At 46.5% G+C, this 124,053-nt stretch overlaps 5 protein-coding genes across 7 annotated transcripts; 1 reads left to right on the forward strand and 4 right to left on the reverse strand.

Annotated features, from left to right (window-relative positions):
* Nucleotides 1-3,286: 3,286 nt before the first annotated feature.
* LOC114591100 (uncharacterized) lies at nt 3,287-26,917 on the reverse strand. The gene is made up of 11 exons (XM_077923582.1): nt 26,791-26,917; nt 22,844-23,651; nt 20,786-20,909; nt 18,247-19,274; nt 16,353-16,552; nt 11,727-11,932; nt 9,050-9,938; nt 8,798-8,913; nt 6,332-6,646; nt 4,203-5,490; nt 3,287-3,403 (listed from the first exon to the last, which is right to left on the reverse strand). Exons 2-10 carry the CDS (start codon nt 23,579-23,581, stop codon nt 4,523-4,525), a joined length of 4,584 nt encoding a protein of 1,527 aa, XP_077779708.1. The 5' UTR covers nt 23,582-23,651; nt 26,791-26,917; the 3' UTR covers nt 3,287-3,403; nt 4,203-4,522.
* Nucleotides 26,918-29,465: 2,548 nt separating this feature from the next.
* Nucleotides 29,466-39,295, reverse strand: RBM41 (RNA binding motif protein 41). Its single transcript, XM_028720453.2, has 7 exons — nt 39,091-39,295; nt 35,535-35,651; nt 35,023-35,215; nt 33,855-34,059; nt 33,413-33,702; nt 31,342-31,489; nt 29,466-31,186 (listed from the first exon to the last, which is right to left on the reverse strand). The coding sequence occupies exons 1-7, from the start codon at nt 39,285-39,287 to the stop codon at nt 31,089-31,091; spliced, it is 1,248 nt and encodes a 415-aa protein (XP_028576286.2). The 5' UTR covers nt 39,288-39,295; the 3' UTR covers nt 29,466-31,088.
* A 3,421-nt stretch (nt 39,296-42,716) lies between these two features.
* On the reverse strand, nt 42,717-59,709 carry LOC114592224 (nuclear pore glycoprotein p62-like). Of its 3 annotated transcripts, none has more exons than XM_077925246.1 (13): nt 59,508-59,709; nt 57,746-58,045; nt 55,416-55,810; nt 55,061-55,165; nt 53,066-53,194; nt 52,684-52,809; nt 50,781-50,883; nt 49,691-49,835; nt 48,325-48,374; nt 47,008-47,142; nt 46,382-46,493; nt 44,466-44,532; nt 42,717-42,917 (listed from the first exon to the last, which is right to left on the reverse strand). In XM_077925246.1, exons 2-13 carry the CDS (start codon nt 58,027-58,029, stop codon nt 42,826-42,828), a joined length of 1,743 nt encoding a protein of 580 aa, XP_077781372.1. In that variant the 5' UTR covers nt 58,030-58,045; nt 59,508-59,709; the 3' UTR covers nt 42,717-42,825. The 3 variants fall into 3 exon arrangements, with proteins under 3 accessions (XP_077781372.1, XP_077781370.1, XP_077781371.1); XM_077925244.1 differs by having other exon boundaries at nt 53,066-53,197; nt 59,508-59,708; XM_077925245.1 differs by having other exon boundaries at nt 53,066-53,197; nt 59,641-59,664.
* Nucleotides 59,710-59,811: 102 nt separating this feature from the next.
* On the forward strand, nt 59,812-69,514 carry DNAAF6 (dynein axonemal assembly factor 6). The gene is made up of 6 exons (XM_028720527.2): nt 59,812-60,025; nt 62,489-62,543; nt 64,802-64,910; nt 66,583-66,679; nt 67,499-67,584; nt 69,074-69,514. Exons 1-6 carry the CDS (start codon nt 59,918-59,920, stop codon nt 69,201-69,203), a joined length of 585 nt encoding a protein of 194 aa, XP_028576360.2. The 5' UTR covers nt 59,812-59,917; the 3' UTR covers nt 69,204-69,514.
* A 15,305-nt stretch (nt 69,515-84,819) lies between these two features.
* Nucleotides 84,820-88,557, reverse strand: LOC144326773 (uncharacterized). The gene is made up of 2 exons (XM_077923583.1): nt 87,519-88,557; nt 84,820-86,811 (listed from the first exon to the last, which is right to left on the reverse strand). The coding sequence occupies exons 1-2, from the start codon at nt 88,555-88,557 to the stop codon at nt 85,493-85,495; spliced, it is 2,358 nt and encodes a 785-aa protein (XP_077779709.1). The 3' UTR covers nt 84,820-85,492.
* Nucleotides 88,558-124,053: the final 35,496 nt, after the last annotated feature.

A 124,053-nucleotide genomic window follows, 5' to 3' on the forward strand; every position in this document is an offset into this window, starting at 1 on the left:
GCAACTTCTCCAGGGCCACAACTACCTTGTTTGTAGTCTTGACTGACTGCCAGCAGCTCTCCAGGATTTCAAACCATTTTGTTTCCAAACCTTCTGCAGGACAAGCAGGTGGTCCACTGGCTATGCCCTGTCCTCCTCCTTTCTCTCTGATTCCTCCTCTCCACAATGCCCATAGACCCGTTTTTGGGGCACAGCCTACTTTCTTTAGCTTATCCTAGCCCCCTGATCAGTTTCATGAGAACCACCACTTCATTTCTCCAACCACCATATAGAGGCCCTCCAAACCCAAGAGCTTTGTGCCTTCTTCAGCGTCTCCTCTCTAATAGGTCTTTCCGTTCTTGCTTTTTAATAATAATAATTTTATTATTTATACCCCGCCCATCTGGCCGGGCCTCACCAGCCTGTGCCCCCCTGATCTTTCCCTCAAGTCCTCCTTCTGGTTCCTGATTCTCAATCTGTTTCCTAATCTGGAGCCTCCCCTCAGCTAAACAGCCTGTGCTCCCTTGCTCCTTAATTTTTTTACACAGTGAGAACTGTTCCCCCTCTTTCAGCGCTCGTGTGAGATTCTTTTTTTAAAAAATCCCAGCCAAACTGATAGCTTACCCTTCCCTCACAGGGTCTGGACAGACAGCAAATCTTGAGACAACTGTCAGAATTAAGCCTTATCAGAGGAATTGGCCACTCTCCAGGCACCGGGCTTAATTCCTTGTTGACCTCCCCGTCTGCGACTCCCGGCAAGATCAGGCGAGGCCTCTATCGGCGATCCTCCTCTAACGTGAGAAGAACACACCACTCCTCCCCTCTTCCCTGCCATCCCCAGGGAGGGGAAAGAGACAGACAGAAATGTATTTACATGCCTTTATTTCTGTCTTTCCAGCAGTACAGAGAAACGTGTCTGTACTCTCTTAACACCAACAGCAGAGAGAGAAAACTCCTCCCCTGTACTTCCAGTACAGGTCAGATGACACTCTGAGCTAACACCCGGTGCTCAGTACAGTGAATAGACTGTCCCTTTGTTCCCACGGTACAGTCCCAAGCATCAACATCCTGTTTGGCTTTCCAGCCATCTGGAGCTCGCTGCTGCATTGCTCCTTTTTCGTAACAACCTCCCCCAAAAGAATCAATGCTTTTTGTTGCGAGCAAAGCTTGATCCAGAGAAGAAAACAAACAGTTGTTATACATATAACACTCCCCTGTTGTTTCAGTTTCACCCTTGGAACTCCCCACCACTGGTTTCCCCAGTGTACCTCTCTGGTTGTCTGGCTTCCAAGGAATGAGTGCATCTGCATTACCTTGGCTAGCAACTCTCTGTTGTGACTTAGACACTGCTTCAACCTGTCCTCGGTTGTGTACAACAGCAACACATGCAACAGCTAAGTTCATTCCCTTACTAGTCAGAACTCAGAATGCTCATGAACCAGCTCAGCCAATCAGTGCCAGAGGCTGCCCTGATGTAAGAGCAATGCAGTATGAACAGCCCTATTCTGGCCCCTCTGCAGAGTCTCTTTTTGTGTTGTGAAGAGGATGTTTTCCCGATCCAATGGGAATGAGCAACTTGGCTGCAAAGCAGGTGCCTCATGGCCGAGTGTGAGTGGAAATCCTTGTGCTCTTGGGATAATAATAATAATAATAATAATAATAATAATAATAATAATAATAATATATTTATTCCCCAGCCACTCTGGGCGGCTTCCAAAAAATAAATAAATTAAAATACGATCTGAATACAGTGGGATTTGAAAAGCAAAGAAAGCTACTTTGTTCAACAAATGGTTTCCTTTTGAGAATTAACACTGCTTTGTATACAGCTGCAATTTAATTTCTAAGCTGTGTCTCTATTGCTCTTTACAACTGGAAACCTAATAAAAATATAACAAGGAAAGAACAGGACATGTATTTGGAAACAAGGACTAACACAAAATGCTAATGGCAAAGTCACACAACCTCACCTTCATCCTATGCACGGTCTAATCGTGTGCATGTTTACTCTGAAGGAGGACACTCAAATATGTCCAATGGGGTTTTGGAAGAGAGAATAAATTAGTTCAAACCACACTTTTTAAGTGATCTGACCTAATTCATCACTCTGGGACTTAAATGCATACCAGACAGAGCACAGCTATGGATACCTCTGATTTTTAAAAATGAAGTTTTTGTTTTGTTTGTTTGTTTGTTTGTTTGTTTGTTTGTTTGTTTTGAAGGGTACAAAATGCATATTTTAGTGGGGACGGGTATTGGAAAGCATACCAGGGAAAAATGAGATTTTTAGAGGGAGTCAGTGCCTAAAATGCATACAGTTTAAAATGTGAATTTTTCCATGCTAAAAAAAAAAAATTCACAAAAGACAAGAGCTATTAATGAGCGTGTTCAAAACCTGACATTGATCCATCCATCCATTACTCTCCAGTAAATGTGGATAAGATGCCCACGTTGGAGGCCCTTTGAAATCCATTGGCTTACAGACACACACACACACACACACACACACACTTGCATTGGACAGGGCATTGTTGGGGCGTTTGTGTGCATAACACAAAGTCTCTTGCTACCACATGCAAGAGGGAAAAGAGACAACGGGACCTTCCTCAATTAATGGGGGGGGGGGAGGCACCTACATCAGCCGTTCACAGTGCTTGCTCACAGAGAGAAACTCTTTGCACCTGTTCAGAGCAGGAAGGAGGGCAGGTGTTTGTCCTAGTATCCAATGAAATGTGGACATGTTCAAAGTGGGCATGTTCAATGTAGGCGAGGCTGAGCCAGTACAAACAGCAACTGAGCAGGAAGAACAAATAGTGTCTCCTACATTGCGGGTTTTTGAGGGGATATTTGGTGAGACCCTTCACAGGCGCCATAAAGTTGAAAGGTAAAGGATCCCTGGACGGTTAAGTCCAGTCAAAGGCGACTGTGGGGTTGCGGTGCTCATCTTGCTTTCAGGCTGAAGGAGCCGGTGTTTGTCCACAGACAAACTTTAAGCAGGACTAAACCACTTCTGGTGCAACGGGACACCATGACGGAAACCAGAGCGCACGGAAACGCTGTTTACCTTCCCGCTACAGCAGTATCTATCTACTTGCACTGGCGTGCTTTCGAACAGCTAGATTGGCAGGAGCTGGGACAGAGCAACGGGAGCTCACTCCGTTGCAGGGATTCGAACTGCCAACCTTCTGATCGGCAAGCCCAAGAGGCTCAGTGGTTCTGGTGGACACCTGGGCACCCATGGACACCATGTTGGCAAACCTTGCCCTAGGCAGTCGACATGAATAAATAATAATAATAATAATAATAATAATAATAATAATAATAATAATATTTATACCCCACACAACTGGCTGAGTTCCCTAGCCACTCTGGGCAGCTTACAGCATATCTAAAAACATAATAAAAACATTGATCCATTAAAAACCTCCTGTCAGGGGCTCAGGGGCTGAGCCAAAGGGGAAAGAGGAGTTGGAGAGCGAAGGGGAGGAATCTGAGGGGAGCTTAGGAGGGTATGACAGTGACCCGAGAGATTCCATGAGTCTCTCCAGCGAATCAGAAGATTCTCAGAAAGAGGGGCCCAGGGTCAGGGCAAGGGGGGCAGCGGTGAGTCCCCAAGCGGCAGCTGGAGATCAGGGCCAGCTTCCCTGCCAGAGCGTAGCGGGGGGGAAGAAACCCACAGATCAGAACCGGCGTCCACTCTAGCAGGGAGAGAGAGAGAGCCAGAGCTGACCACGCCTCCGTCGGAGAGTGGAGGGGCGGAGCAGAGGTCATTTCCAGCCAGCCCCTCCGAAGGAGGAAGCAGTGACAGGAGCAGTGTAGCCGTTAGGAGGAAAGTGGCCGGCTGGGCGCGCGCGCCAAGTTCAAATGTGCAGGCGCGCGGGTCAGCAGAAAATCCGGATTGGGAGCCGGGTCCCAAAGCCCGCAGGAGACAGGGGGAGGAGTCAGAGGAATCCGCCTCCGAAGAGTCCAGGAGGGGTGGAACCCCAGGGGGCAGGAGGACCCAGAGGAGAAAAGAGCAGAGGAAGAGGTGGAGCAAAGCTAGGGTGTTAAACTGGTGTAGGGGAGGGGAAGAGTCAGACGGAGCTTCAACGGTCTAGAGTTACAGACGTAGGGATGCGCGCCACGGATGTAAAACCAACAATGAACTTCAATAAAGACTTCTGTATATAAAGAGACACTGGTGTTGGTCCTTAGTGAGCTGGGACCTGAGGCACCCCTGACACCTCCCAATACAGGGTTGCCTTCAGATGTCTTCTAAAAGTTGTGTAATTTTTTTATCTCCTTTTTTATCTCTGAAGGGAGGGCGTTCCACAGGGAGGGCGCTGCTACCAAGATGGCCCTCTACACAACTATCCAGGTCATTACAAACTAATTAATGGAAACATGCAGTTAAAAACCATTCAACTAACTGAGTAATTATAAAACCACAAATAAGTCACGAGCATTAAAGAGGGAGTCCTGCAAAGGAGCAACCATGGAAGAGACCCAGCTGTTCAGCTCTCCAAAACCAAAGATGGTTGGAACAGGACCTCATCTGCTACTCTTAAGAGTATGGGGAAGTTAATATGGAGACTTCACCTCCTGTGTGAATTCTCTGATGCCGAATAAGATTTGTGCTCTGGCTGAAGCTCTTTCCACACGCTAAGCATTTATACGGCTTCTGCCCTGTGTGAATCCTTTGATGTTTAACAAGGCCTGATTGGTCGCAAAAGGTCTTGCTGCAGTCCGAGCATTTATACGGTCTCTCTCCCGTGTGGATTCTCTGATGTGACGTAAGGTGCGTACTCTGACTGAAACTCTTCCCGCACTCCAAGCATTTATACGGCCTCTCCCCTGTGTGAATTGTCTTGTGGTTAATAAGGCCGGACTGATTACAAAACCCTTTCCCACAGTCAGAACACTTGTACGGTTTCTCCCCGGTATGGATTCTCTGATGTGATGTAAGGCTCGTACTATGGCGGAAACTCTTTTCACACTCGGCGCATTTGTACGGTTTCTCGCCTGTGTGAATTCTCTGGTGTTGAATAAGACTAGTGCTCTGGTTGAAACTCTTGCTGCAGTGCGAGCAACTGTATGGCCTCTCCCCTGTGTGGATGCGTTGATGTGACGTGAGGTGCGTGCTCTGACTGAAGCTCTTTCCACATTCCAAGCATTTATACGGCTTCACCCCCGAGTGGAGCATCTGATATTCTGTGACGCTTCTGTGCTGGCTGAAGCTCTTCCCAAACTTTAAGCTTTTGTTGGTTTTCTCCCCTGTGTGGATTCTCCAATGTGCACTGAGGCACTTGCTCTTCCTCTTCTCTGCTTGTTCTTCTTCTTGAACTATGATTTTATGGAAGTCTCCATCCTGGCAAGGAATGGCTTTATCTCTGCCCTTCTCCATGTGGATTCCCTCTGGCCTCTTCGATCCATCTTGATTCCAGAAGTTCTCTTTCAATGCCTCCTGCTGGCCTGCTTCTGAGGAGGTCCTGTGAGGTTCACCTTCATCTTCGCTCTCCCATACACCACCATCTGAAATGAAGAAAGAAACCTGATAAAAGCCATGAACGAATCATTCAAAACCAGGAATCAATCAATCAATCAATCAATCAATCAATCAATCAATTAATCACAGACCTCCTTAATAATACTCATAGAATGGGAACGTTCTTTCATATGTGGTGGACTTGCAAAAAGTTAAAAGAGTATTGAGAAATGATACATAATGAATTGAAAAAAATGTTTAAAAGTACTTCCCACCCCCTCCCAAAACCAGAGTCCTTTCTGCTGGGAATAATTCAGTCTGAAATTCCTAGGTGTAAAAAAAGGTTATTTATGTATGCCTCTACTGCAGCCCGTGTTTAGTTAGCCCCAAAATGGAAAAAAGTGAGGTCCCAACTAAAGAAGATTGGCAACTTAAAGTGATGGGATATGCGCAGCTTGAGGACTGAACATATAGAATAAGAGAACAAGAAGAACATACGTTTGTTGAAAATATGGGAAATAAAAGCTGAAAACGTTGGCAGCATTAAGATAAATTCAACAGTGTAAACAAGTTTTGATGGAGGCAGTAATGGAATACTGAATGGTGTAGGCTTTTTTTGTAAAAAAACTTGTTTACACTGTTGAATTTATCTTAATGCTGCCAGCATTTTCAGCTGTACAGAGTTATTTCCCATATATTCAATCAATGTTTTCCAATCTTCTCTAAACGTATGTTCTTCTATTTCTCTTATCCTGCCCGCAGGCCTTAGTTTGGGGACCCCTGCCATAGGCTCTGGAGATAGAAAAATGGAGAGTAGCTTCTGGAGGTCAGCCCAGCAGGAAATGTCAAATTATCCAAGACACACATGGAAAACCCTCCTCTCCTTACCCAGCAGGTCCTCCTCGTCCTCTTCCTGCTTGGCTGCTGCATGCGGCTGCTTCTCCCCAGCCTCAGGTGGTGCCTGGCCAGACATGGAGAAACCTGCAACCACCGCCACCGCCTCCTCCTCAAAGACCACCTGCAACAAGCAGAGCATCTCTCTTGCATTAGTATACCTGAAGGAGCGTCTCCACCCCCATCGTTCAGCCTGGACACTGAGGTCCAGCTCTGAGGGCCTTCTGGCGTTTCCCTCACTGCGAGAAGCCAAGTTACAGGGAACCAGGCAGAGGGCCTTCTTGGTAGTGGTGCCCGCCCTGTGGAACACCCATCAGATATAAAGGACCTGAAGGAGCGTCTCCACCCCCATCGTTCAGCCTGGACACTGAGGTCCAGCTCTGAGGGCTTTCTGGCGTTTCCCTCACTGCGAGAAGCCAAGTTACAGGGAACCAGGCAGAGGGCCTTCTTGGTAGTGGTGCCCGCCCTGTGGAACACCCATCAGATATAAAGGACCTGAAGGAGCGTCTCCACCCCATTGTTCTGCCCGGACACTGAGGTCCAGCGCCAAGGGCCTTCTGGCGGTTCCCTCCCTGCAAGAAGTGAGGTTCCAGGGAACCAGGCAGAGGGCCTTCTTGGTAGTGGCACCCGCCCTGTGGAATGCCCTCCCACCGATGTCAAAGAGAAAAACAACTACTAGACTTTTAGAAGACATCTGAAGGCAGCCCTGTTTAGGGAAGCTTTTAATGTTTAATAGATTATTGAATTTTAATATTTTGTTGGAAGCCACCCAGAGTGGCTGGGGAAACCCAGCCAGATGGGCGGGGTATAAATAATAAATTACTATTGTTATTATTATTATTAGGGAAAGTATAAGAAGCAAAGGTTTGCTTGCATCCTCCACCCTGCCCTTAGCAACCTCATTGCCATGCAGAGGGGAGGAATGAGGACTCAGTTTCATTAAGGCACATTTAGGCGCAAGACGGACCTGGCAACAAAATGCCGCCGCTCAGGAGCGCTCCTGTTCAGGATGCCAGCCAGACCCTTTTCCAGCCATACCATTCCATCCCATCCCCAGGTTCCCTGCCCTACTGCCAGTCAGCATTCTGCGCCCACTGAGCATGCTCAGTCTTCTTGGGACTGGTTTTCCCACTTCTGTACTACTGCAAAACTACAGGTTCCTCTGTGGCCCACCTGCCCATCATAGAATCATACAATGTTAGAGCTGGAAGGGACACCAAGGGTCATCTAGTCCAACCCCTTGCAATACAGGAATCCTGCCCGCAGCCATCCTTGGGTGGGCTCGAACCACCAACCTTCTGTGCAATAGTCAGATACACTGACCAAACCTTATGAGGAACAGTTGAAGGAGAAGGGTATGCTTAGCCTGGAAAAGAGGAGGCCGAGAGGAGACATGAGAGCTATCTTCAAATACTGTCATACCTTGGGTTACAGATGCTTCAGGTTGCGCGTTTTCGGGTTACGGACGTGCCGAAATCCAGAAGTACCGGAACGGGTTACCTCCGGGTTTCGGCGCTCGCACATGTGCAGAAGCGCTAAATCGCGCTTTGTGCATGCGCAGAAGTGCAACCCGCGCGTGCACAGATGTGGCGCTGCGGGTTGCGAACGCTGCCTCCCACATGGATGTGTGAGAATTCCTGCTCCATGATTGCAGTCATAGGATTGTTGTCTTTCACATGACGGTGTATGTTTTGACTCCACAGAGTGGGATGTGATGGAGGCAGGATGTTTGTGTTACTGTGTTTCGTGAAGTGGGACTATTGGCCTTTGTTCTTTTTCTCTTTGCTGCCTGATGCTAGAGAGAGAGGGAGCCATGTTGCAGTGCTCTGTGTGTGTGTTTATATGTAAATAAAGTAGATTAGCCAAAATGCTGAGTTGCTGAGGTCTGTCACGCAATGATGCAAAGACTCTGCGGATCCCTAAGTGTGCCGGTGTCTGTTGGCATCGGTCGCTATGATGTTTGGGCTGAAGAAAACTTTGAAGCTCCCGAACGATTGATCAGGAGGGAGAGAACATGCCAGTCGGGCATGTGTCTCTGCCAGAGTCCTACTCGAGTGTAGGCTGAACTCCTGACAGGATCATGTTTGCAACCTGAGTGTCTACTGTATCTCAAGGGCTGTCACATGGAAGAGGGAGCATGCTTGTCTTCTGCTCTGGAAGGCAGGACTCGAACCCATGGCTTCAAGCTCCAAGAAAGGAGATTTCGACTAAACATTAGGAAGAGCTTTCTTGACAGCAAGAGCTGTTTGAACAGTGGAACGGTCTCTCTCGGGAGATTGTGGACTCTCCTTCCTTGGAGGTTTTCAAGCAGAGGCTGAATGGCCATCTGTCATGGATGCTTTAGCTGAGATTCCTGCATTGCAGGGGGTTGGACTAGATGACCGTTGGGGGTCCCCTTCCAACTCTACAATTCTATATGATTTCCTGATACCTTCCTTCTTCTGTGTGGATGGTAACTACGTAAGGTTTTTCCTGAGTAAAGGCTGGCAGTCGGGTTGGCTGCTAGCGTGTAGGACTGTAAGGGGATTCCTTCTGTGGCCAGCTTTGTGGCTGAGTCGCAGAACCCAGCCATGCAACTCGGAATTGGACACCATGAAGCCCTAAGGGGAGCCTGGATCAGGCCAAAGGCCTGCCTAGTTGAGCATCCTGTTCTCACAGTGGCCCAATGGGAAGCCCACAAGCCGGACTAGGCCAGGCCACCGATACTGACACTAACCACAGCCAAGTGGTCCCACCTGGCTTTCCAGATTGACCCGAGTCTCCTGCTGCCTCAACAGGAAACCTTCTGCCAGGGCCACCGCCTGGGAGCAGGTCTCCGGGCCGCGATCCCTGACCCAGCTCTGGATCTCCGCTGGCAGGATGGCCAGGAACTGCTCCAGGACCAGCAGCTCCAGGATCTGCTCCTTCGAGTGCCTCTCCACTTTCAGCCACCCCTGGCAGAGCTCCTGGAGGTGGCTGTAGGCGCCGCTGGGCCCCTCGGCCTCCTGGTAGCAGAAGTGCCTGAAGTGTTGGCGCAGCTTCTCCCTCCTCAAGGCGTCCCCTCTCAAGATGGCTGCCTTCACTTTCCCATAATCCTCTCTGTCTCCGGCGTCCAGCCTCTCAAAGGCCCACTCGGCTTCCCCCCTGAGGGCCGGAAGGAGTCGGGCTGCCCACTCCACCTTGGGCCACCGGCAGGCTTGGGCCACTTGCTCGAAGGAAGCCAGAAAGCCCTTGGCGTCGTCCCAGGGGGTGGGCTCCTCCGGCAACTGGGGGGCTCCCCATTCCGAGTGAGGGGACTCCACTGTCCTCAAAAACTCCTGCCACTGGGCTTCCCAGCAATGGGCCAAGCCCTCTTCCGATTCCTCCTTCACGCGATGTGCGGTCCCCCTTTCGAGGAACCCCTCGGCGTTCCCCGAATGCCTTGCTCTGGGGAGTTCACTCTGCGCCTCCAAATCCATCCTGGGTTTGCGGCCACCAGCATTCAAGAGGGCATGAGCGGCTTTCCCTGTTCCTTCCGGTTCCTCTCTTTCTCCCCGGGCTGCAGGATATTCCTCCTCCATCTTCATCCTTGGGCAAAGGTGCGCTGTGGAAAGTTCCAGAAGAAACCACAGTGAGCAAGGGCCTGAAAAGCAGAAAGAAAGAAATTGACAGAGGTGAACGGTCAGCCTCTCGCAGGGCTGGAATAAATGAACTCTCCCTATTTTTCTTTTCTTTCTTTCTTTTCTGAGAAATTTGATTATATGGGAAGATTGTGGTCAGCTGCAGGAGAGAATGGGGCTCTTGGCCCTTTGTGTAGAAGCTACAAGCTGCCATGCCTCCTCACTGTTACTGCATTAATACTGCCTGGAAGTGGATGGGAAATGCCAGAAAGAAAGAAAGAAAGAAAGAAAGAAAGAAAGAGAGAGGCTGGCCGAGGAAAGGCTGTGATTCAGTGGTAGAGATCTGCCTTGCACTCAGGAGGTCCCCATGGCAGTGATTCTCAAACTTTTTTCCTCTGGGACACACTTTGAGAATAAATATTTGCTCACACTGCACCAGGATTTTTTTTATTTTTTATTGATGGAACAAAAAGAAACAACTCATAGCAGATTTCAAACACGTAACACAACTACTTTATAACATGATCATGGGATGTACGGAAAGTATAAAACAATGCAGCGACGTAAGAGCATCAGTCATTCCCAAAATATAATTCTAAACGAGCCTCTGACATACGCACCTTAAGTACATATACAAAATCAAAAGTTAAAAGCTTCCCTTATACAGGACTGTCGTTCCTATCTAGCGTAGCCCATGGGTAGGCAGGGACGCGGGTGGCGCTGTGGGTTAAACCACAGAGCCTAGGACTTGCTGATCAGAAGGTTGGCGGTTCGAATACCTGCGACAGGGTCAGCTCCCATTGCTCGGTCCCTGATCCTACCAACCTAGCAGTTCGAAAGCACCTCAAAGTGCAAGTAGATAAATAGGTACCGCTCCGGCGGGAAGGTAAACGGCGTTTCCGTGCGCTGCTCTGGTTCGCCAGAAGGCGGCTTAGTCATGCTGGCCACATGACCCGGAAGCTGTATGCCGGCTCCCTTGGCCAATAAAGCGAGATGAGCGCCGCAACCCCAGAGTCGGCCACGGCCATGGTCACGGGTCCCTTTACCTTAACCTTTATGGGTAGGCAAACTAAGGCCCGGGGGCTGGATCTGACCCAATCGCCTTCTCAATCCGGCCTACGGATGGTCTGGGAATCAACGTGTTTTTACATGAGTAGAATGTGCCCTTTTATTTAAAATGCATCTCTGGGTTATTTGTGGGCATAGGAATTCATTCATCCCCCCCAATATAGTCCGGTCCCCCACAAGGTCTGAGGGACAGTGGACCGGCCCCCTGCTGAAAAAGTTTGCTGACCCCTGGCGGCGTAGCCCCCCAACATTTCTCCAATGAAAATAAAAAGCCCGACATTGTGGGATCAAATCAGAAACTGGGACAGCTTCTCTAAATCCGGGACTGTCCCTGGAAAATAGGGAGACTTGGAGGGTCTGAGAGAGGCAGCAGCTTCCTATGGCTGAACTGGGGTGGGGGGGCACTGCCTCCCCTTATCCCCAATTGAACCAGCCCCAATCCTGCATTTGTGCAAAGCTCTTGCTGGATCTGGAAGGGGCTGAGTGGGAAGAAGAAGGAGGAGGAGGATGACAACGACAACAACTTATTATTTATACCCCGCCCATCTGGCTGGGTTTCCCCAGCCACTCTGGGCGGCTTCCAACAGAATAATCCTGTGGGGGGGGGATCTGAAGGGGCTTCTCTCTCCCCCCCCTCATTTTATACCCCTCCAGCTACTTTGCCCTCCTTCCCCTCCAGATGACCCCCAATTCTCCCTTCCCAGTCCTTTGCCTGCCCCCGCCCGCTCCCTTTAGCTGTTCACCTCCTTTCTGGGCCTTTCTGCTGCTTCTGCCTCTTTCTCCAGTCTTCCTGCAGATGCAAAGCAATGCAATGCAGCCCACTCCCCCTTTCCCCCCACTACAGACAGGGAAAAAGGGCAATTTGCTAATCCCTTTCCATCCCTCTCTCCTGTCCTCTCTAGGAAGCAGGAGGGGGAAACTCCTTCGGCTTAACCCTTTCGGGGCATCGCTGTCTTAAAAAAACAACAACCACAAAGCAAAACTAGGACATCTCCGATTTGGATTATTAAAAATGTCAAAAGTCCCTGGTGCGAATAAAAAAACTCTGGTGCTTTTAGGGAGAGTGCACCTGGTTGTTTATATTATCATAGATTTATAGATTTGTAGAACTGGAAATAATTGCTGTTAGCTGCTCTGAGCCCAGCTCCGGCTGGGGAGGGCAGGATATACAATTTATTATTATTATTATTATTATTATTATTATTATTATTATTATTATTATTATTATTATTATTATACCTAAGGGCCATCTTTCCGCAGGACCTGCAAGACAGAGCTGTTCCACCTGCCCTTTGGTTGGGACTCACTCTGACCCTTATGTTTCCTTCCCCTTATGGTTTTGATCTATGGGCTACTTTTAAAATGAGGCTGCATTTTAAATTGCATTTTAACCTGTATTTTAAGTTGGTGTTTTTTTTCCTATTGGCTCTGGCCGGGGTGTAAATGAAATTATTATTATTATGACTATTATTATTACTATTATCTCGTCCAACCCACTGCAATGCAGGAATGCTTCTTAACGTGTGAGGTGCCTGTCTTTAGGAACCCACCTCATCTTCATGATTGTAAAATTCCTTAACATCGTTTTTTCGTTTTTTAAATACTTTGCTTTAATGTTGTGAGTTGCCCTGGGGCCTGTAGGTAATTAACAAACAAGCAAGCAAAGAAACAAGCAAGCAAATAACATATAGTACATAAATTCGATTAAAAAAATATTAAAATAGTTTTACTTGTTTTCGGTGTTTTTTATTTTTAAAAACAAAAACAAAAAATGGTGTTATTTAACTTTTTAAATACTGGTATATATTGTGTGGTGTTAGTTATGTTCTGCCTGCACTGGAGCAACACCTCCACTGAAAGAAAGAACAAGAAAACTGGGATTTTTCACGTTTTGGAAAGTGATGGGGGTAAATGTGGGGCAATGTGAGGCGGTCCCATAAATACGAGGGCCCTAAGCCACAAAGGGCTTTAAAGATAATGTAGAATTAGCTAATCCAAGGGCTCTAATTGGAGTAGGCTTTCTCCCTTTTATATCATCGTTGTTGGCATCCGTCCGTCTCAATAGACAATGGAGTGTGCCTCCAAGGGTGAAGTCAAACCACTGTGTTAGCAGCACAGAAGTGACCTCCATCGGGCACAAGCCTGGGCAGTGTGTCTGGAGGTCCTGGGCTGCCCAGATGTCCAGACCTCCCTCTTGGCCTCGTTGATGTGGTCCAAAGGAAAGCAGAGCAAGATGTTTGGCGCCTGTGTAGGGCTTACTCCTTAGCCTTTTCTTCTCCTGAAGATAACCCACAAGGCAGCGGAGAATTAGGAGCAGAGTTTTTCTTCTCCTAGATGGACTATTTTCCCAGATGGATGAGGCCCAGATGAATGCAGTGGTACCTCGGGTTAAGAACTTACAGTGGTACCTCGCAAGACGAAATTAATTCGTTCCGCGAGTTTTTTCTTCTTGCGAGTTTTTTGTCTTGCGAAGCACGGTTTCCCATAGGAATGCATTGAAAATCAATCAATGCGTTCCTATGGAAACCGCCTTCAGACCAGGTCCGGGGACAGTCTGTCCCCCGACCTCTTCTGAAGGCTGAGGGGGGGGGGACAAGGGCTTTTCTTCCCACCGCCAGCCTTCAGAAGGCTTCGCTGCCGCCCGCCAGCATTTTAAGATCGCCCCGGGACAGCGGAGAAGTCTCCGCTGTCCCGGGAAGGCAGGCGGGGGGGAGCAAAGACTTTTGCCCCCCGCCGGCCTTCAGAAGAGGTCCAGGACCTCTTCTGAAGGCCAGTGGGGGGCAAAAGTCTTTGTTCCCCCCCACCTGCCTTCAAAAGCCGTCGGGATAGCGGAGAAACGCGCTGCGCTTCTCTGCTATCCCGGGAAGGCAGGCGGTCGGGAGCAAAGACTTTGCTCCCGACCGCCAGCATTTTAAAAGAGGTCCCCGGAGATTTCCCTATGGGCTTTCTTCTTGCGAAGCAAGCCCATAGGGAAATTCGTCTGGCGAAGCACCTCGAAAAACGGAAAACTCTTTCTTCTTGCGAGTTTTCCGTCTAGCGAGGCATTCGTCTTGCGAGGTACCACTGTAATTTGTTCTGGAGGTCCGTTCTTAACCTGAAGCTGTTCTTAACCTGAAGCACCACTTTAGCTAATGGGGCTTCCCCCTGCCGCCGCGTGATTTCTGTTCTCATCCTGAAGCAAGGTTCTTAACCCGAGGTACTATTTCTGGGTTAGCGGAGTCTGTAACCTGAAGCGTCTGTAACCTGAAATGTCTGTAACCCGAGGTATCACTGTAATAATTATTTTAGGCTATATCTCTCAAAAGTGTTGTTCCCACCTTGTTTAATTTATCCTGCCATTTTCCTTCCACACTCATCTCATACTTCGGCGCCATTCCTACTCTGCGGTTAAAGCACTGTGACGCCACTTTTAACAGCCATGGCTTCCCCGCAAAGAATTCTAGGATCTGTCGTCCGCTGAGAGTTGTGCTACAATTCCCAGAGTGGTTTAACAACCAACCCTCTCTTTTCAGGGAACTCTGGGATCTGTAGCTCTGTGAGGGGAACAGGGTTCTCCAAACAGCTCTCAGAACCCGTAACAAACTACAGCTCCCATGATTCCTTGGGGGAAGCCATGGTGATGGAAGTGGCACCAGGGCACCTTAAATGTATGGTGGGAACATGACCTAAGTTGCTCTTCCGAGGTTCCCTGCCCCAGATCTTGAGGCAGAGCCAGCCTGCGCACCTGATAATGAAGTCGAGTTAAGGAATGCAAACCTTTCTGAAGCTGCCCTGAACGTGAACAATTTGTGAAAGGGATAGAACCACAAGTTCTTTCGTCAACTCGGGATAGGGCTGCCATCTGGTGGCAGAGCCGGCAAAATGTGTGGGATTTCAAGGCTGATTGTCTAAAAAAAGCTGAAGAAGTTTCCTAAATATAAAAAGGTCAAGAACTTCGAGTTTCTTTTTCCAAAAAAATAATAATAATAAAAATCAGGAACTTTTGTGTCTTCTAGAAATATGCCAACCCTTACTTGGATACAATTTTAGTTTCAAACAAACGGAAGAAACAGGAGCACAAAAGCTTATTCAAAACCACCAACTTTTAATTCTCCCCCCTCCCCTCGTTAATGTAATGTGGAATTGATAGTCAAATGGGAGAAGCAAGAGGGTCAGTGCCTTGGAATAAGCCATTTGAGGAGAGAGCCTGGGGTGGGAGAGAGCAGGAAGGGGTCATCTCCCTTCTCAGCGATGGTCTCTGCCGGGGACGGAGGTGGCTGTAGTCTGTTTCATGAGACACAGAAGGAGGGGGGCACTTTGTTGGTCTCTCCCCACCTTCTCAGGAGACGAAGTCACTTGCCTCTTGAGACCCCCGATTTCAAGGACCACCAACTGGTCAACTGTTGAGGCGAGGGAAAGAGAAATAAATCACCGAGACGACAGGAAGAGGGTTAAGCTAAAGTCCATTCTGCAAGACTTTAGCAGGTAATGTTCACAACCACACACTATGGTACAGTGGTGCCCCGCAAGACGAATGCCTTGCAAGACGGAAAACCCGCTAGACGAAAGGGTTTTCCGTTTTGGAGGTGCTTCGCAAAACGAATTTCCTATGGGCTTGCTTTGCAAGACGAAAATGTCTTGCGAGTTCCTGCAGGTTTTTTCCCTCCCCCCCCCTTTTTCCCAAGCCGCTAAGCCGCTTATCAGCTGATCCGCTAAGCCGCTTAACAGCTGATCCGCTAAGCCGCTAAGCCGCTTATCAGCTGATCCGCTAAGCCGCTAATAGCGCTAATCCGCTAATGGGCTTGCTTCGCAAGACGAAAAAACCGCAAGACGAAGAGACTCGTGGAACGGATTCTTTTCGTCTTGCGAGGCACCACTGTACCACTTTAAAAAGTCATGGCTTCCCCCAACGGATTCTGGGAGCTGAGAGGTGCTGAGAGTGTAAAGAGAGACCCCTACTCCCCTCACAGAGCTACAATTCCCAAAGTTCCCTGCAAAAAGTAACAATACTTATTGGCTTATCTCTCATGACCGTTGTCAGGTTGACTAGTTAAATATCATTAAGCCTATTAGGTAGTTTTTTAAAGCTCTAAATTATAGCTCCGAATTACTGGCCTGCCTCACATGGATGCTGTCAAGCTGAGAAGCTTGGTATAATAATATATAATAATATAATATAATATAATATAATATAATATAATATAATATAATATAATATAATATAATATAATATAATATAATATGTGTTACATCTTACTGGCCATCTTACATGAATAACAATAATTACTGGCCTACCCCTCAGGGTTGTTGTCAGCCTTACCACCTAAGCAACATTAAGTGCTAAAAACAGACTAGGCAAAGGCTAGTGAACGCTGTTCCGTTATTCTTACATGGGCCACTCAAGTTCCCAGCAGTGCCCCTCCTGGTTGTGGCGCTTGGCTACTGGTTCATAGGACCTCACAGAAGGCTTGTTTTTCCTCGATTCCGGGTGTCCCCCTCGTCCGTTAGCAGGAGGGGCCTTGTACCTCCATGTCGTCCTCGTCATCTTCCTCACATCTCTCCAGCTCACGCCTCCGGGCTCGGTAAGAAGCTGAAAGGGGACAGAGGGAAAAGGCCGTTTCACTGCGGACCATGACCTCTTGCGGTCACCTCACTGGGATACACGGGGCTGGGCCCTTCCCACGACCCCCATTATGAAGAGCCAAGCTGAGAACCACGAGAAAACGTTACCACTGGAATGGAGTGCTCTGGTTGTGGTGTTCAGCCAGCCACGCCCTCCTTCAGTACTCCATTCCGCCTCTTTGCCAACGGACACTCAACATTCTGTGCCCACTGGGCATGCTCAGTCACTATTAACGTACTGGTGGGATCGATGCTCAACATTACCCAGCAAATGGGCCAACTCAGCCTCAGCCCAGTATACCTGAAGGAGCGTCTCCACCCCCATCATTCTGCCCAGACACTGAGGTCCAGTGCCAAGGGCCTTCTGGTGGTTTCCTCCCTGTGAGAAGTGAGGATACAGGGAACCAGGCAGAGGGCCTTCTTGGTGGTGGTGCCTGCCCTGTGGAATGCCCTCCCATCAGATGTCAAAGAGATAAACAACTACCGTATTTTTCGCTCTATAACACACACCTGACCATAACACGCACATCGTTTTTAGAGGAGGAAAACAAGGGAAAAAACATTCTGAATGAAACAGTGGATGTATCATTTTTGTGCTTCATGCTGTGGCCACAGACATGTGATCTGATGGTGAATTTGGGGTGACCCAATGCAAAAATCCTGAGAATCCCTGTGGATCCATGCTTTGTAACCATGTTTTTGCACCATTGCAGCCCCAGGCAACAGTGGGTGCGTGATTTTGGGGGGGCAGGCTGTAGCCATGGACATGCTATGTGCTCTGATGGTGAATTTGGGCTGACCCAATGCAAAGATCCTGAGGATCCATGTGGATCCATGCTTTTTAACCACATTTTAAGTGGGGAGGGAAGGAAAAACACAGAACGGACAAGGAGCACGAGAGGGGTGTGCAGAGAAGCAGCTGGCTAAGAATGCAGGAGAGGGGTATAACGGGAGGGAGGAAAGGAAGGCAAAAGTTTTCCCTCACCTACCCACCCAAGCCAACCAGCTCGCGCTCTCTCTCTCTCTCTCTCCCCCTCCTGCACAGAGGCGACACTCTGCTTTCCCCTCTTCTTGCCTGGAGGGGAGGGGCTTTCCCTGCTCTTTGTTCCGTTTGAGCAAACACAGCAAGGAAACAGAGGTGGGTGGGCAGTAAGACCCTGAGGCAGAATGCAGGAAAGCAGCCGCTTCCTCTTTTCAGGTTTCCCTTCTCCGTGACTCGCGATTTGATTTTTGCCTGATTTTTTGGCTCCAGGGACCACACATTCGCTCAATAACACGCACAGACATTTCCCCTTCCTTTTTAGGAGAAAAAATCTGCGTGTTATAGAAGGAAAAATACGGTACCTGACATTTAGAAGAACTCTGAAGGCAGCCCTGTTCAGGGAAGTTTTGAATGTCTGACATTTTAATGTATTTTTAATCTTTGTTTTCTTTTTTAAATATCAAGGAAATAAACAACTCTCTGACTTTTAGAAGACATCTGAAGGCAGCCCTCTTTAGGGAAGTTTTTTATGTTTGATGTTTTAGCATGCTTTTAATACTCTATTGGAAGCCGCCCAGAGTGGCTGGGAAAACCCAGCCAGATGGGCTGGGTATAAATAACCAGGAAAGGTATGAAGAGGGCGGAGCAGAGACAGACAAGGCAACAAAGTCTCAGATTGCTTGGGAGAGGACAGCCGTAGGAAGGTGGGGACCTTCGGCTCTCACAACTGCCTTATTGGGGCAAGATCTACCGGGATCTGTGTTGCTGTGCTCACTAGGCCTGGCCTCTGGAGCTGATTGTTTCTTTGAATGAAGAGTTAACGTCACTGACGCCTGCTGCTGGCACCCTCCCCTGACATAAAGCTTCCACTTACCTGGCAGGTGACGGTCCTTGAAGGGGGGGCGTCCCGCCGCGTCCCACACGGCCCGCATCCGGTTGAAATACGGGGGGATGACCGCAGGCTTCTCCCTCCCTTCCGCGGCAGGCCTCCCGGCCGCAAAAAAGTCCGTCTTCAGCTGTTTCCACTTTGATCGGAGCTGGTCGATGTTCCTGACGAAGCCCTGAGCCTGGAGCTGGTCCCTGATCCTCTCCCAGTGTTGGTGCCCCCTCTGGGAGCTGCTGCTCATCAGGAGGGCCAGGGCGGGACTGGCTTTGATGCTGCTCAGCAAGGCCACAACTTCCTTCCCTTCCCACCGCTGGCCACGGATGCGGGAGGGAACCATCTTGTGGAGGACGGGGGGTTGGCCGGGGGAGCCCATGTGCTGGGCGCCACAGAAATACATGCGCTTGTAGGGTTTCTCCCCGGCGTGGGTCCTTTGATGGACGAGGAGCTTTGCACTGCACAGGAAGTACTTCCCGCAGACTTGGCATTTTACCGGCTTCACCCCCATCCGAGTTCTCGTCGGGAGGATGGCGTTCCGGCCGTAAGAACCGTAGGCGGTCCGTTTCCGGTTGGTGTCGATTCCTACCGGGACTGCAGCCGGGGTTTCCGTGGGGGTCAGGCAACCCAATCCATCGACTTCCTCTGCCATCAGCTTTTCCTGACGGCCCTCTGCTCTTCCCTGGCGCCCTGAGGCATTTTCTTGCGCGCAACACTCGGAAAAGCTCTCTTCCGTTTTCCACACAGATGTCCCGTGCGGACACTCGGCCTCAGAGTCTTCCGCCGCGTAGTCTTCCCCGTTGCAGATGGCGACCCAACCTTTGGCTGCTGGAGGAAGGAGGAGAGAATCCTAAATACAACCAGAGCTTTGAGAGAAACGAGACTTGGAAACAGAGGGGGAACGCGGTTATGTGATAGAGGGGGAAAAAGCACGTTCTTTTCAAAGACCTTGGGTGCAACTTTAGGGCAGCCCTGTTTAGGGAAGCTTTTAATGTGTTATGCATTACTGTATTTTAATATTTTGTTGGAAGCCGCCAGAGTAGCTGGGGAAGTCCAGCCAGATGGGCGGGAAATGAATGAATGAATGAATAAATATTATGCAGTACAGTCGTACCTTGGTTGCTGAATGCCTTGGAACTCGTACTTTTTGGCTGCTGAACGATTGGAAACCAGAAGTGAGTGTTCCAGTTTTCGAACGATTTTCAGAAGCCAAATGCCTGGCGCGGCTTCTGATTGGCTTCAGGAGCTTCCTGCAGCTAATCAGAAGCCACACTTTGGTTTCCGAACGTTTTTGAAGTCGAACGGACTTCCGGAATGGATTCTGTTCGACTTCCAAGGTATGACTGTATATTTAACAAGGTGATCCCTTTCATTACAGGTCAGTCAGTCTGACTCTCTAGCCACTAATACGCTTACACTGATAATAATAATAATAATAATAATAATAATAATAATAATAATAATAATAATAATTGTAATAATTTTGTGTCAGGGGCTCAGGAGCAGAGGCACAGGAGAGGGAGGAAATAGAGACCGAGGGGGAGGAATCTGAAGGAAATGTTAGCGATGACAGCCGTCCGAGGTCTCTGAGTCTCTCCAGCGACTCGGAGGATTCACAGAAAGGGGCTCCCATGGTCAGAGCAAGGGGGGTGCCTAGGGGGACACCCCAGGAAGAAGGGGCAAGAGGGGACTCAGAGAGCAGCAGTTGGAAATCAGGACCAGCTTCTCCACCAGAGCGCAGTAGGGGGGAGGAGTCCCAGGCATCGGGATCAGGCGGCGCACCGCCAGCGGGAGGACATGAGTCAGGATTGGCCACACCTCCATCGGAGAGCGAGGAAACGGTCAAAAGGAAGGTCGGAGACTGGGCGCGCGCACCAAGTTCAAATGTACAAGAGGGAGGCGCAGTGGGCAGCCCAGATAGGGAGCCAGGTCCTAAAGCCCGCCGAAAGGAGGGAGGAGACTCAGGGGGGTCAGCGTCAGAAGAGTCCAGGACGGAAGGGACCCCGGGGGTAGAAGGACCCAGAGGAGAAAGGAGAGACGGAAGAGGTGGAGTAAGGTTAGAGTCTTAAACTGGTGTACAGGGGGCGGAGACTCAGATGGAGCTTCGCCGGTCTAGCCTCTAAGACGTAGAGCTGGGGCGCTCCGGTTTGGAAATGGAAACTGTACTTCAATAAAGACTTTTGTACATTACTGCCGGCTAGCGTTGGTCCTCTGTGAGCTGGGACCTGGAGCCAGCTCTGACATTTTGGTTTTGGCATCTGGGAATCAATGGAGGAGTGGGCCTTTGGGGTTGAAGTCAAACTGTTGTAAGGTTGCAGTGCCTGGCTTTCTCCCCATACCCAGCAGGCCAGCTTCTGCGTCGTCATCTTCCTGCTTGGTGTCGATGCAGAGAAGCCTCTGCTTGTTCAGGGACGGACCCTGGCCTTCTTCGGAGGAACTCCCAGCCACCTCTTCAAACGTCACCTGAAAGAGCAGAGAGGAATCTGGTCAAGGCGGAACTGAGATCTGCTCTGAAGAAGATTTTGGTCTGAGCAAGTCCCTCAGTTCTCATCAGCAAATTCATATCCGAGATAAATCCATATAACTTAGGGATGGCGGGGGACCTGCAGTCCTCATCCCATTGTTCTTGGACTGCAATTCCCATTGTTCCCTGAGCATTGGCTATGGGAGTTAGAGCTCAAAAGTATCTGGAGGGAACTGGAGGTTGGGAGGCAAAAAAGATGGACAGAGATCCTAGCTGTTAAAATTGGAAATCCCTCATAGACCCTTTTGTGTGAAAATGAATTAATGACATTTGGATTCGAGGACTGAAGATAATGTTTGTTTATAGAAACTTGTGTTGTTAGGTGTTATATAGGAGTGGATGAAGTGAATATTGCTTATATACAGCAGACAGATGAAGAATTGGAAGTTCTTTGGTTTCTGGATAGCTCAGTTGGTTAGAGCAAAGCACTGATAATTCCAAGGTTGCAGATTTGATTCCCCATACGGGCATGTTGCACACTGAAAGAAAATTTTATGAGAATGAGGTACCAGTGGTATTTGACTCCTACTAAGTTAGCAAAAATGTATAGGACAAGTTCAAAGATCTGCTGGAAATGTAAAAAAGAAGGTAACTTTTATCATATGTGATGGACGAGTAAAGGAGTAAAAGCATTCTGGGAGATGATATATAATGAAATGAACAAAATGCTTAAAATAACTTTTGTTAAGGAACCAGAAGCTTTTTTATTAGGAATTACAGGTACCGACATACCAAAGGAGCAGAAAAGCCTCTTTATGTATGGAATAACAGCCGCCCGAATGCTACTAGCCCAGAGACGGAAAGAAGACAAAGTCCCTACAAGAGAGGAATGGCGAACTAAGCTGATGGACTATGCTGAGATGGCAAAACTGGAAAACTCAGAAACCAAGAGGATAAAAACTTTACAAAAGAATGGGGAAAATTCATAAGCTGCTTAGGAGACCACTGTAAGCAGATGGAAACAAGAGCAGGATTCTGAGTCCACTTGTAGTGTAAAAATTACTTTGGATAATATGGTATGATAATATGATAATATGGTATGATTGGAGTATGGATGAATATGCAGTTGTAGATGTTTAAAATGAGACCCCACGGAGGGGATGGGAGGAAATCCCAAGATTCGGAGAATCTCTTTATATAGATATGTTGTTGTTTTTTCTTTTTGTTTATCTGTATTTTGTATTAGTAAACTGATTTTTAAAAAACGATTCCCCATATGGGAGAGCTGCATATTCCTGCATTCCAGGAGGGCTGGACTAGAGGATTCTCAGGGTCCCTTCCAACTGTACAGTTGATTCTTTGAACTTTATTTTTCTTTCTCTCTTTTAATACCTTTTCTGTCTCTTTCTCTTTACCTTTCTCCCTCTTTCCCACCCCCTCTTCTCTCTCTGTTTTTATCTTATTTAGATTAACGCTTTAGTTTGGATTTTAAAAATGTATTTCATAATAAGCTTTTATTTCTCTATATAAAGCTAAAGGGTAAAGGGACCCCTGACCATTAGATCCACTCGCGGACGACTCTGGGGTTGCAGTGCTCATCTCGCTTTGTTGGCCGAGGGAGCCGGTGTACAGCTTCCGGATCATGTGGCCAGCATGACTAAGCCGCTTCTGGCGAACCAGAGCAGCGCATGGAAATGCCGTTTACCTTCCCGCTGGAGCGGTACCTATTTATCTACTTGCACTCTGACGTGCTTTCGAACTGCTAGGTTGGCAGGAGCAGGATCCAAGCAACGGGAGCTCACCCCGTCGCGGGGATCCGAACCGCCAACCTTCTGATCGGCAAGCCCAAGAGGCTCAGTGGTTTAACCCTAATAAACCCTAGTAAAGTTGATTATTTTAAGAAAAGAAGGAAAAGGTGGCCATATGGCCTCACCTGGCTTTCTTGGCTCTGGGCCACTTCCTGCCTCAACAGGAAGTCCTCGGCCAGGGCCACCGCCTGGGAGCAGGTCTCTGGCCCACACTCCCTGACCCAGCTCTGGATGTGGGCTGGCAGGATGGTCAAGAGCTGCTCCAGGATCAGCAGCTCCAGGATCTGCTCCTTGGAGTGCCTTTCGAATTTCAGCCACTGGCAGCAGAGTTCCTGCAGCCGGACGTAGGCCCCTCTCGGCCCCTCGGCCTCCTGGTACAAGAAGCGACGGAAATGCTGGCGGATCTTCTCCCGGCTCATGGCATCCCCTCGCAAGATGGCCGCCTTCACTTTCCCATAATCCTCTCTGTCTCGGGCCTGGAGCCTGCGGAAGGCCCGCTCGGCTTCCCCGCTGAGGGCTGGCAGCAGTCGGGCCACCCACTCCTCTCGGGGCCACCGGCAGGCTTGGGCCACCTGCTCGAAGGAGGCCAGGAAGGCATTGGCGTCGTCCCATGGCGAAGACTTCTCTGCAAAGGCTGGGGTGCCCCAGTCCGGATGAGGTGACTCCACCGTCTTCAGGAACTCCTGCCACTGGACTTCCCAGAGCTCAAGGGAGCTCTCGCTTGGCTCTTGTTTGATCTGATCCCCCGGCATCCGTCTCAGGAATTCTCGGATGTTCCCAGCTTGGAGGACGTGAGGGGCTTTCGCCGCTCCTGCCGCCTCTCCCGATGTTGGTCCTGTGGGGGTCTGATCCCCTCTTTTCATATTGGAGAAGGTTCACGGAAGAGGGAACAAAAACCGAGCGGAAAATTCCAGAATAAATTCCGGTGATCGGCTGAGGAAAAAGAGGGGGAAAGGTCATGAGAGAGAATGAGCACAAATAAAGAACTGACAACAAACTTGGAGGGGTAGCTAATGCCGCAGAAGACAGAATCAGAATTCACAATGAGATTGACAGATTGGAGAACTGGGCCTGAGCTAAGAAAATGAATTTCAATAGAGACAAATGTAAGGTTGTCCACTTAGGCAGGAAGAACTAGATGCACAAATACAGTCATACCTCATGTTACGTTTGCTTCAGATTGAGCGTTTTCAGGTTGCGTTCTGCGGTGACCCGGAAGTACTGCAAAGGGTTACTTCTGGGTTTCGCCACTTGTGCATGCGCAGACACGCAAAATGATGTCACACGCATGCGCAGAAGTGGCGAATCACGACCCGCACACGCACAGATGCGGGTTGCCTTCTGCTCATGTTGTGAACGGGCCTCCGGAACAGATCCCGTTCGCAACCAGAGGCACCACTGTATAGGATGAGGAAACACCTGGCTTACTAGCAGGACATGTGAAAAGGATCTAGGGGTTTTGATGGACCAAAGCTTAACAAGTGACGCAGCAGCAAAAAAAATGCCCATGTTATTCTAAGCTGCATTAACAAAAGTCTAGTGTCCAGATCAAGGGAAGTCTTAGTCTCACTCTATTCCATAGCTGTCAACTTTTCCCTTTTCTTGCGAGGAATCCTATTTGGAATAAGGGAATTTCCCTTCAAAAAAGGGAAACCTTGACAGCTATGCTCTATTCTGCCTTGGTCAGACCACACCTGGAATACTGTGTCCAGTTCTGGGCACCACAATTTACAAAGGACATTGACAAGCTGGAATGTGTGCAGAGGAGGGCGACCAAGATGATCAAGGGTCTGGAAACTAAACCTTATGAGGAACGGTTGAAGGAGCTGGGTATGTTTAGCCTGGAAAAGAGGAGACTGAGAGGAGACAGGAGAGCCATCTTCAAATATCTCAAGGGCTGTCCCATGGAAGAGGGAGCATGCTTGTTTTCTCCTGCTGTGGAGGGTAGGACCCGAACCACAATAATAATAATAATAATAATAATAATAATAATAATAATAATAATTTATTATTTGTACCCCGCCCATCTGGCTGGGTTTCCCCAGCCACTCTGGGCGGCTTCCATAGAAACCAAAAATACACTAAAATATCACACGTTAAAAACTTTCCTGAACAGGGCTGCCTTAAGATGTCTTCTGAATGTCAGGTAGTTGTGGCAGAAATGACTGGCAGAATCCGAGATCTGGGAGAAGAGTTAGTGGAAGAGGACTGGAAGAAATTTAAAGACTACCTGCAGAAGCATTGCAAAATGTACGAATGTTAAAATGATGCAGGATATAAAGATAATATGGCATTAGTGACTTAGTTGAAAAGAATATGCAAAAAAGGTTTTATGAGAAGAAGGGTGAAAAAATTAGAATAATATTATGTCAAATTTAAATAATTGATATAAAGGGAAAAATTGGAGACATAATAGTCGAAATGTACAATACAAAATAAGATTTGAAAAAGGGTAAGGCACTGCTGAAGAAGATTGTATAAAAGGGAACACAGAAAAGGGAGATGTGAGGGAGTCTGGAAGGAGGGTTATGAAAATAATTAGTAAGAAACTGGAATTTTATGTCTTTTTATGTCTTTTTGCTTTTTCTACTTTTTTATGTTTTTTACTGTATTTTTCTGTTTTTATGTGATTGTGATAATGTTTTTCTTTTTTCTCTCTCTCTTTTTTCATGCTTTGATTGTGAAGTGTGTTTTATTGTTAAAAACTTTAATAAATATCTTTATAAAAAAAAATGAATGTCAGGTAGTTGTTTATCGCTTTGACATCTGATGGGAGGGCATTCCACAGGGCGGGCGCCACTACCGAGAAGGCCCTCTGCCTGGTTCCCTGTAGCTTTGCTTCTCGCAATGAGGGAACCGCCAGAAGGCCCTGGGCACTGGACCTCAGCGTCCAGGCAGAACGATGGGGGTGGAGACGCTCCTTCAGGTATACTGGACCGAGGCCGTTTAGGGCTTTAAAAGTAAGCACCAACACTTTGAATTGTGCTCGGAAACGTACTGGGAGCCAATGTAGGTCTTTCAAGACCGGTGTTATATGGTCTCGGCGGCCGCCCCCAGTCACCAGTCTAGCTGCCGCATTCTGGATTAGTTGTAGTTTCCGAGTCACCTTCAAAGGTAGCCCCACGTTGAGCGCATTGCAGTAGTCCAAGCAGGAGATAACCAGAGCAGGCACCACTCTGGCGAGACAATCTGCAGGCAGATAGGGTCTCATCCTGCGTACCAGATGGAGCTGGTAAACAGCTGCCCTGGACACAGATTTGACCTGTGCCTCCATGGACAGCTGTGAGTCCAAAATGACTCCCAGGCTGCGCACCTGGTCCTTCAGGGGCACAGTTACCCCATTCAGGACCAGGGAATCCTCCACACCTGCCCGCCTCCTGTCCCCCAAAAACAGTACTTCTGTCTTGTCAGGATTCAACCTCAATCTGTTAGCCGCCATCCATCCTCCAACCGCCTCCAGGCACTCACACAGCACCTTCACCGCCTTCACTGGTTCTGATTTAAAAGAGAGGTAGAGAGGGCTTCAAGTCGCAAGAAAGGAGATTCCGACTAAACATCAGGAAAAACTTTCTGATTCTAACAGTTGTTCGACAGTGGAATAGACTCCAAAGGGAGGTTGTGGACTCTCCTTCCTTGGGAAGATTTTAAGCCGAGGTTGGAGGGCCATCTGTCATGGATGCTTTCGCTGAGATTCCTGCATCGCAGGGGGTTGGACTAGATGACCCTGGGAACCCCTACAGTTCTATGATTCTATGCCCTGTACAAGGCAGCTTCTCTTGGGGAGAGACCACCACCTTCCATCACACCCCAGTGATTTTGCTGTGTGCGTTGCTATATCAGAAGGAGGCATCTCCAGACAGGCAACTTTAGCAGGGATTTACGCTTTACGCACACAGGAAAAGAGGGAACGAAATTAACGTTTGCAAAAGGTCTTCCCTCCCAAAAGAAGAGCAGAGTCCGACCCTCCTGAGGTCACCAGGCAGCTTTTGCAACCGGAGAGACAGAGGAAAGTGGTGGTGGGAGATCTTATTAAACCTCGATCTTGCAAATCCCTCCACCCACCGCCCAATACCTTTTCCAGGCTGGATCCTGCTCTCCTCTCTTGTTTTCTGCAGCGAAAGGTAATTCAAAAGCCCATCTCAGGACCATCCCAGGGAGCTGGGAGGACTCGCCTTCCTCATTGCCTCTCTAGGAAGCCAGTAGCTCGTCGCTTTTAACCCTTTGGGGTTGACTTTCCCCGCCACCAACCAGGGAAGCGAGAGGTGTAACCTGCCTGGTTCGGGCTCCAGAGGGAGAGAAGGGATTTAAACAAGGAAAGCAGGAGGAGGGCAGATTTTCATCCATTCATTCTTAGCACGGCAGCGGGTCACGATTGGCAGATATTCAACCGGTGAAGCTTCCCCACTTCCTTCTGAATCGAGGCTCCCAAAGGCAGAGGAACCCTGCCAAGGGGGAAGGTGGCAACCTGCCTGCCGCGCGTGCCTTTTTCTTTTTTAATGGGATCGTCTAATTATTTCAGTTACAGCTGCTTATATTTTAATGAAATTGATGTATTGTGGATTTTGAGTATGCATGCTACGCTTTAGCAGGATTGCTTTCTTGTGTTGTTATAAATGTGGACGCTTACATGCTAAGGTTTATAGGGGGTTGCTTTATTATATATTTAAATTATTGTGGATCTTTATATCTGGATGATTAACCTAATTAGGGATGCTTGTGGTTTTAATGTTGCATAAATGTCTATATGCTTCTGGTTTAATGATGCATAAATGTTTATAGCTGTAAAAAGCATGGAAGCCTACTTTGGCATTATATATTGATTGGCATCTGCCAGTCTTGGAAAACAATGGAGAAGTGCATCTTTGAGGGTGAAGTCAAACTGTTGGAAGCTCGCAGCGCCTGCTGCGGCTGCAGAGACCAATACAGGACAGACATGTTTTGTTGCAACCAGGGAAGGTGACAGCGTCTGGTTGTGTTGTTGCAGATGCACCATGGTGTTTCTCTTCTCTGCACTCCTCCCAGTGGTCATTTCTTCTCTGGTCACTGCTGTCAATTTGACCACAAACTTGACATGAGCCAACAGTGTGACGCAGCAGCTAAAAAAGCAAATGCAATTCTGGGCTGCATCAATAGGAGTATAGCATCTAGATCAAGGGAAGTAATAGTGCCACTGTATTCTGCTCTGGTCAGACCTCACCTGGAGTACTGTGTCCAGTTCTGGGCACCACAGTTCAAGAAGGACACTGACAAACTGGACCGTGTCCAGAGGAGGGCAACCAAAATGGTCAAAGGCTTGGAAACGAGGCCTTATGAGGAACGGCTAAGGGAGCTGGGCATGTTTAGCCTGGAGAAGAGGAGGTTAAGGGGTGATATGATAGCCATGTTCAAATATATAAAAGGATGTCATATAGAGGAGGGAGAAAGGTTGTTTTCTGCTGCTCCAGAGAAGCGGACACGGAGCAATGGATCCAAACTACAAGAAAGAAGATTCCACCTAAACATTAGGAAGAACTTCCTGACAGTAAGAGCTGTTTGACAGTGGAATTTGCTGCCAAGGAGTGTGGTGGAGTCTCCTTCTTTGGAGGTCTTTAAGCAGAGGCTTGACAACCATATGTCAGGAGTGCTCTGATGGTGTTTCCTGCTTGGCAGGGGGTTGGACTCGATCGCCCTTGTGGTCTCTTCCAACTCTATGATTCTATGATTTGCAGTGGAGTGCAGAGAGAAGAAAAAGTGGGGAGGGGGATGAGGGAGCATGTAGGAGTGAGAAACCCATTAGACATGGGGCACACCTTTCATTTTTCTCTGCCTCATTTCTGCAGTCTTAGTTATCCAAATTGCTGCTTCACAGTAAAAGAAAGGAGCTCCTGAAAATCTGTCAGCATTGTAGTGCAGATTTCTCCTAAGGCACATTTTTGCAAAGCATGCTTTCGCTAATAATGACTTCTTCTCCGGCAACAAGTCTGGATCAGTTGACCAGATAGCTAATCTTTCGTTAGAGGACTATGTAACCTGGGATAAGGCATCTCCAGCCCCAGTACTAGCACATCCTTTGCAGTTACCTTTTGCCTCCCTTGCTCCAGTTGCTGAGTCACAATAGCCCAGCCTAGATTTCTGGACTTTAATTTGGCAATGGAGGTCTGGATGCTTCATCTGAAGCACTGCAGGTCTGTGCTTATGTGGTAACCACATTAAGACTGTTAAAATGGTAGAGTATCCTTCGGTCAAGATGGGTATCTAAGTGTAACACGCACATGATCGAACCCTGTGGTACCCTACTTCTCCCATTTCTCCCGGATGGCGAGGAACCATTAGTGAGTACTCTTTGGTGGCCTTCCCTGTTGTGCTCTGCGGCAAACCCCCTCTGTATACACCATATTAACCACCACGGGTTATCTGATGGTTTTTGCGTGAGGGTAAACTTAGATCCTTGGATGTAAACTTAGATCCTTGGGATGTGGGTGGCGCTGTGGCCTAAACCACTGAGCCTCTTGGGTTGCGTTGGTGGTATAGTGGTGAGCATAGCTGCCTTCCACTGAGCCTCTTGGGTTTGCCAATCAGAAGGTCTGGGGTACCAGAAGCGGTTTAGTCATGCTGGCCACATGATCCAGAAAGGTGTCTGTGGACAAACGCAGGCTCCCTCAGCCTGAAAGCGAGATGAGTGCCACAACCCCATCGTCGCCTTTCACTGGACTTAACCATCCAGGATTCCTTTACCTTACCTTAGATCCCTGGAGACCCAGGCAGAAGTTGAAGAAATAAGAAAGATTTATTTTATAGGACAAAGTTAATAAAACAAAGGATGCAGCAGGAGATAATGTTCCTTCGGGGAAACAGTTAGCATTAATAATTACACTAAATCGAATGGATGTTACAGGCTACTAAACAAGGTAGTAAATGCACAGCTTCTTTTAAGTAACTACTCTTCAGTTAGATGTTACAGGTTTCTAGATTAGATGGTAAATCCTCAGCTTCTTTCAGCGTATTTATCCTGTGGGATAACCAGCCTCACATCTGTCTTCACATAAAACTGTCCATCTGTCTTCCCATAAACCCATTTCTTAGCAGAAGCATTCATCCCTGCCCACCATATACCTCACACGTGCAATAGGATGCCATGTCTTGGCTTTTGGTGACGCTGGCATCCCTGGAAGCCAGATGTCCTAGAGAGGGCAAGAAAAGTGACCATCTTCTGCAAAGCGAGGGGAATTAGAGGCAGCTTGGGAGGAGGACAGGTCTGCGCTGGAGTGGCTTAGATTGGTCTCAACTAGGGCCAGGGCCTTTTCAACACTGGCCCCGACTTGGTGGAATGCTCTGTCACAAGAGACCAGGGCCCTGCGGGATTTGACATCTTTCCGCAGGGCCTGCAAGACGGAGCTGTTCCGCCTGGCCTTCGGCTTAGACTCACTCTGACCCCTTATATGGGATTTGGAATATAAATTTTCCCTTGGATAGCTGGCTTGGGTGAATATCTGATGTTTCCTCGCTTTATGGTCTTGATTTATGGGCTCCTATAAAATGAGGCTGCATTTTAAGCCATATTTTAATTAACTCCCCCCCCCCGCCGCATTATGTTGTATTATAATTTATATTTGGTGTTAGCCGCCCTGAGCCCGGGAGGGCGGGGTATAAATAAAAAAAATATTTATTTTATTTATTTCCAGTAATTTCACTTCAGTTCCTTAGCTGAGTTGCTGCATAGGTGAATTCTCTAGTTCTTAAACAACGTGGCACTTTCTGTCACGTTACTCAACCTTTTATGACTCCCACTCCTGAGGTACTTCTAGCAGTATAACAGACCTAGGGGATCGCCACGCCCTTCTTAACTGGTTTGGGATTCTTCTCTTCCTAGAAGATAATTCCCCTCCTAGCTGAAATGAGACCCAAGCAGACTGTATCCTCACAGCTCCTACTTCTCCTGGCCCAAACTCAGCCCCCCAGTTAACTTCTGTCTGAATACTCTCCCACCGTCTTTCAGTCTGAACTCAGAGACTCCTTTCTCTAGCTGTAGATACTTTTCTCGCAGTGGATGCTACACGCAGACCAGAACCAACTCTCTCCCTCAAACTATCTGCCCACTCTCTTAGAAATGGCTCCTTTTATTCTCCCTCCCCAAATGCTCCATGCATGCACCCCCTCTGGCTAGCTGTCTTGGCAGCCAAACAGACAGAGGTTCCCAGCCTCTGGTGGAATTCGGAGGCACTCTGGTCTAGCTCAGCTGTCCGCCACACAGTCCCAGGTCTCTGCCCCTGGCAGCAAGTGACAATTCTTTCTGGCTTGGACTTTTCAGCTGCCCGCACGTCCACGGGAAACTGCTCTGGCTGTTTCCACTTTGCTGCAGCGCAGGGGAGACTCCAGGATGAAGGCTCAGAGTCAAGGTGTCTTCTTCCTCCCGTACTCAATAACCATGGGCTTCCCCAGCAGGATGAAGCCATTTGCCAACTGCAGGGCTGCCTGTGCCGTTGAGATACCTGAAACCAAAGAGCGACACAAGATCAGCCCTGGCAGTTCAGATCCTGGGGAGGCATCCAGAGACCATTGGAGACTCTGCACTCCATTCCCCGCCCACATCTCAACCGGAAGGCCAGCGTTTGGCTCTGGGGGATGTGGAGGGCTGGACACTCACTGGGAAAGGTGAGGAAAGCTTGTCCTCTCATGCGCCCACTCAGCAGGCGGAATTGGATCTGGGGGCCTCCCTCCTCCTGGAACCTCGCAAACAAGGACAGCAGCTCCTTCATGTTGACGCGGCGGCTGAGGTTCTTCAAGTACAGCACCTGCTCAGCACCAAAACACATACAGTAATGCAGTGTTAGAAACTCAGATATATAAGCTAATTGCCAAATGGCACCTTAAATCTAGGTGGCCGTCACCACCACAGAATGTCTAGTTCATGGAAGAAGCAAAGATCACCAGTGTTGAAGCAATGATTCTTCAACATCAACTTTGTTGGACTGGTCATGTTGTGCGGATGCCTGATGATCATCTTCCAAAGCAACTACTGTATTCCAAATGTAAAAATGGAAAGCGTCTCTCTCAAGGCAAATCTAAAAAAATGTAACTGGGAAACACTGGCCTACAAGTGTTCCAATTGGAGAACAGCCTTTACCAAAGGTGTCATGGACTTTGAATACGCTCAAACTCAGGACGAAAGGGAGAAATGTGCTAGGAGGAAGGCACGCTTGGCAAATCCACACCGTTATCAACTCCCGTCCAGAAACCTATGTCCTCACTGTGGAAGGATGTGTTGATCCAGAATTGACCTCCACAGTCACTTACAGACTCACTGTCAAAACTGTTTATGGAAGACAATCTTACTCGGCTACGAGTGATCACCAAAGAAGAGAAGATGATGATGGTTATTATTAATTCCATTTCTATACCACTTTATATTTTAAAGAAAAAAAAATCTAAGTGGGTGTCGACACATTAAAACAACATACCGTATTGGCCTGAATATAAGCCTCACTTTCCCCCCAAATTCCAACTGTGAAAAGTCAAAGTGCGGCTTAAATTTGTGACCTTACAAAACTTGGCCTTTACGATTTTGCTGCTGAAATAGACATATGGTAAAATGGAACGGGTGTGAGTGCCTGCAAAATTTTAATGGAGTGGCTTATATTCGGGTATTGTATTTCCCCCCCCCCCCCCCCGATTTTGAAAAGTGTGGCTTATATTCAGGTGCGGCTTATATTCAGGCCAATACAGTATAAAACAATCCAGAATAAAACAAATTCAAGCTTTGGGGAAAATATTTCAGATCCTTCTCTAAGTGACCCTTGGGATTCCTTCCAACTCTACAATTTTGTGATCTTTCCCCCCCTGGCTTTTCGAGCAACATCTTCATGTCTGGAGAGCTTCCTGGGAAAGTCATTTTCTGGAGACTAGCTGCAAAAAGAATGGAAGCGCTCTTCCACAGAATGGCCAGCTGACCCCCTTGACAACCTCTCTGTTAAAAAGGTAAAGGTACCCCTGCCCGTACGGGCCAGTCTTGACAGACTCTAGGGTTGTGCGCCCATCTCACTTAAGAGGCCGGGGCCAGCGGTGTCCGGAGACACTTCCGGGTCACGTGGCCAGCCTGACATTGCTGCTCTGGCGAGCCAGAGCCGCACAAGGAAACGCCGTTTACCTTCCCGCTAGTAAGCGGTCCCTATTTATCTACTTGCACCCGGGAGTGCTTTCGAACTGCTAGGTTAGCAGGCGCTGGGACCGAACTACGGGAGCGCACCCCGCCGCGGGGATTCGAACCGCCGACCTTTCGATCGGCAAGCCCTAGGCGCTGAGGCTTTTACCCACAGCGCCACCCGCGTCCCTAACCTCTCTGTTACCAACTCTCAAACTTTGAGTTTGTCGAAAGGGAGACTGCTGAAATTAATTGACTGGAGCCATGCGACTCAACTCGGGTGAACCGGACCCGGTTTTTGTAAGCAAGGTGGACCCAAGTTACTTCTGGTGTCCTTCCGGGATTTGAGGCTCTGAAGGTTAAGCTTCATTAGTTTCCTAGGACATCTGCCCCTGACCTTGAGGGTTCTAGAACATGAACGGATCCTCTTAGCACCAGGAACCTGATGCCACTCCCCAATAAGCTTTTCGTCCCGTTTCCCCCACCGCCAAGTGGTGGGAGAGAACGTCCTTGCTGCTCCTCCATTTGCAAGCAGGGAGGCTCCTGAGCCCCAGGGGCAGGGAGGGAAGAGACTCACCTCGCTTGGCTCTCCAGGGCTGTAGGAGGAAAACCGGGGAATCTGGCGGATCTCCTCCTCCGAGAGGCGGTTTTTGCGGATCTCCTCCTCTGGGATAAACTCCACCGGCTCTGTCACCATCACGGGTGCTGGGGTTGGCCGGGGATCTGCGCCCTGAGACACTGGGGGGCTGCTGGGAGGCACGGGGCACGGCAAATCCGGGTCACTTTGGGGAGGCAAGGGAAGCCCCTCAGGCCGGCGGCCAAGAGTTGTGGTGAGGTGTGACAAGGGGTCCTCCTGCGTAGCCTCATCTGGGCCAGAAGGGAAACAACAGAGCCCTCAGTGACAGACATTTGCAGAAGGCTACGCTGTGAGGAAAGTTAGGCAATGAAGCACCCCGCCACCTCCCCCAGTTGCCTTCCACGCCCACCCACTTGGACTCCAGGGGCCCCCGGCCATGCACCTTGGTGGTACAGAACCCTCAGGAAGGCATGGCGGTCCGTGCCCTGGAAGAGAGAGCTCTCAATCTCCATCTCTCGCCTGCTCAGCTGCTTGCTGCCCGCAAAGCGCTGGGGCAGCGAAAGGATGCGGCGGCGCTCGGCCATCTTCTCCTCGATGGCCCCGATCCTCTCTCTTATCGCCTCGGGGGCTGCTCCAAGGCCGGGACTCTGGAAGGAAGCCATAGACAAGGGTTAGCCTCTCACCCCCCACCCCTTCAGCTTCCTCCCACTCATAGGAGATCCCTCCTCTGGTGCTGAGAAGGGCTGCAATGAGGAGGAATGGTGGGAGATTCCCCCTCCTCCTGCTCAGGATCCTGAATCTTCGCAGGAGCAGGAGGACAGTATAGATTTGGAATAGTGGTTTGCAGAGGGACATAGCTCAGAAGGCAGAAGCTGGGAAATACTGGGTGGGGAACAGCTAGGAGAAGAAACACACACACACACACACACACAGAGAGAGAGAGAGAGAGAGAGAGAGAGAGAGAGAGAGAACAGATTTACTGTCTCTGGAAAGCATTCATCTGCTCTCCCCAGAATCAAGAATGGCTGAGTGTGGCAGAAAAGAAAGCACAGAGGGTACAAGTTCAGGTTACAAGACTTAAAAGTGACACGGGTGACTAGGGACATAAGGGGGTGGAATTCTTCATTGGGAGCATCGCCATTCCTAGGAGATGGGTTCTTTGTTCTCTCGCTGTGATCATTAGTTTCTAAATGGTAAGAAGACTCCTTTTCCTTTGTTCTGCTTATCTACTGCCAAGTGGGGGAAGAATCCAATTCCCTGAAGCCTGACTCTTAGGCCTCATGTATTTCAGCATGGAAGGCAGACCACTCCACTGGTGCCACCAATGAAAAGGTCCAGTTTGCGTTACGCAGCGGTTCTCAACCTGTGGGCCCCCAGATGTTGTTGGACTACAACACCCATCATCCCTGAGCTCTGGCTTTGCTAACTAGGGATGATTGGAGTTGTAGTTCAACAACTTCTGGGGACCCATAGGTTCAGAAAGGCTGCGTTACAGCAAGCTGGTCATTAATAGGCCGCGGCAAAACAAACTGGCTTCCACCAGCTGACTGCAGTGCCCTTACTAGGCAGTGAAGTGAACACAGTGAAGGACTCCCCGCCCCCTCATTTACCTTATCTGCCAAGGCATGGGTCTTCCAGAATTGGATCTCGGCGTCTGAGAGGCCCAGCTCTCGAAGAGCGGCGGCCTCTTTGTTGCTTTCCTGCAGCGCCTGGAACTGAGGCAAGGTGCAGGTCCCAGCGGCTTCCTCTCCAAAGGGCTTGTAGAGCGCTGCAGGCGCAAAGCAGCGGCGCTTGGACACACACCTGCGAGCCAACACGGCAGCGTTAGAAGAGGGCTACCCTGGGAGGCGGCAGGCCAAGCCTCCGGAAAAGAGCCTGCGCCATCGGATCCTGAGAAGGGGGTTGGACTAGATGGCCCTTGGCGTCTTTTCCAAATCTACCATTCTCCCGATGGCAGAGGACCCTCATTGGCACACAGCGTCCCCCCCTCTCGCCCCCCAGGGAAGGCCCTTGTCCAAGGCAATGTGCTTCTGACCTTCCTGTGATGATGAACCAAGAATGCTTCCCGCTGCCAGAGACACCTCCCACCCAGACTCTGCACTTGTTCAGGATCCGCACTCACTGCTCAATGGAGACAGATGTGTCAAGCTGATGGTGCAGGAGGCTCTTGAGCTGCCTCTGCCCTTCCGTCTCCTGGTCCTCCAGGGGGATGTCATCCCGGCTGTGTCTGCTGTCAATCCTGTGAAGGCGGAGAGGTCAGAAGCAGGGAGCTTAGAACTCAGATAGGATACTTGGCGCCTAATAGCTCCTTAAACCGCCAAAACAGAACGTCTAGTGCCATTTGGGGGCAAGACGGTGCTCAAGTCTTATTTTTCAAATGATGGACAGTATAATTGATTTTCAGGTAAACATCTTTGGCTCTGGTAATGATGATGATGATGATAATAATAATAATAATAATAATAATAATAAAATTTATTTATACCCCGCCCTCCCCAGCCAAGATCGGGCTCAGGGCGGCTAACGCCAAATATAAAACAAGTTGATTGAAATACAACTTAAAAACAAGATTAAAATACAACATTAAGATGCAGCCTCATTTCAGCAGAAACTCAAAAACTTTTTTGGGGATGAGGTGTGCCTACTAAAATAAAATCAATTATTTATTTACAACGAAGGCCAGATTGCCCCTCTTTAAAACGAACAAACAAAAACAGTTTTTCTTACCATTTTTAATTGATTTTGCATAAAACATATTGTCATCAAATTAATACAAATTTAATACAAATTTAAAAGCTGACTTCCCACCCCACCAGCTGTCCCCCCCCCATTCCTGCTCCAGATACATTAGCTATCCCAACTTTCATTTCAATAATCAATAAAATCAAACATATTTATATCTGCAATAACATTTCATCCTTTCTCCCTGCACACTGTCCTTAAAGGTAAAGGTAAAGGTACCCCTGCCCGTACGGGCCAGTCTTGCCAGACTCTGGGTTGTGCGCCCATCTCACTTAAGAGGCCAGGGGCCAGCGCTGTCCGGAGACACTTCCGGGTCACGTGGCCAGCGTGACAAAGCTGCATCTGGCGAGCCAGCGCAGCACATGGAAACGCCGTTTACACTGTCCTTACGAGGACCAATTTCTGCTTCGGACTTCTATATATTATTATAACCTATCCACATAATAATCAGGTCGAGTAAATCCTCTTATATCTGTTCTGTCTGCGATAATCATTCATCAATATAATTTTAAATCACTTCCCAGCGAAAAAGAACAATAATGTTGTTATTTATATGCCGCCCATCCAACTGGGTTGCCTCAGCCACTCTGGGCAGCTCACAATGAAATATTAAAAACGCGAGGAAACACCAACCCTTTTAAACTGTTAAACCATCCACCCCAATCTTATAATAATAATTATTATTATTGTTGTTGTTATTATTATTATTATTATTATTATTAACATAAACTATTTTACCATCAGATGCATTCAGGTTTACAGAGTTGTTCCTGAAGGCAGGCTTAGGTTACATAACAGATAAACTATATACTAGATAGTAGTGAGTCATGAGAAAACTTCATTCAAGCAGTTACCAGTTAACACTCCTTGCAGCAACTGACCAACTGACAAAACTGCCGGCCACATAGAGGCAGTTAGTCCTGTTTCAGAATATTGGACTTGACTGACAGCTATATATCCCACAACACACAGACACATACCAGGAACTCCCCCCCCCCCCATTTAAATCAGATTTTTAAAATAAAATGGTTTTGGAGGAAAAATCTTTCTAAAGATAGTTTTCTATTTAAGTTACATTATAGTTCAAAGGCTATTCATCAGGAAATAAGGATTTATTTTAATGAGATGAAAAAGATGCTGAAATATACATTTACCAAAAAACCAGAAGCATTTTCACTTGGTATTGTTGGGGAGATGTTAACAGACAGGATTGTAAGTTGTTTTTATATGTAACAACGGTAGCTAGAATATTATTGGCCCAAAAATGGAAGCAAGAAGAACTACCGACGAAAGAAGAATGGCAAATGAAATTAATGGACTATGCAGAATTAGACAAATTAACAGGCAGGATTCGGAACCTTCGGGACCAAAGATTCTTAGAAGACTGGAGTAAATATCTGAACTATTTGAAAAGCAATTGTAATAAACAGATTACGCTAGTAGGACTGCAAGAAGTTCTGTAAGGAGGATTATGTGAAATACTGCAAGGAAGACTATGAAGAGAATTATTAGTTAACGATAACTAAAAGAAATAGAGAAATTAAGAAATGCAGAACAAGTGATGAAGAACGGAAAATCTTCAGAGGTTGTTGACAGAAGTCTAAAATATTGTATAAGATAAGAAGTTATGTTAAATGACTGTTGGAAATGATATGTTAAAAAATTAATAAAAATATATAAAAAGGAAGTAAATATTATTATACTATCAAGAATAAGTCTTTCTGTAAAAAATAATGATGATTTAAATCAAATCTTACTGACTAGTGATTTAAATTGATTTGATTTAAATCAAATCCACCCTGGTACGTACATACATACACCACCCCCCACTCCAAGGAAGGACAGAACACTGCTTTGATGGACCCCTTTGGGTTTCAGGAGTCACAGAACGGTCAAGTTGGAATGATAGAGTTGGAAGAGACAACAAGGGCCATCGAGTCCAACCCCCTGCCAAGCAGGAAACACCATCAGAGCACTCCTGACATATGGTTGTCAAGCCTCTGCTTAAAGACCTCCAAAGAAGGAGACTCCACCACACTCCTTGGCAGCAAATTCCACTGTCGAACAGCTCTCACTGTCAGGAAGTTCTTCCTAATGTTTAGGTGGAATCTTCTTTCTTGTCGTTTGGATCCATTGCTCCGTGTCCGCTTCTCTGGAGCAGCAGAAAGCAACCTTTCTCCCTCCTCTATGTGACATCCTTTTATATATTGAACATGGCTATCGTATCACCCCTTAACCTCCTCTTCTCCAGGCTAAACATGCCCAGCTCCCTTAGCCGTTCCTCATAAGGCATCGTTTCCAGGCCTTTGACCATTTTGGTTGCCCTCCTCTGGACACGTTCCAGTTTGTCAGTGTCCTTCTTGAACTGTGGTGCCCAGAACTGGACACAGTACTCCAGGTGAGGTCTGACCAGAGCAGAATACAGTGGCACTATTACTTCCCTTGATCTAGATGCTATAAAGAAGGGATCCCCGAGGGTCATCTAGCCCAACCCGCTGCAAGGCCGGCGCCTCTCAACTCAGGCGGCATCCAGGACAGCTGGCCATTTAAGTCCGGCCCTTTAAGGGCCACCTTCTCTGGGGCGGGAACCCTTGAACTTGGGGGGCAGCTTCCTCCCCCCAAAACGGGTTTTTCTCCTTTCTCCCTCGCCTCGGAAACTGCCGGGATGCTGCTGCGCCTTTCGGGGACCCCACAAACCCCACAGAGCCCCGTCAGGCTGCACCTCACCCCACCCTGACCCCCAAGTAAAGGGGGCAGCAAAGGGACGCGGGGGGGGGAGGGAGGAGGCGACGCTGGAGACCCACACGCCGCTGTGGGAAGCAGATCCAGGAGGGCAGGGTGGGGGTGGCGACCCCCCTCGCCCCACATAGGCATCCCCAAAACTCCCCTCGGGGGTCGCAGCAACTTCCCAGCCCCCCCCGCAGCCCCCCCTTTACCTCCTCATAGCTTTCAACGGCACCAACGGAAACTCCTCCTCCTCCTCGGACTTCAACTCCCAAGAGGCGCCGCGCGGAGCAGGAAGGAAAGGGAGCGGGGCGGGGCGCGGTGGCTGCTGGGAAATGTCGTTCCGAGCGGGCAGGGGAGGGAAGAGCCGGCGGCGGGCGCGCAAACACACTCTCCTCCGCGACTCCATATGTGAGGGTGCCGCCCCCCCCCCAGTTGATGGGCATTTCTGGGGGGGGGGGGGTTTGGACTAGAAGACCCGTCGAGCCCCTTCCAAGTTTACACTTCTTTTTTTAAAATATTTATGCTTTTCAGGTTTATACATGTCACTAATTTTACAATCATTTTTACATTTCAAAACTCGACTTCCTTCCCCCCCCTTTCTGCGGTTCCTAAAATTTATTTTTAACGTCTTCTGCATATTTCATTTCTATACCGCTTTATATTTTTAAGAAAAATCTCAAAGCGGTTTACAGAATATTAAAACATCAATAAAACAAAGCAACATAATTAACGGAAAACTAAAATATTATCTTAAAGATTTCAAAAAAAAAATACTACAAAGGTCAACTACAGAATACATATTTAACACAAACAAAGTTAACAAATTAACTTAAATATATACGCTTATAAAATTGTAGGTTATTACAATAATCCTGTCAATGTTCTTCTGTTTACAATCATATCTGTAAATATTCAATAATTCATTTCCATTCTTTTTATTTAAAGTTTTTAAAATCTTTATTTCTTAATTCTTCCAGTAAGTTTCGCTATTTCTGCATATTCTGTAAGTTTTTGTATCCATTCTTCCTTTGCTGGTACTTCTGCTTCTTTCCATTTTGGGGCAGGTAACATTCTTGCCACTGTAGTAGCATACATGAATAAGTTTCTATACAGCTTAGGTAGTTCTGTCCCTATAATTCCCAAAAGAAAAGCTTCTGGTGTCTTTTTCACAAACATTTTAAAAATCCTTTTCATTACAGTATAAATAATTTCCCATAAGCCTTATTACAAGACTACCACATATGATAAAAATAACCTTTCTTTTTACATTTCCAACACTTATTTGATTTAGATTTATACATTTTTGCCAATTTACTCAGTGTTAGATACCATCGATATAACATTTTAATATAATTTTCTCTTAAACCATAGCATGCTGTCAATTTTATATCCATATTCCACAATCGTTCCCATGGTTTCATGTCTATATTATGACCAATATCTATTGCCTAATGTATCACTGAGGATTTTACTTACTCATCCTTTGTCTCCCATTCCAATAATATTTTAGGCAGCACTTTCATGTTACATTCCAACAGGTCTCTCTCCAGTTCTATGATTCTCTGTGAGGCGAGTCATACATCCCCTCCCATTTTTATTTTTATTTTTGAAGTTGGCAACCCCTATACACGCTTCTTGGGAGAAGGGCAATGACAGGCCTAGACAGCATCTTGAGAAGTACAGATGTCACCTTGCCAAAAAAGTCTGTATAGTTAAAGCCATGGTTTTCCCAGTAGTGATGTATGGAAGTGAGAGCTGGACCATAAAGAAGGCTGATCGCCGAAGAATTGATGCTTTTGAATTATGGTGCTGGAGAAGACTCTTGAGAGTCCCATGGACTGCAAGAAGATCAAACGCATCCATTCTTAAGGAAATCAGCCCTGAGTGCTCACTGGAAGGACAGATCGTGAAGCTGAGGCTCCAGTACTTTGGCCACCTCATGAGAAGAGAAGACACTGATGCTGGGAAAGATGGAAGGCACAAGGAGAAGGGGGCGACAGATGGTTGGATAGTGTTTTCGAGGTTACCAGCATGAGTTTGACCAAACTGCGGGAGGTAGTGGAGGAGAGAGGTGCCTGGCGTGCTCTGGTCCAGGGGGTCATGAAGAGTCGGACACGACTAAACGACTAAACAACAACAACATACACGCTCCTGGTGACAGGACCTGACTCTGCACTGCTGGGCCTTGCAGATGAAGCACACTGCAGCCCCCCATCCTGTCCCATTGGGGCACCCTCCATTCCCAAAAGCTGCAGCTCCGGCCAGCAGGCATGAGAGGGTTTCGCATTGGGATGGGGGCAGGGACGGACCTGCGTTGTGGGGGCCATGAAGCTCCAACTGTTATGGGACCGCCTCTCCCCATACGAACTGAGCTGGATCCTGCCATCCCTGAATCACAAGAAGGGGCCTTCCCTGTGGTGGCTCCCAATTTGCGGAACACTCTCCTCAATGGGGCTTTGCCTCCATTGCATATCTTTCAGCACTAGGCGAAAACGTCCCTCTTCTCCCAGGCCTTTGGAGAATTGCTCAGTATACAGCAGGGGTCAGCAAACTTTTTCAGCAGGGGGCCGGTCCACTGTCCCTCAGACCATGTGGGGGGCCGGACAATATTTTGAAAAAAACCCCTGAATGAATTCCTATGCCCCACAAATACCCCAGAGATGCATTTTAAATAAAAGGACACATTCTACTCATGTAAAAACAAGCAGATTCCTGGACCGTCCATAGGCCGGATTTAGAAGGCGATTGGGCCAGATCCAGCCCCCGGGCCTTAGTTTGCCTACCCATGAACTACAGCCTATTAAAGCAATGATTGTGTGTGTGTCGTTTTTATTATTATCTGTTCACAGATTTGCAGAGTGGGAAGGGATAACGCAGGTCATTTAGCCTAACTCCTTGGAATACAGGAATCAGTGTTCTATGTTGCAAACGGCCATGAGATCTCTTGAAGGTCAGTATATAAATTTAATAAACTGTAATAACAATAATATATGAGACGCGGGTGGCGCTGTGGGTAAATCCTCAGCGCCTAGGACTTGCCGATCGCATGTTCGGCAGTTCGAATCCCCGCGGCAGGGTGAGCTCCCGTCGTTCGGTCCCAGCTCCTGCCCACCTAGCAGTTCGAAAGCACCCTTAGGTGCAAGTAGATAAATAGGTACCGCTTTATAGTGGGAAGGTAAACGGCGTTCCGTGCGCTGCGCTGGTGCTGGCTCGCCAGAGCAGCTTCGTCACGCTGGCCACGTGACCCAGAAGTGTCTTCGGACAGCGCTGGCCCCGGCCTCTTAAGTGAGATGGGCACACAACCCTAGAGTCTGTCAAGACTGGCCCGTACGGGCAGGGTACCTTTACCTTTACCTAATAACAATAATCACCATCATCACCATCCATGCCCATTGACCTTATGTTTGAGTCTAGCTGGGATAGCTCAGTCGGCAGAGAACGAGACTTAATCTCAGGGCTGTGGGTACCAGCCCCGCATTGCTCAGAAGATCCCTGCATTGAGAAGGGTTGGACTAGATGACAATCGGGATCCCAACTCTACCATTTGGTGAGTGTGGACCTTGGCTTTTCAGATCTGGGTTAGCCAGCCGTGCTCTAAGTCTCCAGGGCCTAAAACAGCATCCGCTCCGCCCCTTGAAACTGCAAAGTAGAATCCTAGAATTGTAGAGCTGGAAGGGACCCGAGGGTCATCTAGCCCAACCCTCTGCAATGCAGGAACCTTTTGCCCAATGTGGGGCTCAAACCCACCACCATGAGATGAGCACAATCAATGCTCAATCCACACCTGGGAGCAGAAGAGGAAACCCTACACCCAATAACTCCTCTGGCCACACAGTTCTGCACAGAAAAGGCCTTTATTGTCAAACACAAAACTCAACTAGTAACAAAACATTTGGGCATCGTGCGTGTATTCCCCCTGCCCCCCCCCCCCGGCGGTGAGGCAGTCAGTCAAACGTAATCCGGAAGCTGCGCTCCTGTTCCTTGCGGCGGCTTTCACAAACCTTGGTCACTTCCTCTACTTTCCTTTGCAGCAGGGCTGAAGGTGGAATGACAACAAGGAGAGGGCTGAGCATCCCAGTGTGCACCCCTGGCAGAGTAGACTCTGCCCGCCTGTGGCACAGCACTTGCTCCCTCCCCCTCCCTCGCTGGAAGCACAATGGGGCTGAGAGGGGGGGGGGGGTGTTTCTAAAGGGCTGCAGCCACCCCCACCAGCTCAGTCTGGACTAGGAATCTCAAGCTGCACCGTGCTGCAGCTCCACGGCAAATTGCATTTTCTCCCACCAGCAAATTCACTGGGCTGGAGCTGCAGTGGGCTAGGCTCACGCGTGCAGAGCACCCGTCTTGGGGTTCAGCCCCCAACTGCAGCGTCTCCACTTGGGGCTGGGAGGGACCGCTTCCTGAAATCCTGGAGAACCGCTGCTGCCAGTCAGTGTCGACGACACTAAACTAGATGGACCTATACTCCTGGGGCTGTCCTTGTTGTGCTGACCCTCCTTCCCTGCCTTGTGGGAAGGGGGCTATTGGTTTGACTTGCTTTGGTTTGCATTGTGCGTTTTGTGTTTTCCTTTTTGTGTTTTTACGCAGTGGCCCGCCCTGTGATCTTTGGATGAAGGGCGGGATGCAAATTAAACAAATAAACAACACAACATCCAACAGGCAGCTAGGAAAACCTGAGCAGGAGATGGATTTCGCAGTCTGGAGACCCACAAAATGGATCCTTCCCCCCCCCCCCAAATATGAGGCTGCGATTTCCCCCCCAGCGGTTGCCATGTTTGCTGCAGAGGATCTCAACATGTGCCAAGCAGACAGCTCAGAAGGTTCGAGCACAGTGCTAATAACATCAAGGTGGCAGGGGTTAATCCCCGTATGGGACAGCTGCCTATTTCCCTGTCTTGCAGGGGGCTCCACTAGATGATCCTCAGGGTCTCTTTGAACTCTATGACTCTAGGACAAGGATTGCTCCTTTCCTACCTTGATGCTTCACTTTAGCCCAATGGTTGCCATTAATTTGATTATGAATTGATTTTAGAATGTATTTCAATTACAGTGGTGCCTCGCAAGACGAAAATAATCCGTTCCGCGAGTCTCTTCGTCTAGCGGTTTTTTCGTCTTGTGAAGCAACCCTATTAGCGGCTTAGCAGATTAGCGCTATTAGCGGTTTAGCGGCTATTAAAGGCTTAGCGGCTTAGAAAAAGGGGGGGGGGGAGTGAAAAAAATCACAAGACTCGCAAGACGTTTTCGTCTTGCGAAGCAAGCCCATAGGGAAATTCATCTTGTAAAGCAGCTCAAAAACGGAAAACCCTTTCATCTAGCGGGTTTTTTTGTCTTGCAAGGGATTTGTCTTGCGGGGCACCACTGTAATAGATTGTGATTTTATGTAAACTGTGTTACTTTTACTGTCGTTAGCCGCTCTGAGACCGGCTTCGGCTGGGGAGGGTGGGATATAAATTATTATTATTATTATTATTATTATTATTATTATTATTATTATTATTCTCTCCCTAGTCAACCTGCCTCAAAGCAGCTCATCTTAAAACTGAAGGAAGGACCCTACAACTCCCTAGAAAGGAGAAGTGCCAAATACCTGAATTCTGATCAATCCACTGGAGGGAGTCCATGTGCGCATTCAGAATCTTGCAGATCTGCTGAAGCTGGAAGAGATTAGAGAATGTCATGAGTAGTTGCCCGACCCCGGTCTGGATCTCTCGAAGCCCTTGCAAAGACCACGAGATCAGCACTCACACCGGCAGTCCTTTTTCAAGACTGAAGGATGTTAATGTTCTGCAGGGAAAGCTGAGCCAGGAACGGCACCATCGGAAGGGAAACCGAACTGCCATGATTTAAAAAGGAGGCCTTTGCCCAGCCCAGGCAGGTAGCAATGTACTCTGGCCCCAAGATGGCAGGTTGGCAGCAGTCCCTTTCCTGCTCTGAGTGGCCCAGCTGTCAGTGGGAGAGCACAGAGCCCTGCCTGGGCCTGCAGAGATGGCTGTGCTGGTCCTGCGAGGCACAAATGTGGGTGGAAGAGGAAGGCAAATTCACACAGATGATGTCTTGGTGTCCAAGGGTACTAACCCGCCTCCCCCCCCCCCCCCCCGTCTTGCTGAGGCACATCAAGGCTGGTGGTGCGATCTGCTCAAGGCAGATATGACTCCTTCCTTGAAATCATAGAATTGGGAGGGACCCCGAGGGTCATCTATTCTAACCCCCTGGAATGCAGGAATCTGACCTAGAGCATCCGTGACAGATGGGCATCCAACTTGTTTAAAAATCTCCAAGGAAGGAGAGTCCACAACCTCCCGAAAGAATTGTTGCACTGTTGAACAGCTCTTAGGTGTGGTCTGAAAATGTGATGCAGCAGCAGCAGCAGCCAAAACAAAACAAAACAAGCTATGGTAATTGTATTCTAGGCTGCATCAACAGAAGTCTGGTGTCCAGATCAAGGGGAGCCATAGTCCCGCTCTATTCTGCCTTGGTCAGACCACACCTGGAATACTGTGTCCAGTTCTGGGCACCACAATTTATGAAGGACATTGACAAGCTGGAAGGTGTGCAGAGGAGGGCAACCAAGATGGTCAAGGGTCTGGAAACTAAGCCTTATGAGCAACGGTTGAAGGAGCTGGGTATGTCTAGCCTGGAAAAGAGGAGACTGAGAGGAGATAGGAGAGCCATCTTCAAATATCTCAAGGGCTGTCACACGGAAGATGGAGCAAGCTTGTTTTCTCCAGTGGGTAAGACCTGAAACAATGGCTTCAAGTTGCAATAAAAGGTAAAGGTACCCCTGCCCGTACGGGCCAGTCTTGCCAGACTCTAGGGTTGTGCGCTCATCTCACTCTAGAGGCCAGGAGCCAGCACTGTCCACAGACACTTCCGGGTCACGTGGCCAGCGTGACGAAGCTGCTCTGGCGAGCCAGCACCAGCGCAGCACACGGAAACGCCGTTTACCTTCCCGCCAGTAAGCGGTCCCTATTTATCTATTTACCCGGGGGTGCTTTCGAACTGCAAGGTTGGCAGGCGCTGGGACCGAGCAACGGGAGTGCACCCCGCTGCGGGGATTCGAACCGCTGACCATGCGATCGGCAAGTACTAGGCACTGAGGTTTTACCCACAGCGCCACCCGCGTCCTTTATAGGAGATTCCAATTCAACATCAGGAATAATTTTCGGATTGTGATAGCTGTTTTGACTGTGGGATGGAAGGTGGTGAACTTTCCTTCCTGGGATGCTTCAGTTGAGGTACTTGTAGATCAGGGTCCCTTCCAAGTCTACAATTCTATGAGTCAGGTGAACGCAAAGCAGGCCAGCCTTGAAGAACGGGGTTTCCTGCTCCTGAAGCCTGACTGTGCTGAAAAGCATTGCTGAACAAGGCCACAGCGGCAGACCGCTGCCTGGAGGGGGAAGAGCAGGACAGAGCGGTCCTCATAAACCAGGAAGGAGCATCCTTGGAGCGGCTCTTGGCCCTCTTCTCTCCTCCTCCCATGCATCTCGTCCAGTCTGTACTCACCGGGTCACTGGTGTCAGCAGGGCCTCCAGAGGTGTTCAGGTGCTCAATAATATCTTTCAGATCTTGGGCCATGCGCTTCAGCTGGGCATCAATGTTCTCTGCCAGTTTGTACCTGCAGCACAGGAAAACACGTCGTCACAGGTATCGATCTCCTTCCTTCTCTCGCCCCAGGGAGCCTGCCAAGCCAAGGCCAAACACTTTGGGGGGGGGGAATCCTAAAGGCTCTTCGGCTGCCATGAGGGACCCTTAAGCCTCTCCCATGGAACTGTGTGAAGCTGTGACGATCCAGGGGAGCTGCTGGGTTTCCCAGTGGACTCTAATCTTCTCGATACTTTCAATTAGACCTGTGAATATTAGGGACTGAGCAGAAACACCTTTAGGAGACAGCTTGGTCTGGCTTAAAAGTGGACTCTGCAGGAATTGCAGGACAGCACCCACCTCCCGGCCCAACATGCTCAGAATTATCCAGAAAGCAAATTTCCCCCCTTTAGAATGGCTCAACATAGGCTGATCTCCACAGCTGACCTCCAAACCTTTGCTTTTTATTTTTAAACTTGTCTATCTGGGGACCACCCGCAGCCCACGCAACCGGGGCTCCACCACTGCCATCCCTGGCATCGTCTTACGTCTTCTCCCGTTCCTCATCTGCGTGTTGTAAGTAGACGGTCCCACTCTGTTCCTTTACGGACTCTTCCAGGGGCACCAGCAAGTCCTCCAGCTCCTTTTGCTGGGACAAAATGAAATCTAGTTCTTGGTCCAACCTATAGAAGGAAAAAAGGGAGGTTATAGATAAGCAGACAACATGTGGCAGCATTGTCTGGGAGAAGAACTCAGGTGGAATTCAGGCAGGTTAGCCAAAAAGATATTTGCACTTTTGCCTGAAGTCAACCTGCGGACGCCAAAAGGGCCTCCTCTTCAGGTACTGGCACACACAGGGGAAAAATGGTTATTTTGGGTCACCTGGAATAATTGTAATGTGATTTGATAGGTGGGAGGAGGGAGGTCAGGATCTGGCACATAGGCTAGATCCTGCGCCCCACCCCTGTACTACAGAAAACTAGGAAGATGCCGACATCGCTATTAGGTGGCGCTGAAAGGAGGTGAGGAGAGGAAGCGCTGCTGAGGAATGGCTCCCTGCCCAAGACAGGTTCACCATCTAAATCAGTATTATAGAACTGTAGAGTTGGAAGGGACCCTGAGGGTCATCCAGACCAACCCCCCGCAATGCAGGAATCTCAACCCAAGCATCCGTGACAGATGGCCATCCACCTCCCGAGGGAGTCCGTTCCACTGCTGAACAGCTCTCACTGTCAGAAAGTTCTTCCTGATGTTGAGCTGGAATCTCCTTTCTTGGCACATGAACCGCCTTCTGCAGCTCCTTCATCGCGAGAAGCAAAGTTACAGGGAACCAGGCAGCGGGCCTTCTCAGTAGTCGTGCCCACCCTGTGGAATGCCCTCTCATCAGATGTCAAGGAAACAACTACCTGACTTTTAGAAGACATCTGAAGGCAAGTTCTTAACATGTAAGAGCTGTTCGACAGTGGAATTTGCTGCCAAGGAGTGTGGTGGAGTCTCCTTCTTTGGAGGTCTTTAAGCAGAGGCTTGACAACCATATGTCAGGAGTGCTCTGATGGTGTTTCCTGCTTGGCAGGGGGTTGGACTCGATGGCCCTTGTGGTCTCTTCCAACTCTATGATTCTATGATTCTATTCTATGTGTTGGTTTACTGTGGTTTTGTAATTATTTCTTGGAAGCCGCCCAGAGTGGCTGGGGAAACCCAGTCAGATGGGTGGCATATTAATTATGACTGTGGGACTGAGGGGGGCTGCTTCCAAGACCTTTGCCCCTTGCAATGTCCCCTCCCATTCACAAGCGTCTCAAGGCTTCCTTTACAGTACTCAGCCTCCAACCAATAACATGCTACGCAGCCCCTTTTCTCTCTACCTTTTCTGATCCAGTTTCACTTTTTCCACTTCTCGGTGCAGAGACGTGATCTGTAAGACAGAGACAGGGTTTACAAAGTGGGACGGGAATCTATAAGTGACAATAAAATACTGGCCCCAATCTTTTTCCAGGTACAGTGGGAAACCAGGGCTTCGGGAACACTAGAAAAGAACTGGCTGAAGAACACAATGAGCAAAAAGGAGTTAGTGCAACGCGCTCTCTGTGGTGTTTCCTTCACGATGGATGCGGAAGCTGCGGTTAGTGAAGGATGCTGCAGCGCGATTGCTGACAGGAACGAGGCCTTGGCAGAATATAACACCTGGGGTCAGAGGTCTGCTCTGGTTGCTGATCTGCTACCAGGCCAAGTTCAGAGTTTATAAACGAACATTACCACTATTAACTAGCACTGTTCACTGATAGGAACGCTGAACAACTTGGGACCAGTTTACCTACGAGATCAACTTGCCCTCCATGTGTCCACTCAACCGCTTCCCTTGGCAGAACTGGCACCATTGTAAGTGCCACAGAACATTCCGTTTTCCCATGTGGCAGCACCCACCTTTTGGAACACCCTGTACCCTGACACCAGGGACACCCCCTTCGCTGTAGTTTTCGGCCCTTGCTAAAAAACAGTTTCACTTAGGTAGGCCCACTGAAGCCTGCAGAATGCTGACAAGTGTTTTGATCTGTTTTAATGGCTATTTCAGTGTTTCAAATACTTGTTTTCACTCAGAAGTATGCTCTTTACTATGTTTCAATCACTGATGATCTGTAATGTGTTTTTAATGTTGCCCTGTGACCTTTCGATGAAGGGTGGCATTTAAACTGAAATAAATAAATAATATTAATAATGTTACTGTTCTATTCTTTATTTGTAAACCACTTTGAGTGGCTCCCCCCAAAAAATCGGGCAGTGTATCATTTTTATAAAATACATAAATATACAGAAGCTGCAATTTATTTATTTTTTTGCTATACAGTGGTACGTGGTTCTCGAACTTAATCCATAAGTTTCAACTCACGAAAGCATTCAAAAACCAAGGCACGGCTTCCGATTGGCTGCAGGAGCTTCCTGCACTCAGGCAAAAGCCACGGAAGCCGTGTTGGACATTCAGCTTCCGAAAAACATTTGAAAACCGGAACACTCACTTCTGGGTTTGCGGCGTTTGGGAGCCAATTTGTTCAGGAGCCAAGCTGTTCACGAACCAAGGTACCACTGTACTCTTAAAGTTAAAATTGTATGGAAAGAGGAAGCTTAGTTACAGCCAGCCCCTGCATGGGCACAGGAGGCAATACCTTGGCTCCCCCTACCACCTAGGCACCACAGCTCCCTAAAAAGAATCTTGCTGGCAGAATGGGTCCCTACCTTCTCCCCGTTTTCGATCAGTTTCCTGTCCCAGGCGTTGACCTGGGTGGCCTGCTGCAGGAAGTGCTTCTCCTGGTCCTCCAGCTCCAAGCTCCACTTGTTAACCAGGCTCTCCAGCTGGGCGTAGGTCATCGACGGGGGAGCCCTGCGAAGACAGGAGGAGTGTGCTGGGTGGCGAAAGAGCTGAGCCAGCCCACGGCTCCACCCCTACACTGGGCTCAAGGGGGGAGACCTGCATCCAGCAAACTGCAGTTCCTTGCCTCCGTGGGGGGACTCCATTCTACACCCCCAAACCCATGGCTTGCCTAGCATATGGCAATCAGCAGCAGCAGCAACAACAACATTTATACTCTACGCATCTGTCTGGGTTTCCCCACCCATTCCGGGCAGCTTCCAGCACACATAAAAGATTAATAAAACATCAAACATTATAAACTTCCTGATACAGGGCTGCCTTTCAATGCCTTCTAAAATTTGTGTATTTCCTTCCAACTCTGAGTTAAAGATAAAGTCCCTACCAGAGAGGAATGACAAATCAAGCTGATGAACTATGCCGAGATGGCAAAGCTGACTGGAAAACTCAGAAACCAGGAGGACAAAAACTTTACAAAAGAAAGGGAATTTTTTATAAGCTATTTAGGAGACCACTGTAAGCTGATGGAAACAAGAGCTGGATTGTGATTCATTTGTAGTGTAAAAATACTATGGATAATATGGTCTGATATAATAATTGGAGTACTTATGAATATGCAGGTGCAGATTCTTAAAATGAGACTCCATGGAGGGAATGGGGGGAAGTCCCGAGGTTCAGAGAATCTATACAGATATATCTTTACCAGTTTGTGTTTATTTGTGCTTTGTATCTGTAAAATCAATAAAAATGTTGTGTGTGTGTTTTTTTTAAAGTTGTGTAGTTCTTTATCTCCTCGACATCTGAAGGGAGGGTGTTCCACAGGGAGGGTGCCACTACCCAGAAGGCCCTCTGCCTGGTTCCCTGTAACCTCGCAGGGAGGGAACCGCTGGAAGACCCTCAGAGCTGGACTTCAGTGTCCGGGTTGAACGATGGGGGTGGAACACACAGGGAACTTACGTGACTGTTGTGGTGGCTGCAGTGGACGTGGAGGCCACTGTAGCAGTGGTGGACAGAGGCTTCAGGTTCAGCATGAATCCCGTACTTGGGGTGGAGGCGATACCTGCAGAGAAAACAAACGCTGGGTCAAACCACAGCTGGAAGTGAACAAGGATGCAGGGCAACCGAGTCTCTGCTTGGAGCTGGTCCCAGGATGGGAGACTCCTGGGCCTGACCTCCGCTGCGATGGAAGAGCCAGGGATGGGAAGAGGAGGCTGCCAAGGCTGCCTGCCCAGCATGCTCCGTGGCCGAGTCAAAAACCACCACCTCTCCTATAGCTGATCTCAATAGTGCCCACTTGTCACTGAATGCAACCAACAGAGCTCAGGACCCCTCTCTCATTATCAATAAAGATAAATATATAAACAAAGGATCTTCCCATGTGATACAGACACAAACCCCTACCTACACTATCAGTAGGCAATAGATCCCTGCTCTCCCTCTCAACCCGTCTCTCTTTCCCCCCAACCAAACGATCTCTACGACAAGTGTCTCTCACTAACTGTGAAAAAGACTCTGTGAATTGATGATAGATGTACCATGCCCTGTTCATCTGTTTGCTTTGCAACACAAAAATAATACAGTCATACCTCAGGATAAATATGCTTCAGGATAAATATTTTCGGGTTGCACTCCACGGCGACCTGGAAGTAACGGAGCGTGTTACTTCCGGGTTTCGCCGCTTGCGCATGCGCAGACGGTAAAAATGACACCATGCGCAAGTGCTGAAACACTTTATTCAGGATGTGAACGGGGCTCCAGAACGGATCCCGTTCACATCCCGAGGTACCACTGTAGTTAATAACAAATTAAAAGAAAAATATCCACCCCACCTCATTAGCAATCATTTTTGCAATGGCGAAAGAGGAGGTAGCAGCAGATGGAGCATTTCTGACATGGAGAATTTGGGGGTGGGGTGCAAATACCACCCACTTGCCCTGCCCAGGAATCCCTTTTCTTCAGAGTCTCCAGCTTTGGCAGCAGGAGGAAGATGAGCAATTGACCCTCTAGTTCACATGCAGACAGTGCTATGTTACTCAATGCTGCATGCACCCCAGAACCATCAGTGGCCCAGGCAGGAACTAGTGCAAAAAGATGCGAGCCAGACAGACTTCTGGAGCCTGCTACGTGGACAATCCATCACACACACTTCAAATACAGCATCCTCCCTCGTTTCCTGGTACTGCTGGCTTTGACCAGCAAAGCCCTAAATGGTATAGAACCAGTCTATCTGAAGTTGCCAGCTCCGTCTCCAACATAACCCTGCCTACCCGCAGCTTTCAACCTTGGCGGCTTTGCTATGCACAAAACCCATTCCAGAAGCACGGCTGACTGGGATGCAAGGCAGGGCCCTTCCCAATGTGGCACCTTGGAACCATGCAACTCCTTGCCTAGAAAGATTCCATTGGCTCCTTCTTCCAAGCTTCAGGAAAGACCTTTTCATTTCACCAAGTTTCTAGCGTGGGTTAAAAAACGTTTGTTTTTTTAAATCCCTGTTTCGATGCTGAACTGCTCTGCTTCGTAAAGCTGATCATAGCAACGTAAACAGCTTTTACATGCTTCACGAACTGCGAAAGCTGCAGAACCCTTCAAATAATATAACGACAGCAAGCAAGAAGTCCACGGTGCCTGCAACATTCTACCTGGTAGCTCAGTCGGTAGAGCAGGAGACTCTCAATCTCTGGGTCACGGGTTCGAGCCTCACATTGGGCAAAAGATTCCTGAATTGCAAGGGGTTGGACTAGATGACCCAGATCGTCCCTCCCAACTCTATGATATTCTACCCGAAGACAAAAAAGTCAGTGGCAGTTGTGTGTATCCTTGCCTTCCCTCCCTCCCTCCTATTTTCTCTTCTGAGCCTTACTGGTTGCTGCGGGAGCTCCTCCCACTGCAGTCGCCGTGGCCGTGGGTGCTGTTGCTGTCGTCCCAGGGGCTTTTGCGCCAAACCCTAAAGTCCCAGCAGGCGCCGTCCCCGTTGAGGTGACGCCAACTACAGAAGGAAGAAAACAAGAGCTCCTGAGTGGGGCTTGGCAAGGCTGCCTCTTGCTCAAAAGAACAGCCCCGGCAGTTAAGTGGTTTGGTGCAACAGACCTTTAGGCAAAACCTGGTGAAGTACAAAATATCCTGGACTGAGGGGGAGAGAGAAGTGGTCTGTTTTGCACCGTTGGCAGGCAGAGGCAAGGCTGCCCAAGCCCCACTCTTTCCACTTCCCCATCAAGAAGGGAGGCAGGGCCCCAGTCGCTTACGTGAGAGGCCAGTAGCAGACGAGGCTGGTGCGGAAGAGCTTGCAATGGACGCAAACAACGTCGGCCCGGACATCCCCAGGATGGAGTTCACAGCTGTGGTAGAAGGCGCCGTGGAAGTTGCCGCTGTACCTGCTTCAGAGAAGAGACACATTCTGGGGTTCAGTTACAACCAGGAGGAGGAGAACACACTTTCCTCACGGAAGATACTTAGCTGGTAAGAGCATGAGACTCTTAATTTCAGGGTTGTGGGTTCGAGCCCCGCATTGGGCAAAAGATCCCTGCATTGCAAGGGGCTGGACTTGATAACCCTCAGGGTTGCCTTTAGCTCTGCAGCTCTATGATTCTATGAACCCATCCACAAGGCCAAGGAAGACCCAGAGTCTCTTGACATCTCCGGCCTGGTGGTGGAGCAGTTTTCCAAGAAGCCAAAGGCAACTGGAAGTTCCCACAGCCCCTGCCCCCCTATTATGGCCAAGTAGGGGAAGCAGCTGCCGCCACCACTGCTGCTGCTGCTATGTCAGTCCCTGTGTGCTAGGTGCTGTACAAAGAGGAGAACCATCTACTCCCAGACACACCATGCAAAGGCACAAGGCTATGGCAAAACTTGGTGAAGGAGCTGTGGAGATGCGGGAGGAGAAGTTAAACAGCAACTGAAGAAAAAGAAGTGGCAGTGATGAGACGACAGCAGCAGCAGTAGCAGCTTGGTGGGCAGAGCGTGTTCAAGAGCAGAACATTGGGGGGGGGGGGGAGAACCAAAAGGTGGCTTTGGCAGATCAGCTTGGCCGGAGGCGTGTGTGTGTAAGCAACAAAAGGGAACAGGCAGGATTTCATAGAATCATAGAGTTGGAATAGACCACAAGGGCCATCGAGTCCAACCCCCTGCCAAGCAGGAAACACCATCAGAGCACTCCTGACATATGGTTGTCAAGCCTCTGCTTAAAGACCTCCAAAGAAGGAGACTCCACCACACTCCTTGGCAGCAAATTCCACTGTCGAACAGCTCTTACTGTCAGGAAGTTCTTCCTAATGTTTAGGTGGAATCTTCTTTCTTGTAGTTTGGATCCATTGCTCCGTGTCCGCTTCTCTGGAGCAGCAGAAAACAACCTTTCTCCCTCCTCTATATGACATCCTTTTATATATTTGAACATGGCTATCATATCACCCCTTAACCTCCTCTTCTCCAGGCTAAACATGTCCAGCTCCCTTAGCCGTTCCTCATAAGGCATCGTTTCCAGGCCTTTGACCATTTTGGTTGCCCTCCTCTGGACACATTCCAGTTTGTCAGTGTCCTTCTTGAACTGTGGTGCCCAGAACTGGACACAGTACTCCAGGTGAGGTCTGACCAGAGCAGAATACAGTGGCACTATTACTTCCCTTGATCTAGATGCTATACTCCTATTGATGCAGCCCAGAATTGCATTGGCTTTTTTAGCTGCTGAGTCACACTGTTGGCTCATGTCAAGTTTGTGGTCAACCAAGATTCCTAGATCCTTTTCACATGTACTGCTCTCAAGCAAGCCAGGTGTCCCCCATCTTGTATTTGTGCCTCTCATTTTTTTTGCCCAAGTGCAATACTTTACATTTCTCCCTGTTAAAGTTCATCTTGTTTGTTTTGGCCCAGTTCTCTAATCTGTTAAGGTCGTTTTGAAGTGTGATCCTGTCCTCTGGGGTGTTAGCCACCCCTCCCAGTTTGGTGTCATCTGCAAATTTGATCAGGATGCCCCTGAGTCCATCATCCAAGTCATTGATAAAGATGTTGAATAAGACCGGGCCCAAGACAGAACCCTGTGGCACCCCACTAGTCACTCTTCTATTTGGAGGGGAAGGTGAAACAGAAAGTGAGGAGAAAGGCCCAACTGCGCCAAGGTATTTCATAGTTAATTTAGAAGGCCAGCAAAGCAAGGAGGGACACCAGCACAACTGACCTGCCCTATCTCACTTCACTTCTTAGAAAGAACGGCCCAATTTCCCTCTTCCCAAGGCACAATCGCCTACCTCCAAGTTTCGCTCCAAAGGACAAGGCTGGCCCCTGACCGAGTGTCCCTGTGGAGGCAGAGCTGGCAGGTGTTGACGTCAGCAGCCCAAAGCCTGAAACTGGAGCTGGAACAGAGAATGATGAAGAGAAGCAGCTATCACCTTAAATTCCTTCTCCGGTCTGTGCTTGAGTAGAATGGCATCTTTGGACACAGCTGCATTACCTCGCCGCAAAGGGACTCAGCCCTTCACCTATATACAGTTACCCAACTTTGCATATGGAGGGCATCTGTCCTCACAAGGCTTGCAAGGCAACTTGTCTACAAAGAAAATCTGCCTTGCCAGAAGTGCTTTTGCACGGGGCAAGGCGTCTCACCTGTTGTCTGCGCCCCAAGGCCAAACGCCACAGCTGGCTGCGCTGTGGATACCGTGGTTGTAGTAGGGCCGGCCGCGGATGCAGGAACTCCGAACGCCAAGCCAGTGGAGGCGGGTGCTGCTTGCTGCGTCGTATTCCCTATGGAGCCAAGGCTGAAGCTGGGGGCCGCAGCCTGCGTTGCTCCCACGCCTCCAAAGCTGAAGCCTCCGGTTGTGGCAGGCTGGGTAGCGGTGTTGGAGCCGAACACAAAGCCGGAAGGAGCCACTGGCTGGCTGGCAGGGGCACTACTGGGTGTGGATGTGCCCAGTCCGCCGCTGCCGAGCCCAAGCGCCCCCGTAATGCCAGCCGATTGTGTTGTGTTGGTGCTGCTCAAGTTCAGCTTGGGGGCATTTCCCCTAAATAAACAAAAAAGAGCGGAAGAGTCCAGGGTGGATTTTTGGCAGATATTCAAAGCACCCCAAGTTCTCTTGTGCCATTTTTTTGCTGCTACTTCTGCATCATTTCATTCATTTTATTTCTGACTAAAGTCTCAGGGGAGGGACGCAGGTGGCGCTGTGGGTAAAAGCCTCAGCGCCTAGGGCTTGCCGATCGAAAGGTCGGCGGTTCGAATCCCTGCGGCGGGGTGCGCTCCCGTTGTTCGGTCCCAGCGCCTGCCAACCTAGCAGTTCGAAAGCACCCTTGGGTGCAAGTAGATAAATAGGGACCGCTTACAAGCGGGAAGGTAAACGGCGTTTCCGTGTGCGGCTCTGGCTTGCCAGAGCAGCGATGTCACGCTGGCCACGTGACCCGGAAGTGTCTCCGGACAGCGCTGGCCCCCGGCCTCTTGAGTGAGATGGGCGCACAACCCCCGAGTCTGGCAAGACTGGCCCGTAAGGGCAGGGGTACCTTTACCTTTAAAGTCTCAGGGTAGGTTGTTTGCCCATTTACCACAGGATTTTTAACATTCCAGCTCAGCCCAAGGAGACTGGCAAGCGGCGTTAGGAATTAGCCAGGCACCAGGCGCATTTTGCGACTGGCGTGGGTCCAATTGAGACCAACTCCATCTGGCTGGCCCCTCCAGCTTTTGGAAGCAAGTAAGCAGAAGAACTTATTCACTGCATTTATTTCCCACCTTTTCCTGCAAGGAGTACAGTCATACCTTGGTTCTCAAACAGAATCCGTTCCGGAAGTCCGTTCGACTTCCAAAAACGTTTGAAAACCAAGACGCGGAAGCAGCGTCAGATGTTCGGGTTCCAAAGAATGTTCGCAAACCAGAACAATCCATTCTGGGTTTGCAGAGTTCAGGAGTCAAAACATTCGAGTCACAAGGTGTTCAACAACCAAGGTACGAATGTACATGGTTCAGCCTCCGTCTCAGTTAATCCCTACAATGACCTGGTAAGGTAGGTTAAGAGGCTGTGAATGACTCCAAGGCTTTCTGTATGGGTGGGGATTTGAACCCTGATTTCCCAGGTTCTGGTCCAACTAACCACTACACCACTCTGGTTTCCTGGAGTTCTTCTGCTACGGGGCAGCTCTATAAATTAAGGAGGTCAATAAATATGGGGAAAGCCAAATGTCCCTTAGAGAAGGATTTGACATATTTTTCTGGAAGCTTGCATTTGTTTTATTCTGCATTGATTTATTTTATGTTAATATACTGTCAACCGCTTTGAGATTTTTTGCTTTAAAATATAAAGCAGTATAGAAATTAAATTATTATTATCAATAATAATAATCAATAATAAGCCTTCAATGGGAAGGAATGGTGCCTAGACACACTATTGTGGTGGCTGTAACCTAGGTTTAAGGTGCCATTTTGTGCCATTGCTGGGAACCACCCTGGGCACCAGCTCCCCCACCTAAAGCTATAGGTTGTACAATACAGTGGTACAGTGGTGCCTCGCAAGATGAAAAGAATCCGTTCTGCGATTCTCTTCGTCTAGCGGTTTTTTCGTCTTGCGAAGCAACCCCATTAGCGCTAAGCGGATTAGCGCTATTAGCGGCTTAGCGGTTATTAAAGGCTTAGCTGCTAAAAGGCTATTAATGGCTTAGCGACTTAGAAAAAGGGGGGGGGAAGAGAATAAAAAGTGGCGAGACTTGCAAGACATTTTCGTCTTGCGAAGCAAGCCCATAGGGAAATTCATCTTGCGAAGCGCATTGCAAACGGAAAACCCTTTCGTCTAGCAGATTTTCTGTCTTGCGAGGCATTCGTCTTGCGGGGCACCACTGTACTGTGGTTCTCAAATGCCAAAAACCCGCAAGTAAGTGTTCCGGGTTTTCAGAAGCCAAATGTCTGATCCTTAGGGCTCAACAAGCCTCCCACCCACATGGGACTGTGCCAACCTTACCCCAGTGTGAACACATTTCCAGCTGCAGCTGGTGCCGATGTGGCAGGTGTGCCGAAGCTGAACCCAGAGGTCTGTGCCGATGTCGCTGGGGGAGCGAAAGAGAACAGGCCTGCAGGCTGGGTGTTTGCTGGGTTTTGAGCAGCTGTCCCAAAACTGAAGCCTCCTCCTGTGGTGGCTGAAGAGAAGGAGAACCCCGCGGGGGCTGTGCTGGCTGCGGTTTTCGGAGTCCCGAAGCTGAAGCCTCCCCCAGGAGTGCCAGGTGTGCCAAAGTTGAACTGGCTCATGATGATGTCTATGCTCCTGCGAGGAAAAGAGAAAAAGAGCTGCCTCGTTGGCTCCAGTGCTGATGCTGCTCTGTGGGGGTAGGAGATCTCGGCGGGCGAAGCAACCCAAGAGCAGAAGAGGGGTGGGGTGTTTAAGCAAAGACAAACTGTTTCAGAAGCTCTGCAAATGCCACCTTGGTTGTCAAAAGAACCCCACAGTAAATATGGGGGAATCGAAATGCCCCTTAGAGAAGGAACTGAAATATTTTCCTCAAAGCTTGTATTTGTTTTATTCTGGATGGTTTTATTTGAGGTTTCAATGTGATGCCAACCGCTTTGAGATTTCCCCTTTAAAATATAAAGCGTAGATATATAAAATATCTAGAAATGGATACTACTACTACTACACTCTAGTGGGAGTGGAAAAGGTGCATAGACATAAATGGTTTAAGGTGCTATTTGGCGATTAGCTTATGAATCTGAAGGGCAAGATGGTAAGATTAATGCTGGTGGTCAACAAAAGAGGTTTAAAGACTCTCTGAAGGCAAATCTAAAAAAATGTAGTATAAACACCAACAATTGGGAAACACTGGCCTGCGAGCGCTCCAATTGGAAAACAGCCTTTACCAAAGGTGTCATGGGCTTTGAAGACGCTGGAACTCAGGACGAAAGGGAGAAACGTGCTAAGAGGAAGGCACGCTTGGCAAACCTTCACTATGATCAACCCCCACCCAGAAACCTATGTCCCCACTGTGGAAGGACGTGTGGATCCAGAATTAGCCTCCAGAGTCACTTGCGGACTCACTGTTAAAACCAGGTTTATGGAAGACAATCTTATGGAAGACATAATAAATCATCATCATCATTCCCTCTTTTTAATGTCCGAAGTTTTATTCTGTTTTCAATGTTCTGTTGAAAGCCGCCCAGAGTGGCTGTGGAAACCCAGCCAGAGGGGTGGGGTAAAAATACAGTGGTACCTCAGGTTAAGTACTTAATTCGTTCCAGAGGTCCGTTCTTAACCTGAAACTGTTCTTAACCTGAAGCACCACTTTAGCTAATGGGGCCTCCCGCTGCCGCCGCACAATTTCTGTTCTCATCCTGAAGCAAAGTTCTTAACCTGGTGTACTATTTCTGGGTTAGCAGAGTCTGTAACCTGAAGCGTCTGTAACCCGAGGTAACAACAACAACAACAATAATTTTTATTTATACCCCGCCCTTCCCAGCCAAGGCTGGGCTCAGGGCGGCTAACAAGCAATAATAAAAACAAGCTGAATGAATACAATTTAAAAACAAGATTAAAATACAACATTAAAACACTGTAAAATAACACTGTAACAAATTATTATTATTATTAGTATCATCATCATCATTTCTAACGCTCCCCACCCACTACTTCCAGCCCCTCAAGTTAAGGGCTCCAGCGACCAAAGGGAACCGTCCCCCGTGGGCGCCTCATGCCAGATCTCGCCACAAGGAGCGGATTGACTTCGACTCCATACCTGAGCTTCTAACCCTGCTCCTCCTCCTCGTGCTGCTGCTCTCAGCGCTAACGTCAGTATCCTGCGTCCGCGAGAGGGTCTTGCGGGGCCGGGGAAGAGCAACTGTCAATCTCCCCTTCCCTCCTCGCCTCACCTCTCTGGCGGCGTCTCCTCCTCCGCTGCGCGGCAGTTACGCTCCTCGGCCGCGCGCCCTTATGACGGCACGGATGTCAGCGCCCGTCCGCGCGGAGGTTCCGGCGCCTCCCGATGTCGTCTTGGCGCTCCTCCGCCAATAGGCGCGCCGCATCCTCCTTGTACCCGCGCAGGCGCCGTGGGGCCGTTGCCGTGGCGACGCGGGAGACGCTGGCGGTGGCTGGCGGGCAGCTGGCTTTCTGGGCGCTGCTGCGAGTTTCCTTGTAGCCGCCCTGGCGATGGAGCCCCCGGAGCTGGGTCTCTGCTCGGCCTCCTCCTTGCTGGCTCTCTCTCAGTTGCTGTCGCCGCCGGAGGAGGAGGACGAGGACGGAGGAAGAGCGATAGGGGTGAGAGCAGTGCCGGATTTATGTATAAGCTAAGCAAGCTATAGCTTAGGGCCCCACTCTCACCCCCATATACTTATTCTTAATTATATTTCACTACGAATATACTTCTTCTTAATTGTATTTCAGTTCAACAATTACTTTGAAAACATACATATCTTGTTCTGTGCAAATGGCTTTAGATACCTATCAGGTCCATAAATTACAGTCATACCTTGGTCAAAACAAAAAAAAATCCTTCCAGTAGCACCTTAAAGACCAACTAAGTTAGTTCTTGGTATGAGCTTTCGTGTGCATGCACACTTCTTCAGATACACATGCATGCACATGAAAGCTCATACCAAGAACTAACTTAGTTGGTCTTTAAGGTGCTACTGGAAGGAATTTTTTTTTGTTTTGACTATGGCAGACCAACACGGCTACCTATCTGTAACTAGTCATACCTTGGGTTACAGACGCTTCAGTTTGCGTTTTTCAGGTTACGGACGCGCCGAAACCCGGAAGCACTGGAACGGGTTACTTCCGGGTTTCGGTGGTCGCGCATGCGCAGAAGCGCTAAATTGAGCTTTGCGCATGCGCAGAAGCGCCGAATAGCAACCCGCGCATGTGCAGACGTGCCGCTGTGGGTTGCGAACGCTGCAGGTTGCGAACGTGCATCCCACACGGATCACGTTCGCAACCCGAGTGTCCACTGTACCGTATAGCATATATTCAACACAAAAAACAGCGAGAATTTGTTGTTGACAGCTGGACATATAAAGGGCCCCATTACCTTCAGTAGCTTAGGGCCTCATCAAACCTAAATCCGTCCCTGGGTGAGAGGAAGGCCGGGGGTGGGGAAACCCCCCTCCCCCTCCAGGGGTTTATTTCTCTCTTTAAACATGACATTTTTATTAAATTTTCAGATTTTGACCATTTCTTTTAGAATCCTAGAATCGTAGAGTTGGAAGGGACCCCTGAGGGTCGTCTATGAAAACCCCCTGAAATAATAATAATAATAATAATAATAATAATAATAATAATAATAATAATATCTTTATTGTCATTGCCCCCTCTCGGGGACAACGAAATTACTTGGCTGCTCCATCCACCCAGGTAGGGCACTCCACACAAAATCAAAACAACTATAAAAACACTAATTAAAACAATACAGTATAATACAGCAAGGAAGATTAGATGACTTTCAAAGTCCAGGCTTCCCATTCAGGGCCGAGATCGCTCTGGAGAAGAAGCTGTTCTTAAGACGGCTCGTTCTTGTCTTCATCGTCCTGTATCTCCGTCCCGACGGCAGGAGCTCGAAGAGACAGTGACCAGGATGCAGGGATCTTTAGTAAAAGGTGGAAGATTTATACGATCTGAAGAGAAAGCAGCTGAAAACATTAGCAGGACTGCAGTGACACTTGTAACGAGAAATATGGACATAATGGAGTGATAAAAAAAATGGATTATTGAAAAAAGATGCAGTAGAAAAGGTTTAACAACAGAACCCATGGAGGGGAAGGTGGGAAGGTCCAGAGACTTGGAGGAATCTTTAAACTGTGGATATGTTGTGGTGTGATTATAATGTTAAATATGTAAAACCAAATTATTAGTTTTTTTAAAAAGAGCAAGGCAGGAATCTCAGCTAAAGCCTCCTTGACAGATGGCCATCCAACCTCTGCTTAAAAAGCCTCCAAAGGAAGGCTTTCCAATAGAGACTGTTCCACAGTCAGACAGCTTTCACTGTCAGAATGTTCTTCCTGATGTAAACATCAGGAATTTCCTTTCTTGTAACTTGAAGCCATTGGTTTGAGTCCTACCCCCTCCCGGAGCCGGAGAAAACAATCTTGCTCCCTCTTCCATGTGACAGCTCTTGAGATATTGGGAAATGGCTCTTATATCTTTAGACAACATTCAGAACAAATCTTTCCTATTAATTGAACTCCCATCCACCCTTCCATAGTGTGGTTTTCTAACCAAATAAAGCTGCTATATTACTTAGATTTTACCCATTATATACATTAATTCTAACTTGCTAAACTATCCGTTCTCATCTGTTGCTATAATTCAAATGCTGCATATGTTTTCACATAACCATGCTATTAAAAGACAAATTCCACAAAGTATTTCCATTCCTCAAGAATTTCCCCCTCATCTTTAATTCTGCTCTCCCATTTTGCGCTTGCGGTCCCATCCCGAGCTTCTTCCAAAAGAGAAAAAACCCGAAAAGACGGTAAAACCGCTCCCACGCTGCCGGGAAGCCTATCCCCCAGGGGTCTCCCCCCTGGGATTTATGGGGGGCGCAGTGCCTTTGCGACACCCCCAAGCCTCCGTGCTGTTCAGAAAACCCTTTGCAAGGGCTTTCTGCGCTTCCTCGCTGTCCGCGACCCAAACCGGAAGCCATAAGCCTCTGCGCTTTCAGTGTGCTTTAGACTTGCCTTCTTCAGGGCGGCTAATGGACAAGGGCTGAATGCAATCTTTTTGCAGGTGAGCAGCGCAGGCCCAGGGAACATTGGCCCCCCAAAGGCAGCAGCGCCCACAGGTAAGCTGGGCGATATGATGATTTGTTACATTTATGTACTACATTTATCTTCCAAGGAGCTCAAGGTGGTGTACATGGTTCACCTCCTCCCCATTTCATCCTCTCAGGAACCCTATGAGAATTGCAACTCATTACCAAACTTAAAACCATGGAGAGACCTGGTCTGAACAAAGACATTGGATTCTTATCTCATTATACATGACAAAGCCATTTTTCACCTTCTCACCCCTTGCTTTTCCCTGTAAGACCTATTGCAGTCGTTAAGAGTCGTCAACAGGCTCATCACAGCTATCTGCCAATCACCCATTCCCACCACCCTTCTGAGTAATACCCCTCCCCACCTTCTCACTATATAGACGGATCTGGCAACTTCTGTTTCAGTGTATCTGAAGAAGTGTGCATGCACACGAAAGCTCATACCAAGAAGAAGAAGAAGAAGAAGAAGAAGAAGAAGAAGAAGAAGAAGAAGAAGAAGAAGAGTTTGGATTTGATATCCCGCCTTTCACTCCCTTTAAGGAGTCTCAAAGCGGCTAACATTCTCCTTTCCCTTCCTCCCCCACAACAAACACTCTGTGAGGTGAGTGGGGCTGAGAGACTTCACAGAAGTGTGACTGGCCCAAGGTCACCCAGCAGCTGCATGTGGAGGAGCGGAGACGCGAACCCAATTCCCCAGATTACGAGACTACCGCTCTTAACCACTACACCACACTGGTGGTGTAGGAGACCAACTTAGTTGGTCTTTAAGGTGCTACTGGAAGGAATTTTTTTTGTCTTGCCTGTGAGGTAGGTTAGGCCTGTGAGGTAGGTTAGATGGTGACTGGCTCTAGGGCACCCAATGAGCTTTATGGCTGAGTGGGGTTTCAAACCCACCTCTCCCATGTCCAACACTCTAATCATTATGCCACAAAGCAAGGAGTGAGGAGTTTTTTTTTGGAGGGGGGAGCAGGGGGCACAGGGACATCACTGATATGCCCTCAAAAGGTTGCCTGCAGCGTCCTGTCCAAGCATCACTCAGGAAATCTGAAAATAGCAGGCACACCCTCTGCATCCGTTGAAACAACAAACCCCAGCGATGCCGCTCACACATGGAAGGAATCGGTGAACTTGGTGACAAGGACAGAGCTGCAAGGCACCTCCATGCATCACACAGAACACACAACAGTGTTCCTGCTCTGTGAGCCCTGGTGGCATAGGCAGCCGCAGCCTTCAGATCCCATTAGGCTCCCTGTAACCACTGTCTTAGGGCAAGAAGACACAGAAAGAGGAGTGAGGAGAACTCAGTGGCCAGCACTGATGTAGCTCCCTTAACAGGAGGCCTGCAAGGAGCACATACAGCCAGGTCGAGGGTTTTGTGAGCCTTTGGGCAACAGAATGTCCATGGATCCTCTTTGAGCTCCCTCTATTTAAAGTGAGGCTGGCCTTATAATAATAAAACTTGGAATTGCAGCAATGCACAGGACTCTTACTCATGTATGTATAAAGGTAAACGTAAAGGGACCCCTAACCATTAGGTCCAGTCGTGGCCGACTCTGGGGTTGCGGCGCTCATCTCGCTTTATTGGCCGAGGGAGCCGGCATACAGGTCATGTGGTCAGCATGACTAAGCCGCTTCTGGTGAACCAGAGCAGCGCACGGAAACGCTGTTTACCTTCCCACCGGAGTGGTTCCTATTTATCTACTTGCACTTTGACGTGCTTTCGAAATGCTAGGTTGGCAGGAGCAGGGACCGAGCAACGGGAACTCATCCCGTCGCGGGGATTCAAACTGCCGACCTTCAGATCAGCAAGTCCTAGGCTCTGTGGTTTAACCCACAGCGCCACCCACGTCCCTTAATGTATGAATACCGGCACCTAATTTTTTACCAATAATGTTGTGAACCACCGTGAGATCTAAGAGTATAGGGCAGTATACAGATTTAATTAACATCATCATGATCATCAACAACAACGAAAAGCACTGGCCTATATATAAGCCCATCCTTTCTAACATCAGTAGCAATTTCCCCAATGGCATCATAACAGGTACTAAATCACTATTTGTAGTGATGTACGAACATCTCTGATTAATGGGATTTCAGCCGGTGATGAATGGGATTTACAACTTGAAAACCAAGGTGCTTGTTGATTTACAGACCCTGTCTTTTAGATGCTCCCTTGTGCCATGATTGTGTTATGAGCCCTGCAAGTATCAAAAGGCCAGGGAGCTGTGTGTGCTCTGCAACGACAAGTAAACCAGGTGATTCTGTCTTCCTGCTTGCAGCTGCCACTCAAGTGAAATATGGGAACAGCAAAGAGATCTGGAACGCAGAGGACGTGCCGGAGGATTCCGAGTACAATGATGATGCCTTGGACTCCAGGGAACAGCCTGAGTAAGCCCATCTGAGCTCCACATGCCCTGCCAGGAGCGCTTGCCTCTCTCTTCCAAATCCGTGCTCTGATTTGCCTTTGGATGAGGGAGTTATCTTAAACAGTCTTGTATGGGTTGGTTCAGTGTTTGAAATTAACCGGGCACCAGTCGCATTTCACCACAGGCGACAGGCCTTTTGCGAGTAAGTGGAGATGTCTGGTCGCAAGCTTTGACGACTAACATCTGGCTGGCTGCTGCTGCCATACCGTGCCAGTCAGGAAGTGGGGTTAGGAGTGCAGCTTTATAAATTGCATTGAAATTGCTGCAACACATGAGTAGCTCTGGAGCAGCTGACAGGCAGGGCAGGCACCGTCCTGGCAGAGAGAAGGAGGCAATTAAATCTTCTGCTGTTTCAAACGGGTGTTGCTACCAAATCTATAGACAAAGTTCTCTTAAATTTTTTGAAAATACATTTTACATATCTTAGTACATTGATTATACACTTGTAGTCATTTATCTTACACTCTTTGGTTACCACACACATCCCTCTTATTTAGTCCTTGTTAAGTTGCATCTCCTTAATTGCCAACCCTCTTCTGCTTATTTTTAACTGCGGCTCATATATCTAACCCCACTTGGAAGTTTATCTGATTGTTATATTTCTTTAAATGTTCATCAAAGTACAGTATTCCCACCCTTCTTTTATATCTGACTCATCCTAATTTCTTATCTTTGCAGTCAACATTGCTAGCTCTGTGTATTCTATTAGCTCATTCTGCCAGTCTGCTTTTGCGAGACTATTTTTGTCCTTCCACTTTGGGGCACAGATTATTCTGGCCGCTGTTATTGCATAGAGGAAAAGACTAAGTACTTTATTGGGTATTTCCCCCTCTACTATACTCAATAAGAACATCTCTGGTTTCTTGGGAAATGAGACTCTTAACATCTTTTTTAGTTCTGAGTATATCATCTCCCAATACACGTTGGCTTTCTTACACCCCCACCACATATGTATAAATGTCCCTTAAATCTCTTCACATTTCCAACATGGTTCCCTTTTTATACATTTTTGCAAGTTTACTAGGGGTGAGGTACCATCTATATAACATCTTACGTAGGTTCTCTTCTAGAGTATAGCATGCCGAGAAGTTTATTGTTGTTTTCCACAGTTTCCCTCAAGAGGCCAAGTTCTTTCCTGTAGGGAAATAACTCAATTTACTTTGCTCAATTATATTAGGGGCATTACATGCTTGAAATGCAACACCCAGCTATGTTCTTGCATTTCTTAAAATCTTAAAATCATTCCAAATTAAATAAATTGGCATTGAGAGGGAGAGGGAGAGAGGGAGAGGGGGAGAGAAAGAGAGAGAGAGAGAGAGAGAATGGTTCGCCAATGGAAAATTAATTGAAATTGGTTAGAAAAGCTCTGTGAGGTTCAGGCTCCAAGAAGGAATTGTGGATGGGAAAGAAGGACATAGCCAGAAGCAGCTTGCTACATAATTGCTTGGCAGCTAGAGGCCAATGCTTGTCCACCTCCCTCCAGTTGCTTTCTGGGGTTGCAGTGGCTGAGCAGGAACTGAAAGCAGCGGGCTCTGCCCTGTTGGGAGTGTAGGGGCTGCCACGCAGCAGCTGATGAAAAGAGGTGCCCCACCCCAGTGGCTTTCAGCCTTGCTGGCAAACATTGTCTTTCACAGATACGAAATATTATTCAAGCAGCATGTGAGTGCCGAGGACATGTTCCTGGGAATGAGCAGGAAGGACGCGTCTACGGCTTGCTGTGAGGACATGCTGGTAAGAAGCAGGCTCTCCAGGGTCTTCCTCTTAACGTATTTGGCCCATTGTTCTAACGGGGATGGGGTTTTAACGGGGACGTGGGTGGTGCTGTGGACTAAACGGTGGAGCCTCTTGGGCTTGCCGATCGCAAGGTCTGCAGTTCGAATCTGCTTGACGGGGTGAGCTCCTATTGCATTGTCCCAGCTCCTGCCAACCTAGCCGTTCGATAGCATACCAGCACAAGTAGATAAACAGGTACTGCTGCGGCCCCAAGGTAAATGGCATTTCCGTGAGCTAGAAGCAGTTTGGTCATGCTGGCCACAAGACCCAGAAAAGCTGTCTGCCGACAAGCGGCAATCCCCTTGTCCGCACCCCATCAATTCAATTGGACAGCTGTCCAGGGGTCCTTTACCTTGGCTGGGTGCCATTTTATTTGGGTGTGGGGTTCTTCAAAATTGTTTTTAAGTGTTATATATTCATTTGGATTTTGTTTTTGCGGGCTGGGCTATTGTTTCGGGGCTTTTGTTGCGGAGTGTATTTTTGAATAGTTTGTATACATTAGTCACGCTAATTGTTTTAGTTATTTTTATTATGTATTTTGGGGCTTTAAATTGTAACTTTATGTTGTGAACCACACTGAGACCTACAGGTGTAGGGTGGTATACAAATCATCATCATCATCATTTTTATTATCATTATTATTATCATTATCTGTTATTATAAATTACATTAATAATAAATAATAATATTAAGAATACTTTCACCTAGAGTCCCTTGTGTCCCCAGCAAGGAGCTGTATTGGTGCTCCCTGGTAACCACCTCTGTTTTTCATTTCAGATTAAAATCAAACTTCCAGATACGAAGGCTTCAGACATTACCCTTGATATCCGGGAAAAGGTTCTTGATCTCCGGAGCCCAGAGAAGTAAGCTGGCAGGAGGGGTGTGGAAGTTCCCCTCAGTTATTTTGGCCCAATTTGGCAGCAGCCGCTTGCTCATGAAGGAACTCCTGCACACACAAGGAATGACCCTTACATAGTTGGCTGGTTGGTCGGCTGACTTGCAGTGTGAAGATTCTTTGGTAGAAAGGCAGACTTTGCACCGGCCTGTGACCTCCAGTGTGACACTTCAGGGCTGGTGACAGGGGCTGGCTGTTTTTGGTGTCTGGTAAAACGCTCTATAGGGACGCGGGTGGCGCTGTGGGTTAAAGCCTCAGCGCCTAGGTCTTGCCGATCGAAAGGTCGGCGGTTCGAATCCCCGCGGTGGGGTGCGCTCCTGTTGCTCAGTCCCAGCGCCTGCCAACCTAGCAGTTCGAAAGCACCCCCGGTTGCAAGTAGATAAATAGGGACCGCTTACTGGCGGGAAGGTAAACGGCGTTTCCGTGTGCTGCGCTGGCTCGCCAGATGCGGCTTTGTCACGCTGGCCACGTAACCCGGAAGTGTCTCCGGACAGCGCTGGCCCCTGGCCTCTTAAGTGAGATGGGCACACAACCCCAGAGTCTGTCAAGACTGGCCCGTACGGGCAGGGGTACCTTTACCTTTACCTTAACACGCTCTATTCTCTGCCTTATTCTTAGTACACCCTTGAGTCTTGGCTAGCGCTTTCAGAAAGATGCACGCAAGCTTTGTGTGCAGGAAGAAGCTTTGAAAGTGGGAATCAGTGGCTGCCAAAGATCTGGAAGGAAGGAAATTATTATTTTTGGTGGGGAGAGTTTCTGAACTCTTTGTGTGCCCCCCCAACAACAATTTTATTATTTATATGCCGCCCATCTGACTGGGTTGCCCCAGCCATTCTGAGCAGCTTCTGACAAAATACTGAAAACACAAAAAACCTCAAACTTCCCTTTGGATGCCTTCTAAAAGTCAGATAGATGTTTATTTCCTTGGCATCTGATGGGAAGTTTTTAATGTTTGAGGCAGAGGCCCCCCTCAGCCTTGGCCACAAAGATTCCCTTCTTTCTTTCTTTCTTTCTTTCCTTCTTTCTTTCTTTCTTTCTTTCTTTCTTTCTTTCTTTCTTTCTTTCTTTCTTTCTCTTTCTTTCTTTCTTTCTTTCTTTCTTTCTTTCTTTCTGCCAGTGTGGTGTAGTGGTTAAGAGCAATAGACTTGTAATCTGGTGAACCGGGTTCGTGTCTCCGCTCCTCCACATGCAGCTGCTGGGTGACCTTGGGCCAGTCACACTTCTCTGAAGTCTGTCAGCCCCACTCACCTCACAGAGTGTTTGTTGTGGGGGAGGAATGGAAAGGAGAATGTTAGCAGCTTTGAGTCTCCTTCGGGTAGTGATAAAGCGGGATATCAAGTCCAAACTCCTCCTCTCCTTCCTTCCTTCCTTCCTTCCTTCCTTCCTTCCTTCCTTCCTTCCTTCCTTTTCCTCATATGGCAGCTTCAGGTGACAGCTTCTACTTTTCTGTTTCCCAGGAAGCTTCTCTTGCACCTGCCTCACCCTGTGGATACCAAGAGTGGTAAGGCCTCTTTCCTCTCCGAAAAGGGCACTCTGGAAGTCACCTTGAGGATGAAACGAGAGCTTGATTTCATCAATTTTGCCTGAAGAGGAAAGGAAACAGCTCCATAGAAATGGTCGTTGAGTGAGCAACCACAAAAGCTGGACCGAGCAGGAAGGGTGGGATCCTTCCTGCTGCAGCTCCCATTCCTTAGAGCTCTCACCAGGACTCTGAGATGGAAATCTAGCTGGGGAGGTATCCCAGCAGGAGATGAGCTTTAGGACAGGGTGGTGATTGAGGTACATTATAGCCCAACCTTTGAACTTTCAGATTCGCAGCCAGGACCATCGTCTGCTCTTATTTCTGACAATTGCACACCTATTTTGTGGATAATTAAACTATCTTTTCCATTCCTTAATGCATGTGTACATCAGTATTATTTTGAGAAGATCTGCACATATAAGCAGAAAAAGAGGTTTCCTTGCATTTGATAAAGGTTTGTTTTCAAGGCTGCCTTCTGCATGTGGGGGGAGCACCCTGTTGCAACAGTTAATAAAGATCAGGCTTACTAGCTGCTTTGCTTCTCAATATTCTCTGGTTGGCCTCTGTTATTCTCTCCTACTGATAGAGAACCTACAAAAGAACTCTGTATGGGCTCTTGGGTGCCCCATAAGGGGAAAGGAGTAGTTTTATCACTTATAACAGCGGCCATCCCTGTCTCCTCGGGGAGTGAGTCCCAGAGTTGGACTCTGTGTTTTGAAGAAGAGCTGGATCGCCCCGCATCCAGCTTCCCAGTTCTAGTGTTAGGAGAACTTTCCTCTGCCCACTTTCTCTATGCTGTGAATAACTGTACAAATTCCTATTGTGTTGCCTCTTAATTGCCTTTCCCCCGCTAAACTTAAAAAACCCCAAACGTTTTCTAAACTCCCTGGAAGGTAGGACTCGAACCCATGGCTTCAAGTGACAAGAAAGGAGATTCCAACCCAACCTCAAGAATGGGGGTAGGAAACCTAAGGCCCAGGGGCCGGATGCGGCCCAGTCACCTTCTCAATCCGGCCTGCAGACAGTCCAGGAATCAGCGTGTTTTTACATGAGTAGAATGTGTCATTTTATTTAAAATGCATCTCTGGGTTATTTGTGGGGCCTGCCTGGTGTTTTTATATGAGTAGAATGTGTCCTTTTATTTAAAATGCATCTCTGGGTTGTTTGTGGGGCATAGGAATTCGTTCTCCAAAATATTGTCCGGCCCACCACATGCTCTGAGGGACAGTGGACCGGCCCATGGCTGAAAAAGGTTGCTGACCCCTGCTCAAGAACAACTTTCTGACAGTAAGAGCTGCCCGACAGTGGGGTGGAAGGGGGTGGGCTCTCCTTCTTGGGATGTTTTGAAGCAGAGGTGGGATGCCCATCGGTCCTGGATGCTTGAGTTCGGATTCCTGCGAGTGCTGCTATCAATCCACCATCCACACACAAGGAGGAAGGTGAGAGGGGGTCACAGAAACCATATCATAGAATCAGAGTTGGAAGGGACCCCGGGGGTCATCTAGCCCAACCCCCTGCAATGGAGGAATCTCAGCTCCAGCATCCATGACAGGTGGCCATCCAACCTCTGCTCATCAACCTCCAAGGAAGGAGAGGCCGCCACCTCCCGATGGGGACCTGGTTGCTCTGTTCAGAAGCTCTGACTGCCAGAAAGCACTTCTTCCTGATGTTGGGTCTTCTTCATTGTCCCTTGAAGCTCTGGGTTCAAGTTCTACCCTACATGAACTTGTGACGTCTGGGATTCTTTGAGTTTAGAGGCTCCTGCTTCCATTTCTGTCCCGCTTCCCCGGGGAAGATGCTGGGCTTGGCTGCGGCTGTCCTTCCTCGCGGAGGCGCTGCAGGTGGGTCATATTATTATGTATTATTATTAGTGGGGGGTGGGTGCTCCTGCTGGAGGGAGTATGGGGAGGGATTTTAAAAAACCCATTAAGCAAACCATTTCAATTTTAAGTTTTTTCCATGTCTTCTTTTTCTAGTTACCAGTTTGTCCAGATTTTCACATCTTATTATTTTTAAAGACCTCTTGAAAATTGGTCAGCATTTTGGTGCAGATCTCTCCTAATGTACACACTTTTGCAAAGGGTATTTCCCCTAATATTTACATTTCCCATAGTTCTTGCATTCCTGTTTATTTTTCCACTAAAACAATGCATTTATAGGTCTTTCCCCCTTTGTATGGGGGTAGGAAATCTTTTCCCAATGGAAGGGCAGATCTTTCTCCTGCTCCCCTCCCTGCAGGTGAACTTGGGCAGGTGGATGATATTCCTTAGTCTCCCCATAGAGCTTGGGGTCAAGGCAAACCCTAAAACATGGGAAAACCCCAAAACATGGGAAAACCTTCTGCAGGGACTCCCCCTGGAATTTGTAACAATTTTTTCCCTGGCCTGATTTTAGTATAATTTATTGAATGTATATACCTCCATTTACCCACAGTTCTCAGGACAGTTCCCAGGATAAAATTACAATATAGAAACTCAAAGTACATAATAAAAACAAGAAAAGCAACAACCCAATAACACCCCCTACCCCACATTTTAAAACGTTTGTGTTTCAATTAAGTACAGCAGATTCTGCCAGAGCAGTACTGGGTAAAAGAGGTTAAAAAAAAAAGAGAAACAAGCAACTTCAAGTCCACATTAAAAGTCCAAGTGTAACTGGGGCCTTATACAGACCGGCTAATACTACTACTACTACTACTACTACTACTTTTAATATTGGACCCTACTGACATCTAAACAAAGAATGTTTGTTAACTGTGTTGAGTGAGAACAGTGTCATTTATTGGACATTTAAATGAGAAACTCTACTTTGTTACAATTGTTCAACAAGGCCACGTATACACTATTACTGCAAAGCACATTCCTCACCCCTTGAGAATTCCGTGGATTGTAGTTCACTAGGATTCCCAGCAGGGACGCGGGTGGCGCTGTGGGTAAAACCTCAGCGCCTAGGACTTGGCGATCGCATGGTCGGCGGTTCGAATTCCCGCGGCGGGGTGCGCTCCCGTCGTTCGGTCCCAGCGCCTGCCAACCTAGCAGTTCAAAAGCACCCCCGGGTGCAAGTAGATAAATAGGGACCGCTTTATAGCGGGAAGGTAAACGGCATTTCCGTGTGCTGCGCTGGCTCGCCAGATGCAGCTTTGTCACGCTGGCCACGTGACCCGGAAGTGTCTGCGGACAGCGCTGGCCCCCGGCCTATAGAGTGAGATGAGCGCACAACCCTAGAGTCTGGCAAGACTGGCCCGAATGGGCAGGGGTACCTTTTACCTTTACGATTCCCAGCAGCCCTTAACAAACCACAGTGCCCAGAACTTGAGGGGGGGAGAACATGTACTTCGCAAGTATAGTTTTTATGTAGTTTTAAATAATCAAAATATCCCATGTGCCCACGAAAGGCAGGCAATTACACATAAGATAACCAGTTAAATGTAGCAGGGCATTGTGACTGTATTCAAAGGCTCAGAAACCTTAAGGCAGAACCCCATCTCACAAGCTACAGGCATTGGGATATTCTCTCATTATAATTTCTCCCCTCTGTGGGTTCTTTGTGTCATGTGACAAAGACACATGAGAGCAGAAGCAGCAAAGCAGGCTGGGAAGTGCTGGGACTGCACAGTCATTTGGGCCTACTAAAGTTATTCAGGACTAACTGCTAAGTGTTGAGTCACTCTGACATGTGACTTAGCAGTCAGTTTCTCTTTTGTGCTCTCTGTAAAATTTCAGTGAGAAACTGTTTCAGTTTTGAGCAGAGTCAGTATGTAATCTCATTCAAACTGTTTGGAACCATGTTGTTTATGAAGAAGTTTATTTTAATTCAGTAAAGCTTTTATTCTTTAAAACTCTGCATTATTAATTTACGCTGCACGTCACTTTGGTGTGAAAGAAGGTGTACACTTTTCCCCACACTCCAAGCATTTCCTGTGTGAATTCCTTTATTTCCTTTGATTTAGCAAACAAGTTCTGAAAAATTCTACGGTACCTGCTCTTTGTGACCCAGCTGATGTATTCCAAGGCTTAAGGGAGACATGAAACACGTCTGACATTTGGAGCATATAAAATGTTTCTTTACAGAGCGGGTTGTGTCATCTCCAACAAAGTCTGATGGAGGAACAGAGCTTATGCCACAACCTGCCTTCTCTATGTGGGCTCTCCAATGTGCAATAAGGTTTGTGCTGCTACTGCAGCTATGTTCACATGCTGAGCATTTATAAGGTCTCTCTTCAGTGCGGATTGTTTTATGTTCAATAGAGCTTGCTTGAGAAGCATAACTGGTGCCACTGTCTAGCTTTTTCTCTGTATGGGTTCTCTGATGTGCAGTAAGGTTTGTGCTGTTACTGAAGCTGTGGTCACAGTCTGAGCATTTATGAAATGTCTCTCTAGTGTGGATTCTTCGATGTGCAGTCAAGTTTGACTTCCTCTTGAAGCTCTTTTCACACACGTCACATTTATAGAGCATCTCTCCTGTGCAAATTCCTTGACTTCTGGCAACTTTTGATGTACAACAGAAACTCTTTCCACCCCTGGAGTGTGTATATGGCTTCACCCCTGCATGGAGTCTTCGATGTGCAATAAGGTTTGACTTCCAATTGAAGCTTGTCCCACACTGTTCACATTTATGGGGTCTCTCTCTTGTAGGAACTCTCTTGTGTTTCAAGTTCCCTTTTACATCTTCATGCTTAAGTCCTGGCAGAATCGCACATGGTTCTACCTCATTCTCAACTACCTGCACATCACCTGTTGGAATAAAGAGAAAGACCCAAAATGACAAGCAAGACCTCAGTTTGCTCTCTCTTCCCCCATCGTGAGTCATATTCTGACCTCTGGAAAGGCTGGTGGGAAAACTTAGCTGTCCACTTCACCCACCTGCTCTAGTATTCCAAATTTGCAATGTTCCCTGTCCCCAAACTCCAGGGGTTGAGCTCACCAATGATTCAGTGAAACCCATTGTCATAAGGTGAATGCTTTGGGAACCTTTCCTACAAGAAAACATTGCATCCCCTCTGAAGGACCCAGCTGCTGGAGATTTTTGTTTGGTTTTCCTGGACTGTAATGCTTTAAGGTGAGCCCTGCTGGGTGAGACTAAAAGCCCATCTGGTCCAGAATCTTGTACAGTGGTGCCCCGCAAGACGAATGCCTCACAAGACGGAAAACCCGCTAGACGAAAGGGTTTTCCGTTTTGGAGGTGCTTCGCAAAACGAATTTCCTATGGGCTTGCTTCGCAAGACGAAAATGTCTTGCGAGTTCCTGCAGGGTTTTTTCCCCTCCCCCCCTTCCCCCCAAGCCGCTAAGCCGCTTATCAGCTGATCCGCTAAGCCGCTTAACAGCTGATCCACTAAGCCGCTTAACAACTGATCCGCTAAGCCGCTTAACAGCTGATCTGCTAAGCCGCTTATCAGCTGATCCGCTAAGCCGCTAATAGCGCTAATCCGCTAATGGGCTTGCTTCGCAAGACGAAAAAACCGCAAGACGAAGAGACTTGCGGAACGGATTCTTTTCGTCTTGCGAGGCACCACTGTACCAACAGTGATCAACCAGATGTTTATGGGAGCCTGCAAAGTACCGTATTTTTCGCTCTATAGGACGCACGTTTTCCTTTCTAAAAACTAAGGGAAAATGTGTGTGTGTCTTATGGAGCGAATGCAGGCTGTGCGTCTAAGCCCAAAGGCAGTTCAGGGAGACTGAGCACTGTGCAGCGCTCCGTCTCCCTGTTTTAGCTTGGGGTTAGGTGTGCAAAGCCTCCACAGGGCAGCAGGGTGCCTTCACCCCACTGCCTTGCAGTGGCTTCAAAGGCTGTCCCCGAAGCCAGAACAGCAAGAGGTTATCCCAGAAGCCAGATCCCTCTTGCTGTTCTGGCTTCTGGGGTTCAGAATTTTCTTCTTCTTGTTTCCTCCCCCCCAAACTAGGTGCGTCTTATCGTCCGATGCGTCCTATAGAGCTGAAAATACGGTAAATTTGCCAACAAAACTACCCCATTACACAAGCACTAACAGCAATAGATGTGAAACTAAAAGGCAGGGCTAGGAACTGTGGGGCTCCCTCTTTTACCCTTTTGATGATGTAAAAGGGTCAAAGAATATTGGGAAATAATTTATAATGAATTGAAAAAAATGTTTAAAAGCACCTTTCCAAAAAAGGCAAGAGTCCTTTTTTGGGGGGATAATTCAGATGGAAATTCCCAGGTGTCAAAAAAGGTTATTTATGTATGCCACCACGGTGGCTCGTGTTTCGTTAGCCCCAAAATGGAAAACGAGTGAGGTCCCAACAAAAGAAGAAGGGCAACTTAAGCTGATGGAATATGTGCAGCTTGCAGATCTAACTTATAGAATAAGAGAACAAGAAGAATATTTGTTTAAAGAAGATTGGAAAATGTTTATTGAATATATGGGGGGGAATTCTGCACGCTTGAAAACATGGGCAGCATTAAGATAAATTCAACTGTGTAAATAAGTTTTGATGGATGTAATAATGGAATGCTGAATGGTTTAGTTTATATAAAACATGCAGGGATTTATGCTATGCAAAATGAACCATGGAAAGAGAAGAAGAGAAGTCATTGATATTTTAAGGTTGTTTAAATGAATACTCTAAATTGTAAAACAGAATATTTCATTAAAATATATATATTAAAAAGAAGACAGAAACTGGGGGGCATCAAAAATGCAGGCTCAGAAAGCAGAGCTTCTCCTTACTCAGACATCTGGCCTCCTCATTGTCAACTTCTTGTTCCTTTTCCTGCCATGGCTGCCTCCGTTTCACAGCTGCCTGAGCCTGGCCTGCCTCAAAGGTATTTACAGCCTCCTCCTTCTCCATAGACGCCTGAAACATCAGAAAGACATCCGTTAAAAACAGCCCTACTGGACCAAGCCAATGGCCCACCTAGTCCGGCATCCTGTTCTCACAGGGGCCAACCAGATCAGTTTTATAAATAATAATAATTTTATAATTTATACCCACCCATCTGGCTGGGTTTCCCTAGCCACTCTGGGTGGCTTACAGCACATGCAAAAACAGTAAAACGCCAAACATAAAAAATTCCCGATACAGGACTGCCTTCAGATGTCTTCTAAAAGTTGTGTGGTTCTTTATCTCCTTGACACCTGGTGGGAGGGCATTCCACAGGGCGGGTGCCACCACCAAAAAGGCTCTCTGCCTGGTTCCATGTAGCATTACTTCTCGCAGGGAGGGAACCAGCAGAAGACCCTTGGAGGAGGACCTCAGTGTCCAGGCTGAACGATGGGAGTGGAGACGCTCCTTCAGGTATACTGGGCCAAGGCCATTTAGGGCTTTAAAGGTCAGCACCAACACTTTGAAAACTCAATATATCTAAGCCAGGTAGCCAAATGGCTCCTTAAGCCAGGGTTACAGTCGACAAAATGGAATGCCTAGTTGCCATTTTGGGGGCCAGATGGGTTCGAAAGCTGTATTTTTCAATATGACTTTTTGGTTCCTGAAATTCATCCCGATTGTCCAGATAAAATATGGCACGTAGAATTCTACAGAATGTGAAAACATCAAAGCATTGAACAAAAAACACCTTGGTGGCACTCACCAATTGAAGCTTTGTTGCTCAAACCACTTGGTAAAAAGGGGAAGTGGCTTACATACAGAGATTTATTAAAGGACCAAGAAGGAAAATGGAAACTAAAAGATTATGAGGAAATAAAAGATCATTTTCAGAGTTGGTTACATTACAGGCAATTACACGAGATGTTCAAAGAAGATAATAAGAAAGGATTTAGTTATGCCACTTCCAAACTTCAAAAGGAAGTCATAGAAGAAGTGAAGCTGCTGAAGAGTGCATACTGTATAGTATTCTGCCCATACTGTATAGTATGGGGAACAAAAGATGAGGAGGTAAAATCAGTCATGATCAAATGGACACAAGTTATAGGACATAGCATACAATTTGAGGATTGGGAAAAATTGTGGAAAACAGATTTAAAATTTACAGACTGTTTTCTTTTGAAAGAAAATTATATGAAAACGATGTATAGATGGTATATAACACCAGTACAGATAGCAAAAATGTACAAAACCGGGTCAAATACATGTTGGAAAGGTAAAGAAAAAGAAGGGACTTTTTATCCTATGTGGTGGGAATGTAGAGAAGTTAAATTTTTTGGGGAAAATGATATATAATGAATTGAAGAAAATGTTTAAAAGGACATTTGTTAAAAAAGCAGAAGCATTTTTGTTAGGGATTGTAGGACAAGACCTGCCAAAGAAAACAAAGAATTTATTTATGTATGCAACAACAGCGGCAAGAGTCTTGATAGCACAAGGATGGAAGAATATCCGCCATCCCTTCCCCACAGGTGGGCGGGGTTTGTGGCACCAAGTGGGGCTCACCTGGGCAGGTGCCACTCACCTGCTTGGGCAGGCCTTTGACCCGCCCTTCGCCAGGGAGGACAATGGATGGCCGGCCGGGGGTGGGCCCAAGCTTCTTTTGCCGTTCTTCCTTCCAGGATCAGGATCATCAGGAGTGTGTCCAGGTGGCCGGATTGAGGTAAGTAACCGGCCTACGCATTTTGCCTGGATCGGGGGTGGTGGTGGTGGTGGCTTGGCCCCTCCACGAGGCTAGGCCGCATTTTTGCGGCCTTCTTTCCTTCACTAGGCCGTGTTTTTGCGGCCTTTTCCCCTTCACTAGGCCACATTTTTGCGGCCTTTTTTCCTTCACTAGGCCACATTTTTGCGACCTTTCCTTCGCTAGGCCGCATTTTTGCGGCCTTTTTTCTTTCACTAGGCCGCGTTTTTGCGGCCTTTTTTCCTTCGCTAGGCCACATTTTTGCGGCCTTCTATCTTTCGCTAGGCCGTGTTTTTGTGGCCTTCTTTCCTTCGCTAGGCCGCGTTTTTGCGGCCTTCTTTCCTTCACTAGGCCACATTTTTGCGGCCTTTTTTCCTTCGCTAGGCCACATTTTTGCGGCCTTCTTTCCTTCGCTAGGCCGTGTTTTTGCGGCCTTTCCCCCTTCACTAGGCCGTGTTTTTGCGGCCTTTTCCCCTTCACTAGGCCACATTTTTGCGGCCTTCTTTCCTTCGCTAGGCCGCGTTTTTGCAGCCTTCTTTCCTTCGCTAGGCCGTGTTTTTGTGGCCTTCTTTCTTTCACTAGGCTGCGTTTTTGCAGTTTCCTTTCCTTCGCTAGGCCGCGTTTTTGCGGCCTTTTCCCCTTCGCTAGGCCACATTTTTGTGGCCTTCTTTCCTTCGCTAGGCCGCATTTTTGCGGCCTTTTTTCTTTCACTAGGCCGCGTTTTTGCGGCCTTTTTTCCTTCGCTAGGCCACATTTTTGCGGCCTTCTGTCTTTCGCTAGGCCGTGTTTTTGCGGCCTTTTTTCTTTCATTAGGCCACATTTTTGCGGCCTTCTTTCCTTCGCTAGGCCGTGTTTTTGCGGCCTTTCCCCCTTCACTAGGCCACATTTTTGCGGCCTTTTTTCTTTCACTAGGCCACATTTTTGCGGCCTTCTTTCCTTCGCTAGGCCGCGTTTTTGCAGCCTTCTTTCCTTCGCTAGGCCGTGTTTTTGTGGCCTTCTTTCTTTCACTAGGCTGCGTTTTTGCAGTTTCCTTTCCTTCGCTAGGCCGCGTTTTTGCGGCCTTTTCCCCTTCGCTAGGCCACATTTTTGCGGCCTTCTTTCCTTCGCTAGGCTGCGTTTTTGCGGCCTTTTTCCCTTCGCTAGGCCACATTTTTGCGGCCTTCTCTCCTTCGCTAGGCCGCGTTTTTGCGGCCTTTTCCCCTTCGCTAGGCCACATTTTTGCGGCCTTCTTGCCTTCGCTAGGCCACGTTTTTGCGGCCTTTTTTCTTTCACTAGGCCACATTTTTGCGGCCTTCTTTCTTTCGCTAGGCTGCGTTTTTGTGGCCCTTTTCAGCTTTTGTTGGCTAGGCTGCAAGGGCGGTCTGCCGGGCCCCCGGTTAGGCCGCAGGGGCGGCATGCTTGTTTTTGTGGTGGCGGATTGAAGAATTAGGAAACCCCGACAAAAGAACAGTGGCAAGAAAAATTGATGAACTATGCAGAACTGGCTAAACCGACATACAAACTGTGAGATAAAGGACAACTGTGATTTTAAAGAAGAATGGGAACTTTTCACAAATTACTTAAAAATGAAACCTTGGCAGGTTTTGAATAAACATTTACAAATTTATTGATTGATAACATGGTAGACAGATAATGTGAGGATTTGTATAATTTTATAACATGCAGAGAATAATATGGGTTGAGAAATCAGAGAGAGGAGCTGAGGGAAGTCTCAGTGGGGAGGGAGGGTTTGAGGGGGGTGGGGAAAAAGGGGCGGGGGAAAATAATGAATATGATATGTTTTGATATATTATGTTGAAAAAAACACTGAAAACACTGAAGTATGTAAGGGAAAGGATGATGAAGCAGTGGCCCTCTGTATGTTGGTGAACTACAACTCCCATCACCCCAATTACTGGCCATGCTGGGAGTTGTAGTGCCACAGGTTCCCCCCCCCCCCCCATGCTTGCTTTAAGGGGCTTTAGATGTTCAGTATTAAGCCTTGAAAGAGGCAAGAGACATTTCTCAGGCCCTCCAGAGCCTGAAAAAGTTGCCTACTCAGCCCCTTGAGGAAGATTAGACCAACAACAATATGGGGATAAATGACAATCTCCCCCAAGGCCTGTTGTTGTTGTTGTTTAGTCGTTGAGTCGTGTCTGACTCTTCGTGACCCCCATGGAGCAGAGCACGCCAGGCACTCCTGTCTTCCACTGCATCCCGCAGTTTGGTCAGACTCATGCTGGTAGCTTCGAGAACACTGTCCCACCATCTCGTCCTCTGTCGTCCCCTTCTCCTTGTGCCCTCCATCTTTCCCAACATCAGGGTCTTTTCCAGGGAGTCTTCCCTTCCCATGAGGTGGCCAAAGTATTGGAGCATCAGCTTCAGGATCTGACCTTCCAGTGAGCTCTCAGGGCTGATTTCCTTAAGAATGGAGAGGTTTGATCTTCCTGCAGTCCATGGGACTCTCAAGAGTCTCCTCCAGCACCATAAGTCAAAAGCATCAATTCTTTGGCGATCAGCCTTCTTTATGGTCCAGCTCTCACTTCCATACATCACTACTGGAAAAACCATAGTTTTAACTATACTGGCCTGTAGCTTTCCTTATTCTCAAGAAGGGAGGCAGGGTGTTGTAGTGGTTGGAATAGGAGCTGGGAGACTGGGGTTCAAATCCCTACTCATTTAGGTTGCCTACTCCTGGTATTAACCATTACAAAAGAATGGCCAGGCTGCCCAGGTAAAGCAATCAGTGACCATTATCCGGTATCCTGGCAGACAGGATTTCTGCTGTAGACCCCCACCTTCTGTGATGCATGTATGATGTTTTTGGGGGTGGTCTTCGGCTACAGGGTGGGCAATTTCAAAAGTCTATATAAGGGCTTGTGCACCATTGTTCAGGGTTCTCCTTCCTCCTGCGTGTGGTGAGTGGGGACCTTGTTGCAACAGTTCATTTCCTTTAATAAAGATCAGGCTTACTAGCCGCTTTGCTTCTCAGTATACTCTGGTTGGTCTCTTATTTTCGACTACCAATAGGGAACCCAATTAGGGACTCTATACAGGCTCCAGAATACCCCATAAGGAAAAAGGAGCAGGTTTTTCTTACAACACAGGAGTAAATGGTAATGGGGGTGCCCCCCTACCTTCCAGCTCAGCCCGCAAGACAGGATCCAGGAGCTTTCCATCTTCCATGGATCTCCAGCACAGCTATTAGAAATTAGGAAGAGCACTGAGTTAATGGCACTTTCTCCAGATGCTACAATGTCACCCCACCTATTTCCCCCATTACAACCTTCTGTCTACACTGCCCTGCTAACAGAGGCTGGCAGTTCTTGCAGATGATCAAGCAGTTTCTCCAGGCTATTTAAGCTCAAGCTGCAGAACCACACCATGTATCCAATGTGCATTTATTATTGTCATCATCATTATCCTGACTTTTTCTTCAAACCAGGAATCGAAGGCAGTTTACACAATTTTTTTTTACAAAAGAATCTGCCTTAAAAAAAGAATCACATTCCTGCAAAGGTAGTCTATAAAATACTGAATGCAGGAGGCAGCAAACCAACTCTCTTCGCTTACCCAATCCTGGGAATAAATCTCTGTCTCCCAAAGTTCTTCCTCTACAATCGAGAATCTCCTGATTTCAGCTTCTCTCTTTTTTCCCCTGACAGAAGAAAAAAGGTTCCTTTAATTCACCTAGATCTCTTTAGAACCAAGGAAGCTCTAGAAACCAGCCCCCAAATAGCAGCTACTACAGGAGTACAATTTGAAGCCAGAGGATCAATTTCCAGGAAGGAACATAGAGCAGAAACAGGAAAACCCCATTTAGAACCCACTGAGTTTTCCCCTCACCTCTAGGTAGCTACAAACCCCACACATTGTAGGCAGGTGGGGGTGGTGAATTTATGACTGACCTCCTGTATCCTCCTCCCTCCCAGCTGTTCATCTGCTCAGATAAATGGTGCCAGCTGTTGGTGATTTCAGTGGGATTAGCAAAGGCTGCTGGGGATTGCAGTTCCCAGCAAGCAGCTTTGGCTGGTGCCCACTGGGGCAGAAGGCAGGGAGTCCAACAGCAGGTGGCGCTAGAGCCAACTACTTTCTAGTTTTGTCCCCCTCCTTTTCCTTGCAGGGCTGTGGAAGGGCAGCAGCTGAGACTCAGTTGGTGGAAGCTGATGAGCAATGCCACTCCCCGCCCCCTGGACTGGTTGTAAGCAAGAAAGTAGGCAGGTGGGGTTTGGCAAAAGTCAGACTGAAGGTTAGGCACTGCCCTGCTTTGCCCAAATGGAGCATCTTCCCCTGGCAGCAAACAAACTGTGGCAGGGAGATCTTTGATGTACAAACTTTTGTGCCAATTCAATTCCCTTGCAAAGTTGGTTTTATCCTTTTACTGAGTCAACCACGAGGGTTGGTTCAGGCTGAAGGTTTACTGCCTTCCCAGATCATTATACCTGTCTCTGGGGCCAGGGCTTCCAGTTTTTCTGCGACCAGTGACGAGGCCGTTGATCCACCTCTTTTCACTGTACTGTTTAGGGATTATCAGTTATTGGAATTAGGAGTTTGGGTTTTAATTCAATTTTACCAGCAGCTTCAAGACCTATATTTAGTGATTTTTAGGACCTGCCGGCACTAATTGTGCTTAATGGGGTTACACTTGGGTGAAGTACACCTTTAATTAATTGTTGCCTTATTCTATATACTTTACCTGGCCATGAGTATGGTTTTATTCCTTGGCTTGAGATCAAGGGATATCTCAGTTGGTTGGAGCTTGGTGCTGGTGGTGCCAGGTTTGCGGGTTTGCTCCCCAGGTGGAATAGCTAAGGCGGTGGCTTGGGGACTGCCTTCTGCACTTGTGATCCAATTGGGGGAGAATGACCTGGGCCAGCGTACGGGCTGTTGAGTCTGGTGTGGGTCTCCAGCTTCACCTCCCAAGACAAGTGAGAGCTTCCTAGCTGTCCAGGCCCAGGATGCGCTGGGATGAACTGTTGCCTCTTGTGGGGCCCACCTTCTGCCTTAGTTGTGCAGCTGGGCGAAAATGACCTGCCTTTGTTAAAAGGCTTGGACATGGACTCACATTATATTAACCTTAAACCAAAATAAATAAAAGAAAAGAAAATATGAAGTACTTGGAGGAGCTAGCGAGGGTCCAACCATTTTTTGGTTACAGCTCCTTTCAAGGCGCGCTTGGCGCGGGAGTGTGTGCCCAGCTGCTATGGACAAAGCCAGAAAGTGTGGGGAAGGTGCTTGCTGGGTGGCAGGCTGATTCCCCACCCAGATGTTATTTTCAGAAATGCGGCCCTGTTTAGGGTGGATGGCGTGCACCTGTCGGATGGCGGTAGTGATGTATGGCTCGCTGGAATTGAAAAAAGTTTATTAGATTGGTTGCGGGAGTGACAGTATTGGCGGCGAGCGATTGGCTCATGTGGCAGTTAAGCATTGGTTTAGGGAATGTGGGGAGGTGAGGTGTGGTCATCACCTGCCCCTCCAATGAATAGGGTATTCCGTTACAGGAATCCAGGGGTCTGGATCTCGTCCGAAGCCTGGAGAGGGGCTAGGGCCATGCCAGGACCCCTGGGAACCCCGGGGGTGAGCACCAGTCAATATACACTGATGGAGATCCCCCTGCTGGTTGTTTACCCTTACAGGTTTCCTGCAGGGTGGGGCAGGAGCCAGTTATAGTTTTGATACCAATGCCTAAGTCAATACCAGTCACATTTGTGTATTCAATAAAGTTGTGGCCAAAATTTGCCCATTAACATTTAAACTAAATTCTGTCTCCACTCTGTCTGTATTTCCATGAGGGATGGGTTTTTGGGGCTCAGAGCACCTGTCATCTGATTGGTTCAAAATTGGGAAAGGAGTACAAGGCTGTATATTGTCTCCCTGTTTATTTAACTTATATGCAGAATTCATCATGCGAAAGGTTGGACTGGATGAATCCCAAGCCGGAATTAAGATAACCTCAGATATGCAGATGACACAACTTCATAGCTCTCAACTTTTCCCTTTTCTTGCTAGGAATCCTATTCGTAAGAAGGGAATTTCCCTTAAAAAAAGGGAAACGTTGACAGCTATGCACAACTTTGATGGCAGAAAGTGAGGAGGAATTAAATAACCTTTTAATGAGGGTGAAAGAGGAGAGCGCAAAATATGGTCTGAAGCTCAACATCAAAAAAACGAAGATCATGGCCACTGGTCCCATCACCTCCTGGCAAATAGAAGGGGAAGAAATGGAGGCAGTGAGAGATTTTACTTTCTTGGGCTCCATGATCACTGCAGATGGTGACAGCAGTCATGAAATTAAGACACCTGCTTCTTGGAAGAAAAGCAATGAAAACCTAGACAACATCTTAAAAAGCAGAGACATCACTTTGCCGCCATAGGTCCATATAGTTAAAGCTATGGTTTTCCCAGTAGTGATGTATGGAAGTGAGAGCTGGACCATAAAGAAGGCTGATCGCCGAAGAATTGATGCTTCTGAATTATGTTGCTGGAGGAGACTCTTGAGAGTCCCATGGACTGCAAGAAGATCAAACCTCTCCATTCTGAAGGAAATCAGTCCTGAGTGCTCACTGAAAGGACAGATCATGAAGCTGAGGCTCCAATACTTTGGCCACCTCACGAGAAGAGAAGACTCCCTGGAAAAGACCATGATGTTGGGAAAGATTGAGGACAAGCTGGTTGGACAGTGTTCTCAAAGCTACTAACATGAGTTTGACCAAACTGTGGGAGGCAGTGGAAGACAGGAGTGCCTGGCGTGCTCTGGTCCATGGGGTCACAAAGAGTCGGACACAACTAAACAACAAAAACGTTTAAGGGTTCTTTGAGTGTCTAGACAGAGTGGTTTAACTATCAGCCTCTCTTCCTTAGGAACTCTGGGAGCTGTAGCTCTGTGAGGAGAATAGGGGCCTCCCCTAACACCCCTCAGCACCCTTAATAATCTACAGCTCCCAGAATTCTTTAGGGGAAGTCATGACAGTGCTTTCACTGCATGGAGCAGATGTTGACTAAGTGTGCAGGAAACTGCAACCTAAATTGTAAACCTGCATCCGTTTTTGTTCTGAGGAGCCAGTGAAAACAGAAGAGTACAAACTTAAAATACACACAACTTTATTATTCAGGTAGTCTCACAACAAAACTAAAAAGCAGAAGCAGCTACAGTACCAGTTTTACATTTCAGACGGATGATGGGTAACTCGCTGAAGCCTCTCAAACTTTCCCGTCTTTCCTCAGGTCTCTCCTTCTCTATGGACTCAAGACCCTAAATAATCGCCTCAGTTATCCCCAATATGGTTAATTCTGCTGTATGAGCAGAGGAGCCCTCAATTAAGGTTTTTTTTTTTTTAAAATGTCACATGGAATCCACACCACACATATGGACAACAAAACCTGAGGCAACTAAAAAGACCCAAGAACCCACTCAAAGCATGGATTATGTGTGTGTATTTGAAGGTTTGTGGAATGTAGCCTCTGGGTGGCTCCAGTGATGCCAAAAAGATGGATGCTGAGACTGAGATCACATTCGCACCATACATTTATAACTGTTGCCATGGCTTCATCCAAAGAATGATGGGAAAAGTAGTTTGTACTTCATAGACCTACAATTGCCAGCACCCTTAAGAACTGAAGTTCCCAGGATTCCTTAGGGGGAAGCTTTGAGAGTATTGTATGGATGCGACCTTCTTAGCATAGTTGAAGAAGTTACATGGTTTCCATCCGCTGTGCGTTCTCACCTTTATGAGGTCTCGATTCATCATTTAAACTCTCACTGAGATTTGAACCCTGGTTGGGCGTCTCCCTTGTGTGATGCTTTCGATGCCTCTTGAAGTCTGATTTACGGGTGAAGCTCTTTGCACATTGTTCACACTTGCCCTGTATGGCAAGACCTTGTATGTCTGGAAAGACCTGCGCTCTCACTGAAGCTTTTTGTACACACCGGGCATTTGTAGGGTTTCTCTGTTGTGTGAGTTCTTTGATGTCTAAGGAGATTTGCCTCCTGACTAAAGGCTTTTCTACACTCTGAGCATTGAAAAGGTTTCTGTGCTGTGTGGGTTCTTTGATGTGTAATAAAAAGTCTCCTTGAACGGAAACATTGACTGCACTTGGAACATACATAGACTTTGTTCCATCTGTGTATGATTCTCTTATGTCTAGTAAGGACTGACCTGTTGCTGAAACATTTTCTACACCCTGAGCATTTGTAAGGTTTATTTGCTTTCTGTGGTATTCTTTTATGTTTGGTAAGGTATGACCACTTAGTATAGTTTTTCCTGCAAGCTGAACATTTATACTTTTTTTTGCGAATTATCTGTTGACTAAGAAGATTTGAGCTCTTACTAAAGCTTTTTCTACCCAGTGATAACTTAAAAGATGTCTTCCTCCTGTGAAGTTTTAGATCTTTAGTAAGATTTGATTTCTGACTGAAGCACTTACCACACACCGAGCATTTATGGGGTCTTTCCCTTCTGTGAATTCTCTGATGTCTAGTAAGGTTTGACATCTTAGCAAAACATTTATTACAGACTGAACATTTGAAAGGTTTCTCCCCTGTGTGAGTTCTTATATGTTCTGTAAGGTTTGAGTTCGCAGTAAAGCTTTTCTCACACTTTGAACATTTGAAAGGCTTCTCCCCTGTGTGAATTCTTTGATGTCTAGTAAGGTGTGACCTGACAGTAAAGCTTTTATCGCACGCCAAACATTTGTACGGCTTCTCCCCTGTGTGAGTTCTTTGATGTCTAGTAAGGTGTGAGCCGTAAGTGAAGCTTTTATCGCACCTCAAACATTTGTACGGCTTCTCCCCTGTGTGGGTTCTTTTATGTACTTTAAGATTCCATTTCCTGCAGAAGCTCCTTCCACACTCCAAACAAGTAAATCGCTTCACCTCTGTAGGGCATGTGGGGCTGTTTACATTGTTTCTGCTCCCACTGCTTATTTCTCCAGATTCTGCCGTTTGAATTGTTTTCTCCTTTTTGGATGTTCTCAAAGCATCTCTGTTTTCTGGTTGTTCTCCTTGCTCAGTGAAGAAGTCACTTTGAGAAACGATGGATTTGTCTGTCTTCCGTTTTCTGTGGCTTCTCTTTTGCCTCCTTGGTCCATCGTGACTCAGGAGGTTCTGCTCCACCATCTCATCCTGTGGTTTTTTCAAAGTTATCCTTTTGTTCTGTCTCCACTGCAAAACACCTGCTGGATAAGAGAGAAGGAAAACATGGATGTCAGAGAGAGAGATGGAAACTGAGACATTCAATGTAATATGTTTTGTCTTTTTGATACACCTTTGGGCCATTGCTGTCTTAGCGGGCAGTAAGTTGCCATCCTGGGTGACCTTTCTTTCCACTCTGCTCAATATCCTTAGTCAGGTTTTGCCATTGCCTCAGATTCACCAGCAAATTTCTACCTGTAGAGATTTTACTCTCGAGAGCAAATATATTCTCAGTCTGCGGGTGGAAGCTTACATTGGCTTTAGGAAGCATAGCTATATTGTTTGTCCATCAAAAGGTTAGATCAAGATTTCTAATTCTTGATGCATTGAAACTTTTCTAATGCTCAAGAGCAGACAGTACAGCAAAAGCAGCAGACTACGAACATCGGGAAAGTAGTTGTGAACAAACAAAACAACAAAAAGTACAAAGCGAAATTGAAAAATTTATGCACAAGGCTTATATATAAATATATACAACTCAAGAGGAGTACAGTTTCCCCAGCAAACAAAACCTACATAGAGTGGGTTCTATGTCCATTACTTTTAGCAGGGCTACTGTAAGTTGGTGTAGCATGGGATGACCTCAAAAATAGCCTTGTGTGCTTGTCATTAAGACCTGGAGCTAAGAAGCAATTCTACCTGGGACCTCCCTCCCCAATATGAATTACCCGGGAGCCCCATTACTTACCAGCATCCATATCTCTCTGAGCTGTGGCTTCACTGGGGGCTGTTCCTTGAAAAATGGGCTTCTGACTAACCATTTCCTCATGCACAATGCAGGAGTCTTGCTCCTTGGTGGCATCAATAGCGGGCTGGAAGGTGGATTCATTGGGGCCTTTCCAATCTCTTCCACCAGCAATAGTTTTAACTACATCCTCCCCTGGGTGTGTTTCCTCAGGATACCCAATTCTGATATGGACTGTGTGCTTTTGTAGGACACCTTGGTCATACACAATGCAGATGTCTTGTCCTTTAGCAGCATCACCAACAGTCTGGGCTGGAGGTTCCCTGGGGACACTGGAGTCTAGTTTGCTGTGAACGGTACCCTCCACTGAGTGGGTGTCCTGCAACCACTCCTTTCTTACGCAGTTGTTGGTGTTCTGCCAGATGTTTTCCTCACCTACAATGCACACATCCTGCTCCTCAGCAGCACCAGGAACTGTCTCCAACATGATTTCCCAGGGGGATCTGCAACTTCCTCCACGAAGAAGGGGTACATCCTTCCCCTCCTCGACTGGGTGGGCTTCCTGCTGACCCTCAGTTCTCTTATGGACGATGGCCTTTGGCCTGATGGGTTCCCCATAGACAATGCACAGGTCTGGCTCCCTAGAAGTATCAAGCATCATCATCCTGGCTGTGGCATCAACAACAGTCTGGGCTGGAGTTTTACTTGGGACACTGGAGTCTCCTTTGCTGTAAACTGGACCCTCCCCTGAGCTGATTTTCTGCAAACACATATTTCTCTCGCAGGTGTTGGGGTAGTGCCAGATGTTCTCCTCACCCACAATGCACACATCCTGCTCCTTAGCAGCACCAGGAATTGTCTGTACTGTGATTTTCCAGGAGGCTCCGGAACTTCCTCCATGAAAAAGGGGTTTATCCTCCTCATCAACTGGGTGGGCTTCCTGCTGACCCCCCGTTCTCTTGTGGATGATGGGCTTTTGCCTGATGGGTTCCCCATAGACAATGCACAGGTCTGGCTCCTTGCAAGTATCAAACATCATCATCCTGGCTGTGGTCCAACTGGGCTCCTTGCAACCTTCTTTGTGGCACGGGCGTCTTCTGCTTCATTTACTGGCTGCCACTTTCCCTTTGCCTATTTAGGAAAGTAGATTGTTTGAAACAAGGTATCTTGAGAAACAGGAAATACAGAGAATTACAAGCATAAGAAATATCCTGTTCAGCTCAGCCTTCAAAGGATACATTGTGTGTCCCATATGTACACTAGACACTCTCCATCTTACTGTTTTAGGAAAATAGCTCAGAAATGAATGTTTTCCTTCATGATCCTCATATACACAAGAGGATAGTAACTTTGGCCACTTAGCTCTGTACTGTCTACACTGACTGGCAGCAGCTCTCCAGTGTTTCATACAGGAAGCCTCTCCCAAGCCCTACATGGAGATCCTGGGGATTGAACTTCTTCTGCAATGTTAGGCAGGCACTCTACCATTGAGCAGCGTTCCTTCCCCCTAAGACTCCTTTGATCTTTGCTCCAGGACATGTTGCAACCTCCAACTGCAGAAGCCCTAATACACATCCTGTCCCTCTTTTCCTTTCCATTGTGGACTCTGGGTTGCAGGTCTGCCTTAAACAACCCCCTCCCCATGGACTTCTGGTTTCCTGGGCGTGGGAAATGGCTGCTTTCCCCATTACATCAGACCCCAACCGTGCAGGTTATCAGGGATGATAATGGGGGTAATTATCCCTGCAGACACCCCAGCGTAAGGGGGGACTGGCCATGATCTGCAGATCGTCCGTTATCTGCCGCTCGCTTCAGAATGTGGGTCAGGGCCGCTGGGTGTGCCCTGCGTGAACTGGGAACTCTCCCCAGCCAGTCGGCATGAGCCAGGAGATCCCAGTTTTTAAAAATTATTGAATTCGGACTAAGAAACAGGTGTGTTCTGGAAAGAAAGAGATGGAAAAGATCTGCTAAACTAACCAATCACTGGATGCCAAGGTTTGGACTTGAAAAGGACTCTCATCTTTGTGCTTTGATTTATGAGGTGAGCGGCAGCCGTTTTTGTACATTCTTTATATTGCTATTTCACGATATGGCGAACCTCAACAAGAAAGAATCAAATATCTAAAGGAATTGCAAGAGGAACTGTAAAAGTTGGATACATGGCTGCCCTGTCCCCGGCTGAAATCCCCAATTAGAACTGGCAAAACAAGATCAGATATAAAAGCGGCTCAGGCTGAGGAAAAAAAAAAATGGAGATGGCTGATGTGCAGGAAGAAAAAAATAATGGCCTCCCCTACGGGGGGGGGGGGGGCTGGAGCTATTTGATGGACTATAAAAGGGGGGTATTTCACACAAAATTGGATTTGTCTGAATGGATTATTCTCATATATGGATTAAGGAGAAAGTGACGGTGACTCTTGGATTTCTGCTGGCTTTCCTAGGGTCTGGGAAATGCTGGCTTGGATTTTAGAGGAACTGAAAACAGTCTCTACATAAATACTGATTGTGAAGTATGCTCCATGGCATTGTTTTTTACTGAAACATCAGCTAGTTAAGAGATCAGAAAGATCGCCGTGCCATAAAGTTTATCAGTTGAAGGAGTCTTGGAAGAGAGCCCAGAGTCTTTGGAGCTAAAAGCAGTGGAGCGGAAGAAGGGGCCATTGGGAGGACTGTGTTTTAAAAGCAACTGAAAGAGAACAACATGGCATAAAATTTGCCTCTTGCATGTTAACAGATATATGGACTTTGTTAAACAAGATTGAGAGTCATACACCAGTGATTGTGAGATAAGGATGGTTAAGATCAGAAATATGAAATTGGAAAACAACAAGAGAGAAGAAAGCAGAAAATAAAAGATTTTTTCTCTCGACATCCAGAACATAGGAGGCCCCCTTCTGAATTTTTTAAAATTTGGACTGTATAATTGGCTGTACTGTTTGTATTATGATTTGTCAAGATTTGATTTGTCACCAATCGGAAGGTTTTTAATTGAAAATGAATTAACAAAAAACAAGCTCCCCCTTAGTAAAATATTTCATTAATGCAAAACACAAAGGCAGGAGACGCCCTTCCCAAGCCCACCCCATCTTAACCTCCCAGGGGAAGAAATCTCTCTCTTGCACCCTTCCTTGCTACCCACATTCCTCCTCCTAGACAATAAGAATTCCCTTGTTTTCACTTTCTCATTCTTCCAAAGGGCTGTCATCCTTTGACTCACCCAGGTCCTCTTAGGAATAAGGCAGGTCTACATTTGAGACCCAGAGCAGCAGCCCCTTGTGAGATCAAGTCTGCATTTCAAATGCCACAAAGGAGAAGAAAGAGGGGGGAAGCAGGGACCCCCAGTTCAGAATTTTCTACCCAATCCCAGCATGTCCTATCTTGAGTTCTTGGTAGGCTCCAGCTCACCCCTTCTGGTAGACACTGGTGAATTCACAGACTTTCCTTCTTCATCTCAAGCCCCTTCACTGTCCCACTTGGGTGTTTGCTCAGCTAAATGGATCCAGGTGTTGATTGTTTATGTGGGAAGTGCAATGGCTGCTGGGAATTGGAGTTCACAGAAGAACAAACTGTTGGAGTGAGGAAGCATGACCTGAAAAGAGAACTCAGACAGCGGAGATAGATAGCTAGAGCAATGGATAGATGATAGATAGATGATAGATAGATAGATAGATAGATAGATAGATAGATAGATAGATAGAGATCCTCTTTTCCCTGTGCACTTTGATTTATTGATTTCTTGTTTTGTTTTGTTTTGAATTTGTTGTTGTCTGGGCTATTGTCCTCCATCTTAGGAAGATGCAGCATTCAGCCATCTCATTGGGCATGTAGATAGTGTTGGTTTCTGTTTCCCTCACTGAGCAGCAACTGGTAGTCACAAGACTATGTTTTCATTCCACAGTTCAGTTACTGTTGAATTCCCACAGGAAAGGGAGACGGGATGTGACGTTCACTGGTTTCCTGTTTCCTTGTTCTGTCGTTCTTTGTTAGAGTTGCTCTCTGCTTCTCACAGAGACAAGATGTATATTTGCATGCTCTCTGCATAGCTTAGGAATAAAGCTTTTAGCAATGTAGCACCATACCTGCCTCATCCTTTCGTTGTGGACACTGGATGTATACTCTGCTGGGCTCGAGCCAAGATGAGCCGTATCACCTCGGAATGGGTCGGAGCTGAATTTAACTAACAGATAGTGGTACTTAACTGTTAATGTCAGCTTGGTTGTTTGTTTATGCAGCAAAGAAACTAAAAACATAATGTGTAGTTTGGGTGGGAAATAGATGATGAGCATTTTCACATTGTACTTCCAGAGTGGCTGGAAGAAGCAGGAGAACAACCCTTAGGCATCCTCTCCAAATAGGAAGCCTAGAGTAACTGGTAGGATCATGTGCTCAGTCACGCAATGGCTTTCCAAGAGGATTGCACCCATTGATGACAGATGAAACTATTGATGGCTACTATTCATGATAGCTATGCCCTGCCCCATGGTTGGAGGCAGTAATGCTTTAAAAATACAGTACAACCTCAGTTCCCGAGTGCCTCCGTTATCGTATGTTTTGGCTGCTGAACGCCTCAAGCCCCTTCACTGTCCCACTTGGGTGATTGCTCAGCTAAATGGATCCAGGTGTTGATTGTTTATGTGGGAAGTGCAAAGGCTGCTGGGAATTGCAGTTCACAGAAAAACAAACTGTGGCAGGGCGGAAGTGTGCTCTGAAAAGAGAAATTAAACAGCAGAGAGAGAAAGACAGAAATGCCCTCTTTTCCCCTCCTGCGCTTTGATTTATAGCTTTCTTGTTTTTGTTTTTCTTTAAATTGTGGCCTGGTTTCACATACTGTCAATATAATAACATCAACTTTTGTGGTTTTCTAAAAAAAAAAGATTTTGACCCTGATAATGTTAGCTTGACCATAAGCTAGTCCGACATTCTATTTTCTACAGTGGCCAATCGGATAGCTCTAGGAAGACCAGTTACTGGACGTAGAAGACCCAGAATCTGGTGTTCAGAAGTTGAGGGGTCCTGAACATGATGGTACTATTGTGCATCAAACCTTTTGTAGCAATGAATTTTATACTCTGTAGGGTTGCCATATGTCTGGGAAAACCTGGACATGTCCTCTTTGGGGGCGCAACATGCCCACCTGGGCAGACTTTTTCTTTTTAAAGGAAATGTCTAGGTTTGGGGAGGGTTATTTGGGCTCAGGCAGCTGGAGACAGGCCTGCTGCTCCAATGCTTTTAACTGTTTTACCTTTGTGTGTGTTTGGTTGTTCTCTGTTATTATTGAGGGAGTGGAGATGTGTCTGGAAGGAGAGGAGCTGGGAAGAATAGCAGGGTCCCCCATCACAGTGGTTCAGGGTAGGGGGAGGTGAGGGAGACCGGGTTATGCCCAGATGGCACACCCCCTGCTGGTGTTAACCCTTGCCGGTCTTCAAGCCATCAGGCTGTAGACGGATAGCATCCTCTGAGCCAGCCAATTGGCTGGCTCGGGGTGTGTGGCTTGCCCCATTTAAGGCAAGCGCAGCCGGGGGATCGCCCTCTTTCGGATCGCTCAGCTGACCAGTTTCCCACCCGTCCACCCTTCAAGGTTTCCTTCCGACCTTGCTATGGACTTTGGTTGGTCGCTGTTAAGGGGCCTGGTAGGAGTTTTTTCCACTTAGCAAATTGGCACCGGCCATGTGGTTTTTTGCCTACCTCATAGTGAATCGTCACAACTTCTCTGGTCTTGGCAGTTAGGCATTGATAGGGATATTGTTATGTAGATGAGATGCGGGGAGGAGCGCCATCACCTCTCCCAAATATTGAAGGGTAACTCATCTCAGCACTCTTAACAACCTTTAGCTCCCATAATTCCTTGGGGGAAGTCTTGACTGTTTAAAGCAGTATCACATTACTTTCACTGCATGGGAAACCCAGCAATATGGGTGGAGTATAAATAATAAATAATTATTAATATAATAACAATGCACAAAGCATAATATTTACACAACTTTATTATTCAGGATTGGTAGTCGCAAAACAAATCTAGAAAGTAGAAGCAGCTACTGTGTCAATTTTACATTTCCAACGGGGAAGCCTCTGAAGCCTTTCATACTTCCCTTCCTTCCTTGGATCAATCCTTCTCTTTGGTTTCAAGAGCCTAAATTATCCCCAACTTGGTTAATTCAGCCGGATGAACAGAAGAGCCCTCACATTTATTGGGGTGCCAAGAGAAATTCCCAATGTCAAGAGAGAAAGGTGCTGGTTGACTGTGCTCTGGCCAAGTAAAGAGCTGAGTTTTCTCTAGGTTCTCCGAAAAGCAATTTTCATAGCATAACTTATTAAAATGATGTCACTTTATATGTAAAAAAACTTTTCAATTATCATATGGAATCCACTCAAACAATAAACAACAACCCAGTTGAGGCAATGTGTTTTAGTCACTTAAAAGACTGAAGAACTTGCCCAAAGCATGGATTATGTGTGTGTATTGGGAGGTTCAGGTGGGGACGTGGCCTCTGGGTGGCTCCTGCGACGCCCAAAAGATGGACACCGAGGCTGAGGTCACATTCGCACCACCCCTTTAAAGCACATTTATAGCTTTTCTATGGTTTCTCTAAAGAATTCTGGAAACAGTAGTTTGTACTTCATAGACCTACAATTGCCAGCTCCCTTAAGAACTGAAGTTCCCAGGATTCCTGGGGAGGAAGCTTTAAAAGTATTGTGTGGATGCAAACTTCTTAGCATAGTTGAAGAAATTACAAGGTTTCCATGCATTGTGCATTCTCACCTTCATGAGGTCTCGATTTATTATCTAAACTCTTACTGAGATTTGAACCCTGGTTAGGCGTCTCCCTTGTATGGTGCTTTTGATGCCTCTTGAGGTCTTATTTATGGGTGAAGTTCTTTCCACATATTGAGCATTCATGGGGTCTCTCGGCTTTGTGAATCCCCTGATGACTAATAAGGTTTGATGTCTGAGCAAAACATTTATTACACACTGAACATTTGAACGGTTTCTCCCCTGTGTGAGTTCTTTTATGTTTAGTAAGGTTTGAGCAGTCATTGGAGCTTTTCTCACACTCTGAACATTTGAAAGGTTTCTCCCCTGTGTGAGTTTTCTTATGTACTATAAGGTATGAGCTGTGTGCAAAACGTTTCCCACAAACAACATTTGTAGGGCTTCACCCATGTGTGAGTTCTTTGATGTGCATTAAGGTTTGATCTCACATTAAAGCTTTTCTTGCACACTGTACATTTGAAAGGCTTTCCCCCTGTGTGAATTCTTTCATGTACTGTAGGGTACCGTTTCATGCGGAAGCTCTTTCCACAGTCTGCATATTTATGTGATTTCTGTCCGGTGTGAATCTTCTGATGGGCAGCAAACTGCTTCTGATTCCTGAAGCTCCTTCCACACTCTGAACAAATAAATTGCTTCACCTCTGTAGGGCATGTAGGGTTGTTTCCATTGTTTCTGCTCCCGCTGCTTATTCCTCCAGACTCTGCCCTTTGAATTGTTTTCTCCTCTGTGGACGCTCTCAAAGGATCTGATTGTTCTCCTTGCTCAGTGAAGAAGCTACTTTGAGGAACGATGGATTTGTATGTCTTCGGTTCTGTGTGGCTTCCCTTTTCCCTCCTTGGTCCTTTGTGACTTAGGAGGTTCTGCTCCACCATCTCATCCTGTGCTTTTTTTGAAGATTTCCTTCTGTTCTCTCTCCATTGCACAACACCTGCTGGATAAGAGAGAAGGAAAACATGGATGTCATAGAGAGATGGAAACAGAGTGATTCAATCTAATATATTTTGTATTTTGTTACACTTTTGGGGCCATTGCTGCCAAAGTGGGCAATGAGTTGCCATCATGGGTGACCTTTCTTTCCACTCTGCTCAATATCCCGAGTCTGGTTTTGCCATTGCGTCAGATTCACCAGTAAGTTCCTAATCTTTAGAGCAAATATTTTCTCAGTCTGCAGGTGGAAGCTTACATTGGCTTTAGGAAGCATAGCTACAGTGGTGCCTCGCAAGATGAAATTAATTCGTTCTGCGAGTTTCTTCGTCTTGCGGATTTTTCGTCTTGCGAAGCACGGCTATTAACGGCTTAGCGGCTTTAAGAAAAAGGAAACAAACTCGCAAGAACTCGCAAGACGTTTTCGTCTTGCGAAGCACGCCCATAGGGAAATTCATCTTGTGGAACGACTCAAAAAACGGAAAACTCTTTCGTCTTGCGAGTTTTTCGTCTTGCGAGGCATTCGTCTTGCGAGGTACCACTGTATATTTTTTGTCCATCATGAGGTTAGATCAAGATTTCCAATTCTTGGTGCTTTGAAACTTTTCTAGTGCTCAAGAGCAGACAATACAGCCAAAGTAGCAGACTACGAACATAGGGAAAGTAGTTGTGAACAAATAACAAAAAATCAAAAAGTACCCAGCTAAATTGAAAAATTTGTCTACAAGGCTTACCGTATTTTTCGCTCTATAAGACGCACTTTTCCCCTCCTAAAAAGTAAGGGGAAGTGTGTGTGTGTCTTATGGAGCGAATGCAGGTGGGATGTTTTCCTCTGCCAGATGTTTTCCTCACCCACAATGCACACGTCCTGCTCCTTAGCAGTGCCAGGAACTGTCTCCAACATGATTTCCCAGGGGGATCTGCAACTTCCTCCACGAAGAAGGTGTACCTCCTCCTCCTCCTTGACTTGGTGGGCTTCCTGCTGACCCTCAGTTCTCTTATGGATGATGAGCTTTGGCCTGATGGGTTCCCCATCACAGGTCTGGCTCCCTAGAAGTATCAAGCATCATCATCCTGGCTGTGGCATCAACAACACTCTGGGCTGGAGTTTTACTTGGGACACTGGAGTCTCCTTTGCTACCAACTGGGCCCTCCACTGAGTGGGTTTCCTGCAAACACACCTTTATCTTGCAGGTGTTGGGGTACTGCCAGATGTTTTCCTCACCCACAATGCACACATCCTGCTCCTTAGCAGCACAAGGAATTGTCTGTACCGTGATTTCCCAGGAGGCTCTGCAGCTTTCTCCACGAAAAAGGGGTACAACCTCCTCCTCCTCGACTGGGTGGGCTTCCTGCTGACCCTCAGTTCAGGTCTGGCTCCTTGCAAGTATCAATCAATCAATCAATCAATCAATCAATCTTTATTACCGTCTAGAGACCCAACAAATCATTACAAATCAATACACAATTCTGAATGGACAGAGTGGTTTAACTATCAGCCTCTCTTCCCTAGGAACTCTGGGAGCTGTAGCTCTGTGAGGAGAATAGGGGCCTCCCCTAACACCCCTCAGCACCCTTAATAATCTACAGCTCCCAGAATTCTTTAGGGGAAGTCATGACAGTGCTTTCACTGCATGGAGCAGATGTTGACTAAGTTTGCAGGAAACTGCAACCTAAATTGGAAACCTGCATCCGTTTTTGTTCCGAGGAGCCAGTGAAAACAGAAGAGTACAAAGCTTAAAATACACACAACTTTATTATTCAGGTAGTCTCACAACAAAACTAAAAAGCAGAAGCAGCTACAGTACCAGTTTTACATTTCAGACGGATGATGGGTAACTTGCTGAAGCCTCTCAGACTTTCCCGTCCTTCCTCAGGTCTCTCCTTCTCTATGGACTCAAGACCCTAAATAATCGCCTCAGTTAACCCCAATATGGTTAATTCAGATGTATGAGCAGAGGAGCCTTCAATTAAGGTGTTTTTTTTAAAAAAATGTCACATGGAATCCACACCACAAATGAACAACAAAACCTGAGACAACTAGAAAGACCCAAGAACCCACTCAAAGTATGGATTATGTGTGTGTATTTGAAGGTTTGTGGAATGTAGCCTCTGGGTGGCTCCAGTGATGCTAAAAAGATGGATACCGAAACTGAGGTCACATTCGCACCATACATTTATAACTGTTGCCATGGCTTCATCCAAAGAATGATGGGAAAAGTAGTTGGTACTTCATAGACCTACAATTGCCAGCACCCTTAAGAACTGAAGTTCCCAGGATTCCTTGGGGGTAAGCTTTAAAAGTATTGTATGGATGCGACCTTCTTAGCATAGTTGAAGAAGTTACATGGTTTCCATCCGCTGTGCGTTCTCACCTTCATGAGGTCTCGATTCATCATTTAAACTCTCACTGAGATTTGAACCCTGGTTGGGCGTCTCCCTTGTGTGATGCTTTTGATGCCTCTTGAGGTCTCATTTACGGTTGAAGCTCTTTCCACATTGTTCACAATTGTACAGTTTCTCCCCTATATGGGAGGACCTTGTATGTCTGTCTTTGTTCCATCTCTGTATGATTCTCTTATGTCTAGTAAGGACTGACCTGCTGCTGAAACATTTTCTACACCCTGAGCATTTATAAGGTTTCTCTCTTTTGTGTGCTATTCTTTTATGTTTGGTAAGGTATGACCACTTAGTATAGCTTTTCCCGCAAGCTGAACATTTATACTTTTTCATGCGAATCATTTGTTGACTAGGAAGATCAGAGCTCTTACTAAAGCTTTTTCTACTCAGTGATGGCTTAAAAGGTGTCTTCCTCATGTGAAGCTTTAGCTGTTTAGGAAGGTTTGACTTCTGACTGAAGCACTCAAAACAAATTGAGCATTCATGGATTCTCACCCCTTTTGTGAATCCTTTGATGTCTGTTAAAGGTTGCCGTCTGAGCAAAACTTTTATTACAGACTGAACATTTGAAAGGTTTCTCTCCTGTGTGCCTTCTTTTATGTACTGTAAGATGTGAGCTTTGTGCGAAACATTTATCGCACTCTGAACATTTGAAAGGCCTTTCCCCTGTGTGAGTTCTTTGATGTTTAGTAAGGTTTGAGCTCACAGCAAAGCTTTTATCACATTCCAAACATTTGAAAGGCTTTTCCCCTGTGTGGGTTCTTTTATGTAGTGTAAAGGTCCATTTCCTGCGGAAGCTCTTTCCACAGTCTGCACATTTATGTGATTTCTGTCGTGTGTGAATCATCTGATGGGTAGCAAACTGCTTCTGATACCTGAAGCTCCTTCCACACTCCAAACAAGTAAATCGCTTCACCTCTGTAGGGCATGTGGGGCTGTTTCCATTGTTTCTGCTCCCACTGCTTATTCCTCCAGACTCTGCCCTTTGAGTTGTTTTCTCCTCTGTGGATGCTCTCAAAACATCTCTGTTTTCTGGCTGTTCTCCTTGCACAGTGAAGAGGCTACTATGAGGAACAATGGATTCATCTGTCTTCCGTTCTTTGTGGCTTCTCTTTCCCCTCCTTGGTCCATCCTGACTCAGGTAGTTCTGCTCCACCATCTCATCCTGTGCTTTCCCCAAAGATTTCCTTCTGTTCTGTCTCCACTGCACAAGACCTGCAGGATAAGAGAAAAGGAAATCATGGATGTCAGAGAGAGATGGAAACAGGAAGATTCAATCTAATATGTTTTGTGATTTTGTTACACTTTTTGGGAAATTGCTGTCTAAGCGGGCAATGATTTTCCATCATGGACGACCTTTCTTTCCACTCTGCTCAATAGCCTTAGTCTGGTTTTCCATTCTGTCAGATTCACCAGCAAGTTCCTACTTGTAGAGATCCTATTCTTTAGAGCAAATATTATCTCAGTCTCCAGGTAGAAGCTTAAATTGGCTTTAGGAAGCATAGCTATATTATTTGTCCATCATTAGGTTAGATCAAGATTTCTAATTCTTGATGCATTGAACCTTTTCTAATGCTCAAGAGCAGACAATACAGCCAAAGTAACAGACTATGAACATAGGGAAAGTAGTTGTAAACAACAAACAAAACAATTTCTTCACAAGATTGGGTTCTATGTCCGTCCATTACTTTTAGTGGGTCTACTGTAAGTTGCTGTAGCATGGGATGACCTCAAAAATAGCCTTGTATTCTTGTCATTAAGACCTGGAGCTAAGAAGCAATTCTGCCTGGGACCTCCATCCCCAATATGCATTACCCAGGAGTCTCATTACTTACCAGTATCCATACCTCTCTGAGCTGTGGCTTCACTGGGGGATGTTCCTTGAAAAATGGGCACAATGCAGATGTCTTGTTCTTTAGCAGCATCAACAACAGTCTGGAATGGAGGTTCACTGGGGACTCTGGAATCCAGTTTGCTGTGAATGGGACTCTCCACTAAGTGGGTGTCCTGCAAACACTCCTTTCTTACGCAGTTGTTGGGGTTCTGCCAGATGTTTTCCTCACCCACAATGCACACATCTTGATTCTCAGCAGCACCAGGAACTGTCTCCAACATGATTTCCCAGGGGGATCTACAAATTCCTCCACGAAGAAGGTGTACATCCTCCTCCTCCTCCTCGACTGGGTGGGCTTCCTGCTGACCCTCAGTTCTCTTATGGATGATGGGTTTTGGCCTGATGGGTTCCCCATAGACAATGCACAGGTCTGGCTCTCTAGAAATATCAAGCATCATCATCCTGGCTGTGGCATCAACAACATTCTGGGCTGGAGTTTTACTTGGGACACTGGAGTCTCCTTTGCTGTAAACTGGACCCTCCCCTGAGCTGATTTTCTGCAAACACATATTTCTCTCGCAGGTGTTGGGGTAGTGCCAGATGTTCTCCTCACCCACAATGCACACATCCTGCTCCTTAGCAGCACCAGGAATTGTCTGTACTGTGATTTCCCAGGGGGATCTGCAACTTCCTCCATGAAGAAGGGGTACATCCTTCTCCTCGACTGAGTGGGCTTCCTGCTGACCCTCCCTTCTCTTGTGGATGATGGGCTTTTGCCTGAAGGGTTCCCCATAGACAATGCACAGGTCTGGCTCCTTGCAAGTATCAAACATCATCATCCTGGCTGTGGTCCAACTGGGTTCCTTGCAAACTTCTTCTTAGGCACGGGCGTCTTCTGCTTCATTTACTGGCTGCCACTTTCCCTTTGCCTATTTAGGAAAGTAGATTGTTTGAAACAAGGCATCTTGAGAAACAGGAAATACAGAGAATTAGGAGCATAAGAAGTATCCTTTTCAGCTCAGCCTTTAAAGTATACATTGTGTTCCCCACATGCACACTAGACACTCTTTTAGGAAAATAGCTCACAAATGAATGTTTTCCTTTATGATCCTCTTGTACACAAGAGAATAGTAACTTTGGCCACTTAGCTTAGTACTGTCTACACTGACTGGAAGCTGCTCTCCAGGGTTTCATACAGGAAGCCTCTCCCAAGCCCTACATGGAGATACTCTACCACTGAGCTGCCTTCCTTCCTCCTAAGACTCTTTTGATCTTTGCTCCAGGAAATGTAGCAACTTCTACCTGCAGAAGCCCTAATACACATCCTGTCCCTCTTTTCCTTTCCGTTGTGGACTCTGGGTTGCAGGTCTGCCTTAAACAATCTCCCCCTTAGTGAAAAATGTAAATATAAGAGAGACAGAAAGAATTACAGGGATAAAGTGTGGCGAAAAAGAATATAAGGTTAAAGCCTTCGCCGACGATATAGTCTTGACAGTACAGGAACCTTTAACTTTGACAGCGGAAGCATTAAAAGTAATTGAAGAATTTGGAATGTTGGCAGGATTGAAAATTCATAAGGGTAAAACAAAAATGATGGTGAAAAACATGAACGTGGAACAAACAGATCAGCTGCAAAGTAAAACGGAAATAACAGTGGTAAGGAAAAGAAAACATTTGGGGGTCTGGCTCTCCCCGAAAAACACAAACCTATTTAAGGACAATTATAAAACAACATGGAAAGAAAGAAAGACAAATTTGGAAATATGGGACAGATTGAAAGTGTCCTTCTGGGGAAGGATAGCAGCTGTGAAGATGAGTGTCTTTCCTAAGATGCTTTTTTTAATTCCAAACTGTGCCTATTGTTTCCGGATTAGGTCAATTCAATAAGTGGCAAAAAACAATTTCTAGGTTTGTATGGCAAGGGAAGAAACCTAGAATAAAGTTTAAACTTCTGACGGATAAAAAGGAAAGAGGAGGCTTCTTGTTACCAGATCTTACAATATATTATGAAGCCGCTTGTATAACATGGTTAAAAGAATGGCTTAGTTTGAAGAACACAGACGTATTAGATCTAGAGGGGTTTGGACATAGATACGGGTGGCACACATACCTTTGGTATGACAAGGATGGAGTACACCAAGACTTTCTAGATCATATTATAAAAAGATCATTGTATGTTGTTTGGAAAAGATATAAAGAGTGGTTTGAAAGGAATACACCATGGTGGCTGTCACCCCAAGAAGCCTTCTCAGTGAAAAAATCAAATATGAAAGGAGAATGGCTAATGCACAGAGATATATTTATAGAAGGAAATAATGTAATAAAGATCAGGCCTTACGAGGAACTAAAAGATAAATTATCAAGTTGGATGGAGTATCACCAAATGAATGACATTTTCTCAAAAGATAAAAAAGCAAGAGGTTTCGAACAAACCAAATCAATATTAGAAACTGCCGTATTACAAAACAAGACAAAAATATTGTCAAAGGTCTGTGAGTTTTTATTAGAATGGTGCACAAAAGACGAAGAAATCAAGAGCGTCATGATTAAGTGGGCAATGGATGTTGGCCATAACATTGAATATGACAAGTGGATAAGACTATGGAACACTGGGCTAAAATTCACAGCATGTACTTTGTTAAAAGAAAATCTGTTAAAAATGATGTACAGATGGTACCTCACTCCAATTAAACTGTTAAGGATGTACAAAACAGGAAAAAAGAATCGGTGGAAATGTGATTTCTTTCACTTGCGGTGCTCATGTGATAAGATAAAAACGTACTGGGAAAATATATAAAATGAGCTAAAGAAGATATTTAGATATATGTTTTTGAAAAAGCCAGAGGCATTCTTGTTAGGAATGTTAGGAGAAGATCTGGTTAAGAACGACCAGAAACTGTTTTTATATGCAACAAAAGCGGCGAGGTTCCTGTTAGTGTAGTTTTGGAAACAGAAGCAATTACCAACAGTAGAAGAATGGAGGCAGAAAGTAATGGAATATGCAGAAATAGCCAAACTAACAGGGAAAATTCGACAAGAGGGTGAGGAAACATTTCAAAAAGAATTGGAAAAATTTATGTTGTATAAAGGAAAGAAAAGATGAAATAGTAAAACTAGTAGAATTGGAGACAAACCTCATAATGGGAAAGATTAAGAAAAGTGATGGATAATGAAAATATTAAGAAGCAAAATGTATAAGGAAACTAATATAACTAACAGGAGTGGTAAATGAATACAGATTGACAACAAGAATTGTATAAACCTGAGGACTTAGGGATAAGGAACGTCTACACTCGAGGCCCAGAGCAGCAGCTCCTTGTGAGATCAAGTCTGCATTTCAAATGCTTCAAAGGAGAAGAAAGAGGGGAAAAACAGGGACCCCCAGTTCAGAATTTTCTACCCAATCCCAGCATGTCTTATCTTGAGTTCTTGGTAGGCTCCAGCTCACCCCTTCTGGTAGATATTGGTGAATTCACTGACTTTCCTTCTTCATCTCAAGCCCCTTCACTGACCCACTTGGGTGTTTGCTCAGCTAAATGGATCCAGGTGTTAATCGTTTATGTGGGAAGTGCAAAGGCTGCTGGGAATTGGAGTCCACAGAAAAACAAACTGTGGCAGGGCGGAAGTGTGATCTGAAGAGAGAAATTATACAGCAGAGAGAAAAAGAAATGCCCTCTTTTCCCCTCTTGCACTTTGATTTATAGCTTTCTGCTTTTGTTTTTAAATTGTGGCTTGGTTTCACATATTGTCAACATAATAACATCAACCTTTGTGGTTTTCTTAAAAAAAGACTCCTCCGTGTGCCTCCGACACGAGAGGCCGGGAGCCTGGCAACCTGAGAACAGGCCTTTCCTGAGGTGCCTCCTCACTCCTGGAACGCTCTTCCCAAGGAGGCTCTTCTGGTGTCTTCCTTCCTAATTTTTAGGCACCAGCCGTTCAGCCAATGAGTGAATGCAGAGCTGCGAGTGATTTGTGAGTGGTTTAGATATCAGGCAATAGGAATCACCTGAGTCCTCAAAAGCTGCTTCTCCCTTCCTTTGAGTGTACTTATTCTGATCCTTGTGCCTTTAACAGCTGTGTAGCAGGCAGAATTTCAACAGGTTAGGCTATTTCTCAAAGGGAAATATAACTTTAGTGAAGCTTTCACATTCTGTCTGCCACAATTTCAGTTGCAGGTGCAACCACTGATTTATGGTTGATAAAGTCTTCATATATACAGAGGACCAAGTCTTACTGAATAAAATCCAGCTTTGCTTCTGCAATTCACCAATCTTTTAGGGTTCTTTGAGCAGCTAGGGCAAAGTGGTTTAACCATCAGTTTCGCTCCCCCAGTAATGCTGGAAACTGTAGCTCTGTGAGGAGAATAACAGGTCTTCTCTAACCCATCTCAGCACTCTTAACAGCCTTCAGCTCCCAGAATTCCTTGGGGGAAGCCATGACTGTTTAAAGCGGTATCCCATTGCTTTTACTGCATGGTGTGAATGGGGGCCGAGTGTCCTGGAGACTGCAATCTAAATTGGAAAGCTGCATCCATTTTTGTTCTGAGGAGCCAGTGAAAACAGAAGAGCACAAAGCATAATATTTACACAACTTTATTATTCAGGATCGGAAGTCTCAAAACAAATCTAAAAAGTACAAGCATCTACTGTGCCAATTTTACATTTCCAACGGGGAAGCCTCTGAAGCCTTTCAAACTTCCCTTCCTTCCTTGGGTCAATCCTTCTCTTTGGTTTCAAGAGCCTATATTATCCCCAACTTGGTTAATTCAGCCGGATGAACAGAAGAGCCCTCACATTTATTGGGGTGCCAAGAGAAATTCCCAATGTCAAGAGAGAAAGGTGCTGGTTGAGTGTGCTCTGGCCAAGGAAAGAGCTGAGTTTTCTCTAGATTCTCCCAAGAGCAATTTTCATAGCCTAAATGATTACGATAAAGCAACTTTATTACACACACACACACACACACACACACACACACACACAACTACAACTATCACATGGAATCTACACAAAGAATGGACCCAAAACCTGAGGCAATGTATTTTAGCCACTTAAAAGACTCAAGAACCCACCCAAAGCATGGATTATGTGTGTGTATTGGGAGATTCTGGGGGGATGTGGCCTCTGGGTGGCTCCTGCGATGCCCAAGAGATGGACGCTGAGACTGAGGTCACATCTGCACCAAACCTTTACAGCTCCTTTGTAGCTATTATATGGCTTTCTCAAAAGAATTCTGGAAACAGTAGTTTCAACCTAATAGGTCTAAATTCCGGACACCTTTACGGACACCTTTAAGTTCCCAGTATTCTTTAGGGGGAAGCTTTAAATATATTGTGTGGATGCAACTTTCTTAGGATAGTTGAGGAAGTTACATGGTTTCCATCCGTTGTGTGTTCTCACCTTCATGAGGTCTCGATTCATCATCTAAACGCTCACTGAGATTTGAATCCTGGTTTGGTGTCTCCCTTGTGTGGTGCTTTTGATGCCTCTGCAGGTCTGATTTACAGGTGAAGCTCTTTCCACATTGTTCACACTTGTACAGTTTCTCTCCTGTGTGAGTTCTTTCATGTACTTTAAGGTTCGAGATATGTGCGAAATGTTTTCCACACACAGAACATTTGAAAGGTTTCTCCCCCGTGTGAGTTCTTTCATGTACTGTAAGGTGTGAGCTGTGTGCGAAACATTTATCGCACTCCGAACACTTGTAAGGCTTCTCCCTTGTGTGAGTTCTTTTATGGTTAGTAAGGTTTGATCTCACAGTGAAGCTTTTCTCACATTCTGAACATTTGAAAGGTTTCTCCCCTGTGTGAGTTCTCATATGTACTGTAAGGTTTGAGCTGTCAGTGAAGCTTTTCTCACACTTTGAACATTTGAAAGGCTTCTCCCCTGTGTGGGTTCTTTTATGTACTGTAAGGTTCCATTTTGTGCAGAAGCTCTTTCCACAGTCTGCACATTTATGTGATTTCTGTCCTGTATGAATCTTCTGATGGGCAGCAAACGGCTTCTGATTCCTGAAGCTCCTTCCACACTCCAAACAAGTAAATCGCTTCCCCTCTGTAGGGCATGTGGGGCTGTTTCCATTGTTTCTGCTCCCACTGCTTATTTCTCCAGATTCTGCCGTTTGAATTGTTTTCTCCTTTGTGGATGTTCTCAAAGCATCTCTGTTTTCTGGTTGTTCTCCTTGCTCAGTGAAGAAGCCACTTAGAGAAACGATGGATTTGTCTGTCTTCCATTTTCTGTGGCTTCTCTTTTCCTTCCTTGGTCCATCGTGACTCAGCAGGTTCTGCTCCACCATCTCATCCTGTGCTGTTTTCAAATATTTCCTTCTCTTCTGTCTGCACTGCAAAACACCTGCTGGATAAGAGAGAAGGAAAACATGGATTTCAGAGAGAGAGATGGAAACTGAGACATTCAATGTAATATGTTTTGTCTTTTTGATACACTTTTGGGCCATTGCTGTCTAAGCGGGCAGTAAGTTGCCATCATGGGTGACCTTTCTTTCCACTCCGCTCAATATCCTTAGTCAGGTTTTGCCGTTGCCTCAGATTCACCAGCAAATTTCTACCTGTACAGATTTTACTCTCGAGGGGATATATTTTCTCAGTCTGCAGGTGGAAGCTTACATTGGCTTTAGGAAGCATAGCTATATTGTTTGTCCGTCAAAAGGTTAGATCAAGATTTCTAATTCTTGATGTATTGAAACTTTTCTAATGCTCAAGAGCAGACAATACAGCAAAAGTAGCAGACTATGAACGTAGGGAAAGTAGTTGTGAACAACAAACAAAACAACAAAAAGTACAAAGCGAAATTGAAAAATTTCTGCACAAGGCATATATATAAATATATACAACTCAAGAGCAGTACAGTTTCCCCAGCAAACAAAACCTACATAGAGTGGGTCCTATGTCCATTACTTTTAGTGGGTCTACTGTAAGTTGGTGTAGCATGGGATGACCTTAAAAATAGCCTTGTGTGCTTGTCATTAAAACCTGGAGCTAAGAAACAATTCTGCCTGGGACCTCCCTCCCCAATATGCATTACCCGGGAGTCCCATTACTTACCAGCATCCATATCTCTCTGAGCTGTGGCTTCACTGGGGGCTGTTCCTTGAAAAATGGGCTCCTGTCTAACCATTTCCTCATGCACAATGCAGGAGTCTTGTTCTTTGGTGGCATCAACAGCAGGCTGGAAGGTGGATTCATTGGGGCCTTTCCAATCTCTTCCACCAGCAATAGGTTTAACTACATCCTCCCCTGGGTGTGTTTCCTCAGGATACCCAATTCTGATATGGACTGTGTGCTTTTGTAGGACACCTTGGTCATACACAATGCAGATGTCTTGTCCTTTAGCAGCATCACCAACAGCCTGGGCTGGAGGTTCCCTGGGGACAGCGGAGTCTAGTTTGCTGTGAACGGTACCCTCCACTGAGAGTGTTTCCTGCAAACACGCTTTTCTCTCACAGATATTGGGGTTGTGCCAGATGTTTTCCTCACCTACAATGCACACATCCTGCTCCTCAGCAGCACCAGGAACTGTCACCACCATGATTTCCCAGGGGGATCTGCAACTTCCTCCACGAAGAAGGGGTACATCCTCCTTCTCCTCGACTGGGTGGGCTTCCTGCTGAACCTCAGTTCTCTTATGGATGATGGGCTTTGTCCTGATGGGTTCCCCATAGACAATGCACAGGTCTGGCTCTCTAGAAATATCAAGCATCATCATCATCCTGGCTGTGGCATCAACAACAGCCTGGGCTGGCGTTTTACTGGGGACACTGGAGTCTCCTTTGCTGTAAACTGGACCCTCCCCTGAGCTGATTTTCTGCAAATACATATTTCTCACGCAGGTGTTGGGGTAGTGCCAGATGTTCTCCTCACCCACAATGCACACATCCTGCTCCTTAGCAGCACCAGGAATTGTCTGTACTGGGATTTCCCAGGGGGATCTGCAACTTCCTCCATGAAAAAGGGGTTCATCCTCCTCATCAACTGGGTGGGCTTCCTGCTGACCCCCCGTTCTCTTGTGGATGATGGACTTTGGCCTGATGGGTTCCCCATAGACAATGCACAGGTCTGGCTCCTTGCAAGTATCAAACATCATCATCCTGGCTGTGGTCCAACTGGGCTCCTTGCAGCCTTCTTCATGGCATGGGTGTCTTCTGCTTCATTTACTGGCTGCCACTTTCCCTTTGCCTATTTAGGAAAGTAGATTGTTTGAAACAAGGTATCTTGAGAAACAGGAAATACAGAGAATTACAAGCATAAGAAGTATCCTGTTCAGCTCAGCCTTCAAAGGATACATTGTGTGTCCCATATGTACACTAGACACTCTCCATCTTACTGTTTTAGGAAAATAGCTCCCAAATGAATCTTTTCCTTCATGTTCCTTCATGTACACAAAAGAATAGTAACTTTGGCCACTTAGCTCAGTACTGTCTACACTGACTGGAAGCTGCTCTCCAGGGTTTCATACAGGAAGCCTCTCCCAAGCCCTACATGGAGATACTGGGGATTGAACGTGCCACCTTTTGCAATGTAAGGGAGGCACTCTACCACTGAGCTGCCTTCCTCCCTCCTAAGACTCTTTTGATCTTTGCTCCAGGAAATGTAGCAACCTCCACCTGCAGAAGCCCTAATACACCCTCTTTTCCTTTCCGTTGTTGACTTTGGGTTGCAGGTCTGCCTTAAACAAGTTCCCCCTTAGTGAAAAATGTAAATATATACGAGAGACAGAAAGAATTACAGGGATAAAGTGTGGCGAAAAAGAATATAAGGTTAAAGCCTTCGCCGACAATCTAGTCTTGACAGTACAAGAACCTTTAACTTTGACAGCGGAAGCATTAAAAGTAATTGAAGAATTTGGAATGTTGGCAGGATTGAAAATTAATAAGGGTAAAACAAAAATGATGGTGAAAAACATGAACGTGGAACAAACAGATCACCTTGCAAAGTAAAACGGAAATAACAGTGGTAAAGAAAAGAAAATATTTGGGGGTCTGGCTCTCCCCGAAAAACACAAACCTATTCAAGGACAATTATAAAACAACATGGAAAGAAAGAAAGACAAATTTGGAAATATGGGACAGATTGAAAGTGTCCTTCGGGGGAAGGATAGCAGCTGTCAAGATGAGTGTCTTACCTAAGATGCTTTTTTTTATTCCAAACTGTGCCTATTGTTGTCGGATTAGGTCAATTCAATGAGTGGCAAAAAATGACTTCTAGGTTTGTATGGCAAGGGAAGAAACCTAGAATAATGTTTAAACTTCTGACGGATAAAAAGGAAAGAGGAGGCTTCTCGTTACCGGATCTTAAAATATATTATGAAGCCGCTTCTATAACATGGTTAAAAGAATGGCTTAGTTTGAAGAACACAGATGTATTAGATCTAGAGAGGTTTGGAAATAGATACGGGTGGCACGCATACCTTTGGTATGACAAGGATGGAGTACACCGCGACTTTCTAGATCATATTATAAAAAGATCATTGTATGAAGTTTGGAAGAGATATAAAGAGTGGTTTGAAAGGAAAACACCATGGTGGCTGTAACCCCAAGAAGCCTTCTCAATGAAAAGATTAAATATGAAAGGAGAATGGCTAGTGCTCAGAGACATATTTATAGAAGAAAATAATGTAATAAAGATCAGGCCTTAGGAGGAACTAAAAGATAAATTATCAAGTTGGATGGAGTATCACCAAATGAATGACATTTTCTCAAAAGATAAAGAAGCAAGAGGTTTCGAAGAAACCAAATCAATATTAGAAACTGCAATATTACAAAACACAAAAATATTGTCAAAGGTCTGTGAGTTTTTATTAGAATGGTGTACAAAAGACAAAGAAATCAAGAGCGTCATGATTAAGTGAGCAATGGATGTTGGCCATAGCATTGAATATGAGAAGTGGATAAAACTATGGAACACTGGACTAAAATTCACAGCATGTACTTTGTTAAAGGAAAATCTGTTAAAAATGATGTACAGATGGTACCTCACTCCAATTAAACTGTTAAGGATGTACAAAACAGGAAACAAGAATTGCTGGAAGTGTGGGGTGAAAGAAGGGGATTTATTTCACTTGCGGTGGTCATGTGATAAGGTAAAAACGTACTGGGAAAATATATACAATGAGCTAAAGAAGATATTTAGATATATGTTTTTGAAAAAGCCAGAGGCATTCTTGTTAGGAATGTTAGGAGAAGATCTGGTTAAGAACGACCAGAAACCGTTTTTATATGCAACAAAAGCGGCGAGGTTCCTGTTAGCGTAGTTTTGGAAACAGAAGCCATTACCAACAGTAGAAGAATGGAGACAGAAGGTAATGGAATATGCAGAAATAGCCAAACTAACAGGGAAAATTCGACAAGAGGGTGAGGAAACATTTCAAAAAGAATTGGAAAAATTTATGTTGTATAAAGGAAAGAAAAGATGAAATAGTAAAACTAGCAGAATTGGAACCAAACCTCATAATGGGAAAGATTAAGAAAAGTGAGGGATAATGAAAATATTAAGAAGCAAAATGTATAAGGAAACTAATATAACTAACAGTAGTGGTAAATGAATACAGATTGACAACAAGAATTGTATAAACCTGAGGAAGAACACTATGCTCAAATGTGGAAAATGAGAACAATATATAAAATGGAAGAAAATAATGCGATAAAATTATATGTGATATAAAAAACCAGAAGAAAGAAGGAGGCAAGTCAGCACTGAAGAGCAAGTATAAATGTAAAATGTAGCACAATATGTGTATGTGGAGTATCTAATTGAAAACTAATAAAAACACAAAAGGCAAGAGGCTGCCTTCCGGACCCCACCCCATCTCAACCTCCCAGGGGAAGAAATCTCTCTCTCGCACCCTTCCTTGCTACCCACATTCCTCCTCCTGCACAGTGAGAAATCCCATGTTTTCACTTTCTCATTCTTCCAAAGGGCTGTCATCCTTTGACTCACCCAGGTCCCCTTGGGGCTAAGGACTCTTCCTTAAGCAATCATTGTGAAATATTTAATTAATGCAAAAGGCAAGGGGAAGGAAGCTACCTGCCTGACCCCACCCCAGTTTACCCATCCATGGGAAGAATTTCTTCTCTTGCACTCTTCCTCCTTTGACTCACCCAGGTCCCCTTAGGGATAAGGAACATCTACACTCGAGGCCCAGAGCAGCAGCCCCTTGGGAGATCAAGTCTGCATTTCAAATGCCACAAAGGAGAAGAAAGGGGGGAAAAACAGGGACCCCCAGTTCAGAATTTTCTACCCAATCCCAGCATGTCTTATCTTGAGTTCTTGGTAGGCTCCAGCTCACCCCTTCTGGTAGATATTGGTGAATTCACTGACTTTCCTTCTTCATCTCAAGCCCCTTCACTGTCCCACTTGGGGGTTTGCTCAGCTAAATGGGGCCAGGTGTTAATCGTTTATGTGGGAAGTGCAAAGGCTGCTGGGAATTGGAGTCCACAGAAAAACAAACTGGTGCAGGGCGGAAGTGTGATCTGAAAAGAGAAATTATACAGCAGAGAGAGAAAAAGAAATGCCCTCTTTTCCCCTCTTGCACTTTGATTTATAGCTTTCTGCTTTTGTTTTTAAATTGTGGCTTGGTTTCACATATTGTCAACATAATAACATCAACCTTTGTGGTTTTCTTAAAAAAAGACTCCTCCTCCTCCGTGTGCCTCCGTCAAGAGAGGCTGGGAGCCTGGCAACCTGAGAACAGGCCTTTCCTGAGGTGCCTCCTCACTCCTGGAATGCTCTTCCCAAGGAGGCTCTTCTGGTGTCTTCCTTCCTTCCTTATTTTTGGCATCAACCGTTCAGCCAATGAGCAAAGCTATGAGTGATTTGTGAGTGGTTTAGATACCAGGCAATAGGAATCCCCCGAGGCCTCAAAAGCTGCTTCTCCCTTCCTTTGAGTGTACTTATTCTGATCCTTGTTCCTTTAACAGCTGTGTAGTAGGCAGAATTTCAACAGGTCAAGCTATTTCTCAAAGGGAAATATAACTTTAGTGAAGCTTTCACATTCTGTCTGTCACAATTTCAGTTGCAGGTGCAACCACTGATTTATGGTTGATAAAGTCTTCATATATACAGAGGACCAAGTCTTACTGAATAAAATCCAGCTTGGCTTCTGCAATTCACCAATCTTTTAGGGTTCTTTGAGCAGCTCGGGCAAAGTGGTTTAACCATCAGTTTCTCCCCACCCCCCCGTTATTCTGGAAACTGTAGCTCTGTGAGGAGAATACGAGGTCTCCTCTAATCAATCTCAGCACTCTTAACAACCTTCAGCTCCCAGATCTCCTTGGGGGAAGCCATGACTGTTTAAAGCGGTATCCCATTGCTTTTACTGCATGGTGTGAATGGGGGCTGAGTGTGCTGGAAACTGCAATCTAAATTGGAAAGCTGCATCCATTTTTGTTCTGAGGAGCCAGTGAAAACAGAAGAGCACAAAGCATAATATTTACACAACTTTATTATTCAGGATCGGTAGTCTCAAAACAAATCTAAAAAGTAGAAGCAGCTACTGTGCCAATTTTACATTTCCAACGGGGAAGCCTCTGAAGCCTTTCAAACTTCCCTTCCTTCCTTGGGTCAATCCTTCTCTTTGGTTTCAAGAGCCTAAATTATCCCCAACTTGGTTAATTCAGCCGGATGAACAGAAGAGCCCTCACATTTATTGGGGTGCCAAGAGAAATTCCCAATGTCAAGAGAGAAAGGTGCTGGTTGACTGTGCTCTGGCCAAGGAAAGAGCTGAGTTTTCTCTAGATTCTCCCAAGAGCAATTTCCATAGCCTAACTGATTACGATAAAGCAACTTTATTACACACACACACACACACACACACACACACACAACTACAACTATCACATGGAATCTACACAAAGAATGGACCCAAAACCTGAGGCAATGTGTTTTAGCCACTTAAAAGACTCAAGAACCCACCCAAAGCATGGATTATGTGTGTGTATTGGGAGATTCAGGGGGGATGTGACCTCTGGGTGGCTCCTGCGATGCCCAAGAGATGGACGCTGAGACTGAGGTCACATCTGCACCAAACCTTTACAGCTCCTTTGTAGCTATTATATGGCTTTCTCAAAAGAATTCTGGAAACAGTAGTTTCAACCTAATAGGTCTAAATTCCGGACACCTTTATGAACACCTTTAAGTTCCCAGTATTCTTTAGGGGGAAGCTTTAAATATATTGTGTGGATGCAACTTTCTTAGGATAGTTGAGGAAGTTACATGGTTTCCATCCGTTGTGTGTTCTCACCTTCATGAGGTCTCGATTCATCATCTAAACGCTCACTGAGATTTGAATCCTGGTTTGGTGTCTCCCTTGTGTGGTGCTTTTGATGCCTCTGCAGGTCTGATTTACAGGTGAAGCTCTTTCCACATTGTTCACACTTGTACAGTTTCTCTCCTGTGTGAGTTCTTTCATGTACTTTAAGGTTCGAGATATGTGCGAAATGTTTTCCACACACAGAACATTTGAAAGGTTTCTCCCCCGTGTGAGTTCTTTCATGTACTGTAAGGTGTGAGCTGTGTGCGAAACATTTATCGCACTCCGAACACTTGTAAGGCTTCTCCCTTGTGTGAGTTCTTTTATGGTTAGTAAGGTTTGATCTCACAGTGAAGCTTTTCTCACATTCTGAACATTTGAAAGGTTTCTCCCCTGTGTGAGTTCTCATATGTACTGTAAGGTTTGAGGTGTCAGTGAAGCTTTTCTCACACTTTGAACATTTGAAAGGCTTCTCCCCTGTGTGGGTTCTTTTATGTACTGTAAGGTTCCATTTTGTGCAGAAGCTCTTTCCACAGTCTGCACATTTATGTGATTTCTGTCCTGTATGAATCTTCTGATGGGCAGCAAACGGCTTCTGATTCCTGAAGCTCCTTCCACACTCCAAACAAGTAAATCGCTTCCCCTCTGTAGGGCATGTGGGGCTGTTTCCATTGTTTCTGCTCCCACTGCTTATTTCTCCAGATTCTGCCGTTTGAATTGTTTTCTCCTTTGTGGATGTTCTCAAAGCATCTCTGTTTTCTGGTTGTTCTCCTTGCTCAGTGAAGAAGCCACTTAGAGAAACGATGGATTTGTCTGTCTTCCATTTTCTGTGGCTTCTCTTTTCCTTCCTTGGTCCATCGTGATTCAGCAGGTTCTGCTCCACCATCTCATCCTGTGCTGTTTTCAAATATTTCCTTCTCTTCTGTCTCCACTGCAAAACACCTGCTGGATAAGAGAGAAGGAAAACATGGATTTCAGAGAGAGAGATGGAAACTGAGACATTCAATGTAATATGTTTTGTCTTTTTGATACACTTTTGGGCCATTGCTGTCTAAGCGGGCAGTAAGTTGCCATCATGGGTGACCTTTCTTTCCACTCCACTCAATATCAGGTTTTGCTGTTGCCTCAGATTCACCAGCAAATTTCTACCTGTAGAGATTTTACTCTCGAGAGGATATATTTTCTCAGTCTGCAGCTGGAAGCTTACATTAGATTTAGGAAGCAAAGCTATATTGTTTGTCCATCAAAAGGTTAGATCAAGATTTCTAATTCTTGATGTATTGAAACTTTTCTAATGCTCAAGAGCAGACAATACAGCAAAAGTAGCAGACTATGAACGTAGGGAAAGTAGTTGTGAACAACAAACAAAACAACAAAAAGTACAAAGCGAAATTGAAAAATTTCTGCACAAGGCGTATATATAAATATATACAACTCAAGAGCAGTACAGTTTCCCTAGCAAACAAAACCTACATAGAGTGGGTTCTATGTCCATTACTTTTAGTGGGTCTACTGTAAGTTGGTGTAGCATGGGATGACCTCAAAAATAGCCTTGTGTGCTTGTCATTAAGACCTGGAGCTAAGAAGCAATTCTGCCTGGGACCTCCCTCCCCAATATGCATTACCCGGGAGTCCCATTACTTACCAGCATCCATATCTCTCTGAGCTGTGGCTTCACTGGGGGCTGTTCCTTGAAAAATGGGCTCCTGTCTAACCATTTCCTCATGCACAATGCAGGAGTCTTGTTCTTTGGTGGCATCAACAGCAGGCTGTAAGGTGGATTCATTGGGGCCTTTCCAATCTCTTCCACCAGCAATAGGTTTAACTACATCCTCCCCTGGGTGTGTTTCCTCAGGATACCCAATTCTGATATGGACTGTGTGCTTTTGTAGGACACCTTGGTCATACACAATGCAGATGTCTTGTCCTTTAGCAGCATCACCAACAGCCTGGGCTGGAGGTTCCCTGGGGACAGCGGAGTCTAGTTTGCTGTGAACGGGACCCTCCACTGAGAGCGTTTCCTGCAAACACGCTTTTCTCTCACAGATATTGGGGTTGTGCCAGATGTTTTCCTCACCTACAATGCACACATCCTGCTCCTCAGCAGCACCAGGAACTGTCACCACCATGATTTCCCAGGGGGATCTGCAACTTCCTCCACGAAGAAGGGGTACATCCTCCTTCTCCTCGACTGGGTGGGCTTCCTGCTGACCCTCAGTTCTCTTATGGATGATGGGCTTTGTCCTGATGGGTTCCCCATAGACAATGCACAGGTCTGGCTCTCTAGAAATATCAAGCAGCATCATCATCCTGGCTGTGGCATCAACAACAGCCTGGGCTGGCGTTTTACTGGGGACACTGGAGTCTCCTTTGCTGTAAACTGGACCCTCCCCTGAGCTGATTTTCTGCAAACACATATTTCTCTCGCAGGTGTTGGGGTAGTGCCAGATGTTCTCCTCACCCACAATGCACACATCCTGCTCCTTAGCAGCACCAGGAATTGTCTGTACTGTGATTTTCCAGGAGGCTCCGGAACTTCCTCCATGAAAAAGGGGTTCATCCTCCTCATCAACTGGGTGGGCTTCCTGCTGACCCCCCGTTCTCTTGTGGATGATGGGCTTTGGTCTGATGGGTTCCCCATAGACAATGCACAGGTCTGGCTCCTTGCAAGTATCAAACATCATCATCCTGGCTGTGGTCCAACTGGGCTCCTTGCAACCTTCTTCGTAGGCAAGGGTGTCTTCTGCTTCATTTACTGGCTGCCACTTTCCCTTTGCCTATATAGCAAAGTAGATTGTTTGAAACAAGGTATCTTGAGAAACAGGAAATACAGAGAATTACAAGCATAAGAAGTATCCTGTTCAGCTCAGCTTTCAAAGGATACATTGTGTGTCCCATATGTACACTAGACACTCTCCATCTTACTGTTTTAGGAAAATAGCTCCCAAATGAATCTTTTCCTTCATGTTCCTTCATGTACACAAAAGAATAGTAACTTTGGCCACTTAGCTCAGTACTGTCTACACTGACTGGAAGCTGCTCTCCAGGGTTTCATACAGGAAGCCTCTCCCAAGCCCTACATGGAGATACTGGGGATTGAACGTGCCACCTTTTGCAATGTAAGGGAGGCACTCTACCACTGAGCTGCCTTCCTTCCTCCTAAGACTCTTTTGATCTTTGCTCCAGGAAATGTAGCAACTTCCACCTGCAGAAGCCCTAATACACATCCTGTCCCTCTTTTCCTTTCCGTTGTGGACTCTGGGTTGCAGGTCTGCCTTAAACAATCTCCCCCTTAGTGAAAAATGTAAATATAAGAGAGACAGAAAGAATTACAGGGATAAAGTGTGGCGAAAAAGAATATAAGGTTAAAGCCTTCGCCGACGATATAGTCTTGACAGTACAGGAACCTTTAACTTTGACAGCGGAAGCATTAAAAGTAATTGAAGAATTTGGAATGTTGGCAGGATTGAAAATTAATAAGGGTAAAACAAAAATGATGGTGAAAAACATGAACGTGGAACAAACAGATCACCTTGCAAAGTAAAACGGAAATAACAGTGGTAAAGAAAAGAAAATATTTGGGGGTCTGGCTCTCCCCGAAAAACACAAACCTATTCAAGGACAATTATAAAACAACATGGAAAGAAAGAAAGACAAATTTGGAAATATGGGACAGATTGAAAGTGTCCTTCGGGGGAAGGATAGCAGCTGTCGAGTGTCTTACCTAAGATGCTTTTTTTTATTCCAAACTGTGCCTATTGTTGCCGGATTAGGTCAATTCAATGAGTGGCAAAAAATGATTTCTAGGTTTGTATGGCAAGGGAAGAAACCTAGAATAAAGTTTAAACTTCTGATGGATAAAAAGGAAAGAGGAGGCTTCTCGTTACCAGATCTTAAAATATATTATGAAGCAGCTTGTATAACATGGTTAAAAGAATGGCTTAGTTTGAAGAACACAGATGTATTAGATCTAGAGAGGTTTGGAAATAGATACGGGTGGCACGCATACCTTTGGTATGACAAGGATGGAGTACACCGAGACTTTCTAGATCATATTATAAAAAGATCATTGTATGAAGTTTGGAAGAGATATAAAGAGTGGTTTGAAAGGAAAACACCATGGTGGCTGTAACCCCAAGAAGCCTTCTCAATGAAAAAATTAAATATGAAAGGAGAATTGCTAGTGCTCAGAGACATATTTATAGAAGAAAATAATGTAATAAAGATCAGGCCTTAGGAGGAACTAAAAGATAAATTATCAGGTTGGATGGAGTATCACCAAATGAATGACATTTTCTCAAAAGATAAAAAAGCAAGAGGTTTCGAACAAACCAAATCAATATTAGAAACTGCAATATTACAAAACACAAAAATATTGCCAAAGGTCTGTGAGTTTTTATTAGAATGGTGTACAAAAGACGAAGAAATCAAGAGCGTCATGATTAAGTGGGCAATGGATGTTGGCCATAGCATTGAATATGAGAAGTGGATAAAACTATGGAACACTGGACTAAAATTCACAGCATGTACTTGTTAAAAGAAAATCTGTTAAAAATGATGTACAGATGGTACCTCACTCCAATTAAACTGTTAAGGATGTAGAAAACAGGAAACAAGAATTGCTGGAAGTGTGGGGTGAAAGAAGGCAATTTCTTTCACATGCGGTGGTCATGTGATAAGGTAAAAACATACTGGGGAAATATATACAATGAGCTAAAGAAGATCTTCAGATATACGTTTTTGAAAAATCCAGAAGCATTCTTGTTAGGAATGTTAGGAGAAGATCTGGTTAAGAATGACCAGAAACTGTTTTTATATGCAACAAAAGCGGCGAGGTTCCTGTTAGCGTAGGTTTGGAAACAGCATCAATTACCAACAGTAGAAGAATGAAGACAGAAGGTAATGGAATATGCAGAAATAGCCAAACTAACAGGGAAAATTTGACAACAGGGCGAGGAAACATTTCAAAAAGAATGGGAAAAAGTTATGTTGTATAAAGGAAAGAAAAGATGAAATAGTAAAATTAGTAGAATTGGAACCAAACCTCATAATGGGAAAGATTAAGGAAAAGTGATGGATAATGAAAATAATAAGAAGCAGAATGTAGAAGGAAATGAATATAACAAACAGTAGTGGTAAATTACAGACAACAAGAATTTTATAAACCTGAGGACTTATTTGTTTATGGATACACTATGCTCAAATATGGAAAATGATAACAATATATAAAATGGAAGAAAATAATGCGATAAAATTATATGTGATATAAAAAACAGAAGAAAGAAGGAGACAAGTCAGCTTTGAAGAGCGAGTATAAATGTAAAATGTAATACAATATGTGTATGTGTAGTATCTAATTGAAAAACTAATAAAGATTATTTGGAAAAAAGAAAAGTGTAAATAACACAAAACACAAAAGGCAAGAGGCTGCCTTCCGGACCCCATTCCATCCTAACCTCCCAGGGGAAGAAATCTCTCTCTTGCACCCTTCCTTGATACCCACATTCCTCCTCCTGCACAATGAGAAATCCCTTGTTTTCACTTTTTCATTCCTCCAAAGGGCTGTCATCCTTTGAGTCACCCGGGTCCTCTTAGGACTAAGGCAGGTCTACATTCGAGGCCCAGAGCAGCAGCCCCCTGTGAGATCAAGTCTGCATTTCAAATGCCACAAAGGAGAAGAAAGAGGGAGGAAAAGGGACCCCCAGTTCAGAATTTTCTACCCAATCTCAGCATGTCTTATCTTGAGTTCTTGGTAGGCTCCAGCTCACCTGTTCTGGTAGACACTGGTGAATTCACAGACTTTCCTTCTTCATCTCAAGCCCCTTCACTCTCCCACTTGGGTGTTTGCTCAGCTAAATGGATCCAGGTGCTGATAGTTTATGTGGGAAGTGCAAAGGATGCTGGGAATTGGAGTTCACAGAAAAACAAACTGTGGCAGGAAGGAAGTGTGATCTGAAAAGAGAAATTAAACAGCAGAGAGAGAAAGACAGAAATGCCCTCTTTTCCCCTCTTGCAATTTGATTTATAGCTTTCTTCTTTTGGCTTGGTTTCACATATTGTCATCATGACAACATCAACTTTTGTGGTATTCTTAAAAATGGACACCACCTCCTCCTCCGTGTGCCTCTGACAACCTGAGAACAGGCCTTTCCTGAGGTGCCTCCTCACTCCTGGAACGCTCTTCCCAGGGAGGTTCTCCTCGTTCCTTCCTTCCTTATTTTTAGGCACCAGCCGTTCAGCCAATGAGTGAATGCAGAGCTGTGAGTGATTTGTGAGTGGCTTAGATATCAGGCAATAGGAATCACCTGAGTCCTCAAAAGCTGCTTCTCCCTTCCTTTGAGTGTACTTATTCTGATCCTTGTGCCTTTAACAGCTGTGTAGCGGGCAGAATTTCAACAGGTCAAGCTATTTCTCAAAGGGAAATAGAACTTTAATGAAGCTTTCACATTCTGTCTGTCACAATTCCAGTTACAGGTGCAACCACTGATTTATGGTTGATAAAGTCTTCATATATACAGAGGACCGAGTCTTGCTGAATAAAATCCAGTTTGGCTTCTGCAATTCACCATTTTTTTGGGGTTCTTTGAGCATCTAGGGCAAAGTGGTTTAACCACCAGTTCCTCTGCCCTGGTAATGCTGGAAGCTGTGACTCTGTGAGGAGAATAGCAGGTCTCTCCTAACCCATCTCAGCACCCTAAAGAACCTTTAGCTCCCAGAATTCCTTGGGGGAAGCCATGACTGTTTAAATCAGTATCACAGTGCTTTAAATGCATGGGAAACCCAGCCATATGGGCAGGGTATAAATAATAAATTATTATTATTATTATTATTATTATTATTATTATTATTATTATTATTATTTGAATGTGTGCTGGAAACTACAACCTAAATTGGAAAGCTGCATCCATTTTTGTTGTGAGGAGCCAGTAAAAACAGAAGAGCAGAAAGCATAATATTTACACAACTTTATTATTCAGGATCGGTAGTCTCAAAACAAATCTAAAAAGCAGAAACAGCTACTGTGCCAATTTTACAATTCCAACGGGGAAGCCTCTGAAGCCTTTCAAACTTCCCTTCCTTCCTTGGGCCAATCCTTATCTTTGGTTTCAAGAGCCTAAATTATCCCCAACATGGTTAATTCAGCCGGATGAACAGAAGAGCCCTCACATATATTGGGGTGCCAAGAGAAATTCCCAATGTCAAGAGAGAAAGGTGCTGGTTGACTGTGCTCTGGCCAAGTAAAGAGCTGAGTTTTCTCTAGGTTCTCTGAAAAGCAATTTTCAAAGCCTAACTGATTACGATAAAGAAACTTTATTATATAGATATATAAAACCTTTCAACTTTCACATGGAATCTACACATACAATGGACACAAAACCTAAGGCAATGTGTTTTAGTCACTTAAAAGACACAAGAACCTACCCAAAGCATGGATTATGTGTGTGTATTGGGAGGTTCAGGGGGACGTGGCCTCTGGGTGGCTCCTGCGATGCCCAAGAGATGGACGCTGAGACCGAGGTCACATCTGCACCAATCCTTTAAAGCTCCTTTGTAGCTATTATATGGCTTTCTCAAAAGAATTCTGGAAACAGTAGTTTCAACCTCATAGGTCTAAATTCCAGACACCTTTACGAACACCATTAAGTTCCCAGTATTCTTTAGGGGGAAGCTTTAAATATATTGTGTGGATGCGACTTTCTTAGGATAGTTGAGGAAGTTACATGGTTTCCATCTGTTGTGCGTTCTCACCTTCATGAGGTCTCGATTCATCATCTAAACGCTCACTGAGATTTGAATCCTGGTTGGGTGTCTCCCTTGTGTGGTGCTTTTGATGCCTCTGCAGGTCTGATTTACGGGTGAAGCTCTTTCCACATTGTTCACACTTGTACAGTTTCTCTCCTGTGTGAGTTCTTTCATGTACTTTAAGGTTCGAGATCTGTGTGAAATGTTTTCCACACACAGAACATTTGTAGGGCTTCTCCCCTGTGTGGGTTCTTTGATGTTTAGTAAGGCTTGAGCTGTCAGTGAAGCTTTTATCGCACTGCAAACATTTGTAAGGCTTCTCCCCTGTGTGAGTTCTTTGATGTATAAAAAGGCTTGAGCTGACAGTGAAGCTTTTATCGCACTGCAAACATTTGAAAGGCTTCTCCCCTGTGTGGGTTCTTTGATGTCTAGTAAGGTGTGAGCTGTAAGTGAAGCTTTTATCGCACTCCAAACATTTGTACGGCTTCTCCCCTGTGTGGGGTTTTTTATGTAGTGTAAGGGTCCATTTCCTGTAGAAGCTCTTTCCACAGTCTGCAGATTTATGTGATTTCTGTCCTGTGTGAATCTTCTGATGGGCAGCAAACTGCTTCTGATACCTGGAACTCTTTCCGTACTGCTTCGCCTCTGTAGGGCATGTGGGGCTGTTTCCATTGTTTCTGCTCCCACTGCTTATTTCTCCAGATTCTGCTGTTTGAATTGTTTTCTCCTCTGTGGACGCTCTCAAAGAGTCTCTGTTTTCTGGTTGGTCTCCTTGCTCAGTGAAGAAGTCACTTTGAGGAATGATGGATTCGGCTGTCTTCCGTTTTCTGTGGCTTCTCTTTTCCCTCCTTGGTCCATCCTGACTCAGGAGGTTCTGACCCACCGTCTCATCCTGTGCTTTTTTCAAAGTTTTCCTTTTGTTCTGTCTCCACTGCACATCACCTGCTGGATAAGAGAGAAGGAAAACATGGATGTCAGAGAGAGAGATGGAAACTGAGACATTCAATGTAATATGTTTTGTCTTTTTGATACACTTTTGGGCCATTGCTGCCAAAGCGGGCAGTAAGGTGCCATCATGGGTGACCTTTCTTTCCACTCTGCTCAAGATCCTGAGTCTGGTTTTGCCATTGCATCAGATTCACCAGCAAGTTCCTGTTGAATTATTGATTAGGGCGTGACCCCGCTAATTGGTTTACGATCCAACTTAGCTCTTTATGGCCGTCCGGCACGCTTCCTCTGCGCATTCTGCTCCTCCCCCTCTGTAACGCCTCAGCAGAGTGAACACAGCGTCAAAGCTGTCACGTAGCGTCAGACAAACACACAGAGCACCGGTTTGTCCATTAACAGTTCTTTATTCCGACATTTCCCGGAAAACCCCCGGACTACTCGCAGCCATGGCAAAACTGCGACCTCTTCCCTTAAAGACAGAGAGGAACAGAAAAAAACTCCTCCCAGCTTCTAAAGCTGACATCAGAATGTTGAGGCATCATGGGAACAACTTAACCTGTTAAGTTCCAAACCCCAGACCCCCTCTTGCCTCACATTCTGAGAAGACCTTTTTGAGTTCAACACCTTTCCCATTGCCTTTTGCCCCTTCCTGGCATCTTTCCCAGGCACCTGTTGAACCCCTTCAACACTCCCAGAATCACACTGTGCGGAACTTACCCTCGCACCTGTGACCTGAAATCTCTCAGGTGGAACACCCTTTGTTGTCCGAGATGAACGCCTGGGCACAAACTGGGGTGCTTCATCTGAGCTTCCCTCTGACCCACTGGGGCCAGCAAGTGTGTCTTCTCCGTCAGGCTCTTCCCCCTCTGACTTGACAACCCGTCTGTGAGCTTTCTCCATTATGCTAACCGGAGATGAAGACTCACACCTGGACACTCCTTTCACAACCCTTGGAGATGCCCAAACCTGCCCTGAACCCTGATCCTGGACCTGGTCCCCATCACCGGGTTCAGCCTCTGCCTCCCTTTCCTCCCTTTCCTCCTCAGAATCAGACAGACATTCTGAGAGAAAATCAGGACCATTCCCAGGCCGTGACCAACCACCCTGCTCACAGAACTCAGCATGCTTGCTGACCAGCAGCTTGGTCTGATCACCCTCTGGGTATGCAAACTTCCACCCATTGGTTACAGGATCATACCCACAGAAGATCATTTCCTGAACCTTTGGACCACCTGCCTTCCGCTGAGCTGTTGGTATCGGCACAAAAGCCTTGGACCCGAACACACGGAAGAAATGCACCTGTGGCTTTTTCCGGTGCAACAGAAAAAATGGTGTGTCCCCTATAACGTGGTTATAGGACCTGTTAAAAACAAAGTTGGCAGCTTTCCAAGCTTCACTCCAAAAGCTCTGAGGCAGCCCAGAGTCACACAGCAAAACCCTGACAGCTTCAGCCAGTGTTTTACTCCTGTGCTCTGCCACGCCTCTCTCTTGAGGAGACTTTGCACCCGTCACCTGGTGACGTATTCCCTTTTCCTTGAAAAACTCCTTCAGAGCAGACCCAGTAAACTGTGACCCCCGGTCGCTCCTGAACCCTTGCACCTTGGTGGAGAACCTTAGTTCCACCTCCGCAACCCAAGCCTGGATCAGTTGCGCCGCCTCCCCCTGTGATTTGAGAGAGAAACACCAGCCAACCTGGCTGTGGTCATCTGTCAGCGTCAGCAAATACCTGGCTCCACCCAGACTCTCACACCTCATGGGTCCTGACAGATCTGTGTGAACAAGCTCAAAAGGCTCTTTGGCTATCCTCCCAAACCCGGGAAAACCATGTACCTTTGCACCTTTGCATGCCCTGCACCCTAGGGACCTCCCACATTGTGTGATTTTACAACCTTTGGTGCAGCTGGGCAACCTCTGCACATCTTCCAAACTGCTGTGCAACATTCTCCTGTGCCATACATGAACACATGAATCATGACTGGGAACCTTAGCACACTGCGCCTGTGCTTTTCCGGCATTCCCACCACCCTCCAGAGGTGACTCCAGAACAAAGAGATTGTCCTTGCTTTTCACGTTGACCAGTTGTCTCCCCCCTCTGAAAATGGAACAGGCATCATTTTCAAAGCAAATTTTGTATCCCTGCTTCACAAGAGCTGGTACAGATAACAGACAACAATGCATTTCCGGCACAACGTAGACCTCTAGCTCCTCCTGTAAAGGGGAAAAAAACATTTTAGCCACAGCAGACACTGATTTTCGTGTTCCGTTTGCTAACATAACAGTCTTTCCAGTTGAAACAGCCCTGCAATTCCGCATTCCGCCAGCAGGCTTGCTTATCAGGTGGTGACTGACAGTAGCATCTAACACCCAGCGTGTCACCGTGTCCTGGCTGGAGTTGTTCTTCACAGTTGCCATAGAAGCAGTGATATGAAAACAACCTCCCTTCTCTGAGTCACGTCCTTCCCTTGCGTTCCCACGCTGGCCTCCCCTCCGAGACTGGTTGCCATGGAAACCCGGCTGGTTCCCATGAGAAATGACCTTGGCAAACTTGGCAATATCCTGCCTTGCCTCTCTGCTCCGGTGGGGGCAATTTCGACGCAAGTGTCCCGTTGAATTACAAACGTAGCAACGGCGACCAGTGGAAAAACACTGCCCGGGGCT

The sequence above is a fragment of the Podarcis muralis genome, chromosome 2, assembly GCF_964188315.1.
Source record: "Podarcis muralis chromosome 2, rPodMur119.hap1.1, whole genome shotgun sequence".
In the NCBI taxonomy this organism is placed as follows: Eukaryota; Metazoa; Chordata; class Lepidosauria; order Squamata; family Lacertidae; genus Podarcis; species Podarcis muralis.

Excerpts from the sequence above, each read along its gene's own strand:
- RBM41 (XM_028720453.2), bottom strand. The coding sequence starts at position 39,287 with ATGGAGTCGCGGAGGAGAGTGTGTTTGCGCGCCCGCCGCCGGCTCTTC. Across the intron at positions 35,216-35,534 it reads ACATCTGTCTCCATTGAGCA|GTGTGTGTCCAAGCGCCGCT; the intron begins GTGAGTGCGGAT and ends GTTGGCTCGCAG. Across the intron at positions 31,187-31,341 it reads AGCTTTCCTCACCTTTCCCA|GTATCTCAACGGCACAGGCA; the intron begins GTGAGTGTCCAG and ends CTTTGGTTTCAG.
- DNAAF6 (XM_028720527.2), top strand. The coding sequence starts at position 59,918 with ATGGAGCCCCCGGAGCTGGGTCTCTGCTCGGCCTCCTCCTTGCTGGCT. Across the intron at positions 60,026-62,488 it reads ACGGAGGAAGAGCGATAGGG|GTGAGCAGCGCAGGCCCAGG; the intron begins GTGAGAGCAGTG and ends ATCTTTTTGCAG. Across the intron at positions 67,585-69,073 it reads GATCTCCGGAGCCCAGAGAA|GAAGCTTCTCTTGCACCTGC; the intron begins GTAAGCTGGCAG and ends TCTGTTTCCCAG.
- LOC114591100 (XM_077923582.1), bottom strand. The coding sequence starts at position 23,581 with ATGAAAAGAGGGGATCAGACCCCCACAGGACCAACATCGGGAGAGGCG. Across the intron at positions 11,933-16,352 it reads TGGGAACTTGAGTGGCCCAT|CGATGCCCCGAAAGGGTTAA; the intron begins GTAAGAATAACG and ends TTTTTAAGACAG. Across the intron at positions 6,647-8,797 it reads TTACTCAGGAAAAACCTTAC|TGTTCCACAGGGCGGGCACC; the intron begins GTAGTTACCATC and ends ATATCTGATGGG.
- LOC144326773 (XM_077923583.1), bottom strand. The coding sequence starts at position 88,557 with ATGATGATGTTTGATACTTGCAAGGAGCCAGACCTGTGCATTGTCTAT. Across the intron at positions 86,812-87,518 it reads TCAGAGAGATATGGATGCTG|GTGTTTTGCAGTGGAGACAG; the intron begins GTAAGTAATGGG and ends CTTATCCAGCAG.
- LOC114592224 (XM_077925244.1), bottom strand. The coding sequence starts at position 58,029 with ATGAGCCAGTTCAACTTTGGCACACCTGGCACTCCTGGGGGAGGCTTC. Across the intron at positions 55,166-55,415 it reads CCTTGGGGCGCAGACAACAG|CTCCAGTTTCAGGCTTTGGG; the intron begins GTGAGACGCCTT and ends TCTCTGTTCCAG. Across the intron at positions 50,884-52,683 it reads AGGAGCTCCCGCAGCAACCA|GTATCGCCTCCACCCCAAGT; the intron begins GTAAGGCTCAGA and ends TTTTCTCTGCAG.